The 122,013-nt window shown below is 43.9% G+C and overlaps 2 protein-coding genes across 4 annotated transcripts; one reads left to right on the forward strand and one right to left on the reverse strand.

Moving 5' to 3' along the window:
* Nucleotides 1-15,765: 15,765 nt before the first annotated feature.
* Nucleotides 15,766-23,869, reverse strand: dthd1 (death domain containing 1). 2 transcript variants are annotated; one of them, XM_084002943.1, is made up of 10 exons: nucleotides 22,939-23,869; nucleotides 22,224-22,719; nucleotides 21,848-22,142; nucleotides 21,523-21,702; nucleotides 20,844-21,106; nucleotides 20,577-20,732; nucleotides 17,771-18,060; nucleotides 16,895-17,145; nucleotides 16,745-16,802; nucleotides 15,766-16,337 (listed from the first exon to the last, which is right to left on the reverse strand). In XM_084002943.1, the coding sequence occupies exons 1-10, from the start codon at nucleotides 23,318-23,320 to the stop codon at nucleotides 16,030-16,032; spliced, it is 2,679 nt and encodes an 892-aa protein (XP_083859069.1). In that variant the 5' UTR covers nucleotides 23,321-23,869; the 3' UTR covers nucleotides 15,766-16,029. The 2 variants fall into 2 exon arrangements, with proteins under 2 accessions (XP_083859069.1, XP_083859068.1); XM_084002942.1 differs by having other exon boundaries at nucleotides 22,930-23,869.
* A 1,481-nt stretch (nucleotides 23,870-25,350) lies between these two features.
* On the forward strand, nucleotides 25,351-120,920 carry arap2 (ArfGAP with RhoGAP domain, ankyrin repeat and PH domain 2). Of its 2 annotated transcripts, XM_084003645.1 has the most exons (33): nucleotides 25,351-25,488; nucleotides 27,948-28,846; nucleotides 29,784-29,866; nucleotides 32,759-32,835; nucleotides 33,164-33,228; nucleotides 34,045-34,407; nucleotides 35,214-35,283; nucleotides 42,112-42,232; nucleotides 50,010-50,203; nucleotides 56,712-56,818; nucleotides 66,317-66,516; nucleotides 70,162-70,247; nucleotides 70,373-70,555; nucleotides 74,715-74,889; nucleotides 82,962-83,087; nucleotides 90,421-90,565; nucleotides 93,730-93,832; nucleotides 94,353-94,551; nucleotides 99,232-99,298; nucleotides 99,775-99,938; nucleotides 100,483-100,695; nucleotides 100,920-101,025; nucleotides 102,149-102,296; nucleotides 104,262-104,339; nucleotides 107,097-107,171; nucleotides 107,883-108,000; nucleotides 110,674-110,802; nucleotides 111,255-111,391; nucleotides 113,360-113,442; nucleotides 115,750-115,785; nucleotides 116,412-116,475; nucleotides 118,311-118,436; nucleotides 118,777-120,920. In XM_084003645.1, exons 2-33 carry the CDS (start codon nucleotides 28,014-28,016, stop codon nucleotides 119,134-119,136), a joined length of 5,034 nt encoding a protein of 1,677 aa, XP_083859771.1. In that variant the 5' UTR covers nucleotides 25,351-25,488; nucleotides 27,948-28,013; the 3' UTR covers nucleotides 119,137-120,920. The 2 variants fall into 2 exon arrangements, with proteins under 2 accessions (XP_083859771.1, XP_083859772.1); XM_084003646.1 differs by lacking the exons at nucleotides 116,412-116,475; nucleotides 118,311-118,436; nucleotides 118,777-120,920 and adding an exon at nucleotides 116,230-116,350 and having other exon boundaries at nucleotides 25,352-25,488.
* The last annotated feature ends 1,093 nt before the right edge of the window (nucleotides 120,921-122,013 follow it).

Below are 122,013 nucleotides of genomic sequence, written 5' to 3' on the forward strand. Positions count from 1 at the left end.
TGTGTGTGTGTGTGTGAGAGAGCATGCATCCGTATCAATCCATCCAATCTCCTAGCCAACCAGCCTCTTGTGAAGTGCTGCGGTGGCTCAATTAGGAGAGCAGCCAGCAAATTCTGAAGCTTTTTATTTTTTCTTCCTTCCTTCCTTCCTTCTCGCTTCCATTTGTTTGTTTTTTTCCCTCTAATGACACAGATTTTTTTTATTTTTATATATATAACAAAAAATAGAGTTAAGTAAAAGGAAATCACCCATTTGCATGCATGCACAGGAGGAAAAAACAGATATGACCATACAGGCAGGCACAGAGCATACAGAGTAGCATATCACCTTTTGATCGCAGCCATCCACGCCGCTGTATTCTGTCTCTGCTCCGACTCAACGGCCTGTGAAGGTGAAAGCCAGAGGAGCCAATTAGAGCACATGAAATACATCCAGGGTCCATACATCCAGAAAAACCTCTTCAATAGCATGTTCACACGTAATTCCTTTTGCATGTCTCCGTATTGTGGGCATGTTTTTTTTTCTTTTGTCCAATTGTCTTTCATAATACCAGCTCAGGGGTCTTGATTGTCTACGGTCCAGCAATCTCGGCAACCTTTCGACCCGGTGACACGGGAAGCTTCAAGTGGTGTCAGCGGAGCCTAATGGCTTCTGTGGAGACCATTTCTGAGTGTAATTAGTCTCGAGTGCTTGCTGCGGGAGCTCAGGTGGAACTGTTGACACCCGGTCCACGGTTTTCGTGTAAAGCCATCAACGGGTGTCAAAGTGGAAGCTCGTCTTGGTCTTTGCAATTTCCTTTTCGGCTTGTTGAACTTGATCCATATATGAGTTTCTGACTCTGGGGAAAGTGGGAAACGGTAAAACTCTCCAAAACTATATGAACTATCTCTTTAACTAGATTTTGATAACTAATGTAATATTTGGAATTTCTCCCCTGAAAAATTAATGTTTATTCGCTTTGTTGCCTACTGTGTACTGTACTGTTGTACTGTATATGTCTGCACAGCAGCTGGTTAGCGTAGCTTAGCATAAAGACTGTAAATCAAGGTCTCAGGTACAAAAACCTTCGACCAGTCGCTCTCAAGCTCACTTATAAACACGTTATATCTTGTTTGTTGATTCCATTCAAAAATCTTTAACCTGTTTTTGACAACAGGCCTGAAGATGAAAGAATACACAACATCACGTTTTAATACTCAATATATAAATAATTCCCCTTTGTCCTTTTATTTATTATGTGTTTAATAAATGCATGAAGTCTACATATTCAAACTGTGACTTTGTGAAACAGTGGAGATATTAAATTCCATTCCTGATCCCAGAGAACAATAAAAGCAAATGAAAACACATCTGAAGGCCGTGGCTATCATTTCTGAATACATGAGCCATGATTTCTTGACGTGATTTTTCATCTGAACGTTCGCTCTCATCGTCTAATAAAACGAACCCGACCCCTCAGTCACCCCTCGGCTCTCGGTCCAGCAATCAGCGCAAGCTTAAATGAGCAGCGATCCACAAATGAGAGAACCCGCCTGGCATCCTCGAGAGATATCCGGTCAATCAAGCCCACTGCAGGCGAGGCGCGTAGGGGGCTCCCGAAGCTAAACGCCGTAGTACGGGGCCTCAATGAGCGCCTGCAGGCCCCGGGAGCGCCTTACTAAATGAAAGAGGATATTGGGGAGATTGTTTAGTGTTATCGTCGTTCATCATCGTGTCTCGGTTGGCCGTAACAATATGGCGCTGGGTTATTGCGCTCCCCCTCAGGAAGAGTAGCAGCTGCCGCTGATAAAGATATATGAGCTGATTGCAGAGATCGGAGGCAGAATTGTGGTTGGTTATGGAAGTGAATGGGACTAAGATGGATTTGTGACAGATCAGGAGGGGAATTAGAAGGAAAAAGAGCACCGGGATAAAAATGACTGAAAGGAGAGATGGGTGTGTGTTCGCCCATCTCTGTGTAGTTGCAATCAATTAGTCGTGGCTGTTCTTTGCTGCCGATGCAGCACTAAGGACGGGGACTGCAGGTGAGGATAAACAAACTGGCGAGAGGGGGGAAATCGGGCCGGCTCTGCCTGGACGCCCTAAAGGCAGCAGAGTAGAGGATGAGGATTAAGCTGAACTGCGTCTTAGCCAGCACCACCCACCCTCTCTTTAGTGCAAATGCAGCAACAAAGCTCTGCAGCCGTTGCCTCTTTCCTCAAAAGATGCAACCGAAGCCTTTCAGTTTCTCCAACACCGATACAGTAGGTGCCATGGCCGAGATGTAACTGTCGGAATAACAGAGAAGAACGTTGTTCACACCGGCTGCTGTGTTTCACGGTGAGAAGACGGCTTATGATGAAGGTCAGGAGCCGGATTGAGACTCATTGTGATTCAAGTACACGATATCAACGAGGCGCACCCCTGTAAGCAAAATCAAATCAATATTTCAGTAAGAATCCGGATTTACAATAACAGCTGATCCTGGTTGGTTGTTGATATGGTTTGTAATGGTATATTTAAGCTTCTTGAGTAAAGATATTCAGGTATGTGTAACTAAGGAATCCACTGATATCGTTGTCGTACAGGGTTGCTAGGTTACAAGGTTTGGCACCACTGCCTAATTAGTTGAATAAAATGACGTACATATTCAGACACATAACACACATTTACACAAGAAAAACTGAAAGCAAAGTTAAAGTCATGTAGGTTTACCCCGTTATGAAAACAATCAATATACAGTTGGAGGCCTCAGTGAGTTATTATTATTATTCTATGTAAAACATCATGAAGCCGCCTCGCGTCACGTGACTCACACGGGACCTTTAAGACGTCTGCTCCATGATGTGAGGCCGACGCTGGAGGAAGATGACAGCACCCGACTGTCGGTGACATCATCGCGTCCCTGAGTGGTGTCACTGGAGCGCGGGCACACGGTCATCCTTTACTGCGCTTTAAATAGTCCACTGTCTTCCTTATCTCCCCCCCTCTCTCCTTACTCACCACCTCCTGTCATTCCGCTCATTTGTCCCCGTCGCCTTTTTATCCTCCACAATTTTTCCTCCGCTCGCTGGACAATACAGCAGCGACTTATCTCCCCCCCCCCCTCCCCTATTTGTCTCTCACTCTTCCTTCTCTCCTCCCTCCAAGTCTTTTAGCCAGGGGTTGGGGTTGGTGTGGGGGGGGGGGGGTTGTAAAGAAGGGAGTTCAGTGCGGCCACATCCCGGGCTCTTTGCTAGATTAATTTGCTGGGGCTCTGGCCTGCTCTGCTGCTTACTGTACGCAGTGAAAGTCACTCAGGGATTAACGGCAGGCAGGCAGGAAGGCAGCGGCCCCCACCCACATGCTGTCTCTGCAGAAAAAGCCCCCCACCCCACCCCTCCTCTTTCTCCCTCCCCAAACCATACCTCCAACTCTCTTTCCTCTCTCTCTCTTTCTCGAAACCACTTTCTCTATCTCTCCTACCTCCTTCTACGTCCCGGCCCTCCTTCTTTCTTTCCATCCCATCAACCCCCTCTCCCCCTCTCTAGTTAATTACTGTAATGGGCTGGCCGTCCTTGGGGGGTAGTTGGAGGGCGGTGGGGCGGTGGGGGGGGGGGGGGACTGGAGGAGATGCTGCATGGTTCAGCCCCGTCATGCTTCTCGCCTCCAGCACCGAGACACACACACACACACACACACACACACGCACACACACACAAAATGCACGTCGGTCATGTACTGTAGACTCCATCACACACTTATACACACACACACACACACACACACACACACACACACACACACACACGGTTTCATTCACTACTACAATACTGTGACGCTCTGGGCACCCCGCCAGTTTCAGTTATGGACACGTCAGCGATGATGTTGCGTCATGTCTTTTCAAAATAAAAGTTTCCTTTTTCACAGGAAGTTAGGTTTGGGCAACAAAACCACTTCATGTTTAGGAAAAACAGCATGGTGGAGGTCAACTTAACCGACTAATAATTCAAGTGACTAGTCACTAGAGGCTGACTGAGAATATTAGTGTTTACATTTAGTTTTGCACGGGACACAAACAGCGGTTTCCTGCATCAAAGTTCTGTGTTTGTAACCAAACCTTTTATACAAAGTCGTATTTGGTGAGTTGGTCGTGAGACCGGGTTGATGAAACTTCTTGATTGGGATGCAGAACCTTGGTTTTTGGTCCCTACCAACTCCTGAGGGAAATATCTGACATAGAACCGTAACACTGGATTACATTGATGCTGATTACATTTTGAGTCCCCTCTGCGTGTGAAGGCCGTTTGAACCCACTGACTCGTATATCTGCAGCAGTCTAAGCGCAAAGTGGGCGTGGAAAGTAAGGTAGAGGAAAGTATAACGAACAGATTTGGGATGGTTGGAGAGAGTAATGGATGTCAGGGTGCAGATGGAGCAGCAATACCCCCACAGTGTCCATGCACAGGGAACGTGGGGGGGGGGGGGGGGGGGGGGGGGGGTGCAGGGCTGTGTTTGGGAACTTATTGGCCCAGTTTGAGGATCAGTCAGCTGAAACACTTTGGCTGAGGCTGACAGCTGTTTGAGAAATGCCAAATGGTGCTGGCAGAACACACACACACACACACACACACACACACACACACAGAAACGCACTACTTAGTTATAACCCACATGTCCCAACTCAAAGATTCTAGATCACAATATAACATGCACAAAATAGACACACAAATGCAGTCTGTGTGATTAAAATTGCAATATTTCCAAGTCCTGTGCACATGAGCAAATGTGTGTTTTTACTAGTCATACACACACTCTTATGCAACGCACACACACACACACACACACACACACACACACACACGCACGCAGCACAGCAACCACTGCCAATTGCAGATGAGGGAGCATATGTCTTGTGCTTATAGGAGACACTAAGCAGACATGACTTCTCTCGATCAAGCCAGTTAAATTTGATCATCTGTCTGGATGAATTCAGGAAGAAATCCCTTTTAATTCTTTCACTGTCCGGACTATTAATGGCTTCAAATCAATTAGACCGATATAGAGCGTTTCTTACTCAAATGCCATCAATTATGTCTGGGGTTCGGTGTATTTTGTTTGTACTTTACTGAAACGCGTAGGAGGGAAATGATATTAGAAGTTGTTGTAATGGCTCCATTTATGACTGAGAGAGACTTGGACTGCGAGAGGGTATTTAATTGAGAGACTCAGGGGTTACTGAGTCCACCATCCAGCCACAATGGGGACACTTCTGAAGGATGCTGGGTTCATTTTCCTGAAAAAATCTCTCCAGTCCAGGCTGTGGAGCTTAAGTAAGGGAACACTGAAGGTTAATTATTGTGCAAGTACGGTGGCCGAGAAGCGTCAAATTAATGCAATGTTGTGTCTGTATATATATATGTATCATATTATATAATTAAAAAAGCATGTTATTGAATACCTTCATTATTAATGAGATTGTTCTGCACCGTTGGAATATCATTATTAACTATTCATTTGACATTTCTTGACCACTGGAAAACATTTTATGAATGAATAGATGAGTTGATGGAAAGTTTCCCTGGCACATGTATTCTTCACTCGGTAATGTGAGTTGCAGCTCAAACCAATTTATTAAACTTGGAGTTTTTTTATAAGTTTGGTCATGATTCCTTCTACAAAATTGTAATCTCCAAAGTAAATAATGTTACAAGCACCAGAAACTATGCTGCTTGTTTTACTTGCCATCTCTGGCTCTCTTTGTAAAGTTGCAGCATTCCAGTGATGTCAGCAATGTTATGTTTGACATAACTGCAAGCAATGATGAGCAATCCTACAAATAAAAGATCCAAGTTGTAATAAATCAGTAAAGTCTTTTAAAGCTTTACAAGGAAGTGTTTTCATGTAAACACACATTTAAAGGCCCGTGCTACCATGTTCTTAAGAGAAGGGAAATATCAGCAGGCCCCACACCCACACACACACACACACACACACACACACACGCAAGAACGTATGCAAAAGTGAAAAATGCTGGATAATCAGACAGGAGAGGGACCTTGAAGCACTTCCAAACCGCTGTGGTGCCACTGCTCATTAAGATGATTATGATGTGAATATTTACTGTTGCTACTACGATGCTTGCTGTGCAGTAGCCCGCAGCTGTTAACATCTCAACTGTGGCATTTAGTCACACACACACACACGCACACACACACACACACACACACACACACACACACACACGCACACACACACACACACACACATTGCTGCACTAACCCAAAGGCACAATGTGTCTGCACACACAAAGTAACAGAGTACATAAATAACTTAACCCTTATGAGCAGAAGGCCAATAACCGTCACCATAACAATAACAGTTAGACATAATTTTCATATCTAACCAAAATACTACTTTCATCCAAGTAACTGCCTGAAAATCGACCATATCACACTCAAAATGACACAAAGGGATGCTTTTATTGGTGAGTGAGTTCAACCCTGACCTTGAGCTAGTGTTGGCCAACCCAGGCTAGCTGTTTCCCCCTGCTTCCTGTCTTTATGCTAAGCTATGCTAGCGTCATACGTAACACACAAACCTGACAGTGGTGTCAATCTCCTCATCTAACTCTTATCAAATTTCCCCAAACTTCAAACTCTACTATAATTGTTGCATGCTTGTACTGTGTTAAAGGCAGTGTAGGTCATTTGGAACAACCACAGATTTGAACGCATCACGAAACCGAAAAAGTCCCGCCCCCTTTGCTCAGACCTCCGTTCAAAGCCGAGTGCAATCAGGAATTAAACTTTGACAGACAGGCGGGCCTTCCAATTGTTTTTCCATTCCGACTTTTTTGATTGGACGGGGTTTTAACAGTCCTACCACGGCCACAGATGACAATTTTTAAAATAGTTTTATGTCAGAGCATTTCATTTATTCATAGCTATCGGTATGCTACAGTGATTTCAATTAATATAACAGAAAGTGTTTCTGAATAGATTCACCTACTCAACCTTTAAGTTAATATTGTCATTGTGTGTCTTTAAATTGCGATGCTGTAACTGACTAACACATCTCTATCTCGCTATGGGTTTGAAGCAAATGGGTCTTGCTTTCATAGTTTTCCTTCCGATTTTAATTTCACTGACAAATCCCAGCTGCACCGTGGGCTGTTTTGTTGTTTTCCGTACAGCACATCTAACCTCGCTCTCGGGGGGTTATATTTTGTCGGGAGACAAAACAGCAGATCCATGTGTCTATCAGAGGCGCTTACTGTGAGTGTTTGCAGGGATGTTTTTTTTATGTCTTTGCAACCGCTGTGCCGGAGTTGCCGGCCGAGAGGGTAAAGATCAGAGGCCGGGGGGAGGTCAGCCAAGCAGACAGGCTGCTGGTTGTCAGCGGGGAGACTAACAAGATGCTCATGTAATGTAAATGACTATATGAAACCGGTGCTCTGGGCAGACTGAACCTGGCGTGAACCCAGGATGGTGCTAAAATATTATCAGCTGCGTTCCACTCTGCTCCCCCTCGGACCTGACCATCTTTATGAAACTCAAAGTAAAGACTGCAAAGTTTTAGGTGGAAAATTATGCCGGGAAAAGATATGTTGTATGTTGGAGCGATGACAAAGTTGATTAAGTATTTCCTCTGGAGATCGAACTGAATGAGCTGAACTCTGGATCGCAGCATGACGAGATTACATTGACTTTGCTGGAGGTTTTCCCAGAGTTTGGAGTCAAATACTGTGTTCCTAATTACTTATTCCTAGGCTGGTTTTGGCTTTTTCTTTTTTTAATTTTTCTTCTACCAAACTGTTTTTAGTAATGCCGCATACAGAAGACACATTGTTTAAGCTCATTTTGTGGCCCATCTGGTGATGCTAGTGATGCTAGCGTTAGCACTGTGTAGTCACTGAGTGAGCGTTTACTCAAGGGGGAGGAAACTATTTTTTCACAAACCATACCTCAGCAATTTATTAAACACTTTTACAAATATTTTCTTTTTAGTCAAAGAAATGTGGGGATTTAGACTGCTGTTTTTTGTTGTTGTTGTTGTTTTTTTTTAAATTATTTTCATCCAAGAACATAGTGTCCAAACAGATGCTGTCCTAACCACAGGGGGACAGAATTTTGAGAAAATTCACTCACATATTTAACAAAATTGCTCCTTTATTTTTGGGGTTAGGCTTACAAAAAAAAAATGTAAATAGTGAGCAGACTGTATCTGTTCAGGTATTCATTTATTCTCATTACTGTTAGAAATCTGTGAGTCATAGCTCATTTGATGTTGATCCAAAGTGCTCCTCCCCCAGCTTGTAAAAAACAAAAAACAGCATCATTCAGCATTTGAATATCTATGTAGGATTTTGGCCCATATTTGGAAATGAGATTTGGAAAACTTTGAAGGCCGCTGCCATACAGTCAAGTAACCAAAGGCTTAACTCAAACCTAAACATTGCTTGTGCATTAAAACACTGCTGCCCTCATTTCGCGATACAATAAGAATATAGCGTTTCTAAACGCAGTCAAACACATTCAGATGTTTGCGTATATTGCACTGCGACCGGGGAGCCACATTATTGCCTTTTGTCATTTCAGGGAGAAAAAAGAACAAAAACATTGAATCATTGTCAGCTGGGAGAAGTGTGGCGTGTTTGTCTTGCATGTGATTGTGTTTTTGTCTCTCCTGTCACAGTGTGATGTGCATCGTAGTGCCACCAGGGTCAGTCTGCTCACACACTACACTTAAATGACTTCAAATGTGAAAGTGTGTGTGTCAATACAGCTGACAGAAGCAATAACTGTCGGGGGAAAAGTTGAGATTGAGATCTGACATCTCCACATCAGGGGCCACATGTTGGCGGGAATTGGAGGGTCGTCTGCATTGTGGCATCCGAGGTGGAATAAGTAAGGAGAGCAGGCAGCTGGTTGTTGAACAGGGACTGAGACCTCCACGCCTCTCTGAGGCTTTCCAATCGTATTTTTGGGGTGACTTTCCTTCATTTCATTTCATTTTCTAAGAATTAATTTTAATTCGTTGTCTAGCAGAGTCATTTGTGATATTAATTTAACAAAATCCTCCAAAAATAGCCCTAAATGTGAGACTCAAGACGAAGGTCGGCCTTTCTGATGTCCTCTCATGATTCAGACATGCCAGCCCTGACTCATGAGACACCAAGACATCAGCTAAAGATGGACAAGGAGGGAAGAAAATCCTGCTCATTTACTTCCTTTTCTTCTTCTACGTTTGTCTTCTTAAAAATGATTTATGGTTCTTCATTCCTGCACACAAAAATGCCCTCAACACAATGGGGCTACAATAAACATCCTTAAATAAGGAAATAAAGAATGGATCGAACGAAGATGCCTAATGTGAGAGGGATCGTTTATAGTGACAAGCTGATAGAGATTTATCACCTAACTCCGGCTCCCAGCAGCCCTTTTAGCATCTTTAAGCTTGTTGGTTTAGTTTTAACGTTAATGTTTTGGTTCACTAACACAGCTGTCATTGTTTAGAAAGCATCTGTTCTCGCAGAGCGCTCAAAGTCGGCGAATAGCAGCGAACGGAGTGGAGTATTTAGAAGGCTAACAGATGGATATTCTTGGAAGGAGCTGGTGGAGACCAAAATGAAGCTAAAATAAGAGTGGCATTCTTCCATTCTGGGATATAAGTTGTACTTTCCTCTGGACATTACTCAAGTTTCAATGTGGACACAGCAACTAGATGTTACAGAGTTACTGCAGAATTATTTTTATATAACTTGGGTTAAATTTTGATAAACTCTTAAGGGCCGTGTTTCCTTCTTTTAGATGAAACCGATCTTCTTCGTAAATCCTAGAATCGTCCTCGAGCTTGTGGCCTCCAAATCCATCTGCATAAATAATTACAGCACAAAGTATAACAGTGTATAGATCCCGTGAAAGCCTTTCCAGAGTTTGCTGTCTGTTTTAAATCATTCATATCGCACACATTTGGACTGCAGGGTCATTCTGTCAAAGTCAAAGAGTAAGGGAGGGTCAGAAAGTCCACAACTTTGAGATGTTAGCAGTGTCTTCCCGTTCTTTGACTTTAGTGAGACAATTCTGTCAGACAATGAGCTGCAAATCAATTCTTGAGTCTATTTAAATGCCACGCAGGTGCAAGAGGCAGCTCCGGTGTCCGTCTTCGGCTTTTAGCGATGGAAATGGATATGGAGCTTTTAGAGCGGGCAACTCGAGAAATGTGGGAATTTCTGCTTAAAAGATTCAATAAATGTCACATTTTCAGAAATGTGCAGTCTGACAGTTCTTTCAAACGAGGTATTGAATTAAACCAAAAGGGTGCAGGGTTTGACAGCTTAAAACCAGACGCTGGAGCATTAGTGTGATGGAGCAACGCAAAACATACTGACAGGCCTTTACTTTTCCCAAAAAGCAGTATAGACCCAATAAGGGAGGAAATGCAAAGTTTCTGTAACACTCAGATTCGCTTTCTTGACTCAATTGCAGGCGTTCTGTATGTTAAGAGGGAGCGCCGTGTTTGTGCGGCTCCACGGTGCTCTCTATGTGTGAAACGTAACTGTCATGGGAGGCTGAGCCGTGAGCTGCTTTTTGACCTCTTGACCCTGAAAAGATCCTCTCAGCCAAACCAGAAGTGTTTGTGTGTGGAAATGAAATGGAGCCAGCCCTACGTGTCTCTCTCTGCGTCGCCGTCACACACACACACACACACACACACACACACACACACACACACACACACACACACACACACCAGATGTCAGGCCGGTTTCACACACCAGTGGACACTGTTGCTACACCTCCTCTTCCACACCCTCTCCCATCATTGTCACACCTTATCGTCCGCTCTGCTCCTTTTCTCATCCCTTCTCTCTTGTTTATTGGACCTTCCATCACTCCCCTCACACCTCTACCCCCCCCCCCCCCCCCCCATGTTTCTCTCTCCATCATTGCAACCTTTTTTTTACCTCTCTCCTCCCGCTCCGTCTCACAACATCTCGCACAACAACATTGGAGGGTTTTTCCAGAGTGAACAAAACCAATTTAATTGCGTCCGAACAGCGCTAGAAACAGCATCTGTGTGATTGTGTCTTTGTTAGCGCTTTAAAACTGTGGAGCACGTAAATGAAGAAGAGCACAATGCATCAACTGCACGATTTTCAACTCAAGATGTATTTTGAGTTCAATATGAATCGGGCTGCCAGCTTCGCCGCTGCCTCCTTATCAGAAAACAAAGTCAACAGCAAACCAAGCTTTGGCTCAAACGAGTCGGTACAGTGGCCAACCGGGAACCCAAACTTCCCTCAGAAAAGCTGTGGCTTATCTTCATAAACTGCATCCAACAAGCTTGGGATATGATAAAATCCTCAATGATGTCCTTTTATTTCTGCTCCCAAACAGCTCTTGTGCTCAGCCTCATTCAGTCTGGATATTCTGCTGCATGAGCAGTTTTTCAATTAGTTTTGATTTGGCAAAGGACGGCCGTTGTTACAAAGTTATGAAGCAGGTGTCAATTTCCCCCGCTCAGCTGCAGTGCATTTTGAAAATGAGTTTGTGAACTAATCTTAAACAAGATTATTTATACTATTCCACCGCAACATTGACAATATATGATTATATGAAAAATGACTGTCCCCTACTCTTGGATTTAGAAGTGATTGCTCCCCTCCAACCCGTCTTACCGTCCCCGAAATTACAGAAGCCTTAAATCAACATAATTTTCCAAATTCACAGTCACCATTTCTGCTCCTAAATCCATAATAACTGCCTTTTTGGCCACTATGGGGCAGCAAAAAGCACAAAGAAGACAACCTCCAGTTCTGAAAAGTGAAGTCATCTTGCATTCTCCCTAATGGCCATCAGGGGGCGACTCCTCTGGTTGAAAAACGAAGCCTATGTGGAAGTCTCACTGAGCTATTATCTTAGTGAACATTGTAAACATGAGTTTTATGATCTGGATCGCTAGTCTTCTTCAATACAGCGTGATGTCCATTTTGTAATTATGGTCCCATTTAGACGTTAATGCAAACTGCAAACAAAGGGCCGTTAGCATTTATTTGGAGTCCTAATCGTGGTCCCCTGATGAATATCTAATAATCTGCAGAGTTTCAACTAACTCCTGAGGGAAATATCTTTAGCTCTTTAGCTGCTAAACGCTCCACTATAAGCTAGTTGCTGACTTTGTCGGTCTGCTGTTTGGTTCTTGGTAGCTGGAGAGATTTTTCCCTGTAGCCAAAAGTAACACTAACATGTACATGAATGACCCTTTTCACATAGTCAGGGCATCCACTGTTCATATAGTAACACTGATTATAGCAGCTAGAAATATTTAGGGATTTGCTCTTCGGGACGGGAACCGAGGCCCTCTCGGGTCGCGGACGGCCAGCTGCCCTGTCTGCCCCTGAGATGAGGGACAAATGAAGAGATGGTCACGGACCACCGAGCAGCTACACCCCAGAGGTCTCCCCCTCTCCCTCCGTCAATTTCCCTCTCCGTCCCACACACTCAATCACACACACAGCGGGCACCCCTGAGAATTGATCCATCCTTGTTTTTGTGTGAATGGGCAGCCACACCGGAGCTGTCTCCATTTTTCACTCATCACCGGGTTCAGGACTGCACAGTGACCCGGATCACCCACAGGACCTTTCGGTGGCTCTGACACTATGTCCAGGGTGTGTTACGATCTGGTTTTAAGAACAACTTCTGAGGGGAATGACACCACTTTCATGTTCGTACAATAAATAGGTTAGCTTAGCTTAGCACAGAGGTGCCAAATGCCACTGTCTTTTAAGCCATTTCTGCTCTAAACAACAAATAAGAACTCTGAACCTGACGGCTAAAGTCTATTATTTCTAAGATATAGTATTTAAATGATTCACAACAATTTTTTCATATAATTGTATATGTAGACATATAATAAATAACTGATTTCTGTAATACGATTGTAAGTTGAGACCAGTAGTGCAACTTTTAGGTCTTTTTAAGCTCTTGTCAAGGTCACCACTAATAATACAAGGACCATACTTTGGGAATCACTAGCTTAGCACCAAGACTGGAAGCAAAATTGTCTACTCCCAATAAAAGTGTGTTGTTTTCACGCTTTAATTGGTGAGCTTCGGAGCTACTGCAGATAGCTTCAAGTGTTTTCAGTCAATTTGGAAGTTGAGAAGTTAATTTGCAGCATTTGTGGACTTCAAATCATAGAAGCTCTTTACTTATGTGGGGAAAACTTTGTGTTGCTTAGCTACCGCGACCAACAAACATTTATAATCAGCTTTTTCCCCCCCTGAGCATCCTAAAACCTAATCTTTTCCAGGATTCGTCTGTGCTTGGATCTAAATTACTACCAGGCAGGACGGTGTGTACGATTGCCTAAATGAATAAACAAGAGCCCGGGTAATTAAAGCAGCCTCGAATAAAAAATAATCAGCCATCACCGAACGGATGGACTGGTGTAAATAAATTGGCCTTCTGCCTATTTAAAAACAAAACAAACCTCATGTTTTCATGTGAGAGAGAGAGAGGAAGTCAAGTATTATCCCCCCAGAGGTGAATCCTACAGTCTGATGACTCTCCGGATGAGCTGTGACGGTGCATACGCTCATCCGTGGCCGTTCCTGCATCTCAATCACATCGGACTGTTTTACCTTGACAGCTCCAAGTGTGAGAGCGGCGTCTGATCGAGGATTCCTGCGAGGAAAAAGGAAAAAAAAATGATGAAATGAATGATGCAACAGATGAGGTTTTAATCAGAATCTCTTCATGCTCTCACCCCGGGCAAGATTCTTCGCCTCATTGGCCGTCTGCATCCCTATACCGAGTGGGTGACGGGCAGCCTCCCAGAGTGCCTTGCTGCGTGGCCTTTTCAATAATGTAGAGGGGGGAGGGGGGTTAGGGAGACAAAATGAGAGGGGGAAACGATTTCCCAGCACTGTGGGAGCCCCCCTTTGTGACATTTACCTCTAGCATGGCCCTCAGTGTGTGTGTGTGTGTGTGTGTGTGTGTGTGATGGCCATGCGCCAGACTAATGATACCCCCCTCTGGCGTCCACACTCGAAGCACAAAAACTCTCCCGCTTGCGATGCAACACACACGTCCTTTCAGAGCCGCACCGAAGGCAGAGGAGGATGGAATTGTGTCGATAATAAGCAAAGAAGGATTGTAAAGCGTTTGAAATAGTTTGCAATAGTTCCACCTTTGAGCCGGGGGAGGAGAGAAGTGGCGGGAAATTAAAGGAATTGGAAAGGTTAGCGGCAGCGATCGCCCTGTTTAAGCCGTCGGCTCCACCTGTTGCCATTTCATACTTCATTAGCCGCGGCCCTCGTCAGAGGCGCCGGGTGGTCTCCGCGGGGAGTCCCCTACCCCCCACCTGGACACATGGCATCTATTATTACGCCCCTGCTTCAGCTTGGAGGCTGCAGAATGTCACGCAGCTGGAGGCGCGAGGCGAAGAAGACGGATGTAAAAGAAAAAACTCTGTCATTCAAAGGACACTTCTGCTGCCCGCAATTTCAGAGAAGGGATTCATAGAGCTGTATGAACCCACTTTGACTTTTACGTGAACATTTTTTTCATTTGAAGACTTGGAAGGATCAAAGTTCGTTCTTGACCTTGGAAGCAGCCGTTAAGAAAACAGACAAGAAGTTCCTGAAAGTGCCCAGAAAATGTTTCCGGTCCTCTTTATTCAGGAGTCCTTGACTGTATATAAGAAGTGTAGGTGCGTGATGTCAACAATTGGTTTGCTGAAGCCTTGACTGCAGCATTGAGGCCGACGCCATCTTGGATTTTTGGAACCAGAAGTGACACGAGAGGCTGGTCAAACACTGTAAACTCATGCTGCTGCTTACTGAGGTTCTCAGACTTACTGTATACAATTGGACTTCCCCTGGTGGCGATTACAAAGAATGCAAGTTTAGGGCACTTTACTTTTGAAAAAGTAGGTCCTTGATTTTAACTTATTTGAGAGAACATAACTCCTTTGAGCTCCAGTTTCTCGACTGTGGGTCATAAGTAGCATACTTAACTAATTCTCTACTACTTCCTGCAAATTATTTTGAAATTCCATGACTGGGAAAACTCCATGTTATATGTTTGAAAATGTTTTCTCAACCCCAGGAACATTTCTTTTAATAGTTTGCTCACATACACCTTTTTATTTATTGTAAAGGCATCAGAATGTTCAAAGAAGACACAAATCATCTATATGATCGCTCGTATTTCTCCCACCTATCGAAGCCACGAATGCACTTTATTATGCTGAGAAACGAGCCTTCATTATGCAATCAGTTACCATCAACAAACACTGTCAAGTCTGCAGGATGACTTGGTGTCAGGGAGCAAAAAAGAGGTCACAGCTCAGTGTCAGCGTTTGTTTACACAGAGAAGTGATGGCTGGCTGCTCCTGTAAATCACCTGCCTGTCTGAGGAGACAGTAGAAAATAAAATGAGGACGTGAACGCTCCTCCAGCAAAATAATTCAGAGTGATGTAACCTGAGAAGTTTTGGAAACAGCGTTGTAGGTTTCAGCTACAGTTTAGCAGCCTTTTTATTTTATTTTTTATTTAATTCAGAAGTCATTGGTGCAGATATTTCTTCCCATTTGTATCGAGAGACATAGATTTATTGCAATATATGTGTAATAATGTAATAATAACACATAATATGAGGTACGGTGTTAATTGTAAATGACTAAATATGCTTACTAATACTTGACTGTGATTGTCTGACTCTCAAATGCTCACAGTACCCAGCCTGGGGTTTAGGACCCCCCAAGGGGTCACAAGAACAAATGAAGGGGTCATGAGACAATAAAAAAGATGTTTTTAATAAAAGGAATTTGAAATACAAAACTTTTTTCAGATATATTTATATATTTTGCTTTTGATTTTTGATTTTTTACTGGATAACACGTCTTCAGGCGTCTAAAAAACCCTGGCATGGAATCCACAGACCAATGCTGACCCCTTGTGGATGAAACCAAGCACTGCCACCAACCCATTTGGCAGGTACACACTCTGACTAAACGCAACAATTAAAGAACAGTGTGACTTCTACTTTACAAGCTTCCTCACTTCAGTGAGCCCTGCCTGGTGGTCCCAGCCTGTCGCAGCAGCAGCTCCCTGGCCAGGTCCGGCCTGCCACTCTTGGCTAAGCAGCGAGCCAGCTGAGAGGCCTTGGGTTGGTGGGCGGCAGCAGGCAGCGTCCTCCTCCACATGGCCAGGACGTGGAAGGCCTGGGTGGACAGGCTGTCCCCGGCCCGGAGCTTGACCAGCTGAGCGGCGCTCCGACGGAGACGCAGGGAGGGCACCAGAAGGGCCACTTCCTCCTCTGAAAGCTCCCCGGACAGCCACAGGAGGAGAGAGTCTGACAGGGAATCTGGTGGGTGGGGATGAAAGATGGAGGCACTGCAATGAAATTTATGCATTTATCAACACATTTCCTGATATTGATATGTCAGAAAAAAAACAATTTTTTTAAATGCAATAAATAGTTGGATTATAACACGTTAGATACAACCAAATTTTTTGGTTATTCTATTTTTGATTACAGCTTCCTTTAAATTATTAGTGTGGATAACATAAATGTGTGAGAAGCTTCAGTAAAAATAGTATTTTAACAACATAAAAAGTACCTAAGTAGTATTAAAATGTACCAGAAGTATCAAACGTAAAACTAACCAGCAACGATAGCTGTCAATAGGACAATATTTCCTTTTGAAAAGTAGTGGAGTATGGAATGAAAATACTCAAATAAGTACAAGTACCTCAGTACATGTCACCCACCTGTCTCCTCACATAACTTCACCCTCGCTGTGATGGTCCGATTTATAGTTTTCACTTTCTAAGATGACACAGAATCAAAAGTTAGAATATGCTTTTATTGTGAACATTATGCTGTAACACCAAAGTATTCCTCGGTAAACGTAGATGCACCTTCGGTAAAGTCAGAGACAGCTTACAGACGGGGTCTCCGAGGAGCTTTGTGTCCATCGGGACCGGCCTGTCGCCTCGCCACTCCAGTTGACCTCTGGTGACCTTGTAAAACATGGCCGTGCCCTTGTAGTGGGGGGAACTGTAGTTCCCAAATGGGTCCACTTCAGTTAGACGCACCAAGAGGTGATTCTTCTGCTGGCAGTGGAAGGTGATCCGCTCATGCGGGACATCGCGTCGGTCGCTTTTAGTACCTACATGGACGTAAAAGCATTTTATTTTTTAACGACCTGAGAGAAAATCAGTCAACGTCAAGCTGGAAGGAAGGAGTGAACACGCCCGAGATCGTGAACATACTGTACGTTTGTACCTGCATTCTGCTGCCTGCACAAACATGTAATCACTTCACTTTATTATACGCTCCGTGGGATTCAGCTATGTGGTGACGAGCAGGAAGACAAACCTGTTTGTTTGTCTCCTTCTTGACACCCAACTGTACTAACGTCTTTTGTTTCTGCATGGCTGGTTGTACAGATGTGGATCTGCGATAACGTGTTAAGCAAATGTTGATACTGTTTCAACTTCCTCTTTCTGTTTTGATGTTGCTCACTTGCATTGCACTATTAAATCATCATATTTTTTATTTGAGGAGGGCAAAAAAAGAAGGACAGATTCCTTGCGCAGGCCATTTTTTTCTTGTTATATATTTTATCTACCAACTATTTAATTCTGAGTAGTGAAGCCAACACCGAAGGGCCTTAAACGTGCATTCTCTCTATTGTCCATCAGGGGGCGACTCCTCAAAAAAAAGTAAGTTTGCATGGAAGTCTATGAGAAAATCATCCTACTTTTTAATCAGTAGGTAACCTCACACCTTACCCGTGGAGGTGATGTTGCCACTGAAACCGAGGAGAAGCTGGTCTCCCTCACACATGGAGATCTCGGACCAGGTCTCCGGGAGGCCGCCGTAGCCCCGGGATTGCAGTTTGGACAGCTCCCAGCTGAGCTCTTTGCTGGGCAGGGCGGCCACCAGGACGGCGCCAGGCTCGTCTGGTCTACTCTGCAGGACCACGGTGACCGCGTGGCAGCAGACGGACTCCTCCAGCTCCTCTGCCAGGGAGGTGAGATGGCACGGCTGCAGTGGAGAGAGGAGACGAACCACCAGGAGTCTGAGGGGAAGACGGGGAGGAAAATGAGGAAGTTGAGCTCAGCTGAGATTAGATTGTTGCCGAATAGAGAGACGAGATGAGTCTGTTATCGTGGGCCCGAACACACACATAATATACTTAAGACGGAATAAAGAATTCATATTACCTACTGCACATATATTATTCCCTAGATAAGAAAGAGAATTATAGCGCAGTAGAGAAGCTGCCCTTATTAAAGGAACAGTTTCTAATATTCATAATTCAATCTTTCTAAATGGGACTAAAACAGAAAGACTATCAGATAACTTTATTTTCATGTCTGTAACTTTAAAGATGATTTAACATTAATACAGTGTACTTATGTTCTGATATAGAAATGCCTGGAATTCAAAGCGTTCAGCTTAAGCCCCTTTATCCACACTGAGGTTTTTTTAAATCCCCCTTTATGTAAAGAAAAGCTCAGTCTAAGCCTGGTTAGTTGTAGTGTTCCACATCTCCTCTCTTATCACGCTGCGCCAACAGGCGAAGACTTGCATGAGCGGTGAGTACTTCCAATGTCTCGTCAATGTATTTCACTTTAGTTAAACAGATTAAACCAGAACAGCTGTGTTAAAGAATGTTAGAGAAAACAAACGGAAACTTTCAAACTGGCTTGATTTTCTTCCTTACACACAAATTCTGTGTTTGCAATACTACTGTCTTTTTATTTTGTGATAGGTAAATAAGGGCACATTTTCTGCATATAATATAATAAAATGTTATAAAATACTGCTAGTTCCACTTTAAATAGGGGGAAAATACAGGAGCAGGAAAAAAACAAATGGTCCCAACCTTAAATATCTCAAATATTGAATATAGAGATATCTAAACTTATTCTAAATATGTTCTAAATATGGTAATATGTTGCACTGAGATAATGTACATGTTTCCTCTTCTAGTATTGTTCCTGGGGCCTCACGCATCAAACCCCTTCATGTTGACGTCTCCACCAGAGCTCAATGCCCACAAGTAAGGATCCATGATTTACAAGACTGCAAATCACACACACCCACTAATATTCAGCCCCTAAGTCTCTCTCCCTCTCTCTCTCTCTGGGTCAGGGGCCGCCGTGTTCACTCCCTCCTCTATGTGGCTGGAGGCCTCCTGATGGCGGTGACCGCCGGCGGTCGGTGTGTGGACGCGGCGGTGAGGACGGCTCAGGACCCCGCTAACCTGCGCCGCCTGTCTCACACACTCATCGGCCTCATCGGACTCGTCGGCCTCCGATGCCAAATACACTCTGTGAGAACCCTGTTACTCTTCTCACTGTCATCTTTAGAGTCAAACATCTTTGGTTTAAATTGCGGCCTCTGATTTGAGTTTGTGTTTTGTTCCTGTATCTTGCAGGCTGACTCTGTGGCAAAAGGAAAACTTAAAAGGCTGTTTTTCACTGACAGGTACTGAAGAAAACAAATAATATTAATTCATCTTTCAGCCTGTCTTCACTGAAAATGTGCTTCCTGTCCTCCACGTGTGATCCAGTTTCTGCAGCCTCCTTGATATGACGAGGCCGACGCTGCGAGGAGCTCATCATCCCCAGGTTTTAGTCTGGTTTCCTGAGAGGCAAACAGATTTGGAGTCTGCTGGCTGCGTCTTAACGAGAAGGTAAACCATCAAATGAAAAACGGTGGCTTTCCCTTTCATTATCCTCTGATGTTTGACTGTTCTCCCGTTCTCCGGTCAGATGCAGGATTTACTACATCCTCGTTTGCGGTGAGAGCAGCCGGTCTGTTTGGACGCTGTGTGTCGGAAGCGACAGCTACGAGTTGAAAACCTACAACCCTTCAAATCCACTGAGGTGGCTGATCGACTTCAACAGGAGGGCACAGGCACGAGGAGATGTGGTAAACGGGTCATCATGGCTCCTGTTTGTAGGAAACCGTTAACGGTCTTCTTTTGATACAGTTTTGTGTTTTTTCCAGATCTTTCTTTCACTGGCAGGACAAACCGGACAAATGACTGGACGTGACACAAATGATGCGTCAAATGAGCGCCGCCCCACGTGTTTGACCCTAGGCTTGTCTGTACTGTCTGCCGTCCTCCTGTGGATGTTTCTGCCTCATATCGCGGTCTGCGCTGTGATCTGTTTAGGTTGGAAGGTACAACAACATATGTGAGTTCTGCAGAGAAAATCCATCCAAGCTTTCATATCCGAGTTGCCACATCTCTCAATATTTTCACCCGAAGCCTCTTTTTGCAGCTTCGGAGCTCCAGAGCACTTCAGCGAGTTCTCCTAACAAGATCAGGAAACCATATTGCTTTTTGTTCCCCCGCGGTTTCTCCTTGTTAGCAAGACAATTCAATCTAAATTCTGATATAACTCACAAAGCGCTATGTGGTCTGGTTGTGTTGTGTATTTCAGCTCCTGTAACCATGAATCTGTTGTAAAAATGTTCATATTTATAGAAACAACGGAGGTATTTCTGTTATGTTTAAAGGACTCAAATAAAGTGGAACTTCTCAAAAAAAAAGAAGACATTATGTATTTTCTTGCATACCTGTCAAAGTTCTCTGTCAGCTCGAAGGACACCAGTCCATTTTGCTGGTTTCTGACCGCCACCTTATCGAGGACACTCCACTGTTTGTCTCTGGAGCCCAGAACCATCAGCAGCTCGTTGGACATCTCTTTAGACTTCAGGGAGGAACCCAGGACTCTGACGCAAACATTACAATGGAAACATCAATCTTTAGCATAATAATATGATAATAAAATGTCTAATTCAGACCCTCCTGTGTCAAATATGAAGATGCCACCCATGAATCACCTCCCTCTGTGGGATGCAGGCTGTTCCCACGGTGACGAGGCACTGACAGGCCGAGTTCGGAGGTCCCGCTCCTCCCCTTGTCCCCCCGTGTGCCTCTTCTTCTCGGGGTCGGGGGGGCAGGGGAGGGTGAGGCCGAGGGGTCTCCTCAGGGGCTGAGAGGCCGGGTGGGTGAGGTAGACCAGTGGACTTGTGGACACCACCGAGTGATGGCCGTCGCTCCTGGACTTGACGGCCGCCAGCAGAGCGGCGTCCACCGGCTGGACCTGAGGCAGATGAGGTAACAGCTGTGTGTTACACGAGCAGGAGTTTGGACGGAGATGCTGTGTGATAACACACTTTTGTTTTTTCTGACAGCATGCTGTTTTATCAGAGAGGTCCACGTGGATGAGGAGCTGTCGGGTGTTTTTTTGACGTGAGATCAAGCTGCAAACTGCTGCGGTGGAGTCGGCTCACAAATGATTGGACTCAGAAGTTAATTCAAATATCGGCAGCAGCTGTTAACTCTCCTACTTCACAGCACACAACTGGGGAAACTCGATTCTGTGAATCACCAAGCAGTCTGTCTGCTCCCCTCCGACGCGTTCATCTCATCTTTTCAATTTCAATATTCAACACGGAGCATCAGCTGGGTGAGAGTAAAGTGGGAGACAGATGGACGGCGATCAAACCGTTATCATACCATGGTTTGTGCCATCACCGGAGCAGTGAAGCATCCTGGGAGGTAGTTGAGACAGATCCGGGAGTCCATGGGCAGCTTGAGTGACAAACCCTTAGATGGGACTGTGTAATTTTCCCTTTTTAGACAGGAAACCACTGCGAACAGGCCCAGCGAGTACACCCTTACCTCTGCAAATGAGCCCTGACACACACAACAGGAATAAAATCATCTATTTGAACCATTTATAGAAGGACTTCCAAAGATTCAGAGCATAATAATAGAAATAATGTCTATAAAATGTCTTTTTTAGGTGATGACAGTAACACAAAGTAATAGAAAACGTCACCCTCTGCCCTCCATAAGTGCCCTCTGTGGTTACAGGAGTGACGTAGCTCGCCCTCCTCTCCCCGTCCACTATCTTCACGGCGACGTCCCTGTAGTTGCCGCGGTAACGTGCGCAGAAGGGCACAACCACGGTAACCGGGAAGTGGACGTGGGCCCCGTCCCGAACCCTGAGCCTGATCACTCTGCTGACCAGCTCCTCCGAGCCGGTCACCATCAGGCTGCTCAGGCTGTCGGCCGCCTCGCACCTCAGGACTTCAGCCACACCCAGGGGTGCTATGATGGAGCATGTGTCTGTCCTAGAAAATAATGTCAAAATAGAGCTCTTATTGTTAGTGGTGGTAGTAGAAATATTGCCATTGATGAGTTCATCAACTTACCCGACTGTGATCCATTCGCCCTTTACCCTATTTGTGTCCTTTTCTGTCTCCTGCAGGAAATCTGTCTGACTTTCTGGAGAATCCTCGTCATCACTCCCTGGATTGTTGACCAACGATTCTTCACCCCTCTCTTCTACATCACTCTGGTCACGGCTGCTGAATCTGGAGTCCGATGTTCGTTCCGTGTCTTGCGATGGCATCGTATCACTCAGATCACCTCCATCGTCTTCCTCCCGTTCGCACCCTGGTTCGGTTTCGAGGGGGTCATGGGAGGTCGAGGGTGTGACTTCAGGGTGCTCTGGTGCTTTTGGATCTCCCGCCTCCTGGAGCGCTGCGTCCACAGCCGGGGCCTCCTCTGCACGCGATCTGAGGATTTCTGCATCCAGCTCGGTAATGATTGTGTCCAGCTTGACCATAATGTCCTCTATGTTCTCCCCAACACTCAGACAAGTCGCAGTAAAAGAGTCTGAACAAGGTGTGACTTCACATTCTGCATCTGAAACAAAACAGACGACAATTGTGTTGTATATGTATTTTACATTCTTAACCACTCTAATAATTTTGTTGTTACATTTTCATGTAATATAATCAAATGTGATGGTTACATAATTTGTGCAGTATATCATATAATACATGATAAAAAAAATACAAAACAAACCCCCATATAAACTACATCTCTGTCTCTATGTGTCTCAGATCAACTCACATAGTCTACCTGTTGTGGACAGAAGTGTCTCATCACTGCCCCCCAGTGGAGACTTGTGGACACCTTCCATGAGAACTCCTCTCCATGCTGCCACTCCATCTGAATGAAAGACACTCAGCTCCCTCAGCACTGCCAGAACCCTCTGCCTGCACTCTCCGTCCTCCTGCTCTTCATCAGCATCTCTCCCTCCCTCCTCGGGACCGAGCATCCCGTCCTCTCCTCCACCTCCACCTCCACCTGATCCCTCCCCTACGCGTCTCCTCCCACCCAGCATCCCATCACGATGATCCCTGCGACGCCTGACAGCTTCCAGCCCCCGAAGACTCTCAGTCAACGCGTTGAGGAGGCCGTGTTCACTCCTCCTGCCACGAAGAGGCTCGGCTTCATCCATCAGTTTCCTCACATGCAGATTTGCGGCTCAGAAGCAACTCATCCGGCCTGTTTTTTCACTCTTTTTTTCATTCCATGTTGCACATGGCAAAAGCAATTCACTCCTTTCACAAGACGATGGTGAATAATATCAAATGTTCACTAAAAATACACCGCATTCCCTCGCGTGCCTCCTTCTGGGCCCCTTGTTCGCTGTGTCCTTGGCATCGAGTGTGACTGTGTACAGCTTTTCCTAGTTTACAGGAGCCAATGCTGTATTTATATGGCTGCCAGCAGTAAAACACGTTGCCAAGACGACCCCTGGAGGCGTGGCGGGGAGGGACAATAGAGGAGCAACCGAGCAAAAGATTCACAGGAAGACAGAGTGCTGTCCTCCAGACGTCTAGTCCCCGTCCTCTATTCTTCTGTCACTCATTTTACTGCTGCTATGTCCGGTCAGTAAAAGATGTCAGCTCTTTAAATTCTCCCATCCCGACATCATAAAAACACTCATGTTTCATATTTCTTTCATTTTAAATAGCAGAAATGTCACTTGTTTTGAAGCTATTTTTATGTTGAGGAGGTTGAGAGACTTTAATGGTGACTCTGGACATGAACACTGAGTGCAGTGTCATTTGTTGAATATCTGGTTTTACAATCATACAAAGTCGTCAAAGAAATATTCAAATATTTAAGCCACAACTAGATACCATAGTCCAAAAATGCAAAGGTCCTGTATTATCGGTGTGTTTGTACTTCAAGTATTAAAAGTAAGGGCACTTATTATGCAGAAGGGAAAAGTTAGAAGTTAGAGTGCTAATTGAAAGAAAAATACATTTTTATTATTTTATTCTTGATAATATTGTAACATTGGTTTGTAAAGTTTTGGTTATTTGGTTGGTGAATAGTGACAAGCAAACTGCAGTATTTCATCAGTTCATCTTATGTTGTGCAGGATGATGATACAATCTTAGAAGTATAAAATTAAAATACTCAAGTAAAAGTCCAAAAATCTCAAAATTGTATTATTATTTTCACAATTACCAGGCAAATAACCCAATGTTACAGCCTTAGGTGCTACATTAACCAGATGTGAAGGCTCTGTTGCATTCAAGTGCCCTCTGTAAATCCTGGCAGCGATCCAGCAGCACAATACCAGAAACATGAGCAGCTAGATTGAACCAGTTTTTTATTTTTTTTATTCACTCCTTCTCCTACTGTGATAAAGATGTCTTCCTAGTGAAAGGCCTGTTTTGTTCTGATATTCGAGTCACAGTTGCAGCAGCACTCTGTCACCATCATGTGGCTGATGCTCTTCTCTGTTATTGTAGCACTTTAAATGGTATTAATAGTGTCTATCTGAGGGGGAGGAAAAACACAACATGAGGAACATATGGGGGGAAAATATGTTAGTAAAGTAGTAGCTTGTAGCATATAACACCTCATAAAACAATATACTTATGCCAACAATATTTAATTATCCATTTATTTTCTCACTTAATTTCCAAATGCTTAAAATACAAATTGCCATTAGTCTACGACACAGCAATGTCATCATCAGTAGTATAATATGTAATATAATACATCAAAAGAATAACATGCAATAAAGAAATATAGATGGAACTAATGAAACTCAATGTGTCTGTTCTACAGTGTGTGTGTGTGTGTGTGTGTGTGTGTGTGTGCCAGGCGTCCTGCTGCATTCCTGTCCGTGCTGAATGAGTAGCCGGGGGGGGGGGGACTGTATGGGATCAAGCTGGGACACGCAAGTGTTTCCCAGCAAAACATCACAAGGCCTCCACTATGCTGTTCTCCGGTGCTCATCACATGCGAACACACTTTTATATTTGTTGTTGTTGTTGTTGTTGCTGGTTTAGGGCAACATCTCGGCAATGAGATCGGCGACTTTCACCATTATAACGCCGACGCATCTTGCGGTTTCGGAGCTTTTAGACGCACACATGAAGGTGCGGTGACGCACCGAAAGTCCGCCTGCGCTCGCGCTAAAATGGGCGTGGAGTAGCCCGACAAACACACGGTGTAAAAAAAAAAAAAGGCACGCGGGGGAGGGCTCGCGACGCTCCACGTCGACTGCGAGCGGCATCGACGGGATGACAGAGACGGGACACAGCGAGCGCGCGAAGGTGTGCGGATGACGCCCGAGGTCTCCCCCTTGTTACCAACCCGCAGGTAAGCGGCGCAACACAAAACACCACCGGACGCACGGTGACGTGTTACGTAAACACCCCGCAACTTAAACGTGTGTTGAATGAAAAGCCGACAAAGTGGGCGCGAGAGCGAAATGAACTAGCTTAAAGTTTAAATTAGCATTAATGCGTCACAGCTGTGTTTTTTGCTGGTCATTCAGGGAAAGAAGTGTAAGAACAATGTGACAAACTACGTCATTTACACTTTAATTTTTACATTAAAGGTGGCCTACGTGTTAAATGAACACATCCCACACGTGCGAACCTGCTGGTCTTCAATGAAAACATGTGGAACCATATGATTTACAAGCTTATAGTTTTAAGAATATTTAATACATGTTTGTGGAAATGTATCCTCGAAACCCCACTTCACATTGGAGCAGATACTACTTCAACAGGACACACATTGAAAAGCATGCAGGTTTTTTTCTTTTTTTCCCTGTCAAACCAGGAAGGGGACACAAATTGGACTTTGTTCAAAGTTGGTTGGCTGAGGGATGTGCAGAAATATGAGGTGTGTGTGTGTGGGGCATGACTCACCCCTTGTGCTGCATCCATACCTGCGGTGTGTTTAGTGGGTGTAACAAATAAGCCAGGCTACACCTCTCTAGCGCTGGCAGCCATGCTTTCAGACATAGTTGTGTTTTTACAGAGGATATAGTATCTTTATAAATGTCTATAAGTTGCTGTCTTATTGTATGTCAGTGGTTTGTGTTTGTGTGTGTTGCCTCCAGTTGTATCTTCACACACACACACACACCGCCTCATATGTTCCCATGCCCGTGTGGGATGTGCAAGCGGTTTATCTTGTGAACTTCTCTTTTTTTTTTGTTGCTCTTCTTATTGATCTCAACACTCTGTGGGCTTCGACACCGGGCAGTAGCTGTGGATCAAAACTCCTGTATCCATCCCTTTTAATAATGTCTGCTGAATGTGTGCGCTCTGTGGCGGGTAGTGTGTGTGTGTGTGTGTGTGTGCAGCTGTGTGAGTGGGCGGATAACCGCTAAAAGGCAGAGATGAGGAGCAGGCCAGGTCAAATGTGCTAGCAAGCTTTGGCGTGTGCCTGCGCTGGCATCGAGCCATTACAGGTCCCTGCATGTTAACACTGCAACACAGCTGGGCAGGTCTGATAGACTGTATGTGCCCGTGCTGCGAGGACTTAATACTGTAGTGTGGAGCTGGGACTGCTGTGCTCTCAATAAATGCAAAGCAGTGTAGCTGATGTGCGTGTGCTCATATCTACAAAAGGTCTACTGAGCATACAAGAACACATGATGCCATAACATTCGGAGAAACAATTATTTTGCTGCTGGTTTTTGCTCAAAATCGTTGTACCAAAATGACCTTATATGATAGGAGAGGAGCTGCTATATTCTCACTAGGTTATTTGGATAAATAAAACATCAAAAGGTCAGTTTCTGTTCATGTTTATTTTGTGAACTGCTTGCCCAGTAGAGCAGTCAAATGGACACACATGCTTATACTACGGGGCTGTGTTTCCTTGAAAGCAGAAGTAACACTGCATGTAAGTGTAGGTTTGTAACCCAAAAGAGAAGTGGCATGGCAAGATGTTGATGCGTCTTCCTCTGAGTTTAAAGTGTGTGTGTGTGTGTGTGTGTGTGTGTGTGTGTGTGTGTGTGTGTGTGTGTGTGTGTGTGTGTGTGTGTGTGTGTGTGTGTGTGTGTGTGTGTGTGTGTGTGTGTGTGTGTGTGTGTGTGTGTGTGTGTAAGAGTTCAAGAGAGCAGTTTTGCTGCACAATTCATTAGTGCTCGACTGTGGAGAGATGGTGTGAAGGCATGAGGAAACCATCGCTTGCCTTCTCACGGGTTATTTATATGTTGCCAGGCAGTGAGCGCTGATGTAAAGCGTGCTTCTTTAAAACTCTTCCGTTCCCGGAAAAAAGGAGACAAAGTTGGCCTTTTTGCAGAGATGCCGTTTTTTGTGAGATTTGATCCAAATATCACAACTCACGGTAAGTGGCTCAGCTAAACGTGACCGTAGAGGTGCGCTGTAATAGAGGCATGCTATTACCTCATAGCTATTGCGGTTTCCTGCTGTTTTTTCCAGGAGCGTCACGGACTAAGATTTGGTTTTCGCTCAAAGGAGTCGATGTTTTCGGGAAATAGACTTGTTCATTAATTAATTAAAGTCATAGCCAGGAGACATGCAGACTTGAAGCAGGTGTAAATATACTAAACCAAAGCTTGCATTTACACTTTACAGACGACTTCCCTCCTTCTTCATGCTAAGGGAAGACTGTCTCCAGGCTCTAGTTTCATTTTCACCATCTTGAGAGTGGTATAATCCCCTTATCTAACTCTTCGTTAGAAGGAAGTTTATTACCTAAGTAACAGTGAAGACACACAAAATCCATTTGACCGTACTTATAGTATTTTTATTTGTACGTGACGTATTTCTAAAATCTTTTTGGTGTGTCCACAGTTTGAAGCTGGACTACTGCGTCATCTGAAGGTCTTCCTGATGTGGCGGAGGTGAAACAAGAGCATTATGTTGGAGCCTCCAGAGACTAGCGAGGAGATTGCAGAGTGGCTGTCCACCCTCCACCTGTCCCAGTATAACTCATGTTTCCACCAAGGAGGCTATCGATCTCTGGAAGACTGCAAGGACCTCACCGATGAGCACCTCCTGGGGCTTAACGTGCTTCCAACAGGCCATCGTAGGCGCATCCTGCGGAGTTTGGAAGCACTCGGGGTGAAGCAGCAGATCGGTGGCGAGGAAGATGAAGATGCAGAGGGAGGGGTGGAGAACGGTATGCGCCGAAGGAAGCCTGTGCTACACCCGAGACATATCTTCCTGAAGGATAAAAAGAGGGGCACTTCGTGTCAACATCAGCAAAAGGAGAGCAGAGAGTATGAGTCGGAGGGCAGTCAGACTTTGCCTCCAGGGGCCGGCCTCCAGGGGCCAGAAATCGATGACCTCCCAGAGAGTAGATGCGTTCGCCCGCCTAAACCGGCCCCGCGCAACCCCCAGAACATCCAAACATCCCTGCCTCAGCCAACCGGTGTCCCTGCCTCCTCCTCCTCCGGCAGCAGCAGCAGTGAGTCCCTCGTCATATCTGAAATGCCCTCAGACTGGGAGATTTCCTCAGAGGATCCCTCGCTGTCGAGCACCGACTCCTTCCCCTGTGTGGCTGAGGTGCCCCGCCCAGCAGCCACTGACGACAGTTGGGTTTCTCACGCCGATATGGTGGAGAACTCCATTTATGAGTCCCAGCCGAGTTTTAAGGTTCCTGCAGGTCCACGGCTCACTCGCTCCTACCGGCTGAGGCACCGGCCCGTCCCCGAAATCCCCAATCTGACCATTCTGCCACTTCAGGACAGGTAACATTCAAACTCTTGAGTTCACCATTTTGGGGAATGTGCTTGTTCACTTTGTTGTAGAGTTCGATGAGACGGGATGAGAGTCTTCTCATTTAAAGTTCAGGTGTTTTGAAGTATTCATGCATAATCAGTGTATGGATGAGGCACACAGGCACGTACCAGTACTGGAACAAAGTAATGTACCTAAAGGAAAGGTCCACCTAAAAAAAACTGCATATACTTTTAAGTGTATGCTTTATTTGAATATTTTCACTGTTATCTTGCTTTCAGACAGCCCGTTCCTTAGAGGAACTGAACTGAAAGGGAAACTTACCTATGCTGTCTTCAAAGCCACAGGAATCTGTTAGAAAAAAACAGTATAAAGTTTCACTTTCACTTCAGTTCCATGTTGGAAAATATTCCAAATATAGCGTACAATTAACTGATAGTGATTCGGACTTTCTAGCAGGTAGCCCTGTCTGCCGTCTACTGTAGGTGATACACTGACTCGTGGATAAGCACCTCATACAGCCCCACTTCAAATCAGCAGAACTATCCCTCGGCAAGAAAGCAAAGAAGTCTTTTTTTCAGAAATGAGCTATTCCTTTGAGCCTAAAGTTTGAGAGCTAAAGTTGAGAATCAAACAAGTTAGGAGAGTACACCGAAAAGCACCCAGGGAAATAAGTTTGCGCGCTGCCGTGGCATGAGTGAATTCGAAAACAAGGCTTCCCCTTTTTGCATTCCGATTTTACACTGATGGGGAAGCCGAGGCTTCTAATCTCCTCTTCTCCACATCCATTCATAACCCCCATTCTATATGTATGCACTTCTGAACTGTATAAGTACACAGTTGCACATCCCCATTCTAGAGGCCCTTCTCCCACTAAATGGTGTTACCTATTTTCCCCACGTGCTGCATCGGGGGTTCTTATTCGCTGATTTCTATCTCCCTCCTCAGGAGTGCACCACCAGCGCAAACAAGCAGCCCTGAACACCCAGCCGGCTCCGAAGGTCCCATCGGTGCAAACAGCATACAGAAAGGTACACCATCTTTCAGATGCACCTGCTTCATCGTCTCTGCCGTGAATATTTCATTCCGCCAGTAGAGTCAGTGGTGCTGTTGTTTGCCCGGATAAAAGGAGGGAGAGGAGATGAGGGTAGAGTGTGTGTGGATAGGGGGGGGGGGGGGGGGTGTTCGTGGGAAACGGTGCCGCCCGCCGATTCAAGCGCACGTCTCACAGGGAATATGCTCTTTCACATGTTGTCCCTCAGCGAGACCCTGGTGTGTATTCCTGTCGCTCAGCTCTCCAAAGTTTTTCTTTTATTTTAGAAGTTGTTTAACTTTGCTAACAACACACGGGCTCGTACTACAACCGGTACAAATATGTTTCTTCCTGTTCCCTTGCTGTGTTTATTGGGCTTAGTCGACCCCTCTCGTCTCATCTGACGACGTGATGCTACGTGTGCTGCTTTCCGTGCCGAGGTGGATGCGGTCTCCCAGGATTAAATGACAAGAGTGTGTGGATGTGTGTGAAACACCTGTGAGCATGTCAGGCTTTTTGGGACCATATCCCACCACGTTGGAACTATTTATCTTGCTGTCATCTGCAAGTTTTGGTTTTAGTTTCTGCAAAGACGGGCGCATGGACATGACCCGATGGAATCGTGACGTTTGGATCTTTTATACTCCAACATTCCCAAAGCTCTTAAAACTTCTATCTGCATCTGCACAGTTAGACAATGTTTGATCTGCATGGACAGCCAAAACCCTGCAGCATGGAAACCCTGCAAAGGGCGCTTCTGATGGTGTGACATCACTCTGGCCACGCAGACACTCTCGACCCGCCCGCCTGCGGCAAGCACACGCCGCGTTTCACCTCCCCTCGCGCTCCTTTTTCGGCTTCCCCTTCCTTCCTATGTTCGGCGCACTGCAGCAGTCTCTTGGTAGGCCCTGTTTTTCCAACTCTTTCTCTGTACGGAACAAGACAGGGAGTGAGACCTATGAGAGCAGCAAGACAGTGAAGTGGGTTGGGAGGAAGGAAGAGGAGATGGATGCAAAACAGGCTGAGAGACGGAGGAAGAGAGGGAGCCAAGACGGTCCCAGAGCAGGGAAGTTGGGAGCTCGACTAGCAAGCCAAAATCTCCCTTCACAGCAAGGTCTAGCAAGGCGTTATTTGACATATCATTTTACCCCGAGCATGTTTGAAGAGTTTATTCAGAGACTAATACTGTCATCTCACAGTATTCAACGCAAACTTTCTGTTGGAGGCTAACCAAATGTTTAATTAACACCTCAACACCTCTTAAAAATAAGTTTACTTCACGAGAAAAATCTCATCACGAGAACACTTGCCTGTCTAGTGCTCCTTCAGCAGCTCTGCAGCAACGCAGCACACTAAGCAAATCTGTCAATGATTAAAAAAAGACTACTTTTTAAGTCCTTTTGATCGCACAGTAACATACACACCCTGTTCAATGCACTTCTCGTTTTAGGGGGGTTGTTTATGTGACGTTGCTGTGGTTTTGACAGACAAGACCTTGGTGCACTGCACACACATTTCACACTTTTAGTGCTAAGTCACGCTTCAGAAAAGTTATATATATAAATGTATTTGCTTTCTTAAGGGGTTCTTCTCTCTTACAAAATAAAATAAATCTACAGTCCACCTTCAAACATATCAAGTAACCAAACATGCAAAATAACACTTTTTGTTATAATTACCATCCTCATTGTCATCATCTACTGTAGAAGAACAGAACAGTAATAAATATAAGGAAAATCACTATTCAGTATTAAATTCAGGGAACCCAGTGAGTGAAATAATAAACAGCTTGTCAACTCATTTGAATTCTAAAGGTGGCATCCTCCACGAACAGTGTGGGACTGATAATAACAAACCGACCCGAAACTCCCCGACTTAAAAGAACGGAGGCTTCGTTCGTAGCAAAATCAATCTCCTCGCTAACTCCGAACTTGATGGCGGCGTCGAGGTCTCTTCCCCCGGATGCTGACTTGAGAGAGAGTCTGCGAGTCTGAGAGCAGATAAAAAGAAGCGGCATGGTCGACTGAGAGAAGCGGAGGCGGGGAGCCGGAGACGGGCAGAATAGAGGGAATCGGACAGGAATAGAGTGCAGCGGTGTCCGGCAGAACCTCGGAGAGAGTCGTGAGTGGCCTGAAGGTCAGCTGATGATGACTGATGGTTGCTATGTGCCTCGGCGAGCCAGTCTGCGGAGAGAGAGGGTGGCTGTGTTGGAGTGAATTCTATCATCCAGTAAACTGACCCCTTCATAGAGCCCACCAAGCCCGGTGCAGCACATGCCCTTCTGTGCCCTTCTGTAATGTTTGGAAGTGAGCGTCTGCAAGGCTTTAAAAAGTAATACATTCAGTGTGTACTCATTTGACTGTCCATTCTTCTTACGTCTGTGTTTGTCTGAAGGCATCTCATGTGTGTGTGTGTGTGTGTGTGTGTGTGTGCGTCCAGCCCCGTGGCTGCATCTTTTAGCCCTCACAATCCTCAGGAGAGGGCGGTGTCATTTTTCACAGTGACAGCCAGTGGCCCACGCAGGGTGGCCCCAGGTCTCCAGACTAATAGTGTCTGGCCAGAGTCTCTGCTCGTTTTCGTCTTCCCCTTCCGCCGACCGACCGACTGCAGGAGCCAAAAAGAGAGAAATGGCCTTGGCAGGGACTCTGTCTGTTAGAGACACACCGAGGAGCATCGCACTCCCAGTCGGGCAACGAAAAGGCAGAGAGATAGGCGTGCTATAGCAACATTTAATTGGTTTACTGCTTACAAGTGTCTGATTGACGAGTCAATCAAAGGGTACATCTGAGTGATTTAAATGTAACTGGAACAAATCTGTTACCCTCTTTAAATGTTTAGGCTTTACACTGTGACAAAAACCACTGTTGTGTCTACTCTCTGTCCTTTTTAGCTCCACCTCAAGGAACCTTGACACCTATTGCTCCCTATGGAGAAATGTTCCTGTACAACAACCCTGAGAGCACTCCGGTAAGACGCCGCACACTCCCACTAGCGGACCCCTGAGTAGCAGCTTCCCAAAGAGGAACAGACAGATTTCTCAGGTCCTCAACACTTATCAGCGGCGCTTCAACCACAGGCCGCAAAACCCAGCTTCCCTCTCGGTGTTTAATGTTGTCACCATGGACACATAGCAGAGTGGGAAATGTGCTTGTTTCAGTTTGCCCCCTGAGGTTAATGGAAATGTCACCAAGCCACTAAAGCTAACATAGCTTAGCGCGCCCACGCGATAACAGTGTCTGACTGAGAGATGGACACTTTCTTTTCATCCGATGCTAATCTCTCCTACGCTCCGCAGGACCACGGTGCCGAAGAAAGGTCGCCGAAGGGTTTTAAGAACAAGATAAAGCAGAGGAAGCAGAGGTATGGTATGCTAATGTCATAACGATGTCAATCACTCCAGATAGACTGTCTGCTGCATGTTAAGGTGTCCATGTAGAGAAGTCCTAACCACGCGCTAATCTGAAAACGGATGTGGCCACAAAATGCATGCTTTCATGTCTATATGCTAATAATAGCTCAAAGTCACAATAACTGTAGAGTGCAAAGTACACATATGAAGGAGTAACAGGGCACTCATCCCTCACCTCCACTAGCAACATCTACAAGCCGCCGCTTCCTACGTTGGGAGGATATTTAGTACCTGGAAGTCTGGTTTTATATTTAGAAAAGAGAGAAAGGGAAAAAATAGCAAACAAATGAATAAAAGTAACCTCTACAGGTTGTATTAATGAAATCAATAGACAAAGGACCTTCAATCAAACTGAATAATTACTTCCTCACGCCAGAGCAAATCTTTTCAAATGTTAGACGGGACATAATGTCCCTCAGCCACTAAGCACGTCTCTCCATCTTAGTAATGCTGCACGTCTGGCCAACAGAGAGGCAAAGGACAGTGTCCAGCTTTTTATGGGAGCTGGGCACACGTCTTCCTCTACACTGGTGCCAAAAAAGGGCCTTTTTTACATTTTTGTGAAACTAAAACAACAGGGCTAGCTGTTCCTCCTTATCTCAGGCTTAATGCAAAGCTAAGTTAATCACCTTCTTGCTCTAACTACTAACTTAATGGACAGACATGATGGTGGTAATATATCCTCATCCGACAATCGGTAAGAAAAGAATGATTATTATTTCCCAAAGTGTCGAGTTGTTCCTTCAATGTCATCTCCGCTCTTACAGAAAAAAGACGCCCAAAAAGAGAAAATCCAAAGAAAAAGCCTCTCCGCCTGCTCCGACTCTCCCAGACCCCCACAAAGACGAATACTCGACGGTGGACGACTGTGTCAGCTTTTTGCCGCGAGCCAGTTTGGACCTAAACCTTGCAGTGACCCCTGAGGGTCTTGCTGTGGGGCCGACTGCACTTGGCCCTAAGGACGGATCTTTAATGATGGTGGAGTGTGACCTCTACTCGGAGACTGCGGACAACCTCGGGGGAGTGACCGGCAATCCGCTGCCTGATATCTCGCCGTACGCGTGCTTCTACGGAGCCCCCAAACACCAGGTGCTCAAAGTGGGCTGGCTGGACAAGCTGTCGCCTCAAGGGTACGTCACGGTGTCAGACATTAGAGATTGTTCTTAATCTGGTGTAATGATGCATCCATCTACATGAAAACCTCATCAGTGTCAGTTTAACTGCACAGGGAATGCTATGAATATGTATGTCCTATTAAGCCCCGTGCATGTTACCGGTCGGTTTCTGCAACCTTTCCCCCCCAACGCAACAACTCAACATGTGCCTCACACCACATCCCGTCAGGTGGCAAGAAGAACCACAGCCAGTCAGCTTCCCTTTTCATTCTGCTACCACATGTGTCTTCTATCCCTGACCATTTGGAACTGATGCATTGTATTAGATCCAGAAGCCTGAAGCAGATTCCAAAGGAAAAGGAAAGGAAAAATGGGAGATAACCTTGCAGTAGTGAGACGCACAACATGTTGGCATCTCCGCTTGTTTAGCTTTATCTAGCAGCGCTATGTCTCTTGGTGCCCCATGCTCCACTGTTGCTCAAAATCGAAGCTATCAATCATTTGCTTCCTTTTTTTATATATTCTCCCTCACCACCTGATTTGCATCGGTTTGGCAAACTGCCCTTGGGCTGCTGAATATTCAAATTGAAAGTCTCCATTTGTTTTGATTATGCTAATTGACAGCTGTTGATACAACTCTTGACATTAATGAATCAATGGCACCCTTGATGAAATATGAGTACCTGCTCCGAGCGGATTTAGTTACTGCCTTACTGGCCCGACTGCTTTCGATTTGTTTTGCTTATTTCGCTCCAGAACCCGGCGTAATTCGCTCGAACGAGCCAGATGGAATGAATTTGCACCTCACCTTCTCTTCGCAGAAACTGTGTGTTTCAAAGGCGGTGGGTGAGATTCGACGGAGAGAGTCTGGCCTACTACAACAACGACAAGGTACAGTGAGTTCGAGGACACAAGCACATGTTCACACATGCCTTCCCACATCCTCCACACGAGCCGCCGACCAATTCCACCTCGACAGAAATCCATAGGATGAGCGACTAAGCCAAGCCCTAAGTGTCCCCGTTCTCTTTCTCTTTCTCCTCCTCCTCTACACTGTTATCATCGTAGTCATCATTAGCTTGGCGGGGTAAAGAAAAGGGGGCAAGGACGTAGTGACATTACGCCACGCATGACAGGCCAGCACTCTCCGTGCCCGCCCAGCCGTACAGTGAAGTACATTGACGTTGGCACCTGACCAGTTCCCCGGGAAGAGGGGAAGGGAGGACTTTCTTCTTGCCTCCCTCAGCATTTCTCTTTCCTCCATGTACCTCTCTTCATACTCCTACTGTGCGACAGCTGAGTTTGAAATTTCCCTTAGCAATGCCTGGCTCGTCATCATCAGACAGAGGGAGGGACGGAGGGTGAAGGGTGGAGTATGGGAGTTGGGGAAAAACAGCAGAAAGCGAAGAGGAGGCAGACTAAGATGCAGGCAATATGTCAGTTTCCTCTCCACCTGTTTAGTAGAGAAACTTCTTGTACACTTTTGAATTTTTAATTGACCATTTCTGTAATTATGACGTCCCAATCCATTTACTACACAGCATTAGACTTTACATCACAGGTAACCTTTTTGCAAACCACCGTGTGTTAGAACGGTGTAAGCACTGCAGCTTTTATTAGCTTTATTCATTCATTAATTTGGTATAATTCAATACAGCAAGTCTGCATTCATGTTTTTCCATTATTCTATCATTGGTGAGTTAATTGGCTCTGGGTAATGTTTTTTGAAAATGTTATGAAATTGATGCAGGTGCTGTGATTCCAATACCAGAGTATTTTACAACAGTTTCTACTTTAATGTTTGTGTGGCGACTACCGTAGTAGTGTTTTAAACCCTCAATTTTCATGTAGCAAAATATGCCAGCCTGCTCAACGTGTTGGTATTAAATACAGAACTACCTTCATAAAATATAGTGTCAAATTGGTAGGTAAACAAGAATCTGACCAAACACTCAAAGCTAACTTTAGCTACTAACTTTCCACCCCTTAATAAGGCTGCAAATGTGTTTTAAGTCAGTACACAAAGTATTGAGCTTCCATACTCAGCCCTCGAGGTATTAAAATACAGACTTTGCTAATCAATCTATCCGCCCTCATAATGCATTATCGCGCAACAATGATGCAACGGCTGACAAACATGAATAGCAGATATGTTTGTACACTAGATGTTTAATTAATGTGATGTGACTGAGTTACATCCTGGAAAGGAAGAAAAACCTTCATAAACCCTGGTATTATTCTTTAAAGAAAGACTTTGCATGAATCCTGTGTTCTCCAGTAAACCATAACCTCTCCGACATAATCTGCTATACCTTCGTGTTCGTGTGTGTGTGTGTTTGTGTGTGTCTGACCTTGGCGCCCCTTCCCAGAGCCGGCTCGTTTTCGCTGCAGCAGCGTTGCACAACATCACAATCAATGATGTGGGACCTGTCTGACGCTCGCTCGTTAATCACTTACTAATTATAGCCCTCCACGCTCTCTCTTTCCCCCTCGTTTTCTCTTTTCCATTGCATTTGTTGCTTTATTTATCAGGACATGCTTCGTCGCCGGCAGAGTGACGATCGGCAGGGAGGCCGGCGAGTCAGCACTTTACACTCCATGTCACTGTCGGCGTGGGCACGGCAGACTCTGTAAAGAGGAATGTGTGTGTGTGTGTGTGAGAGAGATATTTTTTAGACTTCATGCTGACAATGTGCCCCTCTCCTCTGAGAAAGCAGAGGGCTTCATCATGTTTGGGTGAGCAGAGAGGTCGAGTACAATCTCTCCGTCATCCTTGCTTTGTGCGTCCAGCTGAGGCCTCGTACCACCCGCGGGTGCCACCCAGCGCCGCCTCCGTCGAGCGAGCGCGGGGGTAGGAGAAGATTGCGCGGGCCGACGGAGAGTCTCTCAGCACCACTTTGTGTCAGAAATATGAAATATGAGTTGGTGGCTTGCTTTCCCCTCACAGTGCAGAGACGTGAATGTATGCGCGCTCCGTTATACACAAGTCTCTCTGCTGCTCACATTACAAATCATTCTTCACCCCGTCCTGTCATGCTGACGTAGCGGTGCTAGACCTACACATGTGATCTCGGACCGGGTCTATTGATTATAGGAACACTCTATTGGACTCTCAATGCAGCTCAATGCAGTTTTTCCTTAATATTTTAAATGGAAAGTAGCTAAAGCCTGTTCCAATGGTTGGTGAATGTGCCATGTCTGAATTTGCATATTCATGATGTCATCACATATTGAGTGAACATCTGTGAGGATTTAAAAAAAAAAAAATCTCAAATGCTCAACTGACTTTATCAGTAGATACTATTGCTTAAGCTGCTATGCTCTCATGTAAATATCTAAATCTGAGGCTGGCACATTTGAGCTACATGCTAATGTTGCACCATTGTAGTTTAGCATGCTTGCATTAATAACATTTAAGTACAGTTGGAGATATTTACTCATACATTTAAACACATCCTTCCTCCTCCAAATAAAACCTGGAATTCATTAGAAATAAAAATCAACCTGATTTATTCAATAAAAACAGGGGTTTTGCTGCTAAAACCTCACTTGGTCTGGTATGACCAGTAGCTTATGCTACCTAATGTCAGCTAGCTTCACATCTATGTGGACTTGAGTTCTTTTGTCTCTTAGAAAGAAATCCAGACCGATAACAGCATGGTTCAATCAGTTTCATCATGTGTTTATATACACAATAATAATAAAGTAAATCCCTCCCCGCCGACACATTCCCATGCTTGTTCTCTTTCTCAAACTTCCAACACCCAGAAACTCTTTTGTAGTTTAAAACCCTCTGTATTCCGTCAACCCCAGACAGAAGTAATCGCACTTAATCACAGTCGCAGTGTGAAGGGGTCTCTGGCCCCGGTGAAGTCATCGCCGGGTTAGCGGAGGTGGCGTGGGAGAGTAGCGGGATGCTCAGTCTCACTTCTCCCTCTCTGCAGCATTGTATCCAACCCGTCTCATCAGTCACCCCTTTCGCCTGATTTCGTCAACACCGGGATTGACTTGGGAGAACGCTCCGGGGCCTGAGATGTAGTCTTCGGGGTCCTGATGTGGTGTCGCGTGCGTACGCGCGCGCGTGTGTTTGTGCCGACCGTCCAAAGCCGGGCTTCGGGGGGTTGTGAGGGGAGGAAGTGAGGAGGATGGCTGCGAGGGATGAAGGGATGAGAGGCTGGGGGGGGGGGAGGTGGATGCCGAATAGGAAGCCAAAGGGGAGATGAGGTTTTAGGACCGGGGGATCAGTCTTTAAGTGTATCAGTCTGCCTGATGTCTGACGCTGCAAAGCTCTCTTTCCAAGTGGAAAGCTCCTCTGCTTACTCCCTCCTGTGTCTTCCCAAGATGCCTGTGCTGATGCTTACTGTAACGCCCCAAGTGTCTCTTTTTTTTATTACATTTCCAGGTGTTTATTTTCTAATTCACGCCGTGGCCTGGTGATTATTTTTATATTCCAGAATTCTTAATAATACAGGGAATCATTGCAAGAATAGATAAAAAATTAAGTGCTACCCCTTGGGTAGATTCACCTCTTTTTAATTTTAGAAAAAAAAAGAAAAGGTTCCCATTTTCTATTAAAGCTACGCTCATTTATGTTTTATGTTAATAAAGAATTAAATGACCAGTTGTAAAGTGAAAAACCCACCCGACTCTGCGGCTCCCCTCAGCTACACAGCTTTATAGTGTCTTTCAGCTCATTCTTTTGGTTTTCTGTTATGTCTTGATTTACTATCACTTCATGAAGACTTGATACTTAACTTGGGAAACACAGCTGCCTGGATGCACCAGTAAGGAGGCATTTCCTCAAGGGTGCATTTCCCTGCTCCGACCAGTTGGTGTCCTCATGCCTCCATTGAAAACGCGCTGCTCTGTGAGACGCTACAACCATAACTCCATGCTGGTGGTAAAACTCTTTCCACCCTCTTTACCCTCCTCCCTGCTTTCTCCCCACGCTGCCTCCATTATTGTAGGCTTTAGCTCAATTGCTCTGCCTTAATTGTTTCCTGAAGTTTTACCAGGTTGGTTTTTTTTGGGGGGGGAAAGAAAGGAGAGACTCGGTTAAACCACGCAGGATACACCGTTTCACACGCCGTCAAAAACAACAACGAAAAAAGGAAACCGCGAGACCGCCCCTGCGAAACGATACAGGTAGATAAATGCTGGGAGGGTAGGACGAGAGGCGGCGATATGTGAACGGCGAGAACGAGAGGATGTGGGAGTGAGGGAGTTGAGAGTGGGAGGGAGGTCAGAATGAGGGGAAATGAGTGTGGAGGAGATCTTTGGCAGAGGGAGGCCAGTCAGGTGCGTCTGTTATTGGAGAAAGAGAGATAGTTAGGCCTCATTGCTTCCTTGGCAGTCTGTCCTCTTGAGATCAGTCCATAAACATTGTGTGTGTGTGTGTGTGTGTGTGTGTGTGTGTGTGTGTGTGTGTGTGTGTGTGTGTGTGTGTGTGTGTGTGTGTGTGTGTGTGTGTGTGTGTGTGTGTGTGTGTGTGTGTGTGTGTGTGTGTGTGTGTGTGTGTGTGTGTGTGTGTGTGTGTGTGTGTGTCCGGATCTCAACACTGACCGCCTCTGTTCGCCGTCAGAGTATTTACAGATGCACGACACGCAATTAAACAACTCTCTCCCTTCATGACCCCGAAAGTAGAATTAAAACAATTAATTACCGTTAACCCGTGCTGGGGTATAATTAGCAGCCACCGAGCTTATCCATCTACACACACATACATACAATACAGACTCGCGTCTCCTTTCCTCACCTTGCTTTAACTTCTATCTAAATTTAGATGGAGAACAAGGGGAGATATTGGTGTGAAACTCCCGGGGAGAGAAATGCACGAGGCTGGCTGCCGGTAATTAGGTTGAGCCACTTCTTGCCATTGTTAACGTCCTGTTTTAATATGAGAAGGACCCCTCCCTGACCCTCTTAGGCATCTTCATTTCAACATGATGTCTCTCTTTCCTCCCTCCTCTCCTCTGGCTCTATTCTCTTCCTGATTATGGATTCCCACTGTTGCCTCTTCTGTTTTTTTTCATCTTTTTTTTCTCTATTGTACCTCTGCACACTCCTTTTTTTCCATTCTCTTTCTCTCAGTCCTCTCCTTGGCCTTTCACACAAACCTAATTTCTCTTCTTTCTTTTTTTTTTCTTCAAAATTTCACGCTCCCTCCATCCACCCCCTCCCGCTCTCTAACCGAACATGTCGGCTGCTTCATTTTTGGCTGCTCGGTCTCTAGAAATAGACTTTTGTGGCTGGCAAGGTCACTGGCTTAATTAAGAATGGCGCGAGGGGAGTCAGAAGTTCACTTCCTTCATCTTTCCCCCTCCGTTCCGCGTCTACGCGGTGCGGCGACGCTACAGTAGAGCAAACGTACAGTATTGTGCGCTGCAATCACCACGAGCTATTACATTGTGTGCGGAACTGCGGAGAATCAAAATTCAGGTCAAGCTCGTCGACGAGCGACAGAGAGAGAGAAAAAAGGGATGTCTGTGTTTTTTTTCTCTCTCTCTCTTCATACTTTGCAATGATAATGACATTATCGACATGAATAATGCAATGTCTGCAACGACCCCCTTTCTTTTCCTTTTTTATAACCCAGTGATTTTCACGCCACTACAGAAGCCTAATGTGCTGTCCCCTGGTTCACTCTATTGCGAGAACATTACAATCTGACATGTTCTTCCAACTACTTTAAGGGTATTTCTCTGTTATACGTCGCAGTTTAAAGTACTGATTCACCACCGTCCTTGCTTCTTCAGAAGGGATAATATTGATGTTTGATTTCTTCTTTTCTTTGCACCTTCTTTCTCCTTTTCATAGTGACAATGACCCCGTACTTTAATTGCCATTGTCGAGGGAGGCTGTAAAGAGGGTCATGAAGCCTCCAGTGCAACATCCTCTTTATTTAGATGCCTCCGCTGGAGCTGCTGGGGGGAAAACATGGGGCTAATGAAACAATACACACATGCAGCCCAGTCCCACTGTACCCAACAAACGTTTCCTGTGCTTTGCCCAAATCCCCACTACAGCGCCCGTCTCTGTAAATATCTCAGAAGTTTGTTTTCAGCTTGTAGATTTTGTTTTATGATGTCTCCTAACACCCAAATGACAGCGCTCTGTGTGTTTATTCTTGAGGCTTGGCTTCCCTAATGCAGCGTAATTCTCTCTCCTTTTTTTTTTTTTTGGCCACTTCCTTCTCCTCTATTTCAAATCACACTTATTTCCAGTCTATAAATTGAATTACGTGCGTTAATGCCAAAGAGCATGTCAATGCAAATTTGTCCCGGCTTGCTCAGCAGCACGCCGCTCGTATGAAATCCTATAGTGTGAGGTTCATGTTTATATTGCCGCCGCGGCAAACGCTTCTTGTCCAAGAGCTCCGTGCCATTGATCAAAGTTATTGCTTGAAAGGGAACTGGGAAGCGCTTTCTAACAAATAAATTTGATGCTGCATTTTTTTTTGGGGGGGGGTAATTGCTCTACTTTGATGAGGACGTCTGTCGGTGGCGTTTCAAATTGGGTGCCATTGCAGTCGAGCGTAACACAACTCCAGAATTACAGCTATTGATGCAAACAATGAGTGCTTGAATATGGCAATTGTAGGTCTACGGATGCAGATAATAGGAATAAGGGACAATTCAATAACAGTTTTAGCATGAGTGAGGCTGCGTGTGCTTTTATCAGCGTGGATAAGACCGTGTGTTTCTTTCTCTCTCTGTTTAGGAGATGTACTCCAAAGGTATGATCCTGGCGAGCGCCATCAGACACGTGCGAGGACTCGGGGACAACAAGTTTGAGGTGGTCACCTCCCTTCGGACCTTCATATTCCGGGCCGAAAGAGAAGGTACGACTAATGCATCCTTTGCTGTGGACGAATGTGTCTGTCCATTCCTTCAAATGTTGCACAAACGTCCACTTGGACTCACATGTGAACTGCTTCGATATTGAGGATCTAAGGTCAAGGGCACTGTCACGTCCAACTCGTTCCAAAAAGATGTTTACTTACTGTTTGCATGCAGTAGTCTCTCCGCCATTTCTCCCTCAAAGGACATTTTCAGTGCGATGGGAGGTTTTGAGGTTTTTGCATTACTCAAAAGAAATGCTTCTACATTTTGGTTTAGTTTGCCTTCGTTCAGAGTGTGATATGAGGAGATCAATATCACGCATGTGCAAGTTGGGGTAGCATAAAAATTGGATATAAGCTGAAACAGCTTGCCTGGCTCTTTCCCAAAAAAAAGAAAGGAAAAAAGACAGCTTCCAAAATCTTGATAGATCTCCAATTTACAAAGTTTGTGGTTTTAGGAGGAGTTACATGCTAAATAATTAGCTGACGAACAACAGTGAGCTGAATACTTTAAGCACGTAGAGGCAGGTACAGCCACATAAGTACTGGTTCTAACTTGTTCATATACTCATTGAAAATTGCAGTGTCTTTTAGACAGAGCAGGCTAGTTATGTCCCTGTTTCTTTATGCTAAGCTAGGCTGAACAGGTCCTTAAAGCACAGATGTGAGATTGATATTAAGCTTCTCATTTCACCCTCAGAATGAATGGAAATGAGCATATTTGAAGTATTTTTCCAGAATAAGTAGTCTTGTAAGTGCTCTATGAATATTATGCGATGTAAATGCGTGTGTACGTTGGCACCGAGGGAAATCTGTGGTAATGACTTCATGTCCCTGTCTGGACCTGTGTTATTAAGTTTATCTGAAGAGACAGACTGTATGTAAAATTAACAAATTCTGAAATCTCCCAGGAACCGTCCTTGTAATAGTCTCGTTCCTCCTTCCCCTCTTAATTTCTCTGTCAGACAAAACGGAGTAAGAGTTGTCTCTGCTTATCGTCCTCCAGCTGGAAGCTTTGTCTGTGTCGGCCTTAATGAGAAGGGAAAGAGACGCTTTCCGCTCCTTACCTCCCGCCTCATGGCGGTCTATTAGCCGGCTCGGGTCAAATTTGCTCGGCCGGGGGTCACGTGGGAGTCACGTGGTGGCCGCCCTTTCGATATGCGAGGATGAGTGAGATGGAAGGAGTTGACTTTCGAATGAACCTTTGACTCGTCGCGTGGTACAGTGTGAATATCGGAGAACGCGGTGGAACTGCAAGATCTTTCGTTGAGACCATATGTTGACATATTGACGATAGAATGATCGATATTTTACATACTCATCAGTAATATTGAGCATCTGCTTATTGCACTTGAGAAGTTCAAGTGAATATTTAATGGTCAATGCTCAGTAAGAAATGATTTATTCTAAAGCAGAGTTATTCTAATGCACCAGCTCAACTTAACAGCAGCTGGAAAGCTTGTTTTTGTTGACCTCTAGTGGTTACTTTCTCCACCTCGCTGCAGGACTATTGTTTCTTGCCAGCTGCTATTTGCACCCAGGTGTAAGACGCCAACAGCACTATTTGTAGCTGGTGGAATAGTCAATAGTCAGTGTACATAGCATGGCAGAAACAAGCACACAGGTGTATAGCCAACAATGCTATTTGCACCCGACATGTGTACACACCAGTAATTACATCTGTGCATGGAGGCTTTTTATTGCCTGAACCTAACTTTGACTTAAAAGTGAAGATCATAATACGATTCTCAAAGGACTCAAACCCTGGTCTCCTGGGTGAGAGTACTCAGTCATCCAACACAACCTACTCCTTAATAAAACTTTCCCCCTCCTTTATTCCTCCTTTTCCTCTTAAAGCTTTTGCCATTTTACTGCTCGCGCCTATATGCAAATAGATACTCCATTTTGCTTTTTGAACACTATGGAGTATACTTGGCTGCTTCAATGACCAGATGTGTTCCCAGGAGTTGGTAGAGAACAAATCAGAGCTAAAAGTCTGATGGCTGGAAACAATACTAAATGAATGTTGCTGTGTGCTGGATTTGTAAATATAACTTGCTTTCTGCCTACACAGTCACCATAAAACACAGTGTTTTATAATAGCTCTTTCACTGCCCAACAGCCAAAAAAAAAAAATCAATCAATTCACCTTTAAGATAATCATTATTTACTCTTGCCTTTATTTTTATAACCAAGTATTGACCGCTTGCACCACCATTCCAGTCAGCAGTGGACTGTTGGTTGACCTCTGAAAACCTTGGACTCTATTGACACATTGTGCATTTGTATAAAATGCACCAGAATGAGGAGTTCATAGTTTTGTGGAGCTATCAACTTTACCTAAAACCTATTGTGTAATGTGTTGGATCTCAGATTTATACCTTTTTTCATCACCTCCGGTTTATTAAAAAACAAAACAACAAAAAGCCAACTTTCCCCGTCTTTATATTCACCACACTGGGCAGCAGCGATTCTCCCTCCTCACCCTGGCGATCCAGTGCAGCATCATATCGATATCTGCCAGGCCTTTTTGTCCATTTATGACTCGCGGGTCGTCAGCAGCGTCATTTATCACCCTGTCAGATAGCTGATCGTCATACGTCACACTCGGTTGTCCTGACAAGCTCGTGGGATGGGGGGGAGGGTTGTCCGATTCGGAGGTGGCCGTGGACCGCATGGGGACTGTGGGAAGAGGTGGCTGCAGCAGTCAGAAGATAGGGCGGAGAGGGGAAGAGAAGATGGAGAGAGAAGAGGAGGATAAAACTTGGCCTCATCACCTCATGCATCTTTAAACAGGCCCACTCGCCTTGTGGCGGAGAGTCATCAATCTTTGGGGGAAACACAGGAGAAAGAGGGAGACGTGGGGAGACAGAGGGAGAGAGGAGGACTGTGTTAGTGAAGTGGAGGTGTGGAGCTGCTGGCTGAGAAAATGGTGCGGTGACGGTCAGAGGAGTTTAAAGGCATCCAGGGGGGGAGAGAAGAAGAAGAAGAAGAAGAGGAGGATAGGGGAAACAAGGGGAAGGAGGCGATTAAATGAGGGAATAACGGGAATGGATGCAATCTCGGCGTGGAGGAGCAACAGCGAGGTAAAAGCAGAGACAGGGAGAGATGAAAAGGGCAGAGTGAAGATGGAGAGAGAGAGAGGGAGAAAAGGAGGAGGGAGAAGTGAGTGAATAATTGAAGGCCACCGGAGAGAGTGTGCACACAGCTGTCGGCTGACTCTCCACTTGGTCCGCAGGTGGCCTCTTCCCTCAGGTACTGTCAGCTTGAGATATAGGAGAGATGGAAGGAGGAAGGGAAGCAGGCCGGGAGAGGAGGAGAGAGAAGGAAAAGAGGGGGAGTGATGTGGAGAGCAGTGGCAGCGGTAGGGGAGAAGAAAGCGAGAGGAAAGGAGAGTTTGGCAGGAAGAGACGTGGTGGAGTGATGGGAAACAGTCAGGACAAGGAGGGAGGGTTTGAGAGGGGATGCAGACAAATGTGCTACAAGAGAGAAGATGGGATTTATGGTGTAAAGAGATGTCGATGATTTGTATTCTGATGCTTTGGCAAATGCCCTTCCACGAAGCCTGCTCCCAACGCATGTTAGTTTTGTTTGAGATGACAGGGAAGAGGGTAAGAGAGAGATGTAGAGACTAAGTAGGGATAACAACAAAAATGGTTGGGAACAGGCCAGAGAGAGAGAGAGAGAGAATGATGGCAGGAATATAAACTCAGGAGGATGTGGAGTGGGAGGAAACTTGTAATAATGCAGCACATGTTTCACTTTTTGTCTGATTTCACATTTTGCTACCCAGTTATCACCCAAAGTTATGGGATAATAGGTGTCGGGAGCATGCAAAATTAATCGAAAACTGACTGATAATGCTATTTTCGAGGCCTCAAAATGTGCACATTTCTTATGAGAGTCCCATGAATTTTTATTCTGAACTGTTCATCTGAAAGATGCAGCGTTTTTTGGGATTTCTGTTTCCCCATTGGCTGAATAAATTGTCCATGTGGGCCAGTCTCAAGTAAGACTCCTCATGTTCTGTGACATTGGAGAGTAATGCACGCATTTAATTCTGTGTTCTGCATCCATGTTGGGGTGAGAGGAGTGAAATGACAGAAAACAAAGACAATCTCAATCCCTCTGCTTTTGTTTCTCCTTTTTTTTCCCTTCCTGTTGATGGAGGCTGCGTGGGAGGCTTCTAAGATCTCTGCTGAGCGCTAAGTGGACCCCGGCTCTCATCTCATCCACTTTCAATGAGGATTATCTGCCTCTCTTCGTCTCTCTCTCTCCGTGTAGAGTGGAATAGTCTTTCAAATACAGGGCTATACATACACATCACCCCCCCCCTCCTAAAAAAAGCTTGATGCGGCTGTTTGCTTGCAGTGCACTCTTCTAATATGCATGCGGACACAGGTGAGTGCATGTTTGCACACTGTGGGCGAAAATTATTTTGGCAGGCGGGGGTTAATGTGCGAGACTGTGTGCGCAAACAAACAAAAACATGTGGTCGTTGGACGCACGCGTGTTCAGACGTACAGTCAGGCCACCGTCTCCATCCTCGGCTTCTCTCAGCCCTCCCACCTCCTCCCCCTCCGCTCCGGCTCCCTCTCAGATTGACAGCGAGGGCGAGGAGGCGAGCTAAGGGAGAGAGGAAGGCCCTGAATAAATGAACAGGCAAATAAGTGAGCGCAGGACAGGTAATGGAACTCAGAAAAGCAAGGGTGGGAACGGAACACTAAAGCCTAGTGATGTAAAGAGCGGTCAATAATTGAGCAGGACATTCATTATTGATGCCGCCTCTTTGTAAATTCATAAGAATCTGGGGAGGGGCGGCCAAAACCAGAGGTGAGCTCGGAACCAGGCAGTGGATCCAGTATTTGGGAGCTGAGGAGGTCAGTGTGTCTAGGGAGCCGGAGAAACTTTTCTTCAAACGTGAGCGCTGTTTTCGAAGCGCGACCTCAAAGACCGGGCACATGTGCACTGGGGTCGGAAGGTCGCACGGCGAAGAAGATAATTAAGGTCAATTTAGGGCAACGCGAGGCTGACTGTGGCCACAAAATGATTGACAAGTCTCCGAGTGTGCCCCCCCCTTCTGCAGGAGGAGGGTGTTTCAAGGACACACCGGCAGGTCACTCTGAGGGGAATCTCAGTCAAACAAAAAGATCGCTTCTCTTCAATTAATAAAGGCACACGCATGCTCAATTATAATGACACATTAGGATATTAAATATTTCAATATCTGATATTTGTGCATTCATGACTAGTCGGGGAAGCTTCTCATTAAGGGCTTTGATGGAGTTTTCACCCTAAGTGACCCGTTGAAAACCTATCCAAGCGCCTGCTTAAGTGAATCTTCAAAATAAAATAAAAAAGTCACCCGAGGACACTGAAGCCTGATCCAAGATAGATCTGAGGATATCTGGACCGGATCCAACACGCAGTCGATCCAAACAGACCCAAATAGAGAGATAATGGCATTACCAGAAGCAGGGGAAAACAGTCATCTTGCATACCTGTAAGCGACCTGAAAGGGTCAGGGGGGGTCACCACAATCAACTACCATTATACAAGAGTTTTCCCCGCTTGCAACACATTATGAAGCCACGTTTCTGGCTGTAAAAACTCTTGGTTTAGTCACTCGTTCCTTGATGTTTTCCCACAGTTGCAGGAGATGCTTTAGAGGAAAACTCACGTACAATCACAAGCATCTGCTGCTGATATTTTAAGACCTAATGACACTTAAAAAACTGGAAAAACAGTTAAACTTACCCCCCTTTGGGTTTCCTTTCACTGTATTTTGGTTTTAATTTTGTGCATGTGCATGTACTCCCAGTGTCAGGATTGTGCTGTGGTGGCAGTATATGAGTTTTTATTTATTATAAAATTGATCAATGGAATACTCGGTAGAACATGCTGCTAAAATAGTCGATAGCTGCAGGAAGCAGGAGACGGAGTGCGTGTTTACCTGCAGTTATTTAGGAAGTCCAAGACAAAGGTGATCAGCCATAATTGAGGGAAGTGTGCAAAATATGAATAGATTAACTACTTAGCAGCAGATGTGTGTACATTAATTTTCATGTAGGTATGAGACGTCCAGTTAATCTCCTCTTCCCCATTCCAGTACGTGGTGTTTTTTTTGGATCACCGTTTCCTCTCGGACGCTTGGAGGTAGAAACCGAGTTCCAGCGTCGGCCCTTTTTTTTGTTCACTAGATGAGCTGTGGGAACAAAAGTGAATAGACAGATTTTTTTTCATATGTGGCGATCAATAAAAGCAATAAAAACAATTTTTCTTTCCATTCTTGAATTGGCATGCGTCTGCGGTATAATTTGTTAACTTCCTACCAACATTTCCTCATGCTTCCTTAGCCTACATAGCTAATAGCACAATTGATTTTGGTGACATGATTTGTGTGTCGGTGGTTTTTCCTCTTCTTTTTTTGGCAAAGACCTGGCCCATAAAAAGCCCATTAATGGATGATAGAATGAGCTGATGTTAGTGAGGTTAGAGTCACACAGTTTTTTAAAAAGGCCGCCTTGTTGCTTTATATTTTGGTCCATCCAACCACTTAGATTTCATATCACTTCCTGTCCTTTTCTGTTGCCACAGCGGGAGCTGCTTTCTGATGTGTTTAATGTGTGCGCGCTTGTTTACAATCCTTTTAGTAGCTGTTGTGTTCCCACTTCGCTTCGCTTTGATAGCACAATGTCTTGGGCGGTGGGGGACTGGGCTTCGCCGCGTCGGCTTCATGTCTTCTTTTTATGTCCGTTTCTGGAAAAAGTTTTGACAAGAGCAGAGGAAGAAATCTGAGAGGCATTTTTGAGTGTGCGGCGTTGAATGTAAACCCTGGACGCAACACCAAACGCCGCTCTGTGCTCGAGCCGTTTGGCTGGGAGGTAATCCAGGCAAACTATAAGTGAGGGATTCAGTGTTGTGTTCAAGGACAAATCGTTTCTGAAGACACTGAACATGTAAAGTGCCTGCTACAGAACCTTTCGCCAAACGGAGATTATCCAATCGTATCTTAGCAACTGTAACTAGTAACTGTAACTAACTTATGGGTCCTATAAACCAGAGGTCTTCCTCTTATGATAGGTTCTTAATGTGTATTTTTGAACATATTAACATTTTTGGAAGAAAAACAGGGTTATGTAAAAAAAAATCGTTATACATATAAGACTAGGACTGACTATGTCTACCCTGCAATGTCCTTCTCACGCTTCACCAACTGGTGAGAAGTCAGACATTAATTTTCACCGCAGGAAAGTTTGAAGTCGTATTCCTTCACAACGTATTCGCACCTTTCTGTGACTTTGCACAGTTATTTTCCAGTTTGACACACACGTGTGGATTCACAGGACCGCGGCAGCGTTTCATTAAAAGCTGTATTTTTTTTAATGAGATATTTTAATTAGGCGGTGTGTTTGACTGAAATTACTCCGGTCCACATCTCGCTCAGGGCTCCAGAGTAACGGCTATCTATATCTCGAGTGCAAGACTTTGCAGCTTTGCAGGAGATGCTTTTTTTTCTTCCAGGAGCTAGCTTTATATTCACCACTCGTAGTCCATCCTGTGGTACAATTCCTTTTCTTTTAGATTGGAATCTTTTGGTGTTGGTGTGACGTTAGCAGCCAAGTGTAACTCACTGAAAGGATGCAATAACCATGACTTAACACAAAATGAAGTCTTTAAGAGGCCCATATCACTGTTTTCCTTGATTTCTCATCAGTCTCTCACACTTGCAACACTTGTCTCTGTTTCTGTCTCCCTCCCATGCACGTGTCCACAGGGGAGCGCCAGGAGTGGATGGAAACTCTTCAGACGGCCACGCGCCCGCCCGCCTGCGGCTCCCAGAAGCGCTCCGACAGCCTCCCCCGCCCCTCCTCCACAAACAAGCGAGGCTTGCTGGAGCTCCGCGGTTACAAAGGCAGAGTGCTGGTGTCCCTGACGGGGAGTAAAGTCAGGCTCTGCAAAACAGAACAGGTACTTGCAGCACCGCCGGGACTTCCTCTCTACAGGATGACAGCTTCCTGTTTGAGGAGGGAAGATAATAATCGGGGAGAGGAGATGGAGACCCTCATGAATGCGTAATGCAAGAAGTAAATACGCATGTACTTCTCAGGGTCCTGAGATGTAGTGGGGGCAAGCTCATGCTAGAGCAGCTAACGAGCAAAAAATGTTATTTAACATTACTTTATTGAAGCAATTCAAATAGTTACAATATTTATTACATTTATAACCGGGAAATATAATCTCTTAACGACTGGTAAACAAGGCTTCAGAGTATTTTTTTTTAATTTCCTTTACTTTCCTATACTGATCTATAGTCTAAAGTTGATTTAAAATAAATACTGATATTGATTTTACTGATAGGTCTCTGCATTAGTAGTTTATAATGATGTATTATAAGCTGCTTAGCGCTTGTATTCCTCTCTAATCCTCTCTTCTACAAGTAATTGTTTGTTGCCAAAACTCAAATTATGAGCTAACATGAGCACATCTTGATGATGGTGACTAGAAAGCATTAATGCCGATCTCGTGATCTCATATTTTTTGACTGAAAATCTTAACAACACTGATGTGTCATAAAAATGTGGTTCACATGCGGTCCAAACCATGAGAGGGGGATCTGGATGGATCAACTATGGTCTGTTACACCACGTAGGATTGTGGAGCCTCTTGTTGACCCCTGACCAAAGGTCAGAGGAGAACTTACTTATGATTTTTGTACTTGCTTTAGTACTTATAAAACATTCTGATGGACTAATCCGCTGCTTTTTTAAAACTTACCTCTACTCTTAACTACAGAGTAAAGAAGAGACGAGTTTTCACTTACTCATAGTTTCTCTTGAGTCTTTCTTATTTGATGTAAGTCCAATTAAGCCCCGATACTCCCTGCTCACGCACACAGACTCCCGTCCCGGCAGCCAAATATCCTATCTGAGATGGGAAGCTATCTCACGCGCAGTGATACTATTTCTTAAAGGGCCTCACACATATTTGATAATGCTGCACGCGTTCACCACTCATCTCCATTCCTCCTTGGCTCTCATTTCGTTTTGCTCCGTCTTGTAGTTTTGTTGTTTGCCTTTCATTATTTTCCTCATTAGTGTGAACAAACATCTTTGTTAGAATTCTCTTTTGGGTATCGCTCCATGTCAGCACATTTCCACTTCCTTGATCTGAGACAGCGGGAGGAACGGAGTGAAAGGGGGGAATCAGAGAGAGGACAAATTAATTGTGTTATTTCAGTTTTACGAGCTAAATCCCCGGCATGAAGGCGGCGCGGAGCGAGAGAGAGGGTGGAGGGGATGCGACGGGTGAAAGACGAGCGAATAAGAGACAGGAACGGAGAGATAGTAGAAGTGGAAAGATGAAGTGGAAAGGGCGGAGGGTGCAGAGGTCGCGAGTGAGTGAGGAACGAGCGGCGGCGGCGGCGGCTTGTGAGGGAACGGCGAGAGTGATGGAGAGCGAGAGCGCGGGGAAGGGAGGTAGACCGTTGCCCCGTTCGAGTTCAGTGGAGTGGAGTATTTAATCTAACATGATGAACGAGCTATTGGAAACATCATCCTCCCAGCTCCTCCTCCTCCACCCCTTGCCCCGTTTCTCACGGGCCGTAAGCCCCGTGATGAAGCTGTGTTTAAGGTCATTTGAACACCAAGGTAACACACATGTTTACCCTCAGAGCCATCTCCATGCCATGGGCTGCATAGGCAGACCGCTTGTTTCATGTCTTATCATGCGTCACCAGTGTTTTTCTGGTGTCGCTGGCTGAAGGAGCGATTGATCGTCAGGTGATCATATTTCTTGTTGTCAGCCTCCTTCTCGTTTGAAAAAAAAAGAAGCTCGCCAGATATCTCTCGCCTTTCCGTTCACTTAGCGGAAGTTTCTCTCCGCTGGGAAAGGTATTCCGAGTATACAATAACAGAGAGACGGAGGATTTAATTAATCTCCGCTTTAATTAAATCTCTTTCTCATTTGCTTCTTTCTCGAGATCTTCTTTGTAACAATTAACGTCATCCCGAGACCGCGATGCCTTTTTTGTCGAATTTGCGACACGAGAGCGGGTCTCATCCCACCAAGGCCTTCCTCGCGTAATGAGCTCCGTTTCTTTTTGGAGTACCTGATACAACTGAAAGATAATCAGCAACTCCAGAGGAAAAGAAAATCCATCTCTTTAGCTGCTTAATGCTCCGCTATCTTCATTAGCTGGTTTCTATCTGTGTGCTGGAGACTGAGAGGCTGCAGCTCCGTGTGGTACAGTAGAGGCTAATGGGAACAGCTTGTCTTACATCCAACTAGTAAAACCAGCAAAGTTCTGGAATCACTGGATTCAGGTGGATTCATCCTCTGGTGGCCTTTAAGGTCTGCACACAAAGTCTGATTGACACAGCCCCTAAAACCACATCGCTAGCATGGCTAAAACATATCGATCAATGCATTCAATATTGAATCACATTTACAATATTGTATCCTAACAAGCTTGTGATTCATGCTAAGCTCCAGCCAGGTTGCTGCCAAATTGACTCATCTGGGACTAGAAACTTTTTTTTTTCGTTTTGCTAAATCTACTCCAAATCAGCTCGACTCGCACCGAAGCAGCAGCCGGACTCACACTTTTTATCAGCCGGACTTTTTTTATCCGTGTTTAATATGCAGAGTTCGACCAAATGACTGACAGGCCAGCTTGACTTGTACCGGCAGCAGCGTGGAAATTATTTTTACTTTAATGCATCGGATTCCGAAATATTTTCAGAATACATTTTTTTATTTTCAACCAGAAATACTGAACTGAATAATAAATGTTCCTATTTGTCTATTCGCACTCCATATTCAGCCGTATTATTTGTTTGTATAGATATTTTTTAATCCTTTATCATCATCCATAGCTCTTCGTCTTCCTTGACTTCTGCTTCACCGTCTGATGTTTAAAATAGTCAAGTCTTTTGTCTCCATTGGGTTTGTGCTCTTTTAGAAGCACCTAACCCTCTGCGAGACGCTTTTAGAGCACCTTAAGCGGTTGAGTGGACATGGAGATAGAAATCGAGGTCGCCTTTACTTGTCTGCCTTCTTTTTGGAGCAACTCGGCAACTTTTTGGAAAGTATTTCGGATGCACGACCGGGAATCAGCACTGTTGATTTTGCACCTAGCGGCCGTTCGGTTTTCTTCACTTGATGGATCTTTCATTGCAATGCCGACTATATTATTGTACGTGAAGTAAAAGTGCGTAAAACCACGCATGCGTGTGGACCTTCGCCTCGGGGGTCCTCCCCCCCCCTCCCCACATAAACGCCTTTATTGCCACCTACCTCTCGGCTGTTGTAATTGGGTGAGTTATTTTTACCTCTAATGCCTTCCCTTCCTCTCTCCATCCCTCCTTCCCTCCATCGCCGGTGAATTAATTGGAGAGGGCAGGAGGCCACGGCACATATTGGGTAGGTAACGAGTGGCGAGGGCTGGATGGCCGCTAACACCCAGCGCTCTAATTGGCTGCCTGAGAGGGATGAGGGTCATTAGGTATAGGTGACTGCTTTGCCCTCTCAGCACAGCCACGCACTCTCCTGCACCATGCATTCAGTACCTACAGCACGGACGCGCTTCCTCCCTCCATACATCCTCCCGGCGCCAAACAGAACAATTATACAGTGAGACAAGGAAACCCTTTTCTTCTTCCCGTCAGCCGTGTGCAGCAGAGATACCGGGCCCAGCTGAACGGTTATCGGGGATGCGCTTTGAGTCGAGGCTTCGGGAAACCGCCTCATTATCGCGTCATGCATCTTCAATCCTGGGAACACGCTGGATTTAAAAGAGCAATGACTGTACGCCGTTATAATTGATAGGAAAGAGAAGCTTCGGCGGCTCGCGAGGCCCTCACTTCAAAAACTTTTAGCTCAATTAGACCTGGCCATAAAGTGAATTCACTTGTCTCGCCGATGCTCTCCCGCTCCTCTCGCTTTTCTCTTCCTCCGTCTATCACTTATGTCACCGTCTTCTGAGCTCGCGGGGCCTTAATTACTCATAATGCCTCGCAGGATGTCCACACCAGCTACGTTTCCATTCCGCTCCCCTCCGTTCTCAATATCGCTGTGCAGAGAGTGAAGTATAATTGAGTTCTTTTTCTCACCGCAGTCCTCCTGAATGAGTCTGAAGTAGGAGTAATTGGGGCTAATGATGGACAAAATTAAGATTTTGACAACATTAGCCACGATTGAACCAACTCGCATGCTACCGGAAGATCAGGTCGGCATGCACGTATTCCAGCGACCTCCTCCACGTGTTGCACAATTTGACGACACGCAGGAAGTTTGTCACTGATTACTTTGAGAATTCTGCGATACATAAATACACATGGATCTCTTCCTCCGTGAGCGCCCAATCAAGAAAAACGGTGTTATTCATTTTCTCCCCTTTGTTTGGTGTAATTAGTGCAAATTGTTTTGTTGTCGAGGAACAGCCGAAAACACACATGCTTTTATAAATGGCACAGCATGGTGGCGTTTAGCGCTCCGTCGCTAAGGCAGGCGTTTTTTTTTTTTTTTTTTTTTTGTAATTCGCCGGCGCTCCTGTTTTTTTGTTCTGCCTCTTTCAACACGCACGCTCGCCGTCTCTCCCCGCCAACCGCTCAGCTGACCCCCTCGCTCGTCTCACCCACTCTCGGCGAGGATTACCGAGACCTCCTTCCACTTATACCTTCTCCCTCCTTCCCTTCCCTTTGTGTTCTCGCCGTCTTCCTCTCCCAAGTCTTTTGACTCACGTTTTTTGGCATTGTCTGTGGGTTTTCGCCGCATTGTAATTCTGCATGTTTTTTTCCTTTCTATTTTGATGTGAATATACGCGCGTGGGCGTCGCTGCCCTCCTTCTGTCTTCCTGTCTGTTTTTCTGTCTCATCTAAGAGCTTTAGGCTAAAGAAAATGGTCTTAAACTGCTGTGAGTGTGGAGGGTGAAGTGGAGAAGGGCGGGCTGCGGAGTCATGCAGAGTTACAGTGGAGTTTATAAAAACCCTTGCCTCTGCATCTAACCCCTATTTCTGAAATGGGCCCCGGAAAACATTGAGGCTGAACGATTGGGTTGCTTTGGATTCCCATGAGGCGCATGTTCCCTTTCGCAGAGCTTTGCTGTTTCACACAGGTACACACACTGCAGATTCTCCAACACACACACACACATCCCAAACTTGGCTTGTCACAAACGATTTTCTCCCGCCCGTATATCTCCTCGTCCAGCGACATTTCCTAAAAACACACAGCAGTAAAGCAGACACAAGGCAGCGCAGATTGAGGATTTCTTTGGTGTTTGCTGGTTTTAATCAGACCAAATGACATTCAAGCCCCGTGAAAGTTTCGACTAATGAGGCGACCTGTTGATCCCACCTTATTAGGACGGGTCTCTAATTTGCCTACAAAGTGCCTTAAGATGGTGGCATGAAGGACCCTAACGTTTTCAGGGCCTTTTTGGGATGCAGTGTTTTGAATAGTTTTTTGATTGATTTTGAACATTTGCATGCGGTTCTGCCTTTTGCTACCTTTTGGTTTAATTTATTACTTTTCCTGTTTATTAACGAAGCGTTGGGATTGGATAAAGTGCAGTGGATCACAATCTCGGCCCACGGCATCGTCCGACCACACAATCTGAATGCCACCGAAATCTGAGTGGAGAGAAGCTAACCCACCTAGTACTTAAGGCTACTACTCCACTACTCCAGGCTTTAATGGCCAAGCATCATTGATTTCACTAAAGTGAAAGTTTAATCTCTAGATATCATGTTATCCAGAGAATTGTTTTGTTGATTTCTTCTATTGCAATAAAAAAAAGAAGAAAAAAGCACTGCACTTAACGCACCACTGTTTTGTTTTGTCATGTTTTTCTCGTGGAGCTACGACTGCATTTCCCTGTGTGACCTTGTTCTGGTTATTGACAATAAGTTCTCGTTGAATCCTTGAGTTAAAGATGAAGAGGAATGCTCAGTTAAGGCCTTTTCATATTCTCTCCCACTTGCAGTCAGGGAGAAAATGTAGTTTCTCTACATCCTTGAGCTCCTCCTTGGGGATCCCTGAGCCGGGTCTGCCACAGGGTCTCCCCCTAGTTACCTGGAATAAACTTACCTTAACTGGCACCTTTTTAAAAGGAATAGTTTAACATTTTAGGGAAATACTCTTATTCACTTTTACTGCCGGGAGTTAGATGAGAATATGGGGAACACTTTTATGTCTGCATGGCAAATATGTAGCTGGAGCCAGCAGTTGGCTGCATAAAGGCTGAAAACAGGGGAAACTGCTAACCTGGCTCCGTCCAAAGGTGTCTCTATAGTTACAGGAACACATTATATCTTGTTTGTTTAATTGGTGCAAAACCAAAATGTAAAAAACGTCAATTTGCTGCCAAGAAACTAGCAGCGTTGATCTTCCCTGCAAAACAGCAAATAAGCATATTTTCCAAAATACTCACAATGAGTTAATAATACACTTTTGCATCTCTATCTCTGTTTTCCAGGACTATAAAGGAGGCCTGGCTGTTGCTGAAGTGGAACTGACTGCTGCCAACATTCGAGACGTAGACCGCCGGGGCTTTGAAATCAACACACCCTTCAAGAACTTCTGGTATGTACGGACTTGCCCCCTTCTCTTACAAGGAAGAGCTCAAGAAAAATCTTTTTTTTCTGTGTGTGGGAGCGAGAGGGAGAGAAAAGTGCACCCTTCCTGTTTGATCTTACCTGAACACATACTTTCATGAAGCTTTTTCATCATCTAAAATATGAATGTTCCGTGAAGGAATCTTGCCTCAGACTGACGGGTTGACACAACTTCGCATTTTGTTTCAAATCTGACGGGAGGAAGCGGCGAGGTGCCATTCCTTCCTTTTCCAAACCTCCCTTGCGTTCTCATCTCATTGTAACCATGCAGTTTAAGATGCCCTTCACATAAACTAAGCCTCATGCTATACTGTATTTTAATCTCGGTAATCATATCTCATAAAGCATCCATATTCACAGCTGAGGGCGAGGACAAGCATTCTGGGTAATCTGCTCTCATACATGGAAGGAATCTCATAATGCGATAAGAGTTACTTGTGAAAGAATATCCGCGTAGTCTCATCAGATTGGCTTTTTTTTCTATAAAGAACCAGACTTTGTCTTCTTACCTGGGGAGTTGGAGAATTAATTCAAACCGGAATGTTTTCAAGGCTTTAAAATAACTAACCTTAACACTTATCGGCCTTCTTACGTCCTGCTTTTCAGTGAAACTATGCAAATGTGAAAGCTTTATGCATTTTAACGTTAACGGTAACAATGTTGCTATAAAAGAAAAGCTCAAGTGGGTAACAGGAGAACTGATCAAGGGAGGAGGCAAGTACTCGTTTCATAATGTGATACAGAAGAGTAATTGTTGAGATTTGACGGTCTCAAGGAACCATGAATCTGCACAGTTGGAGGCATCGAGCTACATGGACCCACATGGGCAAAATATCATTCACACCTGATGTTATGATGACAGATAATACTGTGTGGGTGCTTTTAAATAGAAACTAACAAGGTAGATATGAGGGCTACAAGCACAACAGCTGGTTTAGACTTTTGAATTTTGATTGATTATGGAAATACAAGTCATTGATTCACGAATAATAGATTGTTTTGTGATAGTAGGAATGTCTTTGTGCGATCATCTTGGCTTCCTTTTCAGGTCTCTTTTTAGCTCACATAATTTCAGTTTCACACCTTGGTAAAGGAAAAAAAAAATCAAGGTCAGGTTGCCTTGAGGTTGTTTTGGTCCACGCCTGAGTACAATTGCTGCTTTCAGAGTTGCCCAAAGTAATTATACCGAGGTGGAAAAGGGACCAGAGTCCAATTCAACAGGACTAAACAAGGAGTTTTTAAAATTTGGCTTCTGGTCGATTTCTAAAGTCCTGCAAAGTCAGTGTGAACAGGAAATCTCAAAGGCAACTTTATAACGACGGGTACATTGTCATTTAAAAGCAACTTATAGGATTTTTACCCTCTATATGTTTTTCTCTGCGTTGTTGTGGAAGTAATGAGCTTGGCGTGTCACAAAGTTCAGGCTTGGCTCTAATGAGACAAAGAGAATCTTATCATAAGTCCATATTGACTGTTTTTTAGTCGCATCCTGTGTCCTCTTGTCAAATCTCTCGCATCGCAGACTTATTGGTCATTGCTGTAAACAACGCAACATGAGAAAAGGGTCCTGTACAAAGATGACTTATTATCGATTAGTTTAAAAAAAAAAAATGAAATCTCCCCTGGGGGCTCCATGCCGGTATCTGTGCTTCTGTAGGGCAACGAGCCTTTCAGGTGACTCCGGTCCCTGAGGGCCTACGATCAATGAGTGCACTGCTTGTTTGTGCCGTAATGGCCCATTTAGAATACAACCACAGCCGCCTGGACAAAGCACGGCTTGTTTGCTTGTTTGTGTACACTTGTTCACTATTTTCTTCTTCTTTTTTTTTTTCCTCTCCTTCCTTTTTTTTCCTCGTGTAAAGATTTTTTCCTTCTCCCCTCGCCGTTCCTCTACCTGTCTGTTGTATGTCCCATCGATCTGTTTGTGTCAGCTCCTTTAATGGTCCCATCGTTTGGCAGCTTCGTTAATACGCTGGACGTAATTGCCATTTTGTGTGGAACTAAAAAGAGGTGGAATTAAAATGAGCTCAGGTCTCCCGAATTGTTTTGATGAGGTGATTGCTGAAAGGGTTTGAGTGTGTGTGTGTGTGTGTGTGTGTGTGTCCAATCGATTGGTAGCCCTGGGAGCGTTCTCCTACCTGCTCAAGGTGGGGATTAGTGAGAAACTCATCTAATCACTTTAAGCTGTGGAGAGTCACTTTGGCTTTTCTATTGTTTTGCTGCCGTTAAATGGACGGAGCGTTCAAGCCCGCTGTGATAGACACAAAAGCAGACTTTTTTTTGGAGTCGAGAGAATGACAATAAGGAAGAGAGGGTTGAGCAGGCAAAGACACTCAACTTTGAAGAAAAGGGAAAAACTTTGTGCTCTTGATCAGAAAGCCTCTCTACTAAAGTAAAGCTGCAGATAAATGCCTAGCTCAAGGGCATATTGGGGGGAAAGCCGCATCGGTCTCGTTTGTTTTGTGTTTGTGTGTTTTGTGAACTGCCAGCTTTACAATCATTTATTTTACTTTTACCTTGGAAAATATTTCTTTATGAAGACTCGACAGCGATGTCTTTGCAGTGTGAGGGGCATTGCTTATGTGAAGGACGTGTTGCTGTTTAGTTTTTCAAATTTAGCTTTGAGCCGCATCACCTTTCCTTTAATCCGTTGCATCAAGGCAACAGCAGAAAACCCAGAAGTACAGTATCTGTGTGTGTATTACACCCTTTAAATGGTAGTTTTGTCCATCTTAAAGCAATACTTATATGCTAATTTGTTCACTGGAATAATTACTGGTCGCTCCTATCTGTAAAGCTGAAGCTAATATCAGCAGCTATACAATTAGCCCTTTTAGTAGCAGATTCCATCTTGGATTTATGTTCACAAGCAGGTGTGTCTTTCTTGTTCCCAAGATGATGATCCCCAAAGCCCCCCCAGCAGATTATTTAAAGGTCGGACCCAGGACAACTGACCTGCTGTAACTCCCTGCGATGACCTTTCTCTAACATAAAAAAAGAAAAAAGTGTTTTACAAAGTTTTTTAAGTACCCTTTTCAACCCAAACCACCTCTACTTTCTTCTTTTTTAGCATATAACCATCAGCTGATATCAGCCTCAGAGGAGCAATGCGTCAGATTGAGTGGCATCTAGCGGAGAGGTTGCTGATTGCTTAACCCTCCATTTCCAAGTGTTGTTGGAGAACTACGGTGGCCTTCAAGACATTTCAAAAAGCCTCTCAATAGAGCCAGTGTCTGGTTTGTGAGTTCTTGGCTACTGTAGAAACACGACATGACAAGAATACACAATGATTCTCAGTTTCAGGTGATTATACACTCATGAAAGTAATAGTAATGATTATTATATTCAATGTATGCTCATAAATACCTTTAGATCCTACACAATGGTATCGTATCCAGTATTGGATTTTTTTTTTGCCATATTGGATAAATTGCACTTCCATTATGTGAAGCGACTATGAGGAGATATTGAAAAAAGATTGTCAAAATGTGTGAGATACAGATTTTTAGTCTCTAACAAGGGATACTCTCCTAAACCACTGGGACCTACATTACCCATAATGCAACCTGTTAGTAACACAGATTATTTGTCTTAAATCTTAGTAATTAAAATCGTACTAAAGTTATATTGTTGTTCCTCAACTTGTACTGATTAACTGCTTTTAATATTAAAGTATACTTATTAGCAGAAAAATGTCTATTTAATAATACAAACCACTTTTATATTTAATGCCTGAAATGGCAAAAAAGGATAAAGAGCACCAGTGGAAGTTAACTTTGAAACTCCAGAATAATGTTCACTGTAACTGAGAATTATCTCGAACAACTTCAAGTGGCCACACACTAACATTTCCGAATCATTTTTACATTTTATAGAAGAAAAATTTAATTTTGTGAGTAGGGACTGATACACGGTCCTTGGGTTACTAGAGCAACTTAAAACGCTGGACCATGAAGGTCATGTTAGATATGCTTTTTAACATTTTGGGAACTGACTTTCTTTCTCATCCAGAGTTAAATATGAAAAGGTACAGCCAGGAGACAGTAAGCTTAGTATGAAGACTGGAAGCTCGCTATTTAACACATTACATTCAATTATATTCCTTATTGGTGGAAATGCTTTAAAGCATTTCCAACCTATGTTATCCTAATCTTTATTATTTTTTTTTTTCTTATTATTATTCTTCTTCCGTACGTTTTTTGGTCGTCTCTAACTTCTGCATACTTTCAGCTACAAAAACCATTGAACTATGAAAATGTTCAGCTTTTTCAGCTCTTTTGTGCTGATTTTCAAACTTTGTTCTACCTTTCATACTTTTTAAAATATTCAGCCTTTTCCATATTTTTTTTTCAATGCATTCCTATGGAGATCAGCCTAAAAACCTCTTGAACATCCTCCTCTTTGAACTCCGAATACTTTCACATACTTCCACCTACAGACTCCATTTAAACTTTAAACAACCTACAAGACTTTGAACTATAACACTATTACTCAGTGTTTTGATATCTTTTACAGTTTTTCTATAATCACAGTTTATGTTTGATGGTTTTTTAAGACCTGATCAGAGTTTACAATGGGTGTGTATTGCGCCTGCTAGAGTGCGTGACATCATCGTTAGAGTGTGAGAGCTCCTCGTCATACTTCAGATTTTTTTCCTTTCCAAACTCCTCCCGGCCACAATTTTCACTCTACACACGTGATCTTTTCCAATTTTGTAGACAAACTTGTCCTGTCTCTCACAATGTGCTCAAAATCTCTGTGAGATTTACAGAATTTGAATTAGCAACCTCTAAGTGCGGCCAAGTCCTTTTTTTCTCCTCATCCGCTCCAATGTTAATTGAGAAGCAGATTTTCAAAGAAACCTGATATGAACAGCATTTCTAACTCGCCCTAGCGTCCACATTTCTGACACTAGGAAAAAATAAAAGTCATCAGTGTCTTCAGCAGAGTCTTGTGGCGCTAACGGTGCGAAAATTTTGGCAATACAACTTTCGGTGTGAGCGTGAGAAGCTTTTGTTCGGACCCTCCGAAATGGAGGAATAGAGACAGGCTCTAGACAGTTACACAGGCGCGTAGATGGCTTTGATCTCTGTGGCTTTGATCTTTAGAAGTGACAGCAGGTGTGCTCTGATTGGCAGACGGGAGCGGCAGACAGGAGCAGTCAGTGGGATTTGTAGTTTTTTTTGTCAAACATCGTCTGCTCAAACATACTTTCACCTAGAAACTCCATTTAAACTTTAAAATGTATACACAAGTCTGTCTATCTCTCTCTGTCTCACTCTCTGTCTGTCTGACTACTACTACTACTACTACTTCTACTACTAGCCTACTACTGATACTACGTCCACTGCTCGTACTTGTACTAGTACTACTACTACTAGCCTACTACTGATACTATGTCCACTACTTGTAATAGTACTACTACTAATACTACTAGTACTAGCCTACTACTGATACTACCTCCACTACTTGTAGTAGTACTACTACTACTACTACTTCTTCTACTACTGATACTACGTCCACTACTTGAACTTGTACTAGTACTACTACTGATACTATGTCCACTACTTGTAATAGTACTACTACTAGCCTACTACTGATACTACCTCCACTACTTGTAGTAGTACTAGTACTACTACTACGTCTACTACTGATACTACGTCCACTACTTGAACTTTTACTCGTACTACTACTCCTTTTGCTACTAGCCTACTACTGATACCATGTCCACTACTTGTACTTGTACTAGTACTACTACTACTAGCCTACTACTGATACTATGTCCACTACTTGTAATAGTACTACTACTAATACTACTTGTACTAGCCTACTACTGATACTACCTCCACTACTTGTAGTAGTACTAGTACTACTACTACTACTACTACTTCTTCTACTAGCCTACTACTGATACTACTTCTAATACTTCTACTACTAGCCTACTACTGATACTTCCTCCACTACTTGTAGTAGTACTACTACTACTTCTTCTACTACTGATACTACGTCCACTACTTGAACTTGTACTAGTACTACTACTGATACTATGTCCACTACTTGTAATAGTACTACTACTACTACTACTAGCCTACTACTGATACTACCTCCACTACTTGTAGTAGTACTAGTACTACTACTACGTCTACTACTGATACTACGTCCACTACTTGAACTTTTACTCGTACTACTACTCCTTTTGCTACTAGCCTACTACTGATACCATGTCCACTACTTGTACTTGTACTAGTACTACTTCTAGTTTACTACTGATACTACCTCCACTACTTGTAGTAGTACTAGGACTACTACTACTCGTACTTCTACTTCTACTACTACTAATACTACTAATACTTGTACTAATATTACTAGTACTAGTAGTACTTCTACTTCTACTACTACTAATAATACTAATACTTGTACTAATATTACTAGTACTACTGCTAATACTACTGCTACTACTAATACTACTTTTACTAATAATACTAGTATTACTGCTACTACTACTACTACTGATACTACTCCTACTACTTCTATTAGTACCCTACTAATACTAAAAACAAAAAGAACATTCAAATATTAAAATGTTCAGCTCTTTATGGACATTTCAACATGTCTTCAACATTTTTTTGCCTTTCATATTCTTTTCAAATATTCAGGTTTTTCATATTTGTTCAGCTATTTAGCTTATTTCATACATTTGCAGATATTAAGCTTTCTTAATATTATTTTCAAATATTTAGCTTTTTTCATAATTTTGCACATGTTCAGCTTTTTCAAAATTCTCTTCAACTATTCAGCTTTTTGAATATTCTCTTCAACTATTCAGCTTTTTCAAAATTCCCTTCAACTATTCAGCTTTTTGAATATTCTCTTCAACTATTCAGCTTTTTCAAACTTTTGCACATATTCAGCTTTTTTAATATTCTCTTCAGCTATTCAGCTTTTTCTAACTTTTGCACATATTCAGCTTTTTGAATATTCTCTTCAACTATTCAGCTTTTTCAAACTTTTGCACATATTCAGCTTTTTTTAATATTCTCTTGAAATATTCAGCTTTTTTAATATTTTCTTCAAATATTCAGCTTTTTTTTCAGTGTTGCTTCAGCATTAAAGCATTTCCACGTATTTCCGCAGGAAATGCATTTTCTAGTTCTCTATAGAAAACTTAGCTATTTTGAAGTCTTTATGCTAAGCTAAGCATCTCAGGTAACAAAGCGTACCTTCCATGATGTCAAACTGACATCTTAAATAATCAATATCTAGAGACTTTGGACTCGCTCGTATTCTGTGGAGAACTCTTTGCTTAATTGTAGCTCCTTTCCACATAATGACACGGCAGCAGCCAGAATAACGAGAGCTCTGCGACGCTTGTGTGTGACAGAGGAGGAGATGATGGACGCCTGAAGCCCGCGGTTGTGAGAGTGATTGACACATTTCAACAATATATGTGATTGAACGTTGTCATTTTAGGGAAAAACAGTAGCAAGAATCTAAGATATAACTATAGTCAGAGGAAAAGCAACAATTGTGACTATTGGTGGAAAGCAGTAACTTCCCTTATAGTCCACCTCTCAAATGTCCTTATTATTTTCTTTTTCCATGGTTCTTTATATTTTTCACCACCTGTTGTCCTTAAAGCTGTCGCTTATTTTAAGGCCTCACCCGAGACCGGCCTTCACTTCACATCTAACGCGATGCGGCTTGAGGAACCTCGCCGACTCCTGCCTCCCTTTGCTCCTTTGTGGCTTCGGGGTGGGGGTGGGGGTGGGGGGGGGCACACTGCAGATCGGCAGACGGTGTGAGCAGCACTCTCCTTTAGACGGGCCCCGGGCAGAGACCGCCGGGCACAGAGCGGCTGAACCCAATCGACCTATCGATCTCTGCTGGGTTACTTGGGTGAGGTGGGGCCGGTGCACTTCCTCCGCTTCAGGCAAAAAGTTCCCTCCTCCCCATCGTCTCCCCCCTCCCCTCCCCCCAAAAAATCCTCCATCTTACTTCACACCGGTCGCCAGGTTGCCATGGAAACCAGTGGTCCCATTTCTCCTTTCCAAGTTTTTCTTTCAGTCAAGCTCTCTCTCTCTCTCTCTCTCTCTCTCTCTCTCTCTCTCTCTCTCTCTCTCTCTCTCTCTCTAAATTTCATATCTCCTCCGATCTTGCTGTCTGTCTTCTTCTCTTATCCCGGCTCTCACTTAAGCTCACACATGCCCACAAATTGCTTGTTACATACACTTATCTAATTTTGAGTTCCTCTGCACATTACTCCACACACACACACACACACACACACATACACACACACACACACCACGCTCTTCATTAGAAACCTCAGCTTTCTGTCCGGGTTGAGGTGCTTGTTTGACAGTAATGGACGTACCCCATCGTTCCCGTGTGTGTCGGGTTAAGAGATCGGTGAATGAGTGTCGTGAAAGTTTCCACATTTTGGGAGTCATGGCAGTTCAGTCGTTCTCTGTAAGTGTGCATATTCATTCCATATCAAATATGAATTGTGGCCGGTTTAACCTCCCTGGTTGCATCACTTCCAAAACACACTATATGGGACACTGGACCGCCTCCACTCATCTGGGGAGGCCTTTTGAAAACTTGGCTGCAGGGATCTGCTTCCATTCGGCCACATGAGGATTAGTGCGGTCAGGCCTTGATGTTGGGCAATAAGGCTCGGCCCGCGGTCGCCCTTAAGATCAGGACTGATGTCTGAAGTATCGTTCAGTGTGTTTGCATGCGCGAGGGAGTAAGGGTTGTTTCTGCAACAACTTTGTTCCCATAATCAAAGTTTCTCATTGGCTTTTTACATGGACATGTGCATGACAGTGACTGAAGACAGCAGAGCAGCTGGAAGTAAGATCATTACGCAGCGATGCATGCTCCTAATTTAAATCATTTTATTCTGACTCACGCTCAATTATACAAAGATGCCTCTATGACTGTAAACATGTCGGATATGTCACCGTTTCACGCAGCAACAATCCTCACAAAGCTCTCGCTGCACATGAAAAAACTCTGCATTGTATCATCGCTGCGTTTAAAATAATAAATCATTCTTCTAAAGCATTTTGGCCGTGTAGTGTAATTGCTGACATGAACTGTTGAAGCTGTAAATGTGCAAAGTTAATCGTATTTTTTCAAATCACTATTTCTCAATTTCCCTGAATCTAATTTAGAAATAATATCCTGACAAAAGATCCCGCATTAGCACTTTATAGATTTTAGTGGTGCAAGGTGAGACAGATTGATTTACCTGCACCCCCCCCCTTCCACTACCCTATCAATTTCATCTATTGCAATCACACAATCACACAACCCCCTCAAAACTTCTCCAAATACTGCGCACCCCCGTTACCCTGCCAAGCGACACTATGCTGCTTAATTGCTCTCTCAAATCAAATCAATAACCGTGAGGTCTGTGTTGGGGTGGGGGGGTGTGCAAAAAAAAAATCAATCTTTGCAGCTTCGTGGCCGAGTCAGAACGGGAGAAGGAGAAGTGGATTGAAGCGGTCCAGGAATCGATCGCCGAGACACTCTGCGACTATGAAGTGGCGGAGAAGATCTGGTTCAACGAGGCCAACAGGAGCTGCGCCGACTGTCGCGCCCCGCAACCGGAGTGGGCGTCTGTCAATCTGGGCGTGGTCGTCTGTAAAAAGTGTGCAGGTAACTATACAGGAAACAACACCACACAACTAAACACCTGCCAATACATGATCAATTATATCACTTTAGGTTTATTTGTCATGTAATTTTCTTATTTCTCAGGAAATGTCCCAGGCAAGAAATTTTGGCAGTAATTTTAGGACATTAGAGAAGATTTTATACGTTGTTTTTAAAATATGAATTCTTTATTTATGACTTGAAACTTGAATTATTCTCTCACAGTGTTTAGGTGTGAGTTTGCCTGCATAATAATCATCTTTTTACCTTTCGTGTCCTGGATTCTAAATCTATTTAAATCATGTAACTACTTTTAATTAATCACAGTTTTTTTTGGCAGCAAACTAGCTCATAAATGATTAAGAATAATTAACACTAGGGGCGTAACGGCATGCAAAATTCACGGTTGGGTATATAACTCAGCTTTTGGGTCAGGGGGAAAAATGCTGGAAAAGTGTTTATTTAGAATAAATACACGTTTTACAGTTGCTCATTGACTATAATTCTTCTTCTTCTTCATACTGACATATTGTCAATTAAAAAGATCATGATCCGAACATTTCCGGTATGAATATATGTACAGTTACACCATTAATTACCATCATGCTCCTTTAATTTGTATGCGTGAGCCGTTGTTGGTTTGTTGTTGTTTGTTGTTTGTGACTGGAAGTTGGTGCTCTGACCCAGAGGCTCTCATGGAATAAGTTCTCAGTCGGTAAGCCACTTATGGGAGTTGGCGTCTGGCCTGTGGACTCTCTAATCTATTTGGCAATACTGGATGGTTCAGATGAAATGACAACAAAGATTAAGCCACAGGCGAGAAGTTGTGGAAACCCAAACTGCCTCTTGACCCGCTAAACATGATTAGAGTGATGATGGAGTGATACCTGGCTGGTGTGTGTGTGTATATATATTATTTCCCACAATCCTATACTCTCATCCTTCCCTGTCCAGATCTTCTGTAGTCCTGGAGATTTCTCCCAGACTCATAAGTTTTAATGCAATTCTTCACCTCACCTCTGCAAAGCCCATGTAATTGGTACGCATCAGATATCCAACATCCCCTTTTCAAACCCTCTTTAAATGATTTCATTTGCAGGGGTGTTTAATATTACATTTTGTCGACACGCTGGGCGATATCTGCAACGGGGAAGCTGTCCTCGCACTGTGCTCTCCTTAAATCAGACGGCGGTCCATTTGGAATACCAACGACTGCTCATGCTTTTAATTAGCGCTCCCGTGTCACGGACAATAAAGAGAAATGCCGAACAAGAGAAAGAGGAGAGAATTAATGAGAGGGCTAATGGTAAAAATGATTCCAGATTGGCTTTCCTCTTTTTATTCCGAGACGGAATTAATTTTAATAGACTGTTCCGTCAGCTTCATATACTGTCATAGTGAGTCTTTTATTTACGTGGTTTTGAAGGACTGTCCATTATTTCCTCTTTTGTGAAGGAAATCATGTTTATTGTCAATATTAAGACGGATGAATCTGATGAAATACCTGGGTGAAGAAAAAGTGTCACCTTTTTTCTTCCCTTTCTAAAGAAAGTAGGAGTACACATAGAAATATTTTATAATGGAAAAAGCATACTCTGAGCCGTCCTTGTCACTTGATGGTCTTGTTTACTGAAACTAGCGTATCACCTTGCAGCAAGAGCAATAACTGTGAATTATCAGTGACTTTGAAAGTATAATAGTCTGTTTTATTTGGTCAAAAATAAAGGTTTAAACTTAAGATTGAAAGCTACACTTGCGAACACACAACATTGACAATGATCACTTCATAAAATTGATATGGGTAACATGTTAGCATTGTTGCCTAGCAGACATACAGCAACCTTAGCATAGTTCAGATGCCTCTCTGTTCACACAAACATCAATCCGATATCTGTCTCCTTTTAGCTCCGTTTTTGGTCCCCACCCAGGGGAAATATCTGTCAACCTGCTAAATGCTCCACAATTTAGCCCTTTTCCCAGCCTTAAAACTGGCCGAACCCACATTCCCCCTTAACTTTACTTCCCCAATAACTGAAGCTCTCCCTCTTCCTATATTGTTCTTTTTATTCCCTCTCTTTGCCCTTTCTCCCACAATGCAACCCGACCCAATCAGCGGAGATTCCTTTCCACACATGTAATTGCAACGCAACAACTTGTAGACTCATCTGCTGGCAGCAGTTGCCATGGAAATACACAAATGCAGTGCTCATTGCTTTGCTTTGTTTCCATACGACTCGTCATAAAGTGAGTGGAAAATGCCACGCAAGTGCAGGGGGTTGGAGTTCTCCTCGAACTGTCACCGGGAAAGTCTTTAATTGGGGGGTGAAAACCCGACTGTGGTGGGCAGTTGTTGTTGTTTTTTTATTCCGTGAGAGCCGGTGCGATGGGAATGCCCTTTTTGTGTTGTTTTGGTTCCATTAGAAAGATGAAGACATTTACAACAGGCTATTTATATGTGAAGATCTGACCGTGTACCCGGTGGTGCATGCACACTTTTTTTCGGCTTCATTACCCTTACACAAGTGAAAATGGTCCCGTGGTGCGGTAAGGCTCAGCAGATGGAGTGTGGCTGTAGAAATGCAGCAGGAGCCCAGAGTGAAATATTCTCGCTCCTCCACTGGCAAAAGTGACAGAATCTTGCTCTTTGGCCTTTATTTGTCAAGCTAGACTTCAGAAAACAGTAATCACTCCTCAGAATCTCAAGTGTGAACACACTAATGCATCCGCTGGAGCTGGACGACTGGTTGCTGTTGTTAAGCAACATTAATTCATAAATCATATTTGAGAACTAGACAAATGTCCAATAGTGCATTTAGTAGCTTGTTTTGCCACCTGTTTTCTTTGGAGGCTGCAAGCGGAGGCGGCCATCATCTGAGTGAGAATCTGCTAATAACCCCCAGATTTTTGTTCCAAACAATTAACTATTAAATCAGATTAAACAGAAAACATGTACCACCATTCCTAAAGTAAAAAACTATTATCACAAAAATGATTTCTTAGTCAGTTTCTCTCCTTTTCATACGATAATAATACAAATGATTCAATGACGCCTGGCATCTGTGCTCTAGATTTGTGTCAAGACGGCCTGCACACAGTTCAAGGCCCCACATTCTCATCCACAGCTGCTGTACTTGAGCGTAGAAAACACAGCAGTGGGGATCGTGCCAAATCTAAATCTAAAATGATCCGCGTTCACACGCAGGACAATAATTCACATTCACACACGCTGCGTGTTTCCCGCCTGCTGCATTATGCATGTGCGCTCCGTCTTTGGCCATAAGCAACCCTATAAGCCTCTCGTTCACCCAAATAAACAGGCCGACCCACAAACACAATGAATTACTCATGATTCATTAGCAATTAATGGCCCTCGTTCTGTGCTTTCATTTCCAATTAGGAGTGCTGAGGGGACTAAATATGTCTGTTGTGAGTGAGAGAATGAGCCTCCAGTCATGCTCTGTTTCTCCGTCTTCTCACTGCCTGTTTATTGTTTTTACCATCACCGACGCCCGTTGTGGAGATTCCTTATATGTACAAGTTGAGTTTGTTTTTGTTTTACTTCAGGAGCTAAAAGCGTAGCCTGACAGCCGTGCATTTTTGAATGCATGGTCGTATTCATTTCTATGACTGTGTCTCCCTGTTTACCAGGACAGCATCGCTCCCTCGGCCCAAGTATTTCCAAAGTGCGGAGCTTGAAGTTGGACAGCAGCATCTGGAGCAACGAGCTAGTGGAGGTGCTTTTTCAATTGTGGTGGCCAATGTCTTACAATTAACTACAGTTTATTTTTTGCTTAGCTCCAAAAGGCTTACAAACTTAAGTGAAATTCATAGTGTTTGTATTTTTTCCGTTACCCCTCAGCTCTTCCTGGAGGTGGGGAACAAGAATGCCAACAGTTTCTGGGCGGCTCATCTTCCCTTGGAGGAGGAAATCCACAGCGGCGCTTCGGCGGAGCAGCGTGCTACGTTCATCCGCAGGAAGTACAGGGAGAGGAAGTACCGGAGGGTCCTGGAGGGCTTTAATGACCTGCAGCAGCTCAACCAGGTACAACCTTCATAAAGACACAGTCAAGTTGGGTGATAAAGAAACGATGCTTTTAGGTATAAAGTCAGTATTAGTCATGGCGACGTATTATTTTGTGTTTTGTTTTATTCCTACATTTATTTAGTGATGCCACGTCCACGTGAAGCCTTTCTACCAACAAGTAGATGATGATGTGGTTCATATTGGATTGTGTTTTGTAGGTTTATATCTAAAATAGTCATTGTTCCTAACTGTGCTCGCTATCCTAACATTGACTCTCCACAAACAACCAGCATATCTTTGGATGTACTCGCTATACTTTCCTAGAATATTGTTTCCCCACGTCAAACTTTTCGCCTTAAAGCTCTGCAACACTTCAGCTCTACTACGGAGTAACATCCAGTGGCAGTTCACCAACCTGCACTGTTAATGAGCATCCAGGTTGTTTGTTCAGGCCTTCTCTTCCAGTTTGTGGTTTAGGGTTTAATGCTGACGCAAAAGGGAGTTTTTTTTTTTTTCTTTTTTTTTTTTGTTGGCTTCCCGTAAAAGAGACGGTCTTAAAAGCACCGAACGCTGAGCCTCCAAACGGCTAAGTTTCCACCTGCGTCAGCGTTTACGCAGATCAGCCCCCTTGTATTGTTTTCTCCAGGAGATTTGGAGCGAAAGAGGGAACGCAGGGGGGGAGGTGAGGAAGAGATATACTAGCGAGCTAAGTGGAAAAATGGATGAGGATCCACAACAGAAATGCTTGGGTTGGTTTTATTGGGGCTTTGCTGGCCTTTGCATGTGCGTGTGTGTGTGTGTGTGTGTGTGTGTGTGTGTGTGTGTACACGCGTGTGAACATGTGTGCGCACCACTGAGGATGTGTGAATCCGCTGTTATAGTGGGAGGTCGTTTTTGCAGGAGATGAAGTGTGACAGACACAGAGAGTGTGGCTGCCTAAAAGGGTTTGGGTAAATGGAGTGTGTGTGTGTGTGTGTGTGTGTGTGTGTGTGTGTGTGTGTGTAGTGAGAAAGAAAGGGAGAGAGAGGAAAAAGGTGGAAGTGGGTGGTTGTGTTTGCTTTCTCTCTGTCTAGTCTGCCTTTATAAAAGGGCTCAACAGATTTGATAGGGATCAATGTGTCATAGAGCGATTACTCACACCATGACTCAACATACGTGTGTGTGTGTGTGTGTGTGTGTGTGTGTGTGTGTGTGTGTGTGTGTGTGTGTGTGTGTGTGTGTGTGTGTGTGTGTGTGTGTGTGTGTGTGTGTGTGTGTGTGTGTGTGTGTGTGTGTGTGTGTGCTAAAATAATAACACTCTTTAAGACAAGTCAATTTATCTTAGCCAAAAAGTAATACATCTCAAGCAACCTATGAAAACAATACATAAAAAACAACATTTTTAACATACACAAGGACACTGAGTCTAATCTCATTGGACGCGTTGTTCCACTTTTGTGTCACACTTACTTACCATTACACCAAGTATGAATATGACAAAAAATAATAAACAAAGAAAGCTATCTAAAACCAATTCCTTTGGGAGTCGTCTCCGGAACAAAGACAATAATAAGAGCAATTTCCTTACTGACATTCATGCGATTCTGAAATCACGCGATGGCATTTTAACAAGTTTTATGGACCCGGGGGGTCATGAAACTCACTCAACACATACAGTAAATTACCGTTTAAAGTGTCAATTCGGGTAATGAAATGAAAATAAAAAAAGGTAGCGTGGTGATTTATACGCGACCGCGCCGATACGTCTCTGGCGCAATCAACGAGGTGTTTTTTTTCTCCGCTCTTTATCTGGTTTTCTCGCTTGCGTGCCCTCTCTTTATCCCCTCTCCCTCCGTTTCTCGGTCCCATGTTCCCCATTAGAAGCTCATATCCCGGTGACCTCCACAGAGTCTCTGCAGGCCACATGACCTAGAGAGGGGGATGTCAAAGGACCTTCTTATATCATTACACACACACATGCTCAGACACACACACACACACAAACCCTCTAGTGGCTGCAGTAATTGCTATGACACGGAAGGTCATTTCCGGAGATGATACAGAATAAGGCCAGGTTGCGTGGGACGCTTGTGTGCGTACGTGTGGATGGCGAAAACAGCGATGGAATAAACCAATCATATCTTTCTATATATATATTTCTGTTGTTTCCTGTTGATAAAGATGCATGTGTTTCTGCAGAAGCGTTGTGCGTGGAACACACACATCTCCAGTGCAGATCCTTGACATAGGTGGGCAGCTCATATCGACAGGTGCCGTGTTTGTGTGTATGTATATGCTCCGCCTCGCCTCGCTTTCAGGCGCGTCTCCGCTCGCTTGTGGCGGATCGATGCCGCTTACCGGCGAGCCCCGATGAAAAGGAGAGGTTGCTTGTCGGAATCCCGCCATTCGCCGACTCGACTCCCTCGCTTGATCCACTTTGTTGCGGGTCATCGTGCGCAATGTCACATCAATCGGCTGGACTGATGGGAAGAGACAGTCGGCGAGAGAGAGAGAGAGAGACTATTTTCTGCCGCCTTTTAATCTTTCCTCTCTTTAGCTCTCTCGCTGTGTGAGACGGTTGAATAGTTTGAACAAAGCGCGTCTGCATGGCTATACGCTAACACAGTGTGGATATCTGCTCCTGTTGGAATTCAACATCATGTCTTCAAAAGAGCAAAACTTTAGTTAACTGGCCCGTGGGGGGACGGAGTGCAGAACTTCAATAAGTGAATTCTGAAGCGGGTGCAGAGGTGCCTGAAGCAGCAGTTCCTCTAATGGCCCAACATATGCAGTAAATAACATCCAGTCCGTGTTTAAGTTGAGGCCCTTTTTTTTGTAAAAGGAGACGGACAGGAAAGGAAATAGTCAGAAATGACTGAGGATCTCTCTTCCTCTTACCTCTTGGTGGCAGTTTTCTTCCATTAAGGAGATGTTAAGGTGTATGTAGAAGTGTCGGCGGCGTCTTTGACTGACAGGTGTCTCGGCCTGTCACAGCTTTGTCCGCTCAACTCTGCTTCTCCCAGGCTTCCTCCACTTGGACTCAGTTTGGATTCTTGTGGATTTTGGATAACGTTTTAGGCCGATTTATTTCTCGTCTAACTAGAGCACTTACTACTACACTTGTGTGCCGTCTCCTGTGGCTCAGAATGTACCCGGTGTTTGGTTTAAAGCTTATTTATACTCATGAAACGGAAAGATGATGAAGTTGGGTGAGCCAGTTCCTTTGTGAAAGCTGTTATTGAGGGCACTTAACCATGTCACGTGTGTATGTTGATGTACTCCATGATTATGGCCACTTTAAGGTAGATTCCATGCATACTAATTACACTATATGTTATATATTATACCTGGCAGTTTATAATTGCAGTGTGGTCGCAATGTGCAATCAGTGTGCTCCTATATATCGTGTACATTTTTATATGTAGAATACATTATTAACATCACCGAAGTGTTGTTAAACTGTGAGCAGTACAGACTCTTAATCGTCTTGTTTGTTGCTCCCTGTATTTCCCTCAGTATGCTCTGCTGGTTGTTTTTTGTTTTGTTTTTTTCCACAGTTCAATTTATTTCATCTTCTTTTTATTCCCACATTTCTCTTCTTCCAATTTGAAACTGTTAGTTTCATTATATTTACTATGGCCCATTTGTCCTGTTCTTCTTTGCCATATTCCCCCTTTTCACAGGGATTAGAGATTTAATGATTCCCACAGGGAGTATTACAGTTTGATCTTATTTTAACTTCTCTTCGGAGATCAGCGGGCGGAACTCAATCCTCAACTTTATATGATTTTCTGATGCCGTTTTATAGACTCTTTGTCCTCCATCGGCCTGGCATGCACACGCAGATACACAGCGAGCTGAGTGAGTGTGAGACCATGCTGGCGTTCCCAGGGCTTTTCACTGGTTTATTGTCTGGGATGTGAGATTTTTAAAAGGTATTAATCCATCTATAGAAAGCTACTTAGAAACGCAATGAGCCGTGACCACACTTATCCAGTCCTTTTATTAGTCTGTCACACCAACAAAGGTTAAGTGACATGAATGAGATGTTTGACCACTAAAAATAACCTTTAGGAACCAATTTAAACCTCCACGTATACATTATTGAAGTGTGTAAATGGTTGACCACATGGGAGCCTGTAGGCTGAACACAGTACAGAGAGACGGTGCTCTTGAATCCTGTTTGATGTACGTCCAGGCGCTGTGTGCAGCTGTGGTGTTGCCCGACGTGCTGCAGACCATGGCGCTGGTGTTCAGCGGGGCAGATGTTTTGTGCGCCACCGGGGATCCAACCTCCTCCACCCCGTATCTCTTGGCCCAACGTGCCGGACAGAGGCTACAGATGGAGTTCCTGCACCAGAATAAACTCTCGGGTAAGCAACCGCCGATGTCCCCTTCTTATAACGTACACGATGGCTCCATACGCTATTTGTAAGACTGAGGCTAAGGCTACATAATTAGTTTAACATTGAGTGTACATGTTCCCAACCAAATGAAGAGCATTTACTTTAAACTCTGATATAGTGGCATTTGAATGAAGTTAGCCAACAATATGCTCCTTGGCTTTGGAAGTGATGTTTGCTTCCTGCTGTAGGTTGTAAGCTAATTAGCCGGGGATGATAGCATTAGTGGTTTAAGGTAGAGCACACAAACGCACGGCTAAATCAAATCTTTATGGTTTGGCACTATTTCAAATTTACTGTACATTCCTCTTTGATTCAATAAAGAAAAGAAAAGAAATAATTCCAGCTGGACTCCAGGAAACTTTCCCATGGCCTGTGTTCAATCCAGGTGAGCTGCTAGACCACAGAAGGGAGCTTTGAAACAGAATCACTTATACGTTCTCCTGGACAGACCTGAAAAAGGAGCTCACGCTCTCACATAAATCAGGGGAAGGCTGTTTAACTAGTGTGAGTTGGACTTTTACAACCATCGGCGCCACATTTATTCAGCCCATTGTCTTTATACTTTAACAAGCCAATCATGTTTAGAACTCACTACTCACTGCTGTGCTGCCACATTTATACAATCACAGTGGGAGGCTTTTTCTTTTTTGCTTCGTTTTTTCCCCCCACTGCCATGAATAGGAAGGCAGAAAAAACCCATACATATGTGAAGCTAGCGAGTTCTAAATAAAAAGAAATGTGTCGCTCCCTCTTTTCTTTGTCTCCCCCTGCTACTTTCCCAGAACCCTTCTTTGTATTACACACCTCATGTTCCATCGGAGGCGCGGAACAGATGTGCCGCGTCGCGCGGCTTCCTCGTGACGGATTCCTTTGTTTGTGCGGTTGCACACGGGGCTGATGATGAGAATGTATTAGATTAAAGGAGCGGGAGAGGTCGTCGGCTGTAGTCTGGGGGAGACTTTCTCGGGGACTGTATTTTACATAATATATGCGCTGCATCTGTGCACGCTCGCCTGTACAGGAGCTGTTAGGGACTCCTAATTGCTAGCATGGGTCACCTGGTCGCCTTGGTGATGGCCATTACTTGGAGGTGTGCTCGAAGACACACATTCGGGGAGACGGACGAACACAGGCACACATTCGGGGAGTGTGGCATTGTCCATTCGAAATGTCTGTTTGTGATCATTATGCCTCTGGGAGTCGGAAAACTTTGGTTGCAGACCAACAATTATGGCGCTAAGCAGACTCTTGCAATAGAGACAGATGTATGGTAACAGACCAACGGCTGTGGGCAAGAAGGACCTCGGTCAGGGAGGTTACCAACACCGCAAATGCCACTCCGACAGATTTACAATGTCCCTCGACTACAATGGAGATTTCTTCAGGGTCAACAGTCAGTGCAGCAGTTTGCACGATGGGACTGAATGTCAGAGTGACCACAAGAAAATGATGTTCACCCTGGGTCAGATGCATCATTAAATATGGCAGCTTATTTACATTAAAATTTACTTGAATTTCCTTCGGGATCAATAAAGTATCTATCTATCTATCTATCTATCTATCTATCTATCTATCTATCTATCTATCTATCTATCTATCTATCTATCTATCTATCTATCTATCTATCTATCTTAAAAGTGCTGAATGCGACAGAGCATTAATATATATATAGAAGGAAAAGTAGTTTCCTCTCTCCAGTTCCTCCCTTTAGGTAAACAGCTGTAGTTTGCACCGTTACCACTGTTAGCTGCGAGCTACTGGCTCAGCCGTCACACATTTTGAGAACTATTGAGAGACGATAGAAATGCTCCCAATTTTCTATGTAGCATCTTTTAATGGGGAAAATTCACCAACTTTTATGTAGATGTAAATGTAGTTAAGTGCCTGCACTGCTTCCGTGTACCAGCATGCATTGGGTGCATTCTTTTCAGCGGGCAATATTCAATTTTGTATCATTGCACAAAGGCATGAAGTATTTTTTCATACAGTATGAGTCATGATGGGTTATTGTTGCTAATTACTGTGTAATTTAACATTGAACATGTGTTTTTTCAACACTACAGTAAGTGACATTATGCACACGTAGGGTTAAAAAGCTGGTTGTAAAATAATAAACAACACACATCTATAAATACGTTTTGTGAAACTACAGTAAAGAAGTAGGGAATTATGCTGGCTGAAGAGATTAAAGCGCCACACAAAATGCTGTCCAAATTCCCTATTTGACATTCGGCTGCTGCCGGACACATTGTCACATCACACAAAGCTGTGGAAAGTGGCGTCTCCATTGTTTTTGTGCATGCGGCCTCCAGAGTTTGCAAAAAAAAAAGACTTGTGAAAAATTTTGATTAAACAAAAAAAATTGAACTTTTTCCGTTGTTATGTCTGGCAGAGAGCGGGAACAATTCAATACCCACATGACGCCATCCCTACTGTATAGAGTGGTGTTGACAGAGGGAAGATAGAGGGAAGAATAAAAGGAGCCACATAGCAGCCAATATCAAGGACAAAACAGAGTGCAGAGTTTGTTTTTTGGAGACCTCAGCCTTGGGTTACAGTTTTAAGTTCCACACAAGGTAACATGAGGTCAGATGAAAGCATTTGGTTTCGACTGTTACTTGTGTCTGCTGCCGCGGCTTCATGTGCATACCTGTGGTGGCCGTGCTTAGTTCTTCTCCCTTTTTATTTGATCTTATAAAGCACACATCACACAACCAGCGTGCACTTCGGCCCTTCGGTGCAGCGCCGCACGCTGCTGCAAGCCAGAAACTATAATGAACGGAACGACAACAGACTCGATCCTTCACCAAAACTCGCTGTCCCCCTGTTGGGAGACTGGGATGAGACGTCCCAGCAGCGTCTCTTCACAGTGTGAATTGTGCTCCCAGTTTGTAGAATTAAAAATAGAGAGCCCCTCCGTTGTCCCCTGGATGCAGTATGTATGAAAACAAAGCTGTCAGCCTGCGTCTCCCAGAACCGCTCCACTGTCCCTGCCTTCCACAGCGCCTCATTTGTAGCTCCGGCATTAGGACATCCTCTGATGGCGGAGCGTTGCCACTTCATTAGCTCCTTCTCTCCGTGCGCATGCGAGTGCATGCACGTGGGCCCCGGAGGACCCTGTCGTCCCGCCCACACCTGCTCGCCTCGGAGCACCCTGGGATACTGCAGAGGCACGTTCATTTGCATATCCCCATCCCGGATTTCATTAAAATAAAGCCAATGGCAGCTCTCCGAGGCGGTGTCTCTTTGCATTCTGGGAACCCCTGAGGGCAGCTCCAATGATGGACCTATCCCTTATAGTCAAAGGCTTCCGATGAGGTGGATTCTCGTATATCTTCAGGTTCATTTTTCATGTCCAGCGGGTTCCCATAAGGCTGCATAGATAAAACAAATTCAAATATGCATATAGCAAAAGGTTTGATTTAAAACATTCTTCTATTTATGCTGAGCTACAAAATCAAATTTACATCCACTCTCAATGTCAAATATGTTTTACGATCATCTATTTTGGCACAACACTTGCACCAGCGTTTGTCCTGTCACTTCTCAGTTTGATCACCAGACACTAAAAACTGCGGTTGCTGTTCTTTGATCTGCGTCGACGCCGCTTTTTTGAATGCTAATTCACAGACACGGAAACAAATCTGTAAGTGGGGAGTTGTGAGTTTGTAATCCCCCGAATAATCAACGTCTCCACAAAGCCGCCGCATTAAATCGGAGGTCGTTCTTGACAAAAGCGTGAACTGATGGACTGAAACTGTAAATTCTCTCAACTAGAAAATGAGCATTATAAAAGCCCAAATTGTTTCTATTTCTGGCTTCCATCGCTGGCTAATTGAACAGGTACTGAGTGTACTGATGGCGCCGATGTCCTTGGACACGTGTCCGTCTCCGTGTTGCCACCACTGGTCCCTGTCTGACTGGGAAGACAAGTTGGTAATTGGTTCCTAAATGCTGCAGGTGGGTAACATTAACGGCTGAGCTCCATCTGCCACTCGGCCTCGGCACCAATGCAAAGGCATGCTGGATCCATTCATACCCACTCACGTTCCCTATTTCCATTGTCACGTGTTGAGGATCTTAAGAAAATGTCACCTGATGACAAAACTTATGAGATTAATGGTTCCCATCGATGGTTCTCTGATTTGCTCCACTATATTCACACTGCTAGCTTTGCTTGCCTGCTGTTGGGTGTTGGGCAAGTAGCATACAGTGAGTTAAAAGAAAGAGCTCTGGCTGAAACAACTAAACTAACATAAAACACTGAGCTGAAAGACCCCAAAAAAGCTCCGTAGTGCAGAGGCTTTCCATAATAATCAGTCATGCGACCCATAGTTCACATGAAAATATGAAATGTTGCCGCTTTAAAGCAACTCTGTAGAAGTCCACACTTCTCTTCCCAGGAGAACTCTGTGCCACGCTTTGAGTCCACCAACTAAAACTTACACCATTAGAACTATGTGTATGGTGCTTAACTCATAAAAAAAATCCACAAATGGTACCTTTAAGGTTACAATTTGATTTCCTCACAACCTGTGCGCCTCGCGGCAAAGACGGTGAACCCCTTGCCAGCGTTCTCCCTTTTAAATCTCTGGATAAAAGCATCGGCTAATGCCCAACCTGTAAACATAGCAAAGTAAACATGTAAATTGTGTTTTATGGGGGCTCTTCACGCCACCCGAGAGGGCATCGCGGCGTAAAAAAACCGAGCTAAACAGCAATGCCTCTCGCTGTTGACATCATTCCACTTCTTCTTAAATGACACACGGCGGATTTGGAGGCAAAGCAGTTTTATTGTCGCCACCCTAGCATCCCCGACGCCTCGGATCTCTGAATCTAGCGGCACATTAAAAATTTATCCAGCCGGCTTTTCTGTGTGGATAATAAAAAGATGAACACCGACACAAACACACAAACAGACACACTGACGTTAAATCAGAGGCTCTGTTTCATCTTCTCCATTCCACCCTGTAGTTAGCAACATAGCAGGACCGCCAGTTTCTTCAGTGCTTGTTGATGTTTCTGATCTGATGGTCAGGAGGTCACTAGCAGCTGGTGAGTGTGTGTGTGTTTATATAATGGAGGTGTTTGCCATGGTGGGGTGTCTGTGTCTGGACGGTTCTAACTTCGAAGGTTAAGTGCCTTTTTTGGCTAAAAAGTAGTTTCCGTTTGGAGGCGGCCTCTGGCTAAACAGCTCGTTGAACAAATGAGTTTTATTGCTCTAATTGTGCGAACGACGTCGACGTCGTCTTCTGGCCTCTGAGTCGGAATGTTATCTGTGCTCGCCTCGCATATGTTAGCCATTTGTGTTCTCGTTTCACTACGTGCGGCTTCACCGTCGGTGTGTGTGCACGCGTGTGTGTGTGGGAGCGAGTGGCACTGATTACCCCACTGTCCACTGCTTGTCGGGGACCACTTTGTGACCGTTGCCGTGGGCGACCAGATGGCTAATTGAGCACTCTGTCATGTCACATCCCATCGCTAGGGACTGAGCCAATCAGCGCAGGCCAGACATCTAAACCGCCGCCCCCACAGACATCACAGTCCCATCTTTAGAGAGTCCAGCTTTCAGGGCCCAGAGGGACTGTTTAGAAGGCTCACAGAGAGAACCTCGTTACAACTGATACAGCATCAAGCCACTGGCTTATTTACATTCTCTCAACCTGAGTGGTAGGGAAAGTGTGTGTGTGTGTGTGTGTGTTACACACTTCCCTGCAGTTTGCTGATTAAATTCTGTCAGATTCCGTGTATTTATGGCACTGCTATTGGCAGACACATTGTCCGCGTTAGATTCAAAGCTAGATTACAGATGTTGCTGCCTAATGTCACCCAGGCTTTATGTCACCCTTATCCTGATTGGCTTTGCATCCTTGACATCACATCAGAAATATATTGCACTTGTTAGTAATGACCACAGTGCATACCAATGCATCTTGCTAGATTTGATGGCTGCTAGCTAGACGGATGGTGGTGGACGGTGGATTTGTTGGGTTTTTTTTTCTGTATATTTTTGATCCTTACTATCTTCATTTTGTAAAAAGCATCTTTTTGTGTAAAAATGCAAAAAACATTGTGAAAGTAATTTAAAAAGCTGATTGGTAATATGGCCCACAATGGCATAAACTAAAAAAAAAACATATTTTATGGGTTATATTGTCATAATGTATGCTCACAGACGTAATATTGTAACCTTTACGGTCATGTTATCATCATTTAATAACACGAGGCTTTTAAAACGTATCATTTAGCTTCTTACATGTAACATATGACATTGTTTTAATACATTTTTCAGAATAATATGTTAATGCATTCATAATATTCCATTGTAATTCAAAGATTAATAACTTGCATGTGGACACAATTCATTAATTTGACACCATCCACACACTGAACCCTCATATCCAGAGTGAGCTGTCTTGTTGAATTAACTGATTGTTTTTCCCCCGGAACGATCCGGGGCCCCGAGATGAGGTGGTGTCAGTAAAGGGTGGAAATGTCGCCTCAATTAAAAGTGGTTTCAATTAAAGTTCTTTTACCTTGCTTGATGAGAGAGCTGGAGGTAGTGATGATAAAATCTGCAAGATATTGCCAAGGCTCTGGCAGAAAATTGAACCCCAGAATTGAAGCTAATTGAATTTGAGAATGATAAGGTTGAATGTGGGGGAGCTCTTAAAGCAGGCAAGAAAGGCTGAGAAGAGGAAGTTCAGAAGAAAGGGAGAGAAAAAAAAAAAAACCAAGGGAGGAAGGCTTCTAATTTAAATGGACAAAGATGAAGGGAGGCCGGGACATGAAACTCATTTTCAACAGAGCCCCGTTCACGGCGGTTTGTGCCTTGAAATGCTCTCAGAACATCTTATCTTTGCCTTTGAATGACCACGCGACAATGTCATGAACCAATAAACACTAGTTTGTATGATCGTGTTTCACGCTCTTTTTGTGGAGAAATAGATAATACCGTGCAGCTTCAATGGTGTCCACGGGGAAATCATGACAACGAAAGGTTGAAGTGAACAGTCCTGAAGCTTGTATCTGGTAGGAATTAGTCCGTCCACTGATTAATCAGGCCTATTAATGCTATTTGGAGAAAATCTACATCTTTACAGGCGTCGTCGCTGGTGTGGTCGCTGCTGTAAAAGGAAGTTAGCTCTCCTCTGTGTCTAAATCACCTGTTGGTCATATTGACATCATCTCAGCAACGTTACACCATTAACTACAGTCATGATTTAAATGTTATGAGTATATCACAATGCAAAGGATTTGTTTAAAATCCCTGTAACTACTGCGTTTTACTGGGGAATATGTCACAGTACATAACTTAAAAATGTCTGTTTCTTGTCCGTTTTTATTTAATTGTTGTATTTCATCAGTTGCAAAACATAAACAATAGTGTTATCTGCATTCTGTATCGGCCATCGAGCTCCCAGCTGTCTAAATATCGCCGTTAGCCAATCATGAATCCATAGTGGTCAACAACTTCTCCGTGGTGTTGCTTAAGAGCACTTTAATAATGGGAAGCTATGCCATCATGAAACCATGAATCTATGTTTTCTGGTTGAAGCAGCTTTTTATGGATTAAATGTGAATAAGAGTGGGATGTAAAGATAGAATCACATCTGGCATTATTGCTAATATCTTGATTTAAAAGCATTACATTTGTTGCATTGCACATCAAACTGATTATTTTATCCTTAATTTTATATTTTCAACACTTTTCAAGTTAATAACAGCCCCGTTTTTTGATTAGTGACGATGCATTTGTCCGCATAATGAAATGGCTTTTTAAATTGTTGATTTGAAATTGAAAATGAGAATTTCCTCACCCAATTATTACCCGCTTAACCTTTTAGTTTATCTGAAATTGTGCAAATTGCAATTCTACATATAATAATTCTAGGATTCACTGGGGACCAAATAAGGCAAAAAGCATATTCAAAAGTATTACTATGTATATTATAGGTGATGGTGAAATGGTACTACCACCATTACATTCATTGGGGTAAACCCTTCCCTTGCTCATACTGTCTCTCCCCTCGGTGTAGATTTCCCCAGACTGGAGCAGTGGTCGGAGAACGCCTCCCCGTCCGACGCTTCCCTCTTCATGGATGGCTTCCTCTACATCTCCGCCGGCCCCGCCAAGACGACGGCGGACCATCGCGGACGAGACGGTGAGAGCACGAGCTCCGCTTTTTTTGCGAAAAGCCCAATCAATCCATTTGTAAGCAATTTAAACCGCGTGTTTGTCAGAGGTCCACTCCAGTTAAGCGCTGAGCGATCAATCAGTGTCAGTCTGTCGGCTGTCAGGCTGCCAATCGTTTAATCCGTACACCAAACAGTCCAGTCAAAACGATCAATGAATCTGTCTTTCAAATGCGTTCTGCATTGGGCCTCTGGGAATACGTGTCAGGCGGAGACGTTCTTAGACGACCCGGCACCAAACGCTCTGCGGAAGTAGCTACGGGGTAAATTAAAAAAAATATATATTTAAAATAAATGAAAGCCTTCACGAGTCCTTTCTAAATCCACCTGAGATATTCTTCCTCCGAATCACCTTACTTTGTTTTACAAGACCGTTTAAAACTTTTAATCAGGCCCAAACTCCTCCGCTGCTGCTGCTGCACCTCCTGCTCTGCAACGGTCCCACTTGTCCAAACAGCTGGAGCGTTTCTCAGGCCCATGGGTAATTAGGAGAAGGAGCCGGCTCTGGATGCTGCCCCTGGGGAAGGAGGTTATTGGGAAGGTGGAGGAGTGGGATGGAGGAGAAATGCGGGAGGGGGGGAAGGAGAAGGTTTCCGGGTGGCGGTGACAGCTTGAAGCTACCTACGAGTTGAACGAGCTGAATCTCCTACATCTCGGGCGAGACATCCATCTCCATTTCCATCAACCCACACACGCTCCGCTCTCATTGGTGGTTGTACATGCTGGCTAACGAACAGGGCCGAGGCCTGGGAAATTGCCCCTTAGAGGAGATGGGGGGAGAAATCTCACCAGTGTCTATTGAAATTCTCATTATTTGTAGAGATGGAATTCATCTACATTTAATTTGTTGGAGGATTATATTATTATAATATTATATTATTGTTGAGAATGGTCAGATGATCACGCAGGTAAAATAAGACTTATCTAAACCACTTCATATGGAGGTCAACCTGAAAGTAAAATACTTACTTTTGGGTTTCTGACTTATTTTCAGTATTTTTTTTTTTTTTAAATGACGTTTCCTTTAAATCTGATTTATTTTTATTGGCCACTTGGGGGCAGTAGAAACCATCTGAAAAAGCAAGAGTGACATTTTCTAAACTTCCAAAGACACTTGTAGTTAAAGCTGCAGTTGGTAACTTAAAAATAACTTTTTATCATATTTGCCCAAACTGTCACAGTATCCTGACAGTAGTGCCAGACAGATAATCTATGGAAGAAATCAAACACAAATCAAGATTCTGTTGCTGTCCTGCCTGTTTCTCGCCTCCCAAATGTTTTTCCGAAACATAATTGAGCTATAAAACGAGAAAGTTTGTTCCGGCCGGCGGGCGTTATTTGATTTTGTCTCAACTGTTTTTATCATTCTTTCCTCTGTGATTCCTCATGTTAAAGTAGTTGCAGAAAAGGAACACTATTGGCTATTTATTGGTATGACAAAATATGACTTGTTGCTCCACAAACAGCAGTGACCTCTCCTTGTACTACAGACGACTGTTTTGTTGAGTCACCGTTGTGTATTTTGTACCACACCTTTCCAAAAGCCGTCCCACCTTCTGATAAGTGCTCGTATTATTTTGACCGATAAACACCCCCCGTTATGTCATCTATTATAAAGAGCCGTACGAGTTTGGCTTTTGTGCTTTTAATGGCGCTTTAACTGCAGCTGCAGCTGTTGAAAAATTCAGAGGGGTTGGGTTCAGAACTCAAAGCATTCCAGCTTCTTCAATCACGAGGAAGCACTGTCAGGACTTTGTGAACGCGGAGGGATGGGGGTATTTTTGAATGTACTCCAGGATGCCTTTCGCTCCCAGGCTAATGGTTAGATGGTCTATAGATACACCCGAGTTCTTAATAATTCATAGGTCGTAGTCGGGGGCTTAATAAAAGCACTCTGCCACAGCATCTTAAACTTTTTGTCGGGAGACAACTCCAATAGGCTTTCATGCTTCCTCTGATGGGAGCTAAATTGAGAGCACGCCATAAATTAATTTGGCAAGCAATTTTTAGTAATGGCCTTGACCGGGGTGGCATGGGGGGATCATTGTGCCAGTCCACTGTAATAAAATAAAAACACTGCGCTACTTGTTCACTTCAGATGGAGCTCGTAATATCATTTAGAAGTAGAAAAGACACGATATTCCTTCTGTTTTTGGTGAAATAAACGTCGAACTGGTTTATCCTCCATTATTCACAAGTTTGATGCAGTCGATTCTAGCGCGAAGAAGTGAAGTGCTACTCTGACATGAAGCGAGTGTGTCCGTGAGCTCGTGGGAGTCTCGGGAGGTGAAGAGAGACAGTCGGCGGTTACTTTCCCAAACGGTGAGTGGCAGCAGGGAAATGCGACTCCCTAATTTCTGATTAGTTTCGTCTTCTCCTCATCAGCTGCTCTCCGTTTTTTTTTTTTTTTGCCTGTAACAGCAACTCGACGAGATGAGAGGGACAGAAGGAGGTGGTGAGGGAGAAGAGAGAAAAGTACAATTATGTCAACAGTATCGATCACACACATCTGAGCCCGTATCTACAAGGCTGGGGGCAAGATATTCTTCATGAGTCATGCTTAGAATGACTGTCAAAGGATGTTGCATGATTGGGATTCATAAGAAGTCACATTTATGTCATTCTATTTTTGTTGTTTCAACAATTTGTCTTCATCTAATATGCTTTTGGAGTGCTCATATTACTGTGGCTCTGCCTGCCTAGTGAGTGAGTGAGTAGTGCTGCTGCTTAGGCCAGAAATACATGGCAGATAGTGTGTTTTTTTTCTCTCTTCCTTTTCTTTATCTTATGCCATATCTGTCCACTCCTCCCTGTAATGAAGTGGGCTGTAATTCTGGCACAGACAGATCGTTCAGATCCCTTCAGTTTCTCGATTTCCATTTCCAGCCCCCCTGACAAGCTGTCCAGCAGATGTCTTCATCGCAGATATTTTAGTCTGATGGCGTGATAGGCAGAGGATTGGCGGAAAGGGGGGGGGAGAGGTGGGGCGAGCGAGCGAGGGATAAGGGTGATTCAGTGGGAAGGAGCCACAGCCGGCTATTTCCACTGCGTGGTGAAATATGTGTGCGATGTTGATAAAAAAAAGTTTCAGGGGGACATTGGGTAAATCCGGAGCAATGCAGCTGGAGACACAATCAGAGTCAAACTTTCTCAGTAAATATGTTATTCTGTAACTCGGGCCGTGCAACCGCTTGAACGAGACTGTTTAATTGCCACATTGATGACTTGATTAGCCTAATCAACCTGCTCATCTAGCAGACTCGGAGCATTTAACGGGTTTTACAAAGCGAGAGAGAGGAGGTGGAAAAAACAGCCCAGGAAAGGGAGAAGACAGATTCCACCTTCCAGGACTCTCGGCATGCAAGCTAATTGGCCCAATTTAGCTGGTGGAGGCATATACCGCGGTTGGCTTCCGCTGGCGTCGTGTCTGGCGGCTGGTTTGCGGACTCCCGCGGAGAACGGCTGGCCCGCGGGCTCTATTGCCGCGTGTAGGGGGGGAGCATCTGGCAATGGACGCAGCTGCTTGATTGTGAATCAAGCACTATTGTTCCCCCCCATTGCACTCGTACTTGTGCAGAAGCTAGTGGTACCCTACCCGCCGAAGGAAATGCACCAAAACAAAGAATGAAGAAGGATGCGTGCAGGTTTTGTGATAAAGCCGGCTTCCTGGTGGAATGTCTTGAAGGGATCCAAAGGCATTCACTGCTGTGATGGGGAAGGAACTTCTGCCACAAATCAAAACCGTAGCTGAATAATAGCTGCATTCGACTGAGCGAAACTCACTGCAGCTATTCTACATTTACCCCGAAGTCGTTATGGTACTGAAATGACAGCCGCACTGCTGGAAAGTGTTCCGTCTTTGGTCATATTGGTACAACTTCCTGCCTGGTTTGAGATATTCTTTCACTCTCAGGCTCCCACGGAAACGTATAATTCCTCTTATAATAGCCTCGTCTGTCTTCTCCTCGGTCTACCAGCATGAGGGATTTGGTTACCAAATCCCTAATATTCATTCACAAATCAAACCCAAAAGAGATAACTGTATCTGGAATTACATTCGTCAAACGTTGCCTCTCCTCTCCCCACCCAACCTGTCCTCAGCCTTATGTAGGCTTTTGTTCTTGTGGGTGTGATCTGGCCAGTATTAAGATAACTCATCAGGAACTGTTTGGCCGAGTGGTGAGGCCATTATGTGTCCGAACTGTCTGACCAAGGGTCCGTAGCAATCTGCTTCCCGGATTCACGGTGGGATTTTTTAGTGCCTTTCTCCTTGGAGTTGAGAGGAGATTAAAAGTTTGCTACAATAAAGTGTCAGGCGTTGTTCAAGGAGACAGTAACAGGATGCCGGGTGTCCCAAAATTATATCTATTAAAATGTCTGATGTTTTAAGAAAGTCGAGATAAAGCAATGTCTTTGTGACTGCTCTTCACTTCATATTTTTTTTTTACTACTTGTTTTAATTAAATAGTTTTAGACTTTACAAGCAAAAGGGTAATGTAAACCATCATGGGTCCCTCATATAGTTACAACCCCAGGTTAACTACTGGTCTGGGGTTGATTTTTCCAAACTGTATGACTCGAAGGTCCAAATTGAAATCTGATCGTGATAATGTTGCTCAAGAAGTTCACAAAGATCATCAAGGTGCCTGGATTTCCTTAATTATACATGTAACTCAAAATCACCTGCAGATGGTGCTAGAGGGAAAAGTCACAGGGTTACAAAAGTAATTCCGATTCGTCCTCTTGGAGACATGAATGGCTGTACTAACATGGGATTTTGTAGATGTCGAGGTATTTCACAAGTTGATCTACTGTTGGTGCTAGATGAAAAATGGAGGGGTCAATAAAGTCATTAGGATTCATCCTCTGGGGAGCATGAACATCTCTTCAAACAACTGGATTTATTCAGGTTTCTCACCGAAAAACTACATTTTACAAGATAGCATTTGAACACATGATTGTGTAACAATTGACTTTCTTGCATTTTACTGACTAGAGCTTGAACACATAGTGATGAAAGTCAATGAAAAGCTCCGCTAACGCTAATTAGCGCCCCTACTATCACAACAGGAAAATCTGGGAAAAACTACAGCACCCTTTCAGATGTTAGCGTTTTGGCTACAACTTGGTACCAAAGTATTGGTTTTCACGAAATCCAATCCATCAATCCATACATAACGTTTGCAACCACAGCAACCATTCTAAAGGAAAATGTCAAGGTAATCAGTGGCGTTACATCTTCCAGTTTACTTCAGTCAGGAACTCAAGTGAGCCTCTTAAGAAGATGATTGTGCGAGGGTCTTAGATGGTACAAATGAGACTGCTCAGTTAAAGAAGGCAACATTGCAGGGATTCTTTGTGCACGATGAGGACTTGTCTATCCCCCCCCCCCCCCCGGTGGGAAATGATGAACATGACATTTTCCGTATAACCGTTTTTAATGGACGTGAATTGCTGATGTCTTCAGTCACCAAGACAACAGTGTGTCCTGTCAGATCGGATTGGTAATGACTGAATGAAAACACACACACACACACACACACACACACACACACACACACACACACAGAGAGAGAACTGATCATTCAAATGCCACTGAATCCAACATGATATTAGTCATATTGCTGTTGTCGATGTGCCGTTTTTGTCCAGATAGTTTTCTTTGAAAACAAAGACGAACTCAGGAAGAGCCTTACGGAGACGCAGCGCGAGGGTGAATACGGCAAAAACTGACATCCTCCTTTTTCCTATGCTTATCACATCCCTTTTCTTTTAACAGACAGTTGTAGACACTTCCTTTTTTTTTTTTTTACTATATCTGTTCCTTCAGAATCATCACACTCAGTTGGCAGAGGAAAGCACAATTAGCATATTCATGAGATGAATACAGTGGCAACTTTGGAGTCACAAGCGACAGGGGGTGGGGGGCTGTTTGTGTGTGTGTGTGTGTGTGTGTGTGTGTGTGTGTTTGCGGAACACAAAAGCAGATGGCACGGTGACTTTGTGAAATCCAAAATGAGGTATGTTTTCATGAACTTCATGCTCATTGGCTATGTAAATGGCACAGACAGACAGTCATGAAAGACATTGTGTTTTTCAGCTTTTCCACTGAGATCACGGTTGTTGATTGAAATCTGATCGGTCCTTAGTCTCTAAATGGTGTGTGTGTCTCTCTGTGTGTGTGTGTGTGTGTGTGTGTGTGTGTGTGCCCTTACACAGTACATAGTGAGCCTGATAGAAAGCCATCTGATAGGCATCACACAGTTGAAACAAACTTGAACAAACTTAAATCTTTTATTCAACAATAATGAGATGTTTCTGTCCCTCTCATTTGTTGATTTGGAATTGAAGGCCGCAGTCGGCCAGTCACCTTAAAGACTGTACTTTAACTAATCACAGTATGGATCCCCAGCGCTACATCTTGGCTGTTTATTCTGGACGTTTGCTTGAAAAGCTGGCCTTCGGGTGGTGTGACCTTCTACTCGGTGTAACGACACTCTTTAAAAAAAAGAAGAAGAGTCCTCCGACACATCGCCACACGGCCATCCATCCATGTGTGAAAGCTGAATGCACGGCATCTTATCTCCAGACTTTTTAAACGATTTCCCGGTAGTGCCGTCGTAGCTGGTGGAGAGTCATTAGCCGTGTTAAATGGGGTTGGAGTGCTGCTAATTGTTCACAAACCAATCACTAACATAGCAGGCTCTAATTCATTTATTTTTCTGACTCTACAAACAATAGCCAATTTGTCAAATTTTATCAGCATGCAAATGCGTGTCTCTACAGTAATAATCCTTCCAGACGTGTCGGAAAAATTGCGGGTGCATAAGGAAAGTATAAATTGTGTGAAATGTGCATCGGATCAGTGACACATTATTGCATAAGGAGAATTCAAATATCTGTTTACTCACTGAAACGCAACTATATGGTACTTAAAGTGGGACTATGGAAAAAAAATCTGAATAAGCAATATAGGTCACTGTTTCTGCTACAGCCTTACATGGTCTGGTATGACCACTAGCCTTTGGTGTGTAGTGCTAGCTAACCGTATGCTACACTATATATATACAGTATATATATATATATATATATATATATATATATATACGGCAACACCATGGCTGTTGTTGGCACCGTTAGCTGCTAGCCGCCGGCTCAGCCGTCGCTATGTCGACAGCGCTGTGGATTCAATACATATGCATAGCCAAGCAAAAAGCAAAATATTACTTGTAGGACTTGGAGTAAATAATTCCAAAATTGGGTATCTTGTGTGTCTGTATGTTTTCTTTGTGTATATTTCAGACATGGCGCGTCGTTGGTGTACATTGGAGGGCGGCTTCCTGACGTACTACGAGAGCGAGCGTAACCCGCTGGCGGTCGGCCGGGTGGACGTCTCCGAGGTGGTTAGCCTGGCCGTCAGCAAGACCGAGACGATGACCGGGGCCGGGTATGAAAACATATGTGCCACTGAAAATGCTTTACGTTGCTCTCATTCACCCACACACCCAGCACCACCACCTACTGTACAGTAAAACCTATTTGAAATGCCATAAAGTCAAAATGTAAATATGAGTGTTCAAACTGCTTTGAGGACACTCACGCCTTTTTAAAAAGATTTATCTCCTTTTATTCGGCTACATTACCGCACATAGAAGGCATACAACGACATAAAAACACAGACATGCGATCGGTGGCTTCTCCACCGCTTCTCCTCCCCTTGTCATGCGTCTCATTAGCATAATCTTAACTTGAGCATTATTCAATTTAACAGAACCCATCACAGCTTTACGAGCGCTATATTTCCTGTTTACTTTGGCGGCGGTGCAGGGAAACGTCGCAGCTTTTTAACTGCCCTCCCTCCGTTCAGTTTACCGTGCCACCTATCGCTTCTCAGATTATGATTCACTTAAAAAGTTCCTCTGACAACAAACTTTTCTTTATGTCTTCTGGAAGTGTTACAAAAGCACTAAGAAGAAACAGATGTCTCGATCCTTCCCTCCTCTCCCCCCCCCTCTCCTCTCCCATTGGTTCGTGCCGCATGTGTGTTCCCGTTGGTGCGCTCCGGTTCCCGAGCGAGAGGTCTGATAATGGCTTATGATTGAAGCATAAGCCACGGCCTTAATGATAGCAGCAGATGTTATGAAGAGGAGACGATGCTTTTATTTGTACATTTTTATTTATACCGCCATTAGAAACACATCTGGGCAGTTAAACCGTGACCTTTCTAATAACCCGGACACACACACAGTCGTGACAGGTTACAATGACAATATACCGCGTGCACAGATGCTTCCGAGCAACGGTGACATGCGCCATTTTTAGCTTAGCGCAACAAATCCACAGTCACGGGTCACGGCGTCGCCCCCAGAAAAGCCATTATTTCTCCGCCGCTAACTCCTATAATGGCTGTGCGTTTCACTAGATTAAACTCTGCCTCACTCCTTCTCACTTCTGCAACTTCCAGCGTTCCCAGCATGCCTGCGCGCCGAGCGAGCGGGGACGTCTCACCTCTTGACTGTCTGGCGCTCATGAATATTAACGTATGCAGATGACACACTCCCACCAGCAGCCTATCGCCGCTCTACAGGAGGCCGTAGGTGTCGCTTCCATTAAGCGCGGCGTTCGGTGTAATTCCACCGTGGCAGAGGACACCGTGAATTATGGCTCGGGCCCCCGACGCATACGTCTGCTAAAGTTTGTATGAATATTACAAACCCACTCCTAAGGAATTAATGCAAAGGGAGTTATGTTGGCTGGTGATAAGTTGAGGTTTTCACGGGACTTTTTTCCCGAATATTTCTAAATAATTTCTGACCTTCGAATTTGACTGAACATCTCAGAAACAAGCCTTTCTTCTCTTTTCCCTTATTCCCTCTTTTTTGGCTTCTTCTTTTTTGCGCCATTTCACTCTTTTTTTCTCAGTGTTTCTTCTTCTCGCTCGCACTGACAAAAATAGCCGAGTTTTTTTTAAAAGACTGTTAGAAGGGCTTAGGTGCTAACTGTGCCAGCGAGATGGGTAAGATATATGAGGGCTGGGGAATTAAGACTTCCTCAGAGCGCACGAAAGCCTTAAGGTGAAAATAAAAGGCTGCAAAAATACATATAGGTACATCTGTGCTTGTTTAAAACACTGGTGAATATTGTGCAGCAGATTTCCTCCACAAGGAAAAGTACATGCAAGCTTTGTCAAACTTTTCTCAACCTCAGAAAGTACTTTTTCTTTTTTTTTTACTACAGCACACTGAAATTAGCACGAGTTGTCTACAGCGGTCGCCTTCGCCTGGCCAATATCAAATCAAGTGAGGTTGTATTTTGGATTCAAGATCAATACCGCTCTTATCCAAAATAATTGAACTGAAAGTCTGACTGCGAGTGAAAGTAATATCAAATAAAAGTAATATATAAGTGCTATGTTTTAGCCTCAGGTCTGAATGCATGACTGAGCAGTAACTTCTTTCTTCATTTCATGTCCTATTTTATTGCCTTTTATTTCGTAATTGATCAAATAATATGTACACGACTAATACTAAAGTCCATTTGGGATTTGTGTTGAAAAGAAGCATTTAAAAGATGTGTAGCTTTTCCTACAACCACTATATAATGCTCAGGGACACCAAGCATGTCCAACTGCAGACACAGTGCACGAATGTGTCCTTCTACTTCTGTCGCTCATCACTATTTTCATATTATTGTTTCAACACCTTTCCGTCTCTGCCTTTGTTTCCAGCTCGCTCTCTCCCCAGCCACTCCCTCCATCTGGGACGCTCATAATGCAGCATTCATCTATTGCCCCCCCCCCCCCCCCCCCCCCCCCCCCCCCATTCCATCCCCTCGTTCTCCCTCTGGGACTTCCTCTAACAAGCGCCTGCACACCTGCTGGTGAAGACGAAGGAGGGGGGGGGGGGGGGGGATTGGATGCGGGGTGGGTGGCGGACACACAAACAACCTGCGTCTCGCTCGCTCCCTCGACACATGTAAGAAGAGAGAGAGAGAGGGAGACTCGGCGCCGCCTTGACCCCGGTGACACGCCACCTTAAACACCCAGCGCTGTAGCATTTAGAGCCGCGCCGATGGAAACGAGGCCACCGCTCGGCGGTGTGTTCAAACCATTAAGATAGTGATACTCTGACCTCTGCACCTTCACACTGAGAGAGAGATGGAGAGAGAGGGTGGGGGGGGGGGGAGAGGCAGACACAACAGGAGGAGAAAGACCAACAAAGATTAATAGCTGCCTTTTTGCTTCCGACAGCAGCGGTTTTGCCTGCGAGAGTGTGTGGATGAATGAGTGTGGGAGTTAGGATTATAAAGGTGGTGTGTATATAACCTAATACACATGTATACCTTTATTTTTTTGTTCATAACCCGGGGGAGTGAATGGTGACTGACGGGTCGACACATGTAGAAAAGCACATTCACGGCCGCTGCCAGGCAAAATGTGAATATCTGGACGACATTGCATTATAGCACGCAATCGAAATGAATGTCTCGAAATAAATCGAAATATGATTATTATATATTATATACACAGACATGTAGAGAAGGGGTGTTTCCTGCTCAGGTGTGTGTGAGGACACTTTCCATTCAGGACGGCTAACAGTGTGTCTCCTGCAGGGCCGTGTTCACCGTGGAGCTTCACCTGCAGACGGAGCGGGTCCTGATCGTCGGAGCTGAAACACAGGAGACGCAGCTCGACTGGATCCAGGCGCTGACGAAGGTGAACCACACGGCGTGCACTCATTCTCTCCTTTTAAGTTTGTTTTTCGTTGCAAGAAACGGTGCAAACGTGCTGCAGAAATACTACACGTCCGTACTTTTAATTGTTTAGCCACACATACACCCGGTGCTGCCTGTACTACTTTAGTTAGACAAGTAGTCCTACGATCTCTCCCCCACATGCTGCCAGGATGTTGTAATAACACCCTACATAAATATGTCCACTATTCCCTTTTTGTTATCTCTTTAATCCCAGGCAGCCCAGTCATAGATAGTGGGAGGTATAGCTGCATTAGTCCATATGTCTCTCCATCTGTACTATAGGCCTTCCACACCTCCGTATTACAGTGTGAATCACACCTGGCAGAGCCGAGCAGGAGAAACGGGAAATATACATAACTCAACCGGAAACCTGAGCAAAGCTTTATCCTCAAACATAAAGAAGTGTTTTCTGTGGAGGTTTTGCAAGCAAAGGTTTGTTAATTCACGAGCCCGTTCCCCCCCGTCTGTGCGACCCGCAGTGCTTCGTCCCGTCCAGAGTCGAGGGACTTGTGCAGAAAGGCGGCGAGCTGATTGGCAGACTGCACTACAAAGAAGGCCACGACCTGTACTACTGGAGGGTGGGCTGGTTTGTGCTGCAAGGCTCCGCTCTGCACTTCAGCTCGGGAGAAGAGGAGGGAGAGGAGGAAGTCCTTCAACTCAAACAGCTGCAGGAGCTCAGTAAGCATGCATTAATATGTGTCCTCTCTCTCTCTCTCTCTCTCTCTCTCTATGCTTTCCCTCGACGCAGGTATTTCTCTGACAAACTGTTAATCCAATTAAAACACAGTCTTCATCCTCGGAGTCTTTTTCTTGTACAAGTCCAAAAAAATGAATGTGAACCAGGTATCACCCTTCAGGATTATTCAGATGATTTCCTCCGTGGCAGCAGCACACATTACACTTTCCAAACTCCCATAGGTGAGGGCTCCCTACAAGCTTTTTTGGACTAACTGTAGAAATAAATCACACTGTAAGCAGATTAGAAGACACATGCTAGCCCAGCAACACTAAGGCTGCAAAAATAACCATAATGCAATGCTCTGTTATTGTAACGAGCTCACACATTCAAAGAGAACATCTGCTTTTATGAATGTCAAGTCCTCGAATACGCGTAGTGCGGCCCCCACTTTTTCATAATGAAGTATTCAGAGAAAAATATATAGTTTGTTCTGTATATTGCAGTACTTTGTGAGCAATCCAAGGAAATTAATTTATTTTGCCCAGGGACTTCACTGGGCACATACTGTACATTAATATATGAATAACAAACACCGTAAACCAATTTTTTTTTGGTTAATACATTAATCTCAGCTCTGTCTTAAATTGCCACAGTTTGAGCAAACAGTCCCTGGTGGAATAGCTTTGATACACAATTGTAAAATGACTAATACATCTGTATGTGATTAATAGTCAAAGTGGGGAATTGCTATAATTTCTTGCTTTTTTTTTATTCTACTTGGAAAATCCTCCAAAAAACAACCAATCCTCAGCCTCCTTGCATGTATGATTCTACAGAATGATGTCACAGGATACACGCAAGCAACCGGGGTCAGAAGGTCAGTTAAGGTTAACATGACGCAGTGCGACTTTAAGAATCAGACAAAGTAGGATTCAGGTCCAGAATGTGGTGTGAAGGTCTGGTTTTAGGAAGAATCCTGTGACGAGTTCAGCGTATTAAAAACTTTATTACGTCATTTCTAAGGAAGCGGCGGGAAGCTGCCAGTCACGGGGCACGGGGAGTCACGGGCTCAAAAAGTTCACACACACTCCAGCAGATCGATCGATCACTCCGGTGCGATGTGCGGACAGAAGGAGGGGGGGGGAATCAATGGATCTTTTTTTAATTCATTTACAGCTTGACGTGGATCAAATCGTGCAAAGTGCCGCCCAATCTTCTCACCTTGGGCGGGATAAAGAACTGCAGCAGTGCTCATTTTTTATTCCCTTGCTTTCTGAAACCATATTTGTCACAGCCGAGGAGCCGTCGGCGCCAGAAGGGACTGTGCTTTGTGTCGAGGGGGGGGGCGGGTTGTGAAAGGATCCCTTTAGGAATCACAGTCTGTGACATGGGATTAACTGTTATTTTCTCTGCAGTGACACCACCACATGAAAGGTGCCCCTGTGTAGCAGGGAGGGATTTAATAAATACACTTTTCAATTAAAATCACCACATATTCCCAACATGCAGCGCTTCAAACCGCATCAGTAGCTCTTTGCAGTCTGTTCCTGTTTTTTTTTTTTTTTTACTCCAGGCTGGCAGAAGTCTGATCGTTCTCTAAATCTTTTCTCCAAACCGGTTGAAAGCGTTTTCATACTGGTGGTAAAGCGAACGCTCTAATCTTTGGCTTTTGTTCATTTTATCCTTAATTGCGTTGTCTGTCATTTAGTCTCTCTTCGTCTCCACCTCATGACGAGGACCGTTTTTTACTCTTCTTCAGCTTAATGTTCCAATTAGTCCATTGATCTCCATCATTTGTTCAGCATCCATTTGTCTTCACTACGAAGCACTTTGTAACTTTGTGTTTGAAAAGTTCCAAATAAATAAATAAATGAAGTAAAAAAAGAACACCAAACGAACAAAAAAAGAATCCCATCCCCCCCCCAAAAAAAAACAACAAGAGTGCACTTCCTCTCAAAATGGCTTCTCGGGGGCTCGGATGTGTGCTTGAGAGAGGATTGATCTTTTTTTTTTTTTTGTGATGTCTCGTGTCAAGACGTCTGCCGCACAAATAAATAGAGCCAAAGTAAAAATGAGGGGGAAATGACAGATACAGTTGGATAATCATTAATCTGTCAGAGTGCACGGATCAGCCTTCCCACCCAGAACCTCCTGGAAATGAACGGCTTTCAAACAAGAGGAGCACATTCACTTTCAACGCGTTCGCTGCAATTTTCTCACTGGATTTCTCTTAAAGCGGCGGCTAAACGGAGAAATAACATCCATCGCTCGGTGCAATCATCTAGAAATCAGCACAAGACTGGAGTCCAGCCTGTTCAGTAGCTAAATGTCACTGTGGTCAGAGGGATAATTAGATTTCTGAGTTAATAGTGAATCATTGCTAAAACCAGATTCTGATCAGACTAATTGTAGGGAACACTTCAACTCTAACCTGAGTGGTTCAAGTAGCCTGAAATTGGGTTATTTTGAATTGTTCACGTACATTCAAAGATGAAAGCTACCCTGTGGAGCTCCTCATATTTAGTAGCACTATGAGCTGTTTTATTCTGGAACCGGGTCCCCATTTATTTTCCATTGTTTGTAAGAGGACACACACGTACGCCAGGGTAGCGAGCAAAAACTCAAGGATGCACTTAATGGAAACATAATTGTTGTTTCTTTGTTTACATGAAAACTCTGAAGGGCGTCTTCGTGTAAAGGTTGAGAGAATTATCCGACAACCTTCATTTTTGTAGGATAGCGACATTTTGAGATGTTAAGCATATATTATGGTGTATGAAGCATATCGGAAATTGCAAAAAGTGGCTCATAGCTTTTAATTAAGACCCAAAATATTGAGTTATATATCACGTTTCTTCTTGAAAGTTGAAAGGATCCTTTTCAGACATATTTGCTTTCATGTATGTAAAACAAAAACAAACAAACACATAATTAATCTTCATTCAATTTCATATCGGCATCAAAAATCTTCATCATCACGGTTAAAAACCATTGGATCCCTCAACTGCTTCTCACCCAGAACACGGGCAGCTTCGTCCATTGTATCCACTGCTGCCAATCAAACCCGTGTCTCTGCATTATCATATAATATCTGTCAAAATAAACAATAATGCTCCCAGTGGAAATGTGCATTTCACCATGGAGATCTAATTAAGGACCTCCAGTAGAAACGATGGAGAGAACAAGGCCTCAGACTTGGTTCCTTATCACACAAACATATTAAGTATTACCAAAAAAGTCCCGCTGAGCTGAAAGATGGATAAACGAGGATAGCCGTGTGTTTGTTTGTCAATGACAAGTGTTTTGCATTTACCTGATAACACTGTTAATAATCCTCTCTTAAGTCAATAGAAACCTCTGAAGTTCTCTTGCTTTCTTCCCTTGTTGTCGGGATCAGAAAAAAAGAAAAATGGTGTACCCTTGAAAATGTGCCAAAGACAACAAAAAGCTAATCATTTTCTGTCGAGAGACTTTTGGGGATTAATTTGTTTGAGCTCGTTTCACTCAACATGCAAAGGACTTGTTAGCCACAATAACACCGATCCTCTTTTATTGGCTTCGATTGTTTCTTGTCTGCGCCGATAATCGAGCCGTTTGTTTGTGAAGTAAACAACACTTTGTGGTTTGAACCAAGCTAACTGGTTTCTGGCGATAGCTTCGTATTTATCACGCGGAATAAGAGTAGAATAGTCTTCTCTTCCAACTCCTGACAAGAAAAAGCGAATGAGCAATTTCCAAATGTGCGAAACTACTTTTTGTAATTTCTCAATGAAGAGCCCGAGCCGTTTTGTGTGCACTGTAACAAAATCTTGCATCGTTTAGTAAGTGCTTATCGTGCAGGGCGACTCGGTTATCTCCTAAAGTCAGCTGTTTACGTGGATTAAGTCCAGATTGTTCTCTCCTTTTGCGAGTTTATTTCATGTGTATCCATTATAACCACAACCAGTGGGACCTCGCGTGAGAAGAAAGTGCCAGATGTTGTTGCTCCGAGGTTTATGTCTCAACTGCAGAGCCTCATATCTTTTTTTTTTTCTGTACATCTTTCTGTGTGTGTGTGTGTGTGTGTGTGTGTGTGTGTGTGTGTGTGTGTGTGTGTGTGTGTGTGTTATTGTTGCCATGATCCAAGCAGCTGCTTGAGCCGACAGAAGAGATTATTGCGTGGCTTCCGAGTCCCGCCGCTCACTTCTCTCTATCCTTGCACTGTTATTTTGAGAGATTGATTGTGCAGATGAAGAATGGCAGGGAACTCAGCCTGTATTTTTTTTTCTTAAATACAACCCTCAATCCAATCTTTATTTAAAGCCTTATAACCCACACCAGCCTTCCCTCTCATTTAAACCACCTTTAGTGAGCCTGTTACACATAAACTATACCCATGTTTGCCATTACAACACGGGAATGCTGTTAACTCCACCATCATTACACTCCCTTCTCCTCCGCTCTGACTCGGCGTATTCTGCACTGTGTAAAATTGCAGCGATTGACTTAAAAAGTAAATGCTTACTCAAGAGAGCCGAGACCTTTTCCGGGTGACAGGTAATGAAGTCGAATGCTTTTGACGGAGATTGAACAGCTGCAAATGTCAGACCTGGAACACATTAGTTTGCATTAGTGCAGGGCACGTTGCTCTGACTCCGTTTATCTTTTCTACAACTTTTTCATCCTTTCTCCCCCCCCAGCTGTCTCCACACACACGGAGGGCGAGGACAAGATCCAAGTCCTGCTGATGGTGGAAGGAGGTGGAAGGTACGTCGCTCTTCGAGGGGTTAAACGGCGTGCTAATTGGCCACGCGTTTGTGATACGACAACGCGATGCATTATGTAACGCCTCGAGCTTTTTATTTAGGTCTTGTTAGTCCGAACGCACTTCACCTACTGTAAGGGTCTCGCTAGACTGCCCGCTTCAGTCACAGAGAAAGTGAGGTGGCACGTAGCGCCGACGCCTTTTAAGAATCATCTAATGAGACTTTGTGTTCGCTCCGTTAATTGCTCTTCGTTTGTGTGTTTTTGATGAAACCTCGTGGGGGAAAGCGGTGCTTGTTTATCAATGTGTGTTTTGCAAAAGCGCTTTTGGAGTCCTTTTTTTGCTTGTTTGTTTAATGACTTAGCGAGGCTTTTTTTCCCCAAATATGTGAACAACTTTTAAAATATGAAACACCATATTGTCACTGGGAATATATATACGACTTCATTAATACTAACTTTCTCTCTCTCTTTAATAGAACTGTGTACATCCACGGCTTCCACAAGACGGACTTTGCCCTGTGGCACTCCGCCATCACGCTCGCCGCCGGCACAGATGGCAAGGCGTTCAGCGACCAACAGCTGACGAAAAACGGCGTCCCCATTATAGTCGACAGTTGCATTGCTTTTGTCACCCAATATGGTGAGTCACTTTCTCCTCTCGCTGGGAGAGAAAAGTTTAAAAAACATATTCCTGCGTGACTGTTATTGTGATTTCCCCCTCGAGGAGCCGATTCAGCGCGCCGCATCGTGATGAGAATTTCACGCTCTCTAATGTTGCCGAGCATAAAGTCGTGGCTCTCTCTTCACCACATTCTTTTTTTAAGAAATGTACAACACGGAGTCCCAACTTCGGACTGCACCAACGCTGTTGCTTTGTCGAATGCAAAAAGGGTACAGGGGAGCGTGATGAGTGTGATGTGAGGTAATGAGGGATTTTGCGTAAAAGTCATCACTGACTTAAACTGAAACGTGGTGCGGAAGGTTAATGCAACTGTGACGGTTTCATTCTAATGGAATTTACATTCAAATGTGCTTACGTGACGTTAAATACCACAACAGCATCCATAAGGTTTGACATTCAGGATCATATTTAGTTGCGTAGAAATCTATGTTTTGCTAAAGGAATAAATTCATAAGCCCATGTTTATTTAAGCGTCCCATCTTTCTTTGCCAATGAAAACCAGGTTTGTGCCAGGAGGGGGTCTACCAGAGGCCGGGGGACCCCGCTCGCGTGGCCCTGCTCCTGGAGGAGTTCACCCGGGACGCCCGTAACGTCAAGCTAAGGGAGAAGGAGCAGCAGCTGGAGGATGTGACGGACACCCTCAAAAGCTTCTTCTCCCAAGCAGAGGACGCGCTGCTGACCAAGGAGCTTTATCCATACTGGGTGTCAGCTCTGGGTATGTGACAAAACCAGAAAAAAACACGCTATAATCCAGTAATACGATCTGTGTTTTCTGCTAAGTAATTCAGGGAGTTTGGACATTAAAACACGTTCACATTCAATAACTGAAAAAGTACAATACGACCCACATTTCCCAAATGCAACCAAGGTAACGCGTCTCTGCACAGATTGTTATATCGGGCATTTTTTACAGGAGTTCTCGTCTGTGTGGTTTTGTAGATGAGAAGGACGAGAGGCTGCGAGTAAAGAAGTACTCCACTTTCATCGAGAGTTTGCCAAAGATAAACAGGTCAACGCTCGACGCTGTGCTCCAACATCTGTACAGGTACACACACACACACACACACACACACACACTTCAAGCTTTGTATTAGTGAGGCTATTCCAAGGTCGAGGTCGCTGTGAGCACAATGTTTTATTATTATGCCTAAAACGATGCCAAAGCAATATTTCAAACAACGTTTCATGGCAACTTTAAGAGATTTTTTTTTTTTTTAATGCAGGATTTTTACTCATAATGAAGTATTTTCACATTATTGAACTGATAATTTCACTTACATAAAGGGTCTCAGTGCTGCCTCTTTTGCCAAATCCTCCATTGCAACTCATTAGAATAGAACCAAATAGTGTTGGATGTCATCACGTCTCTGATTGGCCTCGCGGCTGACGGAGCAGGTGTGGCCCTACAGATGCCGCCCTGCATCACAGACTAAACAAGCTCTGAGACTCAAAGGTCCCTGCTCTCCGTGTTAGCCCGAGGGTTGCTATTTGTCACCCGCTGATTAGCCTGTTGTCCCTCCTGCCCTGCTAATGACCCCGACGTCCCCTCTGTTGTGTGCTTTTCTTCTGACCAATCAAGTCGGAGGCTTTCTAGTCAGATCTGGGATTCAGCCGGGGGATGCTGCGCTGCATGTCGAGTGGATACACAAGCAACTGATGAATCCGTCCCATATTGTTTGTTTTTTTATTTGACAGATGGAGTTGCTCATTATTAAAAACACATGCAATAATATGATCCCATATTGTTAGTTTATTCTTATTTTCCTTGCAGTTTCACAGCTTGTTTTCGGTCCTGCAGCTGCCTCACATCACTAAGCCGTTTTCCACTCCGCCGTCTCGTTCACCGACGCTCACATTACACATCGCTCTCCCCGCCCCCCCCCCCCCCCCCCCCCCGAAACCCGCAGTGGATAGTCGCGATTTAGCCGCATTATGTTAATGGTGTCGATTGTTTGGAGGAGACTTAATTGGCCTTTCTGCTGAATTTGGACCTGGGCCTAACGTTCCACTTCATTCTGTGTGTTTGTGTCTGAGTGTACAGCGTGTGTGGGCATGAGAGATTGAGAGATCTATTTAGCAAGCAATAGGAGCTGGTTGTGTGTGTGTGTGTGTGTGTGTGTGTGTGTTCATTTGGGTTATTCTAACCCACTTTCTTCCCCGTGCTTCAGGATTCAGCAGTGTTCCCACCTCAATCACATGCCGAGCGTAAAACTGGCCTCCGTCTTCTCCTCCTGCTTGTTCCAGACTCGGGGACAAACCCCCCAGGAAAGCAGCGTCGTCCGTGACCTCATCAGCAACTACATTACACTCTTCAGAGTGAGTCCGTTTTCTTTTTTTTCCATTTGATAATGTTGATAGTGGTGAGGAACTGGGTTGGAGACAAAGGGCCGACCCGTGCATGATTACATGCTACGGGGCTCCGACATCTAATTTGGGGAACGTCTGATTTCCATTGCCTAAACACTCATAGCATTATTAGTAAAAAGAAAATATTACCAGACAAAGTGAAATGGTATCCCCTGCCTACTTTGAATCCTCCATCGTTCCCGGTCACGATAAACTAGCTGGTTAGTGTTTTACTTTCGCATCTCCACGAAACACAGAGGTGATATTGAAAAAACAGGTCACCTCGAACAAAACACACCATCGGACTCTTGTTCAGGACGTCTTGAGCTTCAGGCAAAACGAGGACAGGTTTATGACTCGAAGTCTGTTCTATGTGAGGAGCCTTTTAGATGGCAGAGAAATATATAATATGATGGCAAAAAAAAAGACTGAACATTCTGACTTATTGGTTATTATTGTTGCTGCTACATTTTAGTCATGATTAAATATGATTTTAAGCATAAATGTTGTACAAAACAACAGCATATAGAACTTTTTATGCTCTTGTTGTAAAAAGTGATAATAATCAGGATGCCATCCTTAAAAAACAACCTCTAGATGCCAATGATCCTGCAAAGGAGGCCTGGGAGATTAGCTTTTAAAAAGTGTCCACAATGGAGAAAATATGTTCTCATACATTTTTATTTATTTTTTTATTAAAAAAAACTTTGCAAGTTATACTTCATCAAAGTGTTATTGTGGGTTTTTGGTCAGACCCTCTCGGTCCGGGTGACGGCCACTTCTTTCCCTGATGATGTCATGAGGGGTCAGAGTTTAAAACACTTGTACACAAAAGACATTATAACCTACTTTTCATGACATGTTACATTATATGTATATATAAATCGATGTAGTGCAGGATATATGGTTGTATAGGTGATGTGCACTGAACCATCCACCATTTCAAACATATAGTAGATGATATTGATTCATACTATAAACTAGCACATAAACTGAGGTATTTCTGCATGCAGTCTATTGTTGTCACCCTGCTAGATTTAAGATGACTGTCCAATCAATAACAGGTGACTTATTCTCTTTTTTTAAAGCATTTATGATGTTGCCATATTGTATATCTAAGCTAAGCTGCACGCATGACTTTATTTATTCTCTCTTACTTCAACCATCTGGGAGCAGAACTGTTGTTGCCAAATCTCCACAATTGGCTTGACTTTGCTGATGTGTGGATGGGCGGGGGTGTGGGATCAATGCTACCCTTGGAGAGCTGCCTGGCTTATGGGATACACAGCACAGAACGACTGCTAATTCCCAACAGAACGCCCCAGATCCCTCTTGTTCTGACGTTATAGGGGAGGTGGGGGGGGGAGGGAGCGTTCCCTCCAAATCGGTTCGGGACGCCGTCGCTCGCATGACAAATAGCCATTAAGTTAAACCAATCATGAGCCCAATAGCAGTGAATGCACACACTGTGACATAAAAGGAGTGAGACATCTCGCTAATTAAAGCGGCGGTTCTGTGCTGGATGTCGTCGACAGGGCCCCCATTATCAGGCCCAAACACACACGGGCGATGAGTTTGAGAGAGGTTTTTCTTTCCTCGCAATCGTCTCTTGCCATTCGCAGAACTCTAACAAAGCAAATTATTCTCTGAAAACGATAATGGTGTTTAAAAAAAAATTGGAATAAAAAAAATATATTTTCCCTCACCGAGAGTATAAAGTATTCTCTCGGTGCTGAGCTTTGTCAGAAAAACTCCCAGCCAACTTCTTCAAAATCATATTTATTCTACAATTTATGCCCCCCCTCTCTCCCTCCATTGTATTGTATTTAAGGGCTTGAATTGATGTTACCTTGAAAATGCTTTTCTGGTCCGTTCAGTGTGATGCTTCTCTTCATTTGCTGAGTTTGAAGCCATGCACTTGTGTGTGTCCAACAGGTCAATGAGGAGCGGGTGCAGCAGATGGAGAGAGAGAATAGTTTCATCACGCGCTGGAACGAAAAGAAGGACGCCACGGTAAGCCGAGCCGCGGAAACCCAAATGGAAATCGGCGATGGGTGTTCTGTTTGTTTGTGTGCTCGTATCGATTTGCCTGCATGCTTCGGGGTCTCTCAAATAAGGGATTCGTTTGAACAACTTTTTTTTTTTTCTGGCCAAAGGGGGGGGGGGGGGGGGGGGGGGTAAGAGGAAGGCAGGTGGGTGAGGAAAAAAGGACTTTGTTCCTGTTAACCTTTACGGCTGGTACTTTATGCCTGGATGCCTCGGCCAAGAAAAACATTTGGTTCAGATAACTGGGGGGAAAAAAATTAATCACATGCCGCCGCCGTTGTTGAAATCTGAAATAAGTTGTTTACGCCCTCTCTCCAGCGTGTCCGTAGGCTTTCAGAACATGTCTGCCGCTGTGGGTCAGGAGGGTTACTCAGTGGAAAGCCAGCGCTATTATAAAGCTGTCAGAGGTGAAAATTGGGACAACATTTTGGTTATGGACACAAATTGTGGGGGGTTTTTTTTGGAAGAAAAACGATAGAAAAATAGAAAATTCAGGAGTTTTTTTCATGAAGGAGAATACTTTAGTGTAATTGCAAGTCAGCATGGGGAAATGTTCTGGGTTGAGATAATGGATAAGGTTATTTTAGGGTTGATTTAACTTAAAGTCATTAAAGTTTGACATGAATCATCTGCGGTTACGCAGAACTTACTTGACCTGTCTTACTTTCATTGTTTCCATCGGTTCTGATAACATTTCACTCTCCGTCTTCACGTTGAGGTCACCGGCTTCACAATGATGTCTGCCGAGCTGCTTCAGTGAACCAAGTGTTCCCCACGCACACATTCATAAAGGCGTTATGTATGCATGCAGTTTATTTATAGTGGCGTATGCCTCAGGTTTATGTAAGCTATCATGTAAAAAACTGAAAAAAGGCCTTCAGCAGGTGTTCATTCAGTCGACTAATGCAACATTTTAGTCCTGGGTTGTTGATATTGGAGCAAACATACATTTTCTTTTCCACGTTCATCACATTTCAATAATAAAATCTTGGGATGTCATGAATACACGACTCAAACAATCAACAGCCGTCCTGTCGAGTCTCTTGGAGATTAATTACTAGACATTTGGAAAGCGAGGCTGCACTTGAACACAGCGGTGCTTTTAGCTAAATTGTCAAATAAGGAGGGAACATACGGTTAGTATTTAAAGTAAAGGATGTGGCTGAACAAACTTGTAGTAAGCTCGCCTCGGAGGGCTCGCCCCGCAGGTGTAGGTCGTGACCTCTGCCGCTTTTCCTCTTTTAGAGGTAGATAATAACGAGGAAGGCCGGCACCCCTTAAAAAAGTGGATTATGTGGCGTAGACTGAGGGTGTAAGTAAATCAATGATATAATGAGGTGCAAGGCAATGTCACGCCTTGTAAGTTAGAAGTGGCACTTTAAAATCAATACTCACATTTACAGCCAGGCCAAGTGCAGTGAGAGTATGACTTTTGATTACCATAAGAAATGTCTTCATTTGGCATACAGCGTTATTGTTTTTCTGACTCGTTGCCCCCCATCAGCTTTGAAATCGTTAACACTTTTCTCTCGACATTTGCTGTATGTAAAGTTTGCCTGGGCGTCCTCCCCATTGCACAAACAGCGGCTGGAAGGAGGAGAAGTGTACTTGGTCGAACCCAGATGGCGCCGTATCTGTGTGTGACGTATTCGGATTGACAACATTGGTTTGAATGACTGTAATTCATGTCATTTTAGAGCCACAGAAGTCAAACACGGCTTTTTTCCCCTGTTATCATGTGAAATATGTCAAGCCAATAATAGAACTCAGTTCACCTGCCCATTAATGTGACAAAAAAAAGTGACTGTAATATCCAGATAGCCAAAGGACCATTTTTGTGCTCAAGTAGTCATTCATTTTCTTCATTTGGATTAGGGATACCACTCCCCTTACCCAGAATAAATAAATAAATATATAAAAGACGAGACTTTTGCAAATTATGCCAACTTCATGGGCGATCCTGTATAATTCCCTTTCTTGCAAAGAGTTAGACAAGTGGATCAATGCCACAGTTGTTTTTGCTTTCTCTTTAAATTACCTTAAAATCCTCTAAAGCTAAGACAATACAACATTTTGTTTAGTTTACATTAATTACCTTAAAAAGAGAAATGAATATAAAAACAGTAGATTGATTTCCAGAAAAGCTCTCATTTGTAAATCTGTTAAAGCTAACTTTGGATAAAGAAATATCTCCCTTTCTGCAGTTTGGCATGTCTTAAACAAATACGAGTTTGAGAAAAGACGGTTCCCGTGAACCCATGTCTCCCTCTTGGCATCTCTGCATTGCTTTATGTCTTCTTTTTCTTTTTTTTCCACTCCCATAATAATCCCTGAACATTTTTCCTGGGTGCATCTTCAAAACACTTCTTTCAAAACCCATAGAACACTTAAAGTTAGCACCTGCGGAGAGCACATCCGTTTGAGTGTAGGTGAAACACGCACCCTACGCTTCCCTTTTTTCTCTCGCACATTTTTCACTTTATTTAGCCGGGTTTTGAATTCCATTAAAGCTACTGGGATTTGGTTCGCCTCCAGCTCAGAAAAAGACCTTTTGGTTTTTCCCACAAATCCACTAACCGTTTCTTTCACTTCTCCCCATTTAGATTCGTGCCACACCGGAGCACGAATTTCGAAGAAAAAGGCAATTAATCCGACTGCATTGTTTTTGTAATTCGACAGATCTCTCCGTCTCACTCCATTTTCTTTCTCCCCCCCCCCTCTCAGTTTTCTCCAGCTGGGGACTTGATCTTCGAGGTGTACTTGGAAAAGAGAGAGCCAGAGAACTGCTGTTTAATCAAGGTATAAGAGTGTGTGTGTGTGTGTGTGTGTGTGTGTGTGTGTGTGTGTGTGTGTGTACTGGCATGTGGGCAGGAGAGTGTGTATGCCTGCTTTCCCACCGGTCCTCCAGTGGTGAGGTGAAATAGGAAAGAGAGGGGAGGGCGGTGTGAAGGCAGGTGAGTGAGGGTGGGGTAGAAGGCGGGTGGAGAGGTTGATAGAATAGGGCTGAGACATTGGTGGTTTAACCTGATGGGATTACCGCCCCTGAAATAAATCAAAAGCGAACTAATCAAAGAAACGTCTGATTTAATTGTGTGAGTAATTGCGTTTGGCGATGGCACGCGGGCCGCTGTAGGTTACGGACTCCTTTCACAGGGCGGCGGCGGCGGTGAAACGGGGATGTGGTTAAAGAGGAAGAGCTCAGCAGCAGACTCTGACTTTAATACTCCACTTTCCCTCCGTGGAGCTAAGTAGCACGTTTGCTTTGTTCGGCCCCGTTCAGGTGCACGTGATAACGTGACAAAGAAGCAGGTGTTTAATCCGTGCTAAAGCGTGCGCGGGGCCGCGGGGTGGATGGTTGGTGTTAAAACGTGGAGCGGCTCTTCAAAGGGAGGTGGTGGAAGGCGCTGGTATCGATCCAGGGGAGCTTCTCATCCTTTATATGCCGGATGTGTTAACGATTGTTTGGTTGTTTATGCATTTTTCCCCCACCGCCTTGTTTTGCGTTTGCAGGTCTCTCCCAGCATGCGGTCCACGGAGATGGCGGAGACGGCGCTGAGTATGAGGAGCGTCACCGTCGGCGCCGATGACCTCTGGACCACCTTTGAAGTGATTGAGAACGGAGAGTTGGGTACGCGGGATTTCACCTCCCTGAGAACAATGCGTTTCAGACGGTGATGTGTGGTTATCTCCAATCAGTCTTGGTTATTAATTATACATCAAAATGAAATAACAATACTGCTCCTATCATCTCGTCACTGTGGCGTTCTATTAAAGGCAAAAAATGCCTCAATATTATGCCATAATTGCATGTAATTGAACAAATTGTTGTTTTCTTTTCTTATTAGTTCCAACAATGATTGCTTGTTGCAACTAAAACATAATTAAATTAAGGTCTTGCTTTATTAGCGTAAATGTCATAAGCTCTCCTCAATTAGCTCAAACCAAGGGAACTAGCCTGAAATGTGTTTTAAATGGCAATGTGCGATCTTTTTAAATACCGTACACAAAACGGCCTCTCCACAAATTACCACTTCTCACAATCCAAGACTTTAAACAGGCATTTTATTTTTAATTAACCAGAACGGCTTCAGTGACAAATACGTTTTTCCTTGAGACAGATGGGTCAAGAAGCAGTCTATTCTTTAACTGAAGTGCTCGACTCACAAAGACAAACGTGATTATGTTTCTATTATTAATACAACCATATTAAAGTATTGCCTCTTGCCCTTTTAGTATTTAGTTTTGTCTTAATATCGGTGTAATTCATATTTTTGATAGCTTTTTCGTTTCCTTCATGAGGTAGTTGCATGATTAAACCTCTTTAAAAAACTTTTTAAAGGACTTTGGAGTGAAATTGCAGCTCTATTTCATAAGTTTAATAAAAAAGTTGCTCTGCTGTCATATTCCACATTTCATAGTTGGAAAAGCACTTAGCTCTAAACCTTCTAGAGAATATTCCAGTAAGGTGAGAAGTAACAAAGTTACATGTACTCAAGTAACTTTTTGGATAAATTAGAGTAGTTTTAATGCAGCTTTCTTTACTTTTACTTGATTTTTTGAGAAGAGAGACAGAAGTGGAGGCCAAATTATGCAAATAAGAGAAAACAGGACCCACTTTAGTTGCATGTGGACTCATACAGTGTGAGGAAGTGTCCACACATATTTAACAGGCAATTAATGACGAAACATCATCTCCTAATTTGCCATAGTTAGTCATGTTTTCAGAAAGATAAGAGACTGATTTGTCAACTTCTCTAATTTCAATGCCTCAGGAATCATCTGTGCTTCAGACACATTTTATATTCATACTCATTTATTTACTTACAAGGTCTTTTATATACATGATTTGCTGAGAAAAGCCAAAAATGTAATTTAAGAAAATCCCAAAAATGTTAATATTTTGTGATCACACTGTGAATATATAAATAATGATTGATGTCCACATAAAATGATTTGGATTGCTATTTTTACTTTAGTGACGATTCTTGAGTGCAGGTTTCGGCTGCTCTCCTCACCTCTTCCATGTAGTGATGGATGCGCCGCATCAGCATTTAAATGGCGACTACCACCCAGGTCACATACAAAGATCACACTTAACGCTCATCCGAGGACGTCGTGATTAGAGGATTATGTTCTCCCTCTAATGAACCAGTGTCTGCCAACACGGGAAGCACACTGAAGAAATGAGCCCAGCGTCGTCGTGCTTGATGATATGCACATTAATTAATCATCCCTCCTCATCATATGTCATAAATTACCTCCGTCTCCCTTGCATGATCGACCCCGGGAGCTGACCCGCCTCGCCTCGCATTAACATGCGCTCGGCGTGCACCCGCATTTGATGGCGAGCAAAGGGAAGGGGAGTCAAAGTTGAGCTCTGTCGCCAAAGTTGCTTAGCTGGCGGTCCCCGTGCAAATTTCCATCAGTTCACTGAGAGTTTACACCGCCGCTCTTATGTTTGTTTTTCTCCTCGCAAAGTTACAGAGGACACGGCGTCCTCCGCTAAAAAAAAAACGAAGGTGCGTTGAATACTGAATATATTTTGCTGACGGTTCAGCATATTTTCCACGCCAAGACAATATGTCTGTGGAAGAGTAAACAGTCATGGTGTTTTCAAGGCGGTAGCGTGACAGGTTTTGGTCATAAAACCATAAAGGAAGAGGAGGGGGGGGAGGTGGGGGCGTTAATTAGCCATTTTGGAGGATAGCTTCAGATAAACACCGTTATCGAGGACAATAGGCAGAAAAGGGGAGCTAATATTTGTTGGGAAATGAGGAACTAATTCCATGGCCTAGGTCTGCAGAGATTCCAGAGAGAAGATAAGCCCACTGTTATGAATAAGTTATGCCGTTGTGGCTCTTTTTGCCTCCTTCGGTTATGAAAAATGGGTGTGCAGAGATGGAGGCACCAGAGCAGGGTTGGTGGTACACAAATTATCTCCTTTTTTTTTTTTTTTTTTTTTGGCTGATAGCATGTACCCTGTTCACCAATTAGGAAGAGATAATAGGTCCATTTTGCACATGAGTGTGTTTTTATAATCAGGTCCTGATATGCTGGAGATAATTTAAGCTGCTCTGTGATGAAAACGGGGAGCACAACAACATAATTTAGTTATTTGGTTAACTAGAATATGCCGTGGTTTTTGTGATATGAAGCTGGGATTTTTGTTTCATGGGTTTATAATTCATTTTTTAAAGAGACTTTATTGTTGGTGGTTGACTCTTTATTTTTTAGCCTTACTGTTTTAACACCTTTTAATCGTTCCCCTGACCTCTGACCCGTGGACTTTAATTTTCAACAGAGCGTCCGTTGCACCACAGTGAGAAGATTCTTGAGCAGGTGCTGGAGTGGAGTTCTCTGGACTGCCCGAGGTCGGCGTTTCTTATTATAAAGAGGTTTACGGGGGCCAAAGCAGTGGCTGATGGGAAAGGTACGGTATGCAGTCGATAGGACTAAACCATTCAAAATGTTACCTGTTAATACAGTATGTTGATTTACTTGTGATTGTTCATTTTTTCTTATCTTTTCAATACATTCAACCTGTGCTTTACTTTTTTGAATTCATACAATCCCAAACACAAGACATACAGCTGACTCAATGTGTGAATATTTATGAACACTATGTAGCAAGATAGCTGAAAAATAATAAAGAAATAGCTTAACGTAGTGGATAAACAGTTTGAATATTTGGCTAAGAATAATGGATGAACCATTTAGCTAGTTAACAGATAACGAATCACAGCTAAATGTAATTGAAATAGTGGCTTTTGGTCCAAAACTCAAACTAAATATGCAATGATTTCAAAGAAAATAGGCCTAAAAGCAGTTAATCGTGGGCGTATATACTTTTGAATTAAAAACATTGATCATTGTGTTTCACAGAAGACCCAAGGCAGGTGATGAAAGGAGAATATCTGAAGTTCAACGACGGCTCTTCCAAACTGTTGTCGGGACACAGATTCCAGGACCGATACGTTGTCCTGCATGCAGACAAGCTGCAGCTCTACAGAGATATCAAAGTAAGGCCACGTTCTTACCACGATGTAGCATCTATCTACTGTCAACACCTCGGGTTCCTGCATGCAAAGTGCTTTGTATCACCAGGGATTTGAAACGGTTACACCACGGCTTCAGATGCGTTAGAACGACGCCTACATAACTACCACCAAATAAGCCCAACTCCACCCAAACGGCCTCTGCTCCGTCTCCCCGGCGACAAGTCCATCTCAGGGTTCCACTTCTTTGAATTAACTAGGAAAATAAAACCTACTCACGGCGGCGGACTTGCCTCTCTCCACACTCTCTTCTGGAAAAAAAAGAAGGAGTACGGCGTGTACTTCAGAGGCGACCAGCGGGCCCCGGGTCCCCGGAGGCCTTTTCTTCTCAGCGCATTTCTGCAGTTGAAACATGGGATTCGTAAAGGAGTGTGAAGAAGTGTTAATAATTGATGGAGGTGCAGTAATTCTGGCAGCAGGGGAGGGAAAATGGCGAGGAGTGGTGTTGTGTGTGCGTGGGTGGGTGTGTGTGTGTGTGTTTTTGTTCCGCCGCTGAAAGCTTTTCTAAATATCAAGTTGCACAAGTATGTGGCTAATTACTGTGTAAATGCGAAGGAAATTAGAAGTGTTTCTGAAATTTAATTGATATTCTTTGGCCTCTGCAATTATTGCAAGGTCTGTAATTTAGCGCAAATTACGGTGGGATGAAACGTGGAGTGGGCGGTGGGTTGTGATGTGTAGGTGTCAGAAGCAAGCTCTAACTTTGATTTGGGTTCCCTTTGTTCTCTTCCCCTCGCTCCTTTGTTGCCTGGGAAGAAGAGGCTCGCTGGTAATGATTCACATTGATTGTCGTGTTGCACGGAGAGTTGGTTGGCATTTGTTTGATTTCGTTTAGTTAAATGTAGCCGAAACCCTAAAAACACCATTGCACGCCAGGATGTAAAGTAAATGCAGTTTTATTGACAAATGGCATTCAGAACCAGGGGGAACGCCACGTTTGGCTCGGTGCTTCAGCAGAGTCGCGTCGCACTTGATTGCCCTCGAGTGTGCCTTTAAATAATCAGGTGCTGATGAGCAAAAGAATCACACACCCGTCGCTACGGCTCCACTCCAGAGGTAAACAATGACATCTGGATTTGAATAGAAAAAGATACGTTTCCACAGCGAAATACAAAAGGCTTCAAGAGTACACAGCGTTAGAATTACCAGAAGGTACTAGAAATATAATAAATGTGTCGTCAAATAGAAAATAAAGCTAGTAGCCTAGAAAAAAGTGAGTTATTAAGTACAAATTTACAAATTTTAATAAGATGCATATTAAAAAAACTAGTATTCATATACACTGTTGCCCATAAAGTTTGAATATTGTATATATGTTTTTGACACAATCCTCTGTTTATTCCTATTTAAATGCATCAGTAAACTTTTGACCAGGTGCAATGATTACATTATGTGTCGCGGTGAAATAACCTCATGCATAACATTTGTTTGGCTCCATAAGAGACCATATATATCAGAAAAGTTCACAAAAGTGAAATAAGTGAGGGTATGGAGACGGGGAGTGCTGGTTTTAATGGCTCGGCTTTACAGAGAACAGAGAAGTAATGTAGTACAAGTTACAAAAATAGACTCAAATCCCTCATTCAACCCATGTGTATATATCATATATATATATATATATATATATATATATATATACAATATACTTCCCTGTTATAGGAGTGAGAAGTGACTTTCTGCAGCAGCACCGTTCGTTCCCATGAGTGCCTTGTGAAACCTACGCATGTTTTCATTTCTAATAGCTGCTTTATGTTCAGGCGTTCTCGATTTGAGATGTCGTACGACACTTCAGCATGTCGATGCCAGGCAGCGTGGAGGAAAACTACCACGTCTCTAGTTTGGTGTGGGCTGAGATTTTGGAAGTTAGTTGAATGTGTTTGTTTGTCTGTTTTTTCATCCAAAATATTCAATTATATTGCTGTTGTTTTGCAGGGCACTAAAGCGGAGAAATCCATCCAACTTACCACTGTGAAATGTTACCTGGGCCTGAAGAGAAAGCTCAAGCCTCCAACCAGGTAAACTGCACTCACATGCATAATTCATCTCTAGTGTCTTCTCTCAATCTGCCCTAAACCAGGGTGTATGGGAATGAGGGAGCCTCTGTGCTAGATTTACTACAGGAATCACCATTTCAGTCACATGTCTTTGTTCGCCTCATACTTTCGGCTGCACTGGAGTAAATGTGGATGCACTGATTAAGAACGGCACCTGTTGGTTGAAACAGAATGGAGACCAAGTAGATATGTTTCTGGAATCATACTCTGTTCTTGTAAAGGAAGACAAGTAAATAATCTGCTGACGACTAAATTAAAACTGTCGTTAGATGATAAAAAATCCATCAGGGAGACGTTTCTTGATCCTTCGTCCGCCCCCAGGTCCGCCTTTTTATCACGTCACTCCATCACAGAGGAAGACCATGATATGTGGATGAAAGCTGTAAAACGTGGACGACCCTATTTTTTTTATTTCAAGCTGGATGCATCCAGTAAAATACCTGGAAAAACGTTCATGCCCGCAGCTTGTACTTGAGCTTCTTTACAAGAGCAGTTTATGGGCTTTAATTCATTTCCTGCAACATCCATCGTTCCCATCAGCGATGGTTTTCATTGTCGGACAGATATTACGGAAATGTGGATGATGGCGAGTCTCTCTCTGTGAGCAGCCAATAAAAACTTTTTTTTTTTTCCACCTGCTTCTCCCAGACAATAAATCACAGACCCAGCTGCCTCTGCCACAGCGGTTAATCAACAATTATGAGCCAGTTTTAATGGTCATTTGTAGACGCTCCCATTCCCTTCCCTGCATATCTTTTTGTGGCGGTAATTACTGCGTTAAAACTATTTTTCTGCTGTTTTTTTTTTACCGCCAGTGCAGAAATTCGGCGTGACGGCGTAATGAATGCGGTCAAACTTGACTCATTAGAGGCAAAACAACTGCTGAACATTCTGAGCAAATCCGCCCCGTCTATGTTATGAAGATGAACTAGTTATTATTTACCATTGCTACTGTTTATGTGGGTAAAGTATTTGTCCCCGAAGATGCATTGCCCTTTCGATGTTTAGCCAGGAGACACCCGAGTCACCCCTGACCCCCCCCCTCCCCTCGGTCTTATTTTTCACTGGAATGAAATTGATTAGATGTAATTGCATTTTAACAAATACAAATCATGCCGTGCCACTGTTTTTATTCTAACGATCCCCTATTATTAGAATTTACGACACGTTGCCCGAACCCTCCGCCGCTCTTGTTGGTCAAACAAAGTTTTTTTTTTGAGAAGCAAACCCCTTATTTTTCACATTAACCAATTCTAATTCCTCATAATTTTCCTCCATGTCGGGAAATTTGGAGTCAGGGGAAGCGTGAAAAATGAGTCTGGCGAGCGATTGTCTGCATTACGCAGTCCTTCGGGGAGGTGGGGGTGGAGGGGGGTGGATAAGAGGAGCAGGAGTGGGAGATGAAGAGAGAGAGGGACAGAAGGAGAGGGTGATACAGCGTGGTATCATAGATACACTGTTGAGTGGGCTGTGGGAGAAGTGATACGGCGCATAAAGAAATAAAGACAGAGTGCTGAGGAGAACGGAGGGAGTCATAGCGAGAGGGTTAGGAGAGGCAGCGCTCCGGTACCTCATTAGGCAGAGGTCTATCTGTGAGCGGCCTACTGCAGGGCCGGATCGACTCGCCTTAACTCACAGGAGTGGTGCTCCAGGCTGCCAGGCTCTATCCGTGCCCCCTCTCTCCCTTTGTTCTTCCCCCACTTGCCTGCTCCTGCTCAGCCACAGCTGTGAAGGCTTTCAGGGAAGGTGTATTCTCTGGGAAGGTGGTCTTTTCACCGCAACGCTGCCCCCCGTGCAGGTTCACTCGCATGTGTGTTTAAGCATAAACATAGTTAAGGTGGAATGTCTCTTTATTCAGTTTGAGGCATCACACAATTAAATCAAAAGTGATCGTTTATCGTACAAGAGAACTCCAGAGATTCATTATCTCGTGCTTCTGTACCAACAAATTGTACTTTAAGGCTCATAGCGAGTAGCATGTGTTGTACGCTTTGCATAAACATGTGGGCTGGAACTCCGCTGATTATTTTAATGAATTCCACACTTTCGTTGCATTTTTTGTATTGAACTCTTTGCATCTTGATGATGGTGTTTTTTTGATCCGCCGCTGTCTTCAACAGTTGTTTCTCTTTTTCTGGAGTTGAATTCTTTAAAATTCCAATTTTGTTTCACAAAAAAAAAAACATGTCCTTGACCTCCGCGTTCAAACGAAGGACGCGTTTCTGTCTGCCGACGCTAATTGTGACCCGTGTCCTTCTCGTTTAACAGCTGGGGCTTCACCGTCTACACCGATAAACAGCAATGGTGAGTGTCAAGCAGCGGCTCTCTCATTTAATAATTAATGACTGTGACTTTTACCCTTTCCACCTGAAACATCTTAAAACAGACAGAATCAAATAGCGGAGAGTTGAGACTTTGAATTTAAAGTATTCCACTTCCGAGTGGATAAGTTTGATTGATTTGAGGGATGTGTGTTTAGTGCTAGCTGGAGAATATTAGCATGCTAACAAGCAGATGAAGGTCGTAAACGTGGTAAAGATGATCTTTCCAGTCTGCTTTTTAGCATTCCTGTCATTTAGATGTAGCGAGTTAAAGAAGAAGAGACATATATAAAGGGCTGCTTCAGTATATCTAATTATTTACTAATCCGTATAGGTGGTAATTATTATTCAAACCATCATCCTACATTGTTACTTGCAGCACCATATCCCTGCTCTGCATGGGTGAAGAGATACTTCACCCATGCAGATTCATCCAATCATGACCGCCCACCGATCGCCACGTCTATTTACAGCGATCAATGAGCTGTCCCCTCGCAAGAAGCCAGTCCAGTGTAGTGAATCAGCCAGGATCCAGTCACCTGGTTGACATTAGGGTGTAAGCAACGCGTCGGGAATCAGCGACTCACGCCACTGCGTTTGCCTCCTCAGGCATTTCTGCTGCGAGACGAGGGAGTCGCAGGTCGCCTGGGTGACGGACATCATCAGGATGAAGGTAAGACGACGTTTCAGTCATGCAAACGCTTAACGATGCAGCGGAGCATGCAGGGACTTTGAGGGAGTGCAGGAGAAGTATGTGCTACTATCTTTTCTCCAAGCCTTTTACTGATCCTGCAAAAAATATCAGCGAATGTGACATGCACAGTTGCGGACACATCCTCTTTTTTTCCCCCCTTCTTTCCTTATTCGGATGAAAAATACACTCGATTATGCCTGGAATAAATCATCTTTTACAATCCATATCTCCTCGCTCGGGGATGTGATAAATCATATTTCCCCCCAATCATCCATTCCCATTGTGCTGTTAAGCAGATGAGATACATAAACAGGGAGAGAACAGTGAAGTTTTCAGGGTCACTCAGCAATAACATAAATCATTTTCTGTGGGAAAGCCGAGGTCACGGCGACTGTAGCAATCACAGTGTGGTACTTAGCCCCCAGATACAGCTAAGTGTTGTCACTGTCACTCACTGACACAGCATATATGACATAAATAATGCACGGCAAAGCAAACACAGAGGGGGGGGATGTGTCATATTTTTGTATTGTTTTTCCCCTTTTCATATTCATCCCCCACTACTGAGAGACCATCTTGTTTCCTCATTAGATTAAGTGCGCGTGTCTGTTCTGCTCATTTCTGAGTAAATGACTTTAACTCGGAAACATCACACTCATCCGAAACCGAAAACAACCGGAGCTGGAGATCTCCACGCGCCGCACATTTAATAGGTTTCCAGCCCTCCGCCTCGCCTTCCTTTATGGGAACCTGTCTGCAAGCACAACGTTGTTTATCACGGCCGCTTACTGTAAAAGCCTTTTAGTGCCTTAGTTTGGGTTCGCGAGTAAAAAGGGCAACACTGTCGGGGAGAGATTGATCTAAAGGGGAAGCCAATTTTTGTCTGTTGTTTCTAAGTGTTTCAAGGTGTTTATTTCAGCAGGCTCAGTGACTTTTCCCTGCTCTTTGCAGAAGCTCTTAGCTCTGCAACAACTAAATCTATAGCAGACCAGAGCCGGCTAAAAATATTAGGATTCCACCCCCTAAATCCGTTAAATATCAGGATTGTCAGCTTCCAACCCGGAGGCTTGCGGGAAGGACACACGACTTCTGGGAAGGGCAGAGAGAGAGAGAGAGAGAGAGAGGATGAGAAAGTCGGCAGCACGTCAGTGTTCTTGATTTCCTTTCTCTTACCTGTTAACGGAACATTGTGCTCCGGCTGTTTCCATAGCAACTGGCGATGGAGGAGCTCGTTTCCGAGGCGGAACGGCTGGTGATGGTGGTGTGGGGTTGCGGGATTGGTGTGAAGGTCCAAGGACAGGTCAACGCAGTGATGAAATACAGATTTGTTAAAGAGAGACAGTTCTATAGGTGTCGGGGTCGCAGTGATATGAAAGGAGAAGTTGTTAAAGAGAAAGTTTAGCCGGAGATCAGAACACAGTCGGCCCTCTGTGTCTCCCTCTGACTCTCCCTCCTCCTTTTTAAAGGTGCTTTTGTTCGCCCGCTCTGAAACGCCAATTCATACCTACACATCATGTCCACTGACGCCGGCTGTGCCAGTTCTCCATCCTTTATAGTCGTTATAAAGTCGAGATGAAGGAAATGTCTGTATAAGTGCAGAGCTGTGTGTTTGTGTTTTAGCCTTTTACTTTGACGTCTTTAGAAGCCAGACGGTACCGTCCCAAAACACAAACAGAAAGTAAAGGCAATGAATCAACATGAACCGCCTTTGTTGTCCATATTGAATCACTGCCAAACAAATATATATATATTTATATATTTCTGTATTTTTATTACCGCATGAGTAATATTTGATGTCGGCTGTGTGTCCTCAGTTCGGTTCTGACCTCTGTTCAAAGACTGGGAACTCAAAAGAAGATGCCGATTACAAACCCTCCAGAGGGAGAGCTGCGACTGAAGGCTGGAAGATTTCAACGCAGAACCACAATACCAACAAACAGGTGAGAGAACATCAGTAAATACAGATATTTATACACTGTCACCCATAACGTCAGTCTGTTTTCAGACACAATCCTCCGTTTATTCCTATTTAAATGCATCCATAATCACTTTTGACCAGGTGATTACATCATGTGTCCCATTTACCCAGGAATGAATTCATAACATCTGTTTGATTGACATTAAAAGACGAGACATTTGCAAATGATTCCAAATTCGTGGGCGACTTTCATGATTTCTTACCACCTCTGTGATGTTTAATTTCAACTCTCCTGACCTGATAAAAGGTGGCTCCTCTATTCTGCGGTTGACTTACCACATATTTGACATATTTGCCCACAGCTGACAGACAAGAGGATTACTCTGGTCGGTGGCGTCCTAAGACCCAGCAAGGCCGCCACCCTCCCCTACAAGACAAACGCCACAACCAACAGCACCAAGGGGATCGACACGCTCATGGTCCCAGACGCCCCACACAGAAGAACCTCCGCCGACGCCGGCCAGCCTCGCCGCTTCCCTTCCAGGTCCCCGTCCAGATCCTCGCAGCCCACGGCTTTGCCTGGTCCTCCTCCTCAAAGTGGCTCTATGACCCTCGGCAGGAGACCCCTTCTGGGCAGGGAGGGCATCATGCCGACTAATCTGCTGAACGAGCTGAACTCAGTGCTGAGCAAGAACAGTCGCAGCAGCAAGAGCAATGATTGACAGGAAGTGGAGGAGAGAGAGAGTTACCTCGAACGGTCAGTTTGAACCGTAAGAAACGTTAAAGGGGAAACAGCACACGATGCAGATGGAACCATAGGAAGGGGCTTTCTCCATAGCCTGGAGACTGGTTCTGGACTTGGACCTATAAAGGGATGCCGATGCACATTGGGAGGTAGAAAACAGGTGCAGGAGACCTTGGAGGTCATGCAGACCTCAGCTGGACGTGGCGCTGACCCAAGCACTACGACGCGTGATTTATACGCCGCTCTGCTAAACCCAGAGGATGTTACAGAAATATGTTCGGCTGTCAAACGGCAAAAACAAAAAAAAAGTGCTTGCTTCATGCGTTTATGTCTCCAGTTACTTTGAAAAAGTATCGAGGTGACTATTTTTACAAGCACTTTTGTTTGCAAAAGTTATGTATGTAGTTTGCACATGTTGAATAGCGTTCCCTTATATTTTTTTATCAATAGTGGCGAGGTCCGCCATCACCGCAAAGGATTACCAATGGGATTTGCGGACAGCGGTGGGCAATCTCACAAGTTATTATTTATTTGTACATTTTTTTAACACTTTTTTTCACCGTAGCCCTTCGCTGAGTAGCTATCTAGTATTTGAGCACCACTTTAAACTTTGCACTGACTGCTATCAAATGTAATTACAATGCCCTGTATTCATATAGGCTAGTAATAAACATTTACTATATTACTTGATATTTTAGCGCAGGTATCACCTTTTTTCTACAGTCACAAAATACTTGACATTTTGCTTATTTGTAACAGAAAAAATGCTGCCTTGGAAGAGCGTGACTAAATAATGATTTGAAGGAGACCCTTAATTGAAAAATTTTAAGTTTGAACTGAAAATGTTGCTTAAAAAGTTCGGTATCACCGTGTTTTATATAGTCATTCACACATATATTCGACGAAAGAGTTATCTGAAGTCTCGACAGAGACACCATCAAATATCCACAATGGAATCTAGTCATATCATCCTCAGTCAGAAGCAGGCCTTGAGAAATAAATTAGCCCGAACCGAAATGTGAATTTAGCTTACATGCTTTTATATTTAATAGTTACTCTCACTCATCACATTGATAAATTGAGGAGGAACACTCCGGTCGGTATTTCTTTCTAGCTTTGCCAAAAGAGCTGAATTAAAAAAGGGATGTTTCCACGTGAATGCAGATGGCCGGTGGAGACAGCGGAGGTGTCTGTGTGCGACAGAAATAGAGAAATTGTTCTTCAGAGAAATTGCCGGTTTTTATACTTTTTTACAGCTATGAAACTACAAACACACCCAGATCCATCAGATAATTACAGTTGGGTAGAAATAAAATACTGCGTGAAAGAAAAGCCATTAAAGTAATGTGAGAATGAAAGCATCATTGTGAAATGATAATTACCGTCGGTTTAGTGTACACCATGATTGGATTTTTTTTTTTCCTGTTCAATTGCTAAGAGCTCTTTATGTGTGTTTTATTTCTATTTTAATATTGGCATCTGCTCTCTGCAGGTTTATAAACGAGTCATTTTCAGCAGGTAAATCTGCTCAATATCTACAGGGGTTTTATATTCCATTTAATGGATTTCCTTCTCGACACTGTGTTGTGTTCTATGAACATGTCTGCGAGTTAGGAGGGACTCCTGAAAGCAAATCAAGCAACTTAAGCCCCATTGTGGATTTAAACATGAGAAAAAAGATCCCATCTTCCATCTAGGACATATTTATACATGATTAAATCATTATTTTATTCATAGATTTAATCAACTTCTGCATTTTTTTTTTCTTTTTACCTTCTCGAGTGAAAAGCAAGAATAAACTCGCCGTTTCAAGTGACACGCCTTTTGTTGAATAATGTATGGCCGTCAGAAAATGCACACGTAGGCAATTGTCACACAGGTTCCTCCATGAAAAATTCATATTAACATTTTATTTTCATTACGCTTCCTACGCCGGGGCTGCGTGTCCTTTGTCTCGTGTCCTTATATTCTAATCATGGAGCTGCCACATTTGTGCATTCATGAGGTCTGAGCATTTCTTACGGGGGCTTTGTTTGCACTGTGCAAATATGTGTTTTCTCCCCTCGGCCCGTATTAGTTAGAAGTTCATTGCACTAGTGGAAATGAATATATGCCTTCTTAATTGGCCTGTGGAGAGTCAATTTCATTCCACGCGTTCCTGCATCTGGCAGCAGACGTACTCTACCATACAACCTCCTGGTTCTGATGTGTGACAATGTGTTTGTGCCTCCGACTCATTTATTCAGCACTAACTGCCTTTTTCCCCTTCCACAATCATTGTAACGACTCATTTGTTGTGATGTCAGCGCGCTGACGTCACGCCATCTCTAGGTCCTCCGACTGCCATCTGTATGTATGTTTGCCTCTGTTGTCCTCTCTGTCTGTGTATCCCAGCACTTTTTGGCGTCCCTCAGGGCCCTATAGTGTACGAAGGTCGCCATATGGTGGAAGAGAGGTCAGCGAAGAGCTCTGCAAAGTCGTGATATGAGACAACTTTCCCCCACATCGTCCCGTTGAGGTAACAGCTTGCGCGGCTGCGGCGGTGGAAAATAACTGAGCATTTATGCAAATGAACTGAAGTACAATTAAGAGGCTTAATTATTTTTCATTTAATGCTCTTTATTTTTCGACACATAAGAGAGAAAGTTTGTACATTATTCGCAACTACCCTCAACTCTAAATAAAAAGAGACATAATAAGCTCATCACATATAATATATTGTAATCAAGAGTCATTTAAACAGACCTGGTCCAGCAGTTCTCCAACCTGGAATCCAGTCACGTCGTTATGGAGGATTTTCAGCTGTTTTCAGATCCTCCGTCCACCCCAGAGGGGAAAAAAAGACGTCTTCAAG

The sequence above is a fragment of the Eutrigla gurnardus genome (assembly GCF_963514095.1).
Source record: "Eutrigla gurnardus genome assembly, chromosome: 23".
Classification (NCBI taxonomy): domain Eukaryota; kingdom Metazoa; phylum Chordata; class Actinopteri; order Perciformes; family Triglidae; genus Eutrigla; species Eutrigla gurnardus.

Coding starts and splice junctions, on each gene's coding strand:
- dthd1 (XM_084002942.1), bottom strand. CDS start 23,320: ATGGATGAAGCCGAGCCTCTTCGTGGCAGGAGGAGTGAACACGGCCTC. Junction 20,733..20,843: donor CCTGCATCCCACAGAGGGAG/GTGATTCATGGG, acceptor TGTTTGCGTCAG/AGTCCTGGGTTCCTCCCTGA. Junction 18,061..20,576: donor CTGACAGAGAACTTTGACAG/GTATGCAAGAAA, acceptor TCTTCCCCTCAG/ACTCCTGGTGGTTCGTCTCC.
- arap2 (XM_084003645.1), top strand. CDS start 28,014: ATGTTGGAGCCTCCAGAGACTAGCGAGGAGATTGCAGAGTGGCTGTCC. Junction 74,890..82,961: donor GCACCAGAATAAACTCTCGG/GTAAGCAACCGC, acceptor CCCTCGGTGTAG/ATTTCCCCAGACTGGAGCAG. Junction 118,437..118,776: donor ACCACAATACCAACAAACAG/GTGAGAGAACAT, acceptor ATTTGCCCACAG/CTGACAGACAAGAGGATTAC.